We start from the raw sequence: 144,179 nt of genomic DNA, 5'->3' as shown, positions 1-144,179 counted from the left end.
ATGGCAAAATGACAAAGCAGCCTGTCATAGTCTGTTCCTTCCACAAAGGGTCTGATTCTTTGAATAATCTGGTATCTAGTGCTAATACTTGGACAGTGGATTACCAAAAGGGGTCTGACTTCATTATACTACATCACTGAAGACAAGTGAAGGATTTTGTTTTATTGCTAAAAAGCTTTGAGAGATAGAGTATTTATAATTCATCCTTACCATTCATTCTACTTGGAATCAAATATGAATTATGGACAGGTTAATGCCAACCTGCCACACCTTGTGTAAGCAGCAGCAAACTTATCTTGTCTGTGAAACTCAAAGAGTTATCAATAAAAAAAGATGAGAACATTCCCTAGAGATTGAATTGAATTAAAGTGTATTTATGGTCAAGGAAGCAACTATTAAAAATGGCATATTACTCCACAGACATGCTCTCTGCAAGTACTCAGTTACCTGCTTACTGTAGTGATATAAGTGTGTTATGATGAGCTAGAAATGCAGCAACACCACCTCTGAGAAAGCAAACTGGCCTCTTCCTGTTCACACACCAGTGATCGGAACTGCTAACTTTTAGCAGTGGAATAGTACTGCTGTTGCGTATAAGGAAGATCACAGCTTGAATCAGATCAAAGGGTAACTTCACAGCATTAAGAGTGAAGAAACATTTAACCAGAAAGAGCAAATCTGATACGTAAAATCACTGAGAAACAAAATGTGGGATACCAAGATGCCTTCTTTTTAACTCAGTTGCTTTTGAGAGGAGTATAAGTGTATTTTCAGGAATGGGTTACCCAGAGAACACTACACGCTTCAGGAATTGGTAACATTTACACTGCCAAAAGTTTAATATTAACCAGCCTTCTGTTACAATGATTTATAAGTCAGGACTATAGTATTTCATGTATAAACGCTAGTGTCTGCCATATATACAGTCGAACCCATTTATGTCGACCTCGGTTAACTTGCCAATCCTATTAACTCGAGGTTTTAGAAGTGGAACCGCCAAACTCCCTCTTTATCTTATGGGCTTCTCATCTGTTATGTCGATTTGCCCAACCCTAATATCTCGAGCCCGGCTCCCCGCGTCCCCAGCCACCCGCTCCCTGGCTCTCCAGCCGCGCGGTTCCCCAGCCGCCCGCTCCCCGCGTCCCCAGCCGCCCGCCCACCCCCGCATACCCGGTCCCTGCCCGTCCCCGCCCGCCCGGCCCCGCATACCCGGTCCCTGCCCGTCCCTGCCAGCCCGTCCCCGCATACCTGGTCCCCGCTTTGCCTGCCGCCTGCCCGCCCGGCTCCCCACTTTGCCGCCCGCCCCTCCGCCCGGCTTCGCTTCACCGCCCGCCCGCCCCCGCATACCCGGTCCCTGCCCGTCCCCGCCCGTCCCCGCCCCACATACCTGGTCCCGGCTTCTCCTGCCGCCCGCCCGCCGGCTCCGCTTCCCCGCCCGCCGGTCCCCGCTTCCCCGCCCCGCATACCCGGTCCCTGCCCGTCCCCGCCCCACATACCTGGTCCCGGCTTCTCCTGCCGCTCGCCCGCCGGCTCCGCTTCCCCGCCCGCCGGTCCCCGCTTCCCCGCCCCCGCAGCCCCGGTCCCTGCCTGTCCCCGCCCGCCCGGCCCGCATACCTGGTCCCTGCCCGTCCCCGCCCGTCCCCGCCCCACATACCTGGTCCCGGCTTCTCCTGCCGCCCGCCCGCCGGCTCCGCTTCCCCGCCCGCCGGTCCCCGCTTCCCCGCCCCGCATACCTGGTCCCTGCCCGTCCCCGCCCCACATACCTGGTCCCGGCTTCTCCTGCCGCCCGCCCGCCGGCTCCGCTTCCCCGCCCGCCGGTCCCCGCTTCCCCGCCCCCGCATACCCGGTCCCTGCCTGTCCCCGCCCGCCCGGCCCGCATACCTGGTCCCTGCCCGTCCCCGCCCGTCCCCGCCCCACATACCTGGTCCCGGCTTCTCCTGCCGCCCGCCCGCCGGCTCCGCTTCCCTGCCCGCCGGTCCCCGCTTCCCCGCCCCCGCATACCCGGTCCCTGCCTGTCCCCGCCCGCCCGGCCCGCATACCTGGTCCCTGCCCGTCCCCGCCCGTCCCCGCCCCACATACCTGGTCCCGGCTTCTCCTGCCGCCCGCCCGCCGGCTCCGCTTCCCCGCCCGCCGGTCCCCGCTTCCCCGCCCCGCATACCTGGTCCCTGCCCGTCCCCGCCCCACATACCTGGTCCCGGCTTCTCCTGCCGCCCGCCCGCCGGCTCCGCTTCCCCGCCCGCCGGTCCCCGCTTCCCCGCCCCGCATACCCGGTCCCTGCCTGTCCCCGCCCGCCCGCCCGGCCCGCATACCTGGTCCCTGCCCATCCCCGCCCGTCCCCGCCCCACATACCTGGTCCCGGCTTCTCCTGCCGCCCGCCCGCCGGCTCCGCTTCCCCGCCCGCCGGTCCCCGCTTCCCCGCCCCCGCATACCCGGTCCCTGCCTGTCCCCGCCCGGCCCGCATACCTGGTCCCTGCCCGTCCCCGCCCGTCCCCGCCCCACATACCTGGTCCCGGCTTCTCCTGCCGCCCGCCCGCCGGCTCCGCTTCCCCGCCCGCCGGTCCCCGCTTCCCCGCCCCGCATACCCGGTCCCTGCCCGTCCCCGCCCGTCCCCGCCCCACATACCTGGTCCCGGCTTCTCCTGCCGCCCGCCCGCCGGCTCCGCTTCCCCGCCCGCCGGTCCCCGCTTCCCCGCCCCCGCATACCCGGTCCCTGCCTGTCCCGCCCGCCCGCCCGGCCCGCATACCTGGTCCCTGCCCGTCCCCGCCCGTCCCCGCCCCACATACCTGGTCCCGGCTTCTCCTGCCGCCCGCCCGCCGGCTCCGCTTCCCCGCCCGCCGGTCCCCGCTTCCCCGCCCCGCATACCCGGTCCCTGCCTGTCCCCGCCCGCCCGCCCGGCCCGCATACCTGGTCCCTGCCCGTCCCCGCCCCACATACCTGGTCCCGGCTTCGCCTGCCGCCCGCCCGCCGGCTCCGCTTCCCCGCCCGTCCGTCCGTCCGTCCGCCCGGCTCCGCTTTGCCGGATCCAGCCACGTGCAGGCAGCGCGGTAAGGGGGCAGGGAGGGGGTGGGGGGGTGGATAGGGGTTTATCTCGATCATTGGTTATCTCGATGGCTTTTGGCAAACCCCTAGGCCGTCGAGATAACAGGGTTTAACTGTATTAAGCTTAGAGCAAATTACCCGAGTGATCTTCAAATGCCCTCTGAGGATCCAGGGTTCAGAAGGAAGTTTTTCTTAAATTGAGAATATTTTTCTTAAATTTAAAGTAAGGATTTCAGTTGTCAGTCAGAAAAAGCAAGTTAAATATAAAGTTCAGATGTCGGAGTTTAAACTTACTTTAAATGTAAAGTGTCACTCTTTTCAAATAGCCAGCAACACAGACACATTGTTAAGGGAATTTGGAGCTTTTCTTCAATAACTTCCTGATTTTACTTCAGATCTGATACTTCATATAGAACCCACTCTGCACCCTCATTAAACTGCTATAAATAAAACATTTTTTAAAAAAGCTTCTCAACTCTGGTGATTTGTTCTCTTCCATCACAATTTGCCTGTGGTGTTATTAAAATCTATTTCACAACAAAATGTAAATGGAGCTCATGTGCTCAATCAGCACTCCCACCTCACAGGAACAAGTTCTATTTTCAATGATGTTAATTACTTCTCTCAACAGCCCTCCTCCTCTGCATTCACAACTCTCATTTTAAGTCATGGCAGAAACTTCTGCTCGGGTAACCCATAACTGAGACAGGCATTATTATTGTATTTGTTTCCAGATTGAAGCATTTATGTACTGAATGGAACGGAATGCTTTCTGAAAGGCACAGATTTATCAGGTGCTAGCAGGAGCCCATGAAACCACCTTTTCTCTCTCTCTCGTTTGATCTGTTACCAGAACATGTACGTAAGGCAGTACTGGGGCAGGGCCGGTGCAACCACTTAGGCGACCTAGGCGGTCGCCTAGGGCGCTAGGATTTGGGGGCACCATTTTCTTCAGCAGCAACCATGACGGCTGGATCTTTGGCTGCCGCCAGCATTTAGGTGGAGGGAGCTGGGGCAGGGGAGCGCGGGGAGGGCCACCTGCAGCAAGTAAGGGAGCGGCACGCAGGGGAACTCCCCACTCCAGCTCACCCCTGCCCCGCCTCTGCAGCCATGGCGTGCTCGGGGAGGAGGCGGGGCAGGGGTGAGCTGCTTCACTTCTCCCACTTCCCAGGCTTGCAGCGCCAATCAGCTTAGGCGCCGCAAGCCTGGGAGGCGGGAGAAGTGAAGCAGCGACAGCATGCTCGGGGAGGAGGCCTAGGACGCGAAACATCCTTGCACCGGCCCTGTACTGGGGCGAATACTCTTAATAAGGCTATATCTGCACTGCAGATAGAAGTGTGCTTCCCAGCATGGGCAGACAGACACACACTAGGTCAGTTTGAGCTAGCATGCTAAAAATAACAATGCAGCCAAGGTGGTATGTGGGGTGGCATCAGGCTATCCAGGTGAGCGAGGCAAGAGCACAAAAGTCTTTAAAATTAAAGAAAGTGTTTAATGCTGAGCTATAGATGTGCCTTTATCCCTGGAGCTGACTGTGGGCCTCAGTGATCTATGTTGTCACTGTAATCAAAAGCGTGATTGCAACTCGGGTAGGCATACCTGCACTCGCTTTAATCTAGCTAGCATGGCTAAAAACAACAGTGAAGACGTGGCGACATGGGCTGACAACACAAGTACATACCCAGAGTGCCACATGGGCTTGTACAGAAGGGCCAGTGATGACATTCCACATAGTTTTATTTCCCCTTCATTGAGTCCCGTGTCCAATATCCACTAACTTAATGCCATTTGGCTCCCCTACACACCATCCAAGAGACGGGAGCACTGGGTCACTATCAGGTAAACATAGAGGTGGTCTTTGCTTACCCACCCTTGTTACTGACTTGCACCTGTCTTGCCATATGCCTTTACTTTCGTCACTGTACTAAGACATACTGCACTACTTTCATCTGTATTTTACATTCTTCTTTCAATAAAATTTACAATTATAGATAAGATACAAAAAAATGCAAAATTTGGTGAAAGACACCAATATTATAATTCACAGGATGAATAGAACAAACATACTATTCTGGTTTCCACGTGGGTCTTTTCACTGTATGTTAAGTACTACGATTAGACAGACGTCTAATATTTCTGAGTTAAGTGAGATGAGCCTCTAGTGTATGAAGATGTTTATTATGTGACATTTTAAGGTTGTGAGACCAATTTTATCTAAAATACAACCTATTGCCAGGCAATATTATAATTATATTATTATTCTATTGATATGTCTTATGGGTTTTATTTTACTCTATGTCAGCTTGGTGGAAGCAATATATAAGCTAACTTTTGATTTTACGTATAATTTATTTTTATTGCTACTAATCCTTCACAGCTGTTCAGATATGCAACATCTTTAATACTACTCAGCAATATGGAGACCGTTTTTTATTAGCTCTTCAGCTTGAGTTAAGCCAAATTGCTAGAAAGGCACATTTGAATGTTGTGCACTTTAAATTCTTTGACCCCGTTAGAGATCCCCAATTCAGTTAGCTCAGCAAGAGAGTATGGGGCAAGATCCTCAGCTGGTGTAATTTCAGTGGAGCTATGCTAATTTACACCAGCTGAGGATCTAGCTCTACAAACATGCAGGCATAAATAGTTTACGTCATGTCTCCAGAAATGCACTTACATCTCCACAGATATTAAGCTGCATCAACATATGTATAACACGTTTCTTTCCCAGTCATGACTTACACATGGCAAAGACCTTTAATGGACAGCGAAGTTCATGGGTCAGACCGGGAGTAACGACACTGAGTTACGGGATATCTTGCAGAGTGTATATGGTTTCAGGGAACTCAAAAGCATGTTGAAGAAGAATGTCCAAGTGATGTTCTGAGATCCATCATGTCCCAGGAACAAAGGAAGACACAAAAGAAGATTCTGGAAGTGAACTGCTAGCTAGTAAGTGATTTAGGATAGAGAGAGTTTTGGCTTTGTGGAACATTGGTCCAACTGCTGGCTAGTAAGTGATTTAGGGTAGAGAGTTTTGGCTTTGTGGAATATTGGTCCAACTTCTAAGAGGAGATGGGGCTGTATTGTTTGGATGGCCTCCACCTCAGTAGAAGGCAGACCAACCTCCTGTGGACAAGCTGGCTAGAGTAGTCAGGAGGATGTTAAACTAATAACGAAAGGGGAAGGTATAAAGAGGGATGATTTGCAAAGTCACTTAGCACAAAACTGAGATATTGAGAACAAAATCAATCAAGAACCAAAGGACCTGAAGAGAAGTAGTAGTTCTTGAATTGCCTCTACACCAACGCTAGGAGGTAAACAAAAGGAATTGGAATTGCTCATTTATGAGCATTAATTCAATCTAGTTGGTATTACTGAAACCTGGTAGGATGATCTGCATGATTGGAATGATTTTTTAAAAAAAATCAATAATTATAACCTATTTAGGAAGGATTGAGTGAGCAAAAAGGGAGGGGAAGTGTCACTCTGTCAAAAAAATGGCATTACCTGTTTCCAGGGCCATTTTCACAAAGCTGAAACAATTATGAGACATCAGCTATGATGAAGAACTTAATCAGAAAAAATGTGAATAAGAATTGAGATAATTTAAGAACACCTTAGTAGATGTCCAAAAAGCCACAATCAAGGTAGAAGGCTATGCTGGTTAAAAAACTTGCTTGGTTTAAAGGGGAAGTGAGGGTAGCTATAAAAAATTAAATATTTAGAACAGATGGAAGAAAGGGGAAGTTGATAATAATTAATATAAATCAGAAGTTAAGAAGTGTAGAAAATTGATAAGGAACGTAAAAAGTACACAAGGAGAAATCTATGACTAGCAGAGTTAAGAACAATGAGCAGGAGTCATTTAAATATATTAGGAACAAAAAGAATTCTGACAATTGTATTAGTCCATTACTAGATTAAAATGGTAGAATTATCAGTAATAATGCAGAAAAAGCAGAAGTGTTGAATAAATATTTATATTCTATATCTGAGGTAAACACAAATGATATTTTCTCATCATATGATAACACTCTTCCCATTCCACTTGTATCTCTGGGGAATGTTAAACAAGCTACTAAAGTTAAACATTTTATAATGAGAAGTCCCAATAAACTTGCATCTAAGAGTTTTAAAAGAGCTGTTTGAGGAGCTTTCTGGACCTTAATGTTCATTTTTAATATGTTCTTGAAGTACTGGGAAAGTTCCAGAAGAATGGGAGAAATATGCCAAAAAAATTTTGTTTAAAGTTACATAAGATGATGTGGATATTTATAGGCCTATCAGCCTGGCTTAGATCATAAGAAAGATAATGGCGCTGCTGATATGGCACTCTATCAATAAAGAACTAAAGGAGCGAGTAATGTAATTAATGCAAATCAACACAGGTTTATGGAAAATAGACCCTGTCAAACTAACTTGATTTATTTTTTTAAATGAGATAGTAAGTATAGTTAAAGGAACAACGTTGATGTACTACCCCCCAGCAGGAGCGCCAGGCGGGCGGAGCAGGGCAAGCCCCATTTCCCTGGCAGGAGTGTTGGGAGGAGCTGGGGGGACTGCTGGTGGAAGAGGTGGGGCGGGTCCCTCACTTGCTCTGGCCCAGGGCTTCAGAAACCCCTAATCCGCCTCTGACCACAGTTGCAAGTAAAAATAACCTTTGTGAATCATAGACCCAGTAGATCAACCCCAGATGTAAAGTAGTTGATCCCAACTCTTTAACCAAATAAACACTTTCAAAACAGAGAAGTCATAACCCTGATGATCTTCATTTCATGTGTAGATTTTAAAATTCATAAGAAAGTAAGTTTTATTTGCACATTATGTCTATCTGGTATTTAGCCAGAAGCAACATTTCTCCAGCTCCCTGTGATACAGCTTTCCTCTTATCGGAGAGGTTCATCTTGCTCTCCCCACTGTCACTGCTTTGTGTGGGCCCCCCCCCCATTTCAGTCTGGGGTTGAAACCTGACCCAGAATACTTGCTAGGCCACTGAAGCCTAGATACTGGAATTCAAGCGCTTCTGTTTCTGCTCCATTAGACTCTACCCAAATCCAGTCCTGGAGCCACTATGTTATTTAAAACAGGTCCCTTACAGAAGTAAACGGCAGTGTATATTCATTTCAAACATTCCCAATAGTGTCCCTGGAGACTGGGCCACTATATAAAAGTCGCAGCAGGACTATAGCCAGCAATAGCTAGAGTTTCAAAGGGAAAAAAGGAGTCGTACTGAGGCAAGAATATGAAATTTACCCTCCCCACGCCAGCCTCAGTGTCCTCAAAACCTAACTGATTAATCTTCTGCACAATGCTTAGTTTTCATTATGGAGTAATTTAAGCAAGAAATAACCGAGTACAACACCTTGTACATCTAATAGATGAGCCAACTAATGTATTCAAGAAGAGCATGCTAACACCACACTTGAGGACAGAATTAAATTCTTTTAACTTTCTGCTACATACATAACACTATTTGTTGTAAACATTTTTCACTGAAAAAGGTGACTAGGGAAATTACCCTGTGAATATTAACAAAATGAGGGCTTTTTTCAACTTTAGAACAAATAAAATGTCAGGCCTGTTAATTAGGGGTTTACAAAAACTATGATACAGTAACGGGGGATAGGCTTCAGCAATTCCAGTTTTAAGAAAAATCAAGATAATGAATTCTATTATTCATTCTTTGGTAAATATTCTCAGTATAGTCAATTTGAAAATCAGAAGCATTATTCATAGGAATAGGGTATTTTTCATAGAGCTATTAAAAATTTTAACATTTTGTAGGGTGAAAACCAATTATTTGTCTACAGAATCAAACTTCTTAATGAAAGGATTTTTTCCCCCCATTAAGTTAAATTTTGCTTCTAGCTTTAACCCTTTCTACTCCCCTCTCCACCTTTAGATTAGCAAAAAATGGTTCCAGAATCAGAGTTAATGCAGTTACTGTGTAACTTGTATGAACAATTAAAGGGGTTACATGCACACTTGGAGATGAAGAGATACGCTTCTTTAAATCCATGTAGTACATTGAGTGCACTAAAGTGTAATGGTGTCATCTATAAACTGTAAACTTTTGAACCCTAGATTTAAAAATAGTGTGACTTTATGAGGTTTGTAGTTTATCCTGAACATACTGTGTGACCACCACAAAACCTCCAAACAAAGTTATCTACATACTACCTCTTTGCCACTCTATTCAGATCATGATCCATCAACAAACGTGAACTAGTCTAAACTTGACATAAGCCAAACTTTTAGGGCAGATTCTTAGCTGGTGTAAATTGGTGTAGCACTATTGACTTCAATGAAGCTACAGCAATTTACACCAGTTGAGACTCTGGCCCTGTACCACCAGTTCCGTACTTGTGTTATGATATAATTCTGCCTCTGCATCAAGCATACAAGAGGAAGATTCAAGGTTAATGTGCCAATAGACTGCACATATAGTGCATTCATTTCTCAGTGTTTCGGTCTTCACTATCTTAGTTCATTAGCAGAACTAAGTACATTGCAAAGTTATTTTCCCTAGCTCTTGTGGTTCAGAACTGTTTCCAAAACTGACGTGTCTAGTCTGTGCATTTCACAGCAAGATAAACGAGCTACCGTATCTTGTGATAACATCATGTACCCCAAACACACTGCCATCATAAGCCTGAGCATTTCTTTATCTCCAGTATGATTTGTATATTTTGTCCTTGTCCTTGCAAGTGTAAATTACCTTCTTTGCTCCTTTTTCTTCGCAGCTGTTATCCTCACCACAAGCGCATCGCAGTATTATCAACCACCACTGTCAGTTGGCCAGTAAAGCACTCAATGAAACTTTCCATCCATCCTTCTCTGGGTTGCAGAAGGGAGAGTGCATCATTTGACAACATAATTCAGTCAAAAGGGCTCATATACTACAGCATCTCAACGTGCACTGTCCCATAACCACAGCCTTAGATAAGAATCATTGCTTTCATCATGCAGCTAAACATTCATTCATTCATTGCACAGTGCATATCATACTCAAGCCACAGAAAGCATGCCCATACCAGCAAGGGGCTGACTAAAACCTTACCAAACAGATGTTCCATTTGGGATTTTCTAAGGGGCCTAAGGAAGTTTGGTGCTCAGCTCCCCTAGAATTCCATTGAAAGCCCAACTTCCTTGACCACCTTTGAAACCCTCAGGTTCCTTCTCTCACTCACAGCCTTTAGCCTGCACATAACAATGCATGGTGATCATGCCCGCTGTCCCATGACCATACGATACGCCCACTGAGGCACATTGGGTGAGAAGGTATCAGCCTCCTTGCACCTGTGGACGTGCATTAGAGGCTTAATTTGAAGTTAGAGTAATCCAACTACCTTTGTGTCTTTTCAATAGAATTAAAATGTTGGCCAGTTTGTTCTTGTGTCAACAAAGGCGCATCAACAAATTTAAGCTTGAAATTAGATGAAGGTTTCTAACCATCAGAGGAGTAAAGTTCTGAAACAGCCTTCCAAGGGGAGGTGTGGGAGCAAAAAACACCTAACTGGCTTCAAGACTGAATTTGATAAGTTTATTAAGAAAATGGTCTGATTGGCTATATACCCTTGTAGGCAATCCTATCTGTGACTGCTAGTAGCAAACATTCCCCAATGGCCAGTGATGGGACACTAGATGGGGAACGCGCTGAGTTACTACAGAGAATTCTTTCCTGGTGTCTGGCTATTGCCAAAATTCACAGGACCCAACTGACCACCATATTTGGGGTTGGGAAGAAATTTTCCTCCAGGTCAGATTGGCAGAGACCCTGGCGGCTTTTTGCCTTCCTCTGCAGCATGGGGCACGGGTCACTTACAGGTTTAAATTAGCAGATTCTCTAACTTGAAGAGTTTAAATAATGATTTGAGGACTTCAGTAACCCAGCCAGCAGTTATGGGTCGAGGTTCCATGGCCTGCAGCATGCAGGCTGTCAGACTAGATGATCTCTTCTGCACTTAATTTCTGAGTCTAAAAACTCCCTGCAAAAGTATCTGACAACTGTCATCAGGAAAAAAGTCTTTACCCAAATAACTATACTTTGTTGTTATTAACACTCATAATCTTTATCACCATTAGTTGCAAGAGGTCAATCAATTGTTAGCATTTATCATGTTCATATTTAGCATTGTTTTAATGCTCAGACTGTACTGTTATGATGTTGCTGCATACATAGGGAAACTATCTTAAGTGTCATTGTTTTGGGGAACAACGAGGGAGAAACTATGGTATTATGAACTGCAGGGTATGGACCTTCACGCATAGAATTTGGTTCCAGAACTAGAATTACCCGTTGTTCTTAAAGGAGGGGTTTGAAATCCAAGGTTTTGATATTGATCCGTTTCTGCTGTGGATGGGCAACCTTCTCCCTATGCAGCAGCTCTGCTAATGCACATTACAATGTGCTGTCAAACTGGTCAGGTGTAATGGAGATTATCCACAGGCAGGCTCTGCAGACTTTACAGGAAGCTTTTTGATGCATGTCTCTTCCTTGCATCATTAAACCTATAATAGGATTTCACCAATTTTTTGTTTAAGGTCTAAACACATTAGTGTTTATCCACAGACAAAATGCTCCAGAGAGGAGTTTGGCATTTTCTTCAGCAAGCAGCTCCTGTTGTAGCTCTTATTTTGGCATACCATCCTTCCAGAAGAGGGCTAATTGGCTGAACAGAATAATCCATTTGGACACTTGGTAATGCTGCTGCTCTCAGATGCCAGAAGAACAGGATATCAAAGACAGACTAAAGTACCTCTTATGTCTGTTCTAAAACACTGGCTTGTTCATGGCAATACGCTGGTTTAAATAATAATCCTACACCGGATTTGGTGTCTGTGGCTGCAGGATCAAACAGCAGAAGGGCAGGTTCTCTGACCAGTTGTCAAATATGTGAGGGATTGTCATCCTCTACTGCACCTTGTCAACAATTTCACAAGCTCCAACACAAGAGGGAATCGGTTGACTCACTTCAGAGATAGAATTAAATGGATTTTTCTCATGAGAAGTAAGTACCAGTCTGATGTTGGGTTTTTTTGGCCTTCAGAGAGATTCAGAGAGATTCTTCTGGCCCAGTTTTAAGAGGTGCTATGCATCCACAACTTCTGGTGAAGTCAAAAAGGGCTGTTCATGCTTAGCAGCTCTGAAAAAAACAAAAAACAAAAACAAAAAACAGGTCCATCCATGTGTCTGTTAGTGCCGCCTGCAGTGCATGTGTCTGCATATAGTAGTCTTCACTTAGGTGAATATCACTTATCTATATTGCCTGCTTATGTGGACAGGAATCCTACAGTCACAGACCAGCTTAACTGGACATCATGTGTTGTTACTCCAATTCATCTGATAGCACTCACTAACAAACTGAGACCAAGCACTGCCAAATTCACAATGTAGATGTAAGCAGAGTCAGGATGAGCTCTACCCTGACATCTGGTGGTAGATTATGGGGAGTGCAGAGTGGAAGTTTCAAGTATTCGCATTAGCATTTCAGTTATTTGCATTGGCACTCCCACCCCACTTAGCATACCGCACAGCAGCATGGGATGGTTATTTTCACAGCTGTGGGAGCCCCAATTTCATTGTTATTGGGGCAGGAGCAATAAAATGTTGTCACCCCGATTAAGTAAATGAGGAACTACAAAACTGTCTTATGATAGAGGGTTTCATTATCAATTAAATAGCACTTGCTAGACAAGGGACATGGGTTCCAAAACCCAGTCAAGGGAGAGAGGCTGGGGACAGATATCTGTACTGGGTGGTGCAGGCTTCTTGTGTGAGCCAGAAGCACCAGTTCCACCTGTGCCTCTCTCCACTGTGGAATGTCAGAGTTAATTTTTGATTCCCTTAAGAATCTAGATGCAGGTTACTGAGCTGAATTCACTGGCACCAGGGCTCCCCTACTACGAGCTAGAATCACTAAGAGCTGAAATCACTGAAGAGCAGGACTTGCTGAGCTGAGAGCACTGAGTACTCTGCTAATGAGTGGGGGAGCCTGAAGCAATACCATGGAGCAGAGCAGCTGGCAGAGCAGCGTGGAGCAGTTTGTGCAGCCACTGGGTGAGTGGAGCTGAGCAGCTCGTGAGGACAGCCGGAGCGGATCACAGGACAGCTGGTGGACCAGAGCAGCTGGCAGAGTGGAGCAGCCCACAGAGCAAGCGGAGCTGAGCTGTTTGCGAGGACGACTAGTGGAAGCAGAACCCCACGAAGAGGCAGGGTAGTTGGCCCAGAACCATGTAAGGTGCCCCTTTCTACCTAGGCTGGGGAGGGGGACCTCTGCAAAGAGACTCTTGAACTCTGGGGCTGCATTGACCCGGGACAGAGACTTTTGGATTGTGGGACTTTTGGGACTGTGGGTGATTTGGGGGGTTGCTGGACTCAAGGGCCCAGAGAGAAGGACACGGCCCAATTTGCTGGGGTGGGTCTTTTGCTCACGGTTTGACCTATGAACTCTAGTTGAGGTATTTTCCCAATTTAATGCTTGTTGTTTATCTCATGTGATTAAACCTTTTCTGCTACAACAAGAGTCTGTGCTTGCGAGAGGGGAAGTATTGCCTCCTTGAGGCGCCCAGGGGTGTGTGTAAGATTTTCCCAGGTCACTGGGTGGGGGCTCGAGCTGGTTTGCATTATGTTGTGGGTTATATTGAACCCGGCCCTTGCTGCTATCGTTTCAGCCTGGCAGAGGGGTTACATAAAGTTCAACAGAAAGAAGGAGAACTTTTTTCCTCCAGTTATAGTATTGTGTGTTAATTGTAAAGCCAGTAATTATAAAGTTTCAAGTAAAAGTGTCATAATTAAGTTGATGATTTACTTTGCCTACACTACTACACAGATAATGAAACCATAATGTTTACAAGGGGCTTTCATTAATGACTGGCAGCTGGTCAAAGCTGCTTTTGACTCCAATTCTGAGAAGGCTTAAGCCTGGTCTACACACAGTAGACATGGTTTAATTATGCTGGTCAGGGGTGTGACTTTTTACCAAAGTAGTGATAGCAGTACAACCATTGATGTAAGCACTTATCACTTGTATTTCCACAGCACCCAGACATGGACTGGACACAGTTATGCTAGGGACTTGACAGACACAGAACAAAAAGACAGTCCCTCTCCCAAGAAGCTTAGGCCTCATCTACACTTAAAAGTTTTACTGGCATAGCTACATCTGTTAGGAGTGTGAAGAAAAAAAAAAGGTCACACCCCTGACCAGCATAGCTAAGCCAGCAAAAGCCCTAGTGTAGATGCAGTTATGCTGGCAAAAATTCCCTTAGCTTATTTCATTCAGGGAACTGGTATAAAAGAACTTTTGCTGGAATAAGATGTATCTCCACTAGGAAGATTTGCTAGCATAGCTACACTGGTAAACCCTTTCAGTGCAGGCAAGGCCATCATTATATCAGTGCAACTGTGGCAGGGTCAGCTCCAAGGTTTTTTTTCCCTTGCCCCCCCCCACCCCAACTCCACCCCCTCCCCTCCCCATTCTAACCCCATTCCCAAATCCCCGGACCCGCCTCCTCCCCCTGGCACGCTGCATTTTCCCTCCTACCTGGGAGGGAGTGGGGGAGAAGCAGAGCGGCAGCGTACTTGGGGAAGGAGGCAGAGGTGAGCAGGGGGGGTGGTTCTTCTGCCCCCCCAGGTTACTTCCTGTGGCCCTCCCTGCATCCCCCACCGCCGCAGCTCACCTCCGCTCAGGGCCGGCTCCTGGCTTTTTGCGCCCCAAGCAAACAAAGGCACCGGAGTGCTGCCCCTTGGAAAGTGCCACCCCAAGCACATGCTTGGAGCACTGGTGCCTAGAGCCGGCCCTGAACTGCGGCCACACCAGGGAGAGAGATGTACTGTTTACCAATACCAGTGCAGTACAACCTGTGCATGTTGACAAGGCCTTAAACACCTGGGTAAAGTTACACATGAGAAGTCTTGAGGAGTAGAATAGGACTACTTACATGAGTAATGCATATGCATAAGTTCGCAGAATTAGTTTTCCCATTTCTAAATAGCAGTTATGCCAGTTCCCAGGGGTAACTTTATCTAGAACAAAGACAACGAGTTTACTGAATCTGAAGCAGTTTAATTTTAAAGTCTCTCTTTCTCATTTTCCTCCCCATGGCTACGGCATGCCTCCATGACATTTCTAACTCTGGAAAGACTAGTGCTTCATTTCTATCAGATCTCTGTCTCAGAAGCTTGCTGGGCGGTCAACCCTCATATATGCAGCAAAAGTTCTTCAAAAGCTCCCTGTCCCCCAACACAGACAATATTGATTTTGGTGCAAGGAAATAAACTTTTCCACATTTTCCTCAGAACACTATGGTTTTTTCGTTTCTGCCATTCTATGAGGAGGATAGGTGTGGATGGGTTATCATCACACTGTCTGAAATATTTCAAGCTGCTGGATGGTGCTACTTCAGCATATTTTTAATAACTGTAGCTGACAGGGAACAGTGCCAGAGTCTTCAGTTTTTAGAACAGCCAGGTTTCTGTCTCAGCCCACAGTTGTTGCTGACTGGCAAGATTGCTTCAAGAAGAATAAGAGCTTTGCTAGACTCTCTACAATACTTTCCCCCCCACCCCCGATGAGAGATTGCCACTTAGCAATGGTTCCCTGCCAGCCCAGGCCTTGATCTGCAGAGAGAGAGAGAGAGAGAGAGAGAGAGTCCCTGCTATACTTCTAAATGCCTTCTTAAAACCCAAGAACTTATACAGCAAGAAAGTGAACAAAGAAATCCTTTTATGAATACAGGACAGCTAATGGTTCAAGTATGTTTCCTTAACACATGACAAAATAATAGGTTTGTTCGTAAATAATTTTGCAGTTAAACAGCACTGTTTCACCCAACTGAAGATACCAAAGAGTGTTCCAATTGCAAAGGTTGCATGAGTGTTCCCATCCTAAGTCCCTGTATTAAGATGCTTCCCAAACTTTCACCATTTAGGATGAAATTTCCTGTGCTTGGTCTCTGTCTGAAGACAACTTTCTAGAAAGTCTGGGAACTCATGTGGGAGGATCAACCATTTGCCTGGGGGCGAGGTGTTGGCTGTTTTTTTGTGTTTGTTTTTAAATATAGCATTAGAACACAAATGACAAGGTGGAAAATTGAAATGTGTCAAGGACACAGCCATTGCCAATAGCTAGACTGTAACATCACAGTCTACCTTGAATGAAGGTCAGCATGTAACTGCACCACCACAGGAGAGGACCAAAGAAGAAACTGTGACTCCAAGTCATAATTTCACCCCAGCTTCTCCCATGCCCTGCGAGAGGAAGAAATTACTTCACTCCTTCTGGTCAGCAAATTACTCCCATCCATATGGCCAGACAGCTAATCCAATCAGCGAATGGGGGAGGAACAATGCCAGAGCTCCTTCTACTCCCCATTCCTCCCTGCCTATTTGTGCATGAGGGTGGGAATTAGGCAAGTAGTACCAGCTGCCACAATCTTGGCTACCCTTACTCCAGCAATCACTCTTTCTTCCTTACGTCCCTGCAAAGCTCTGTAAGGACTGTGACAACCTAGTTCTTGTGAGTATTGTGGGGAGACTTGGCTTTGCTTTGATCGACTTAGGGCTGCAGGCAGCACGCTTTGCATAGAGCCATAGGCATCACTGGGGATCTGTATGGGCACAGGGATCTGCCTTTAGTCATCTATCATGTACCTAACACTTTTCTCCAACCAGCAGCATAGACACAGTTTAAGGGGTGGGGCCCCATGAACTATAAAGCTAATGGGGGACTCATCCTTCCAAGTATTTACTCACATGAGCAGTCCCACTGAATTCAATGCGAGTAGAGTTACACACGCAGTAAGTGTTTGCGGGGTGTACTGTCATATTTAGTCTATAGTCTACTGTGTAAGAACCGTTAACTGTGAATATGTAGTAATCATAGAAAAATTGACATTTCTATTATTAATCATGTAATTAAGGATGGGGACATAATGCACAAGTGGGCAGAGTAAAGGTTGTATGTACAAACTTAACTTTGTCATTGCCTGACTTTTAAATGCTTAACTTCAACACTCATGCACCAAGGTGCTGGGGGTTTTGAAAGAACAGAATATTTATCTCCCTTGAACACTTTACAAACAGTGACAATTCCAAGTTTTCTTCTAGGGAGCGACAAGCCCTTTGACATCTCCAAAGTGCAAAGAATTAACTGTCATCACAGCTATTGGATAGGAGAAAAGCTGCAGTCTGGGAGGCAAAACAGGAACTCACCAAAAATTATTAAAGAATTCTTAGCTGTCATAGGCTGTGTCACCTTCACAGGACACACTTGAAAGGCCACCCTCAAGCAACTTGCTAATTTGACACAACTTTTACTGCTGTAATGGCACAGCAAGTATCACAAGTCTCCTTATTGCAACTTCATCTCTTTTCTTGAAAGGCTTCATCACAAAACATAGGAGAATGAAAATATTCATTTTCAACAAACAACTGGCACGAAGGAGCCGTAGTGGCTATTTCAACAAATAGTGGATGCTCCAAGTTGGAGGATGAATTTTATCTTCTCAGCCACCACGCCTCCATTGCGCAGAACTGAATTACCCCAATTCAGCAAGGATTTCACTCTGAGTGGGAAGAACCGCAGGTAGCGATCTTTCCCACCCTTCCTGTTTCACTTAGATAGCAGTTTCACTCTTAGACTCATAGACACGCAATATCGGATTTTTCCAAAATGCACCTGCACATCTGACACTGGAATAGAGCAGCCTGAGACCTGAAATACTTAGGATAGTAGCATAATCTTTGGATTACACAACTGTGTTTCCTTTAGATTAAAATAATTAATTACTGCCCTCCTAGAGTCATTAAGATGTACCATGGGGTGGCCCCCTGTGAGTGTCTCTCACCTTAGGTACACACCACACTCCTCCAAGCCACCTTGACCACTTCTGGGGAGGTAGGAGGCAGGACAAATAGAAGGCAAAACTAGCTGCGGCTTCTGCTAGTACCAGGCTCTCCCTCTTCCTGGGCTTCCTTCCTCTCTATCTGCTCCCACTTGCTGGGGTTGCTTCTCCCTCTAATTAGCCCTTCAGCTGTGGCCCTACTTGTTAATTGATCCTCTATTTACATCCCACTTAACCCATGTTGGTGGGGATTTGAGTGACAGGATATCAAGTCCTGTCACAGATCCCACTTCAAAGATTTACTGTCTTCCCATCTTGCCATTAAACAAGTCAAGTACTAGCTTTCCAATTACTCACTGGGGGCAAGCAAATACCTCACTGACCTAATAGCTGGCTCCAGTTCTAAGTTAAGCAGATCAATTGGGCATTTTTCCCCTATAAAACTCTAGAATGAGGAGGTGCCTCTGAATTGAACTTGGAAATGATATAAAGCAGAAAAGCCTCTTTAAAGGTGTATAGCTGATTGCTGGAAAAAAAATACCTGCATGGGACCAGGGGCCAGAAAAGCTATGGTTGCATTATAATATAATCTTTCCCATGAGAAATGTAGATCCATTTAAGCTCCTCAACCCAAGACTGGTCTAAAAGTGGCCTATAAGCATATGTCTTATATCCATCCTTGGCCCTTGGAAACAGTGTAAGAGAGGGGGGACACCCCTACAGAACTGTGCTGTATTCCTATATTCTTTCCCTTCCTGCTGACGAGAAGTGAAAATATAGTAGGACTTGCATTCATTACAAAACTACATCGTTTCAAATGAGCAGAGCTAAGGTCTGAGAAGAACTGCTCATTCATAGGCACCACAGTTATTTAAGAAAAAGCCACTGGGGAGGGATGGTTCTTATCCAGTTAAGAATAACTTGGGCCCCAATCCTGCAACTGCACGTATGCAGGGAGATTGTGGGGCCTGCCCTTAGCCCCACTGACTCTTTAAAATGTTTTGTGATGTTTGGTTTTGTTACCACCTATTTAACTGCAAACTTCTGACAAAGAGCAAAGACCAAGGGAGGTGGGGACCTTATCAAGGCAGAGGTAAGGGTGGAACCACTCAGTGCCAGGTGGGAGGATCCTTTTTGAGGTTTTGTGCTATGGGTCTATTAGTAATAGGGTTGTTTACCCAGATTTTGTATGATTTTCTGTTTTCAGTTTCGTGCCCCTTGTTTAGTTTAAATAAGCAATTCAGAAGGAGCGGCCCACCTTCTGTCTCTTGGCTGGCCATTGGGCTAGTATTTTTATTGCTTGCATTAGTGTAAAGCACCAATGTTCACAATTTAAGTGAACTCAGGGTGAAGTTGCTTTTTGCAGGATTAAAACCTGCACTTGCAGTGCAAGGTGGTAACGATGGCCTCTCTTTTCTTTGGTAATAGACTTACCCCTCTGCCCCATAAGCCTGAGGCCAAGAAGATGGTGTCTGAAGTTGAATTCAACTCCAAGTTCCCAGAGAGCAAATGGGTTGCATGGAGGATTCTGGGAAGTAAGGAGGGGAAGGGTAACTTTTTACATTTGTTTCTATTCATGTCAGGAATATTTTACACTCCCCCCACTTTCCCATCATGCTGTACTGGTTTGGTTTTTGTGTAACCAATCCATGCAGACATACTGGATAAGATTAATGCTGACTTCCCCACCAGCGGCTAGGAAAAGAACAAACATGCATGCATCCCAAGTCATTTATTTTAGTCCAAACAAAATAGTGGGAAAGTTATAGTCAAGGAGAAGGTTTAATCAGCAAACACAAGAGATGGGACAGCAAGTCCAGGGCCCCAGTTCAGCAAAAGAATCAATGGGACTTGAGGGCATAAGACCCTGCCTATTCTGCAAGCAACTGAAGCATGTGCTTAAGTGCCTTGCTGAATCAAGACTCAAGTAAGTTTTCTCATTTGTAAAAGCAGACCGTGAAGGGAGGCAGTCATGGCTTTGGAAATCTTTTGTGTGTTAGCAGGATAGATTATGACTTGGACAACACATGTACATAAGGACCCTCTTACAGCCCTGCGGATGCTGCCAGGACCACCTCGAGCCCAAGTGCACAGAACTAAGCCCACTTACTCCCCACCAGAGCCAGCCAGGGACATGGAGAGCAAGGAATAGGTGGAGAGTTGGTTCTGGTGTTCAAAGGTATAAGCCAGCAGCAAATCATGCCCCTGGAGCAAGGGGAGAGCCAAGCCAGCATTGTACTTCAAAGATGGCTGAGATACAATGCTTGCCAGGGCTACCACTAAGGGAAGGGAACTTTCACAACACCTGTTGGTAGGATTGTGCCTAAAGACACAATCCAGGCCACAATAAATTTAACAGTGTGGGGCTGATCCTGGGGCACAAGAAATACAGAACTCCCGTTCTTTCTTTCAGAACAGAATGCTTTATTTGACGTAATCTTTCAGACCTTCCTCTCCTACACCTCCTTCGTCTCTCAAATTTGCCAAGAGGAAAGAAGCATTGCAAAAAAATAAAGGGAGACTCAAATGCCATCAGATTCATTCTGATATACTTTCTATGGACAGTCTCAAGACCAGTGGCTGGGTAGGATGTAAAATAATTAGTGCAGTATCAGAAAGTAACTTAAGCACTACCTACTGCATTATGGGCTCAAAATTCTTCCCTCTGGACTCAGAGTTGAAGCTGGAAGTTCTGGCAACTTCTGAATATTCTGTCAAAGCCATTGGAAACACAAACTATGTATTTATAAGAGACAGGGAGTAAACTCCAGGGGGATTTGATCCACACAGTATGTGGTAAAACCTTTTACTCCTTGAATAATTCATACATTATTTCCTGAAGAGTATGATCTGGAAGGACAAAAATCCCACAGAAATACAATAAGAAAAACCAATCCCAGTTTTCAGGTTTCTCTGCATCAGTTTCCATTATCATTAAAATGGATCTCTCAACAGTTTTCACAGTGTATCTTTCGATACACTAATGGCTGAAGCATGTTATGGTGATTTATTTTCTAGTAGCATCACACATACATCCATCCCGCGACCAAGACCAGACCTCATGACGCCAAGCACTTTACAAACACAGTAAGATGATAGCTCCTGCTCCAAAAAGCTTACAGTCTAGATCAGGGGTCAGCAACCTCTGGCACGTGGCTCACCAGGGTAAGCACCCTTGCGAGCCAGGCCAGTTTTTTTACCTGCCGCATCGGCAAGTTCGGCCGATGGCGGCTCCCACTGGCCGCGGTTTGCCATCCCAGGCCAATGGGGGCGGCGGGAAGCAGCGCGGGCGAGGGATGTGCTGGCCATGGCTTCCCGCCACACCCATTGGCCTGGGACGGCAAACCACGGCCAGTGGGAGATGCAGTCGGCCAAACCTGCTGACACAGCAGATAAACAAACTGGGCCGGCCCGCCAGAGTGCTTACCATTTCCCCACCAGGGTGCTTACCCTGGCGAGCCGCATGCCAGAGGTTGCTGACCTCTGGTCTAGATGCACAATACAGGCAAAGAGTAGGAAGGGAAACAGAAGCACAAGGTCAAAGAGCAGGTTAAGGATAAGAACCCAGGTCTCAATTCCCAGTCCAGTGCTCTAGACACTAGACCATACTGCCTCCCTCTTCTACTAGAGTCTTGTTCCATAGATTATAGATAAAGCCATTACTTCTGAAAACCAGCAAAACAACCTATCGTTTTGGATACATACACACATCCTATTGAAAGGGGCAGGGTCTCGCCTCTTTAAATGTAAGCCCGTTGATTTCACTTATGCTTTCCGCTTCAGCTGTTCCTACTCTTACTTGGTTTCGCTATTAAAAGGAAATGGAGAAACAAACATCTTGGATTTCCCGCAATGCAAGTGCGTTTTAAATGCACCATTTGTATGAACTGCTACAGACTTATGTCAAGAGGTGAAATTCTGACCCCACTGAAGGCAATGGAAAAATTCCCCTCCCCATCAACTTCAGTGGGGTGAGGATTTCACCTGACATTTTTACTAATGGAACAAGGGTCTTCTCAATTGCTCTCGCTTCAGCAAAACTGCTCTGCAGCTGGACTATGGAATGAGAATTCAATGCTTTTCCATGGTTGTCAAATCAATGCCTCTCCAGAACTGAGGAGAGCCAATTCTAAACCCAGGAGAGTAGAACTGCACTTTGATAGGAAGCAAATTTCATTCTCTATCTGGATAAATTCCCAGCCTTGAGAATGTGTTTAATTTTAATTTGCTACACACAGATAATTTACTTCATATAGAAGCTGCTGTAGTTTAAGGTTTATCATATTCATAACTAAGTGAGCCACCAGACAGTGGAAATATCACTGTTCTGATTTTGATTTGTACAAGTTTTCTTTGTGTTTTCACAGAGAACTGAGTCAGAGAAAAATCTTTGGCCAGTCCCCAGGACATGCACACAGAAGAAGGGATCTCCAAAATTCTTCACAGCTTGCCAGTTTAAAAAGGCAAAGGATCAGCAGAGAGTGGTCTGTTTTTCTGATATACGGTGGCAGCGCTCTTCAATTCCAACACTGCTCCACAATGGTTGCATGTAAAGATTGGCCAGATCCCTCCTGCCACTCCAAGAAGCCTCAGGTACTTGCAAACCAGAGTCTCCACTGCTGTGCGTATAATGTAAGAATTCAGATACTTGAGGCTCTATTTGTTGATATGAGCTTGTTTTTCCATCTACCCTTCCTGAAAGCACTTACAATCATGCCATCTCAGACTGACATCCTGTTAGAGTCACAAGCTGAGCAAGGCCTACCTGGGTCTGTGTGCGGATCAGAGGCATTCAAAGCACAAGGAGTTGTGCTGGGTGAATAGATGGTACTCCTTCCTCTGAGTCACACTGGGTCAATGCCCACAAACAGTATAAGTCCATAAATGGCTATTAGCCAGGATGGGTAAGAATGGTGTCCTTAGCCTCTGTTCGTCAGAGGATGGAGATGGATGGCAGGAGAGAGATCACTTGATCATTGCCTGTTAGGTTCACTCCCTCAGGGGCACCTGGCATTGGCCACTGTCGGTAGACAGATACTGGGCTAGATGGACCTTTGGTCTGACCCGGTACGGCCTTTCTTATGTTCTTATGTTAAGATGGCACCTCTCCGGTGAGATGAAACACCAAGGGTTTCTGGCCACTTTTATAGTCATTAACTTACCCGGTGCACTTTTTGGACATTTTAACCCTACTTTTCTGTGCAAATTCCAGCTTGGTTTAATTACATTCTACCTACATTCCCTTATAGTTTTAACTGTCCCTGGCTTTCTTCTCTTCCTGGCCTGTACTGTTCCTGTCCCCTATTAAAACATCTCCTCTGTGCCAGCTACTAGATGGGGGAAACTGGAGGAAGGTGCATTTCAGTGGTGTCCCCCATATAGCCTCTATTTACTTCACAGGATTGTTGTGAGCGTTAGTTATTTGCAAAGCACTAGAACATTGGGTGAGAAGTATGATAGAAAAGGGACATCCACTGCTAATTCTGAGAATGACATGGCAGTACAATATATGTTCAGCCACATGTGGTAATACCACCTGCTGGAGCAAGTACTCCACCAAATCACGGTAGGCCATGGAAGTGTGTAAATAGTAGGATTGTTGCAATTTTCCCCTCAAACCTAAACCAATCTACTGTTCATGCCTCCCAGGGATAAGGGTGTGGGGAATAAAAAAGAACAACAAAAAGACAGCTGAAAAAATACTACACAGGTGTTTTAAACTTAAATGCAAAAAAACCACATAATATGCAATGCACTTGAGAACATATTTAGTCTTCAAATGATTCCACAGTAAAAAGCTTTCAAATTTTTGAGTAAAACTTAGTTCCACAATAATCATGTCCCCAGTCTATGATCTAGTTTTCCAACAAAATGGTGGTTATTTGTAGTAATTTAAACAAGGTGCAGTTACTTAGAGTTTGAAAAGTTCAGAGTGACTGATTAGTGTTAGAAGCTGAAAGCCTTACCAGCTCTCCTTAGGCTTCCTTCAGACAGGCCAGCTCAGGTTCCATCCTCAGGATTCTCTAGGCCTCTTCCTGGCCTTTTATCCAGCGTCTAGCTACAGCCCTGACCCAGGCTCCTTCCCCCACCCATCATAAAGAGACACCATAACTCCCTTCATTTTCAACCACACGCAGCCTTTTTATAGCCTACTCCCTTTTCCCACAGTCACCTGACCCCTTTGGGAACTACAATTCCCAGAATGCCTATACCAAAAAGGGCAGGTATAGCTCTGGGTCAAGCCAGCCATTTTAAAGGGGCAGCACAGCCCTGTGACAATGTAATCTGAGATATGATGAAAGGCACTAAATACTGTAGGAGCAAAATTTCATTGGTCTAAATTCAGGTAATAGAATTGTGCAAGTTAGACATTAAAAATGAGGAGGAAGCAGATGCCTCTTCACCTGTTTGAAATTATTTTGTTTGTTATGGAGGCAATTTTATGAGCATATAAAATATATTGCTTCCATGCACATGTATGCTATTATTTTGCACGAGACTTTCATATAGAACATGTAAATTGAGCCTTACGTTTACTGCTGATCTGGGGGCAAGGTGGGGAACTATAAGGGATATTTCTTCTTTTGTGAATTCAATAAGTCTGCTTTTGGTGTAAAGAAAATATTATATGAAGTGGCAAGAGGCTCTGCCCCAATCTGTCTGCAGTGCATACATTGCAGGTCAAATAATCTCACTAGTACAGTATGCAGCACAGGTGATGCATTGTGATTTATCAGAAGACTCCTGGCACACATGCGCTGAGTAAAATCCTCTCTGGTACTTTATACATTGTGAGCTGTTATGAATCGATCTGGCTCTTTATTTTGGTTCCTGATTAAATATCCCCATGGTCCCATCAGGCTGGACCTTAAAAGACTTCTACTTTATGGATCCTTACTTAAAAAAAAACACGCTTGAGATATTATCATTACAAACTTTTGCAGAACTTATGATACCTAGGGTTGCCAGGCATCTGGTTTTTGACCATTAAAAATCCGGTTGGTGTGGGGCTGGCAGGCAGCCTGTCCGGCTCCGTGCAACTTCTGGAAGCGGCTGGCATGTCCCTCTAGCTCCTAGGCACAGAGGTGCCCAAGGGGGGCTCCGTGTGCTACTCCAGCCACATGCACCAGCTCTGCAGCTCCCATTGGCCAGGAACCACCACCAATGGGAGCTGTAGAGGTGGCACCACCTGGCTGCCCCTCCACTTAGGAGCCCAAGGGACATGCCGGCCATTTCTGGGAGCTGCCTGAGGTAAGCGCTGCCCAGAGCCCAGACCCCTTCCCACACCCTAACTCTCTGTCCCAGTCCTGAGCCCTCTCCTGCACTCTAACTCCCTCCCAGAGCCCACACCCTGCACCCCCTCCCTCACCCCAACCCCCTGCCCAAGCCCAAAGCCCCCTCCCACATCCTAAACCCCTCATTTATGGCCGCAGAGCCCGCACCCCCAGCTGGAGCCCTCACCCCCTTCCACACCCCAACTTCCTGCCCCAGCCCAGTGAAAATGAACGAGTGAGCGAGGGTGGAGAAGAACAAGCGACGGCGGGAGTGGGGGATGGAGTGAGCAGGGGTGGGGCCTCTGAGATGGGGCAGAATAGGGGCATGGCCTCGGGGACGGGGTGGGGAACCCTAATGATACCATGAGCTTAGTCAAAAAGATTCCCCTCCATTAAGGAAACTACTTTAAAAAGAAGATTTAAGGCTGTGACAGGAAACTAGGCAAGAACAAAAAAAGATGGAATTCCTCAGGGATCGGTTTTGGGACCAATCTTATTTAATCTTTTTATTACTGACCTTGGCACAAAAAGTGGGGAAATTTTGCAGATGACACAAAGCTGGGAGGTATTGCCAATACAGAGAAGGACCGGGATATCATACAGGAAGATCTAGATGACCTTGTAAACTGGAGTAATAGTAATAGGATGAAATTTAATAGTGAAAAGTGCAAGGTCATGCATTTAGGGATTAATAACAATAATTTTTGTTATAAGCTGGGGATGCATCAGTTGGAAGTAACAGAGGAGGAAAAGGACCTTGGAGTATTGGTTGATCACAGGATGACTATGAGTCGCCAATGTGATATGGCCGTGAAAAAAGCTAATGCAGTCTTGGGGTGCATCAGGCGAGGTATTTCCAGTAGAGATAAGGAGGTGTTAGTACCATTATACAAGGCACTGGTGAGACCTCATCTGGAATACTGTGTGCAGATCTGGGTCTCGCATGTTTAAGAAGGATGAATTCAAACTGGAACAGGCACAGAGAAGGGCTACTAGGATGATCCGAGGAATGGAAAACCTCTCTTATGAAAGGAGACTCAGAGAGCTTGGCTTGTTTAGCCTAACCAAAAGAAGGCTGAGGGGAGATATGATTGCTCTCTATAAATATATCAGAGGGATAAATACCAGGGAGGGAGAGGAATTATTTAAGCTCAGTACCAATGTGGACACAGGAACAAATGGATGTAAACTGGCCATCAGGAAGTTTAGACTTGAAATTAGATGAAGGTTTCTAACCATCAGAGGAGTGAAGTTCTAGAACAGCCTTCCAAGGGGAGCAGTGGGGGCAAAAGACATATCTGGCTTCAAGACTAAGCTTAATAAGTTTATGGAGGGGATGGTATGATGGGATAGCCTAATTTTGGCAATTAATTGGTCTTTGACTATTAGCAGTAAACATGCCCAATGGCCTGTGATGGGATGTTAGATGAGGTGGGATCTGAGTTACTACAGAGAATTCTTTCCTGGGTGATGGCTGGTGAGTCTTGCCCACATGCTCAGGGTTTAGCTGATCGCCATATTTGGGGTCAGGAAGGAATTTTCCTCCAGGGCAGATTGGCAGAGGCCCTGGGGGTTTTTCGCCTTCCTCTGCAGCGTGGGGCACGGGTCACTTGCTGGAGGATTCTCTGCACCTTGAAGTCTTTAAACCACGATTTGAGGACTTCAATAGATCAGACATCGGTTAGGGGTTTGATATAGGAGTGGGTGGGTGTTTTAGATTATAATTTATATCATCAAATTCATTTGGAAACAAAAAGTAGTTTTGAAAGAAAACATCAGAACATTCCATCCTCATTTGGTCAAATATGCCAAGCAGCTGTAAACCTGAGCAGTTAACTTATGTAGGCCAGTGATTACATGCTATAAAGCTAGGAAATATTTTCATCTAAAGTATAAATGCAGTAACCTTTCTCAATAGAGGCATCTTAACAAACATTATATTAACACCTGCTGGAGAACACATTGGTGATTCAGCTGGACTCTTTCCCTTCAGTTTTAATCATAAAGCCATCATTTTGGGGTCTGTTTTATAAATGGCAAGAGGACCAGTAGATCAAAGAAATGCATTTTTCCTGGGGGTGGGCAAGCATTTGAGCACACTGGATAGATTTTGGTTTCTAGTTGGATTTTTAAATCAGAAATGTAAGCCCATTCCCTACAATGAAAAACAGATTTGATTCTTCAGAATTCCGTTGAGCTTCCCACAAACCAAATAATCCTCAGCAGAGAGGTACAGATGTGCAGATGGCCCTTCGTATTATACCCTTTACTGTCAAACAGAAGGAAATTAGAGGAAACCAGAAACTAGCAAACAGCCCGCTGGCAAGAGATAGGAAAAGACCGTGAGGAGAACGGAAAGGCAGAATTGCAGGATATTCATCTGTTGCTGTTCTCTTGTGATGTGAAGGATGAAGTCAACACAACTGAAAAGGGATGGGATTAATAGGAAGGGAAATATTTAAGATTCTGCTTTAGGAAAACAAGCTGATGATCAAGCTCTGTGTGAGTTAAGGAGCCAGCCACAGCACTTCTGTCATGCCGAGTAAATGCAGTGAGGCACACAAGACTCAGAACAGCCTAGTTCTTAGCACCTTCTCATTTCACAGTAGATTGTGTTTTACAAGGGCCTATAACATTGGTGTTGGGGGAAAATTTCTAGATGATGAAGTGGATTTTTTTTTAATATTAAGGACTTGATTTTCTAAGAATCCATGACTTCCATTGAAGTCAATGAGACATGCAGCTGCCCTGCCCCAGTCCACATCAGGCCCTAAATATTTATTATCTGAAGGACTTTCCTCATCACATTTTTTAATATAAATCAGATTGTATTTCCAAGCCTTGTTAGTGTCCTTCCTGCATTCTTTTATTTACTTTTTCCATCACAGGATAATTCATTGTAAATTGGTTTCATTCTAAACATCGTTTATAGTGGTCAGAGCTACCTTAGCTGGGTGATTATGACATTAATGTGTTGTTTATAATTACAACACTTTGAACTTACCTAGCACCTGTCACCTGAGAATCTCACAGAGTTGCATAAAGCGCCAAGTAGAGCCTTCCCATCTGAACACACAAATCCCCCTGGTTTCACTCAGAGTTGCACACACAATAGCTGAGGCAGACTCAAGTATCACCACAACCTTTGTTAAAGGGAAATTAAGGTACAAAGAGGTATAAGCCACATTTTTAAAACTGGACCCTGATTTTTGGTGCATCCGTTTTTTGAGACTTCAACTTGCATCTCATTTTCAAAGGCGCTTTGATCCTGCAATTCCCAGTGACATCCTGCAATTCCCAGTGACAACACCTCTAAAATTCAAGCTCAGCGTGTTTCATATCAGGCAGACAAAGTCACAGGCCATGTCTGAAAATAGTGGATTAAGGCACTTGGCCAAAGGCATATGACCAATCAGTAGCAAAACCAGGGAAAAAATTTGATTTCCATTTAATTGCTCTACCCCCTAGGCAACAATCCTTTACGGAACAAGACGGATGGATCTGTGATTAAAGCTGTGGACGCTGCCTCAGGAAATTTGGGTTCAGTTCTTAGCTCTGCTATGGCCTCCCTGTGTGACCTTGGGCAAGATACTTAATCTTGTTATACCTCAGTTCCCCAGCTGTACCATGGGGACAATATTCAGATTCTGTGAATAGACTGTAAGATCTTTGGAGCAGGGATTTTGTCTTACAATGTGTATGTAGCATGCCTAGCTGTGACATTTTCTTGGGGCGCCAGGCCTAAGAGTCAGCTTGATAACCCCCTGCCTCAGCGAGTGAGAGACTTGCTGGGGTTAAATTTGGTGTCAGCTTCCCCTCACCCCAGTCTGTTAGCCACCCAAACAATCTCCTCAGAAGCCCTGCCAGCCTTTACTCCACCTTGCAGGTAACACTTGGTGTACCCTGTTGTGAGAAAACTGGATTTGACGCAACTCACAGCCAATTTGTGCACTTAACCCCCATGGGCTGGAAGCAAGAACACCACATAGGCAGTGGTGCTGGAACAATTTTTATAGTGTGGGTGCAGAAATTGGAAACCACATATTTGGAATATTACTACTTCAAGCCAGGGGGTGTGGCAGCACCCCCAGTTCCAGCATCTAGGCACATAGGAATAATCTGGCCTGGGCTCAGACAGAACACAAAGAGCTGCAAGCTGTAGTTTTACTGACTGGGATAGATAGAGTGAAAGAACAGATTCATGAGAAGGGGCGGAGGGTAGAAAACTTTCCTTGATTCTGATTGTTTTAAGTGTGGGATGGTGGTGGTGTTTTTTATTTGTTTTTGTTTTTTGGGCTGAAGCTGCTTTGCTGCTAAGTAGAATAATGAATTATTATTGGCTGTTGCAAAGGAAATTGTTAGCCTATTGGGGCTATTATGAGTTATAAGTTTTCTGCGGACAAAGCACATCAGGAGTTTAGTTAGAAATTGTGCTTTGGAGAAGTTTGGATTTTCTACGAGCAAGGAGTCACTGCCATAAAAACTCCACAGCAGCTAGGTGGAAGGCTGGCCACTAGAACCCTGTTGCTGTCATTCAACACCACCTCAGACTTTGGGTAACTAAGTTTCTTTGAGGCACTGTAGCCCAATTGCTATTTTAGATGGGTACTTTGTCTTCAGTGAAAATAAGGATTTTTGGGTGGAAGCTCTCGTGTGTGTACCGATCATTTATCAGTTGGAGTTGTTGTGTCCCCCACTGATTTATTTGCTGGGAAAACAGAGCCTAGTTACCACAGCTGTGGGTTCAGATAACCCCGGATAACAACTCCAATTCCCAAGCACTTCAGAAGTGTTTCACTGTAGAGTCCAGCCACTGGGCACTCACGGTAATTACCAAGGCCACTGTCTCCAACAGGGCCGCCCAGAGGATTCCGGGGGCCCGGGGTCTTCGGCGGTGGGGGGCCCTTCCATTCCTGGACCCGCCGCCGAAGTGCCCCGAAGACCCGCGGCGGAGGCCCCCCCGCCGCCGAATTACCGCCGAAGCGGGACCCGCCGCCGAAGCGCAGCCCGGTCTTCGGCGGTAATTCGGCGGAGGGGGGCCCCGCCGCGGGTCTTCGGGGCACTTCGGCGGCGGGTCCCGGAACGGAAGGGCCCCCCGCCGCCGAATTACTGCCGAAGACCGAGCTGAACTTCGGCGGTGGGTCCCGCTCCGTCTTCGGCGGTAATTCGCCAGCGGGGGGTCCTTCCGCCCCGGAGCGGAAGGACCCCCCGCCGGCGAAGACCGGGAGCAGCAGAAGCTCCTGCACCCGGCCGCACAAGAGTTTGCCGGGCACCCCGGAGCGAGTGAGGGACCCCGCTCCAGGGGCCCCGAAAAACTCTGGTGGGAGCCCCCGTGGGGCTCGAGGCCTGGGGCAAATTGCCCCTCTTGCCCCCCCCTCTGGGCGGCCCTGGTCTCCAAAGAGACAGTGTACACACCAGATTGCTGGATTCAACTGAGGATGCCCGTTTTACTTAATACCACAGCAGAGAGATGAATTTATAATCATAGTGCTGGAACTAGGGGGTGCTGCAGCACCCCCTGACTTGAAGTGGTTTCCATTATACACAGGATTTACAGTGTGGTGCAATGGCTCACAGCACCTCCCACTATAAAAATTGTCCCAGCACCCTTCTTTATAATAAAAAGGGAATAAGTTTAGTGACAAAGAACAGAGAATCCAAGATGTAGTGAGCAAGAATAATGAGAGCAACAGGTTACAAATAAAACAGAAGTACAATGCACTTTGGAGAGACTAAACCTTAACAAGCTACTGTACAATCTTTTGCCTAAAACTGTCTCTCACCAAAGCTTTCCTGCAGAGCTGGCTGGTTTTCAGTCAGACCAGGATCCAGATTTCATGATTCCACTCTACACTACAAAGGGTTTCTTCAGTAAATGGGTAACAAAGGGGTTTTTTTTCCTTCTTATAGTCCAGTAAACCTTTGAAATGTCTCCTTTTGAAGCGTATCACCAAGAAAGACTCTTCTCCCCGGTCACTTGTTCTGCAGTGTGTTGGTGCCCTGCTACCTTCACGTCCCCATGTTAACTCATTTTTCCTGTTTACTTCACTTGCAGACGCAACTCTCCTTGTCTTTGGCTCACAGTGCTTAATTTACATAGAAAGGGATAGTTGCATAGACAAGCTTTTGTCTGGCAGAAGCCCTGTTTGCCCACTCTGCCCTGTTACAGACTTTAAAGTATAATGTTAATAGGTGTGCATAATTTCTCATACAGTGGTAATGCATACACTGCACAGGGATATTAATGACCAATGTGCTACCAGCTTTCATTACATATCTTACAAGACACATTTTTGATAAACACTTTGAAAACAGTCTGATTGGGAATAATGAGTTTGCCAGGCCTGAAAAGATTTGTTGATACAGATTAACAAACCACCCATGGGCCTCAGAGTCAGACTAGCACAATGGGTCTCCATCACAGTTGGGGCTGTTAGGGGCCACTGCAAATACTAAATAACAATAATAATGAAACACTATTTATGCCACGGTTCTCAGCTCCCTGCTAGCTTAATTCAATGCAAACCAATATTTTCAAGAAACAAATCTAATGTTTAATAAATCCCAATGTTTAAGGTATTTAGGCACTGCTGTGCTCAGCTTTGCAATGCCCAACTGATTTAGAAACCTATATTTCATTTTCAAAAAGGATTTAGGCACCTAGGAGTTTAAATCCTCTCAATAGGCTGTTTGGCTCCTAAATGCCTTTTGAAAATGATAGAGGCTCCTAGATCAGTTAGGTGTCACAACGTTGAGCACAGCAAAACCTAAATACCTTTAAAAAATCTGGGCCTAGGTCTTTCAAAAGACCATATCTGAAAAGCAAAGGTCACTCCTCCTACTCCCTCCCAAGCATGACTAGACCTCATCCTGAAAAGTGATGTCAAAGATCCTTCTTAAGTAGCCTTTCCATTGCCCATGACAATGTTATCCCTTAAAGATAGGAGGATACCAGGCAAATAAATGCAGATGATTCTCAGGGCACGTAGAATATGCAAAACCATTTTAATTTACTGGATGTAGAATTTTGACTTTGACACAATATAATTATTGGAGAAATTATTCAAACTAATAAGATTAATATGGCACAATAATTTCTAATTTACCTAATGAGCTTTGTTAAGCAAAAAATGATTTCAGCTGCAGATCTAGATTCGGATCACCAGAACCAGCAGCAGTCTTGCTAGCTGTATGATTAAGTCAATCCCAGGTTTAAACAATTAAAGACAAATACACAAAAAGAGGATGGAAGAGCATCTCCTAAGCAGATTCATATCAGAGCTGAGGAAGTCATAGTTTGCAGTTTATAGTTCAGAGTGAGTCTCTAATGGCTGGAAAGCAAAATGAACCTGGTCCCATTGCTGTCTAAAGGACTGCAATAGCAAGAAGGCTCTTAAACCACATCTGCTACTGATTGTGATATGATTTGCATCCCACTCCTAGCATGGTCACAAACTGAGTTACCTTTCACTCTTGAGCAGAGAGCATGCTGTAGGATTTAGGGGAAGGGGGACTGTTTATAGCAATGTAAGCAGAGTCAGGATGAGCTCTACCCTGACCTCTGGTGGTAGATTATGGGGAGTGCAGAAAGAAGTTTCAAGTATTCGTATTAGCATTTCAGTTATTTGCATTGGCACACCCCCCCCCACTTAGCATACCGCACAGCAGCCTGGGATGGTTATTTTCACAGCTGTGGGAGCCCCAATTTCGTTGTTATTGGGGCAGGAGCAATAAAATGTTGTCACCCCGATTAAGTAAATGAGGAACTACAAAACTGTCTTATGATAGAGGGTTTCATTATCAATTAAATAGCACTTGCTAGACAAGGGACATGGGTTCCAAAACCCAGTCAAGGGAGAGAGGCTGGGGACAGATATCTGTACTTGGTGATATAGGCTCCTTGTGTGAGCCAGAAGCACCAGTTCCACCTGTGCCTCTCTCCACTGTGGAATATCAGAGTTAATTTTTGATTCCCTTAAGAATCTAGATGCAGGTTACTGAGCTGAATTCACTGGTACTGGGGCTCCCCTACTATGCGCTGGAATCACTAAGAGCTGAAATCACTGAAGAGCTGGACTTGCTGAGCTGAGAACACTGTGCTAATGAGTGGGGGAGCCTGAAGCAATACTGGCAGAGCGGAGTGGAGCAGTTTGTGCAGCCACTGGGTGAGTGGAGCTGAGCAGCTCGTGAGGACGGCTGGAGCAGATCACAGGACAGCTGGTGGACCAGAGCAGCTGGCAGAGTGGAGCAGCCCACAGAGCAAGCGGAGCTGAGCTGTTTGCAGGGACAACTAGTAGAAGCAGAACCCCACGAAGAGGCAGGGCAGTTGGCCCCGAACCACGTAAGGTGCCCCTTTCTACCTAGGCTGGGGAGGGAGACCTCTGCAGAGAGACTCTTGAACTCTGGGGCTGCATTGATCCGGGACAGAGACTTTTGAATTGTGGGACTTTTGGGACTGTGGGTGATTTGGGGGGTTGCTGGACTTAAGGGCCCAGAGAGAAGGACACAGCCCAATTTGCTGGGGTGGGTCTTTGCTCACAGTTTGACCTGTGAACTCTAGTTGAGGTATTTTCCCAATTTAATGCTTGTTGTTTATCTCATGTAATTAAACCTTTTCTGTTACACCAAGAGTCTGTGCTTGCGAGAGGGGAAGTATTGCCTCCTTGAGGCGCCCAGGGGTGTGTGTGTAAGATTTTCCCAGGTCACTGGGTGGGGGGTCAAGCTGGTTTGCATTACGTTGTGGGGAAGGGACCCCTATGTATTGAACCCGGCCCTTGCTGCTATCAATTCAGCCTGGCAGAGGGGTTACAGCAAGATTTCTCTGATGCTGCAGTAGGTGGGTCAGTAGACAGCACTGGATCACACCCTAGCAGGTGAGTGTGGAAAAATGGACAAGTCCTGTGGTAGCTAGAACCCCATGGGAATGAAATCAGGTAATGAAGCACCTTTAATCCTTTCCCAGCTCCTCCTGTCCTTGCTACACCTGCTCTGCACTGCTCAATTCTTCTCCAGTTCCTCTTCCCTCCTCTCTGCCCACAGGTCCTTTCATCCCTCAGGACACACAAGTTCAAGGGCCTATGCAGCTAGATTCCTCTTGCAGTGGTGCTTCGTGGGAGCGGAGTAGGCCCAGTGGTATTGTAGCTTGTACAGTAGTTTGTACAGTTTGCTTCCAGGAAAGCCCCGTTGCTGCAGCAACCCTCTCCTTGGCACAGATGTCATCATCAAGGCTTAGTTCATCTGGTTTGGCTGTTGTACTTGGGTCAGATGATTTTACAAGCCTGTTTTGGATTCCCTATGCTTTACCCTTCTGCTGGCAGAGTGGGCAGTTCTCTCAGAACCAGCTTTATTTTCATTACAGGGTGATAGGCACTAAACAAACTAATCATGGAGTTTAATCCCTAATACTGAAGCAGTCTCTTGGAAGAATAAACAATGTTTGGTGCTACCAAAACATGTGTGGCTGACATATAAGACAACAATATAATGCATTTTAAGGTTATGGAACAGAACCCAGGTATATAGACATAAACCAAAGTTACAAGGCTACATATTCAATATCTTGCTTTCAGAGCCTAACAATTTTTCTGATTTTTTTAAATGTTTTATGTGCCCTAAAAATCACATTAAAAACATAACAGTGCACCATTATTACCCTAGTTCAGCCTGCATATCCCAACAGACACTAAATTATTGTTCAGTTAAAATAAAATTGCATTTTTAACGTTGATTTGACATTGCATTAGCTAGTGTGGCTGCCCAGCACTGACAAAGGACATGGAGGAAGTTCTATTTGGGACAGAAATTGACATGCTAATATATGCCAACACAAGGGTATTATTTCCATTATTAAAATTAATGAACACAATAATCACAGACAGCATTTGCTACCAGAAAGAACATGTACTCAGTGACCTAGCAAAAAGCTCAGGCACTTTTTATGGATGAAGTTTCTTGCTAATTAGTTTGACAGAGAAGAAAAATGTTACGTGGTACAATATGGAATAAAAACTAATAACCAAGAGCATTTCTGTCTTTTCTGCCTTTCTAACTTGCACGTCACTTCTCTTCTCCATTTATTTGCCCAGTACTTGAACGAATGAAGACAGCAAACTGAGGGGGAAAGCTTCTGGTTGCATAGTCCAGCCTCAGTTTACAGAAAGACTGGGCTGCATGAAGTGTTTGTATTTTCTGTAGTAGAAGAGCTGTCTATGTGCTGACAAAAGGTTCCAACCTGATAACCTTGGAGATTGACATCCTAATTAGCCACAAATGGCCATAGCTGCCCCCCAGTGCAGCAAAACACTTAAGCACAAGTTTAAAGCTTGTGTTTAAGTGCTGGATCAGAACCTCAGGGCTTCTCTACACAGGGACATCCAGGAAAATTAATCCAAATTAACGAAATGTGTGAGGTGGCTGAGTTAAACCACATTAAATCCCTGTGTGGAGGCAGGTATTCGGAATTAAAGTGGCCTTAATTAAATTCAATTGAATTCACTTTAGAATTAAACTAAACCAAATTAATACCCCTTTAATTTTGAATGAGATTGTGGTTAACTCACTGGCTCTCAGCGTGTACCCCTGGGAGATGCAGAAGTCTTCCTTGGGTATATCAGCTAATCTAGGTATTTGATAGTTTTACAACAGGCTACGTAAAAAACACAAACAAAGTTAGTACAAACAAAAATTTCATACAATGACTTGTTAATACTGCTCTGTATACTATACACTGAAATGGAAGTACAGTATTTATATCCCAACTGATTTATCTTATAATTCTATGGTAAAAATGAGGAAGTATGACACTTTTGTATTTTTATGTCTGATTTTGTAAGCAAGTAGTTTTTAAGTGAGGTGAAGCTTGGGGCACGCAAGACCAATCAGACTCCTGAAAGGGGTACAGTATTCTGGAAAGGTTGCGAGACACTTGTTTAACTAATCCACTTCAAATTCACACCTTTAGTTCAGTTGGATAAACTCTCCTGGATGTCTCTGTGTAGACAAGCCCTGAGTGATCTGGAGATGTTGTGCCAGCATCCAGGCAATATGAGTTTAGGAACCAGAAGCGCTTCCACTGACATGAGGGAGATTTACAGTGAGGAGGATAAGGTTCTATCGGAAACTTTTACTCTCAGGCCTGGTCTACATTACAAAGTTAGGTCGGCATAACTACGTTGCTCAGTGGTGTGAAAAATCCACACCCCTAAGTGATGCACTTAAACCGACCTAACCCCTGGTGTAGATGTAACCCACACACACCTCCTGGGTGTGGTGTTCTGTCCCATGGGAGGAGAGGGAAGGGCAACAGATGGACAAATAAGGAGTCTGCCCTACAGCAAGTTGAGCTCATGCGGTAGAGGCTCATTTAGTTCCAGAGGTGCCAGATTTGATCCCTGCCTCCCCCACTGAGGACCGGGGTCTGTCAGTGTTACAAGTGGGGGTTTGGCCAGGATTTCAACAGGGAAGTCTCTGAAGCCTGGGACACACTTCCTCAGCTAGGGGAAGTATGAACCTCCTTGGGGTGGTGGTCTGTCTCCTCTAGTGGCATCAAGATCACTTAGAAAGTGAGAGATGAATAGGTCTGCTAATAGCCAGTTGGCTTTTAGCTCATGCATTAAGCTCCAGAGGTCCCAGGTTCAAGCCCCTCCGCCAATGACCAGGGTCTGTTGGTGTTACGTAGACACAAGGCGAAGAGAGAACCTCTTCTTGGGGCGATGGAGTACGGACAGCGATGGGAGAACTCCTCCTGTCAGCAAATGGGGAGTGTCTTCACTGAAGCGCTACAGCAGTGCTGCTGCATTGTTTTAAATAGAGTGAAGCCCTTAGGCTGTCCTATGTGGGATGAAAGCATTGAAAAAACTTCTGGTTGATTCAGGACTAGGTCCAAAGGTAGCTACATCTGGCCCTCCTGTCCAGAAAGGTAATAAATGGGTGTGAAATAAAATGGTAGACCAGGGAATCCAGCTGGAGCTTCAAGGACCACTGAGGAGATTTTTATGCCACGTTGAGGATCCTATTTTTATCTTATAGTACTCCACATATACGTTTCCTGTTCCCTCTTTTTGAGGGAGTGTCAGTGGTGGCCTTTGGACTGTGGGGGCCCCCTACAGCTCAATTCTGGGGTCGCTATCTGTGGGGAGGAAAATGGAGAGCAAAATGGTCTCCTCCTCACAGGTAATGCACATTCTGGCTCCACTACAACTCTTTGTCACCAGGGACAAGTAACTGAGTCACCATATCAAGGGGCTCCCTCAGGGCCCTAGCGACTGCATGTGCCTAATGCTGCCACTGAAGAGTGATGCTGTTCTTGGGGAACCTGACTCTGCCATGGATTTGCTCTGTCATCTTAGGTAAGTGTCTGTGCCTCACTTTCTCCATCTGTGAAATGAGCTTAACGCCATCACTTTCTAAATTGCTTTGAGACTTATCACCAAAAAGTGCTCCTGCTCCTGCTGCAGTCAATGACAAAACTCCCATTGATTGCAACGGCACAGGATCAAGACTTATAAGAGCTAAGCATTATTAATAATGGGAGTTATTCCCATTCCTGTTTAAGCACTTGTGAAAATCTCACTAAGGCCCTAGCTGCATTTTTAGGTGCCTAAATCCCTTTAAAAATCTGGCCCTCAATGCTCCAGGAAGTCTTGCTATAGTAAAAGTTAAGAGCCTACTCTTTGTTCTGGTTTTAAATAAAGCGCCAGGCTAATAAAGCACCAGCGTGTGGTAGCACAGCGTCCAGCTAGCTGGATAGCCAGCTCCTCAAAGAGCCTCTCCTTTTTCATGATGGAGGAGGAGGCAGGGGAGGGAAACCTGGACAAATAAGGTTGAGATTCTCAGAAGAACCAAAAGAAGCGAGGTGCCCAATTCCCATTGAAATTCAGTGCTAGCTGGGCTCTATCTCCCTTAGACACCTTTGAAAATCCCAGACTAAATGGTTAAAATTGTAAGAAACTATCATTTTGGAGAAGCACAGGAACAATTCCTTTGGCTCTTATTAAGCTAGAGTCTTTCATATGTGCATGCAAATCACATTCAGTGATGAGTCATTGAAAATATTACCCTATTATACTTTGACAATTACTGGTGCATATTATTGTTTCGCATATTATTTACATATTATTATAAATTTATTCATTGTCACTGCTCCTCTTTGAAATGTTAATGTGGAAGCGAGTGGGTAGAATTTATTTTTCTTCCTTGCAATACCTTGATCTTTTTTAAACATGGGACCCAATCCTGCAAACTGGTTTTCATATGCCACCCTCCAATCAGTGTAGTAAGCTCATGGACTCTGTATAGTTCAGAAATAACACAGATAAATATAAAGACATTATTTCCAAAGCACAGCTAGCCTCTACCAGCTGAACTTTGGCTCTCTTTACATTGGAGTTTACAGAGAAGCAAGGGTATGCGTGGAAAGACACATTGTCTCTTCCTCAGATCCTACAACCAATAAAAATAAAGTTCACACTCTACTTTCAATCCAACAGCCAGTATCCACCCTTCTAAACAATCAAGACACCACCCAAAAGTTCTCAGTACCCCCACTAGAGTCTGAATCCTATTAATTTAATGGGTTAGGATGACATTTTCATAAGCACCTAAGTGACTCGGATGCACAAGCATTATTGAAAGCCAATGGGACTGGTGTTCTTAAATCATTTGGGTTCTTTTGAGAATCACATCCTTCAACTTCAGCAGTCTGGCCTCAAAAAGTTTATCAAACTAATTTGACAGGTATTTCCTTGTGTCCTCACCAAATAGGTGCCATTTCCTACAGCAAAGCAAGTGCAGTCCTGCAAAAATAGCAGCCGCCTCCTTACTAAGCCCAGAGTCAGTAATGTCATAAGACGTGCCTAATTTTAATGTGAATAATCCTATTGATTTCAGTAAGCCTATTCACGTGCTTAACATCACGCACATGCTTAAGTACCTTGCTGAAACATGGCCTTATCATATAAGCAAGGTCAACAGAGACTGGCTTTAATCAGAATCAGAGACCATCTCTGAGCATTTTTAGGAGCCGTTTCTTTCAGGGACTGAAGCCATACACTTCGTTGTGGCCACATTTAGTACACTGCTGACACCTTATGTGTGTCCCTCTTTTGATAGATTTAATGATCCTGTTGCATAGTCAGTTTCTTGTCCACTCAGGCACTTGGCTCTTATCAGAAACAAAAGCATTCTGGAGCAGCTTGAGGCTCAGTGAAAAAAGAGCAGTGCTGTGTGCCGTAGATGGGATGACAGACAAGGTGAGCGGGAGGGGGGCAGATAAAGGCAAATGTTTCAGGTAGAATAGAAATAAGAAGAGTTAAAAGGCTACCAATAGAGAGAGCCAGGGAACGTAGCGGTTATAGAGTCTCTGCCAGGGGCGCCAACTTATATGGGCTCGAGGGGCTTAAGCCCCAGGAATATTCAAGCCCTGAGGGCTCTGCTCCACCAATATTTGGAGCTGGCTTTCTCCCCTGCCCCACCTCAGAGCTTCCCTGCCTGAAAGAAAACAGCCAGTGACTCTCTCCTTTGTTTGTGCTGCTTCTGCCTAAGGCTATAGAGATCAGCAGCCGGCAGCTGCTGGAGCACCGGGGGAGGGGAAGAGGGAGAGAGGAGAAGGAAGGAGGCACACAGGTGCTTGGGAGCTCTCTCCCCCGCCCTGCTGGGGCAGCAGCAGGGGTGGGGAGGCTACACATGATGGCAATCCCCCCCACCCCTACCCCGGTGTGATGAACTGGGAATGTTCTTAATGTTTTCTCTGAATACTGTGTTGGTGCCTCAGTGTCCCCTATGCAGTTCTTTGCTGCAGAGCAAAAGGCCAGTTCACCTAAATGCCTGGCACTCTGTATCCTAGCAACTGATAGCCTGGGCCCCTCCTCTGAAAAGGTGCCAGCTAAAGGTGTTGTAGACAAAGAGGTCAGGGGCTGAGCAGAGGAGGAGGAGCTGGAGGGGGTGGTTAGTCTGGAGCTGGCTGGGGACGAGGAGTGAAGTGCAGATGGGGGGGTCCTGCCTCACTGCCCCCCAGGATGGACCCAGCCGAGGGGTCTGGTTCGCTGTACCTACAAGCTCTGTTTTAGACCCCGTTCCTGTCATCGAATAAACCTCTGTTTTACTGGCTGGCTGAGTGTCACGTCTGACTGCAAGTGGGGGGGCAGGACCCTGTGGCTTCCCCAGGACCCCGCTGGGGCGGGCTCGCTGTGGGAAGCGCACAGAGGGGCAGAGGATGCTGAATGCTCCAAGGAGAGACCCAGGAGGTGAAGCCATATGAGCTTCTTGCCCTGGAGACAGTCTGCTCCAAGGGAGAGGAGGCTCCCCAGAGTCCTGCCTGGCTTTGTGGGGAGCAGTTCCAGAGCATCGCCCAGGGACTCCGTGACACCCGGTACCCACCATAGGGGAGGTGAGTGGGCTTTCTGGACCTGAGAGAGTCCCTAGGAGCATGTGCAGTGACTGTAGTGCAGAGTGAGTGTGCTGCGGGCAGGGGGTGGGGAGAGGAGGGGTCCCTCCCCTGGAGCTTGCTTCTGCCAGTAAGGAGGGGGGAGAGTCCTCTCTGGCCCTAGCCCTGGGGCAGCCTGTCTGCATCCCAAGTTCCTTATCCCCAGCCCTGTGCCCCCAGCACCCCAACCCTGAGCACCCTCCTGCACTGTGAACCCCTCATCCCCAGCCCCACCCCACAGCCCTCACCTGAGGGGAAAAACGTACAACTTAAATCTGGTGGTCAGTTCGGAGTATCATTGTGTTTAGCACAATTCTTGATTATTTTACACCCCTTTAAAGTATATAACTAGTCGTATACAGGTGTTACAAAGTGGGAATGTTCTTCTCTGAATACTGTGTGGGTGCCTCAGTTTCCCCTATGCATTTTTCAAGGATCTAGATGGTGGGATAAGGGGGTGTGATTGTTGTAGAGCCCTAGAGGGCCAGTGTGATGCCGTCTGCACAGAGAATGGCTGCAACCCTGTCTCCAGGCAACTGATGGCCTGGGCCACTCTCCTGCAAGCTGCCAACTGAAGGTGTTGGAGAACAAAGAGATCAGGTGGCCTCCTAATTCCTGGAAAAGAGACAAAGGCCAGAGGAGGGAGTGTCAGTGCCTGTGCAGAATTCCGGGAAGCGCATGGTGTGGAAGGGGATGCTGGGATGCTTTGGAACTACTCCATACAAAGCCAGTCAGGACTCTGGGGGAGCCTCCTCTCTCTGAGCAGACTGTCTCCAGGGCAAGAAGCTTACACCTTCCTGGGTCTGACCTCGGAGCATTCAGCATGCCCTTCCACACCATGCACTTTCTGCAGCGAGTGTGCCCAGGCAGGTCCTGGGGCAACCAGAGGTCCCTGCACCCCAACTCTGCAGTAAACCTGACTCTCAGCCAGCTGGTAAAACAGAAGGTTTATTAGATGACAGGATCACAGTCTAAAACAGAGCTTGTAGGTACAGAAAACAGGACCCCTCAGTCAGGTCCATCTTGGGGGGTGGGGAGCCCAGACCCAAGTTCTGGGCCTCTCCCGATTTCCCCAGCCAGCTCCAAACTGACACTCCCTCATCTGGCCTTTGTGTCTCTTCCGGACAAGGAGGCCACCTGATCTTTTTGTCCCCAACACCGTCAGTTGGCACCTTGCAGGGGAAACTGAGGCACCACACAGTATTCAGAGAAAACATTAAGAACATTCCCACTTTGTCACAACAGGTGCAACAAAATTTAATACCGTATATTGAAGCAGGCAAGTGCTGCTTCTGACTTTCCACTTTTAATTGACCCTTGTAATCTTGTGGTGCCGACGCATTGTAGCTTCATTTTATATCGGCTTACAGGGTGAGAGTGGGGGGGGGACCACCATTTTGGGCCCCACCAAAAATATTACGAACCTGCCGCCTATGGTCTCTGCTACTCCTTGCAGCCAATCTGCTTTGCCAATTATTGGCTGGAAAGGTGAAGTACATCAGGAAAAGGATAACCATGTTAATGCAAAATGATGAGAGCACTCAGTTTGTTGGTGCACACAAAGAAATGCAAATGAGCAGCAACTTCTCAGAGACTTAAGGGTCAGAAGGGACTGTCATGATTATCTAGTCTGACCTCCTGCATACTGCAGGCCACAGAACCTCGCCCGCCCACCCCTTTAATAGACCCATAACCGCTGGCTGAGTTACTGAAGTCCTCAAATCATGATTCAAGTTACAGAGAATCCTCCACTTATACTAATTTAAACCTGCAAGTGACCCAGGCCCCATGCTGCAGAGGAAGCAGGGCCGGTTCCAGAGCCCAGCGGGGCAAGCACCTGCTTGGGGCGGCCCTTTCCCGGGGGGGGCGGCAGGCTGGGCCGGCGGACCTGCTGCAGTCATGCCTGCGGGAGGTCCACCGGAGCCCCGGGAGGACCGGACCTGCCGCAGGCATGACTGCAGAGGGGACGCTCGGCCGGCGGCTCCAGTGGACCTCCCGCAGGCATGACTGCAGACGGTTCGCTGGTCCCGCGGCTCGGCTGGACCTCCTGCAGGCATGCCTACGGCAGCTCCAGCGGAGCCGCCGGACCAGCGAACCGCCCGCAGCTGCGGGAGGTCCAGCCGAGCCGCGCGACCAGCGGACCCTCCGCAGTCATGCCTGCGGGTGGTCCGCTGCTCCCGCGGCTCGGGGGCGCCTCCCGGGCATGACTGCTTGGGGCGGCCAAATTTGTAGAGCCGCCCCTGAGAGGAAGATGAACCTCCACAAGGTTCTCTGCCAATCTGACCTGGAGAAAAATTCTTTCCCAAGCCTAAATGGTGATCAGTTGGATCCTGAGCATCTGGGCAAGACCCACCAGCCAGACACCTGGGAAAGAATTCTCTGTAGTAACTCAGAGCTCTCCTCATCTAGTGTCCTATCACCAGTCATTGGAGATATTTGCTGCTAGCAGCCTTAGATTGGCTCTATGCCATTGCGGGCAGTCCCATCATACCATCACCTCCATAAACTAAAGATAAGGTTCAGGTATCTAAATATAAAAGAATGAAGAGCTACATTTAGAGTTACTGACAGACATAAGTGGAGGCTCAAACTGTTCAACAGGGCTGCAGAGATGACAAGTTAGGGCTGGTCTACACTGGGGGGGGTATCGATCTAAGATACGCAACTTCAGCTACGTGAATAGCGTAGTTGAAGTCGAAGTATCTTAGATCGATTTACCTTGGGTCCTCATGGCGCGGGATCGACGTACGCGGTTCCCTGTGTTGACTCCGCTACCGCCGCTCGCTCCGGTGGAGTTCCGGAGTCGATGGGAGCGCGTTCGGGGATCGATATATCGCGTCTAGATGAGATGCAATATATCGATTCCCGAAAAATCGATCGCTACCCGCCGATACGGCGGGAAGTCTGGACGTACCCTTACTGTGGATGAGGCATGATGGAAGATGTGAAAGGTGGAGATACCCAGCTACACAGAGGTACAGCACACAGATGTAGGAGGATCGGACTTCATCTATAGAAAAGATGAAACTATACCAAGCCCTAAACAATGCACAGCTGTAATGTTTCTAAGTAGCAGATGGAGTGGGCCCCCGCAATGACTCACCCACTTCTAAGGGAGTCTGCAGGCAGGTAATTGTTATGGAAGCACAAAGGAAACAGCAGACAGCTGGTGAGGGAAAATATAGACGGAGCCACGCCCTCGCAGATTTTATATATGTGAAAAAAGACATAACTGCAACATTTAAAGTGTGCTTCTCCTCTGCGAAGTGGCATCACAAAGTTCCAGTTTTATTGTGTGTCACTGACACATGGCTTGTCTCCGTTTGAGAAGCCATCCTCTCCACTTGGAAAGTGACAGCAAAGTCCTCCTAGATTCTAAGACCCTTATTCTGCCATGAGCCTTACGTAGGTGGACCTGTGTCTACACAGAGCCTATTTAATATCAGTAGGCGTCACATGCAGCTCATTGCAGAAGGCTTAATAGTCAAGCCGGCTTTTTTTCCTTCCCATTCATCATCACCAGTAACAAAGATTCTGCAGGCTACATTTTGCCCTTATTTACTATCGTACAATCCAATCCAAGGCCCGTTGAAGGTTAATGGGGTGCACAGCAGTAGCTGTGGGCAGAATGCAAACACTTTTTCTGACATTTTTTTTTGTATTTGATTTCCTTGTTTCTTAAAAAGAGAACTTGCCTTTGCTTAATAAAGTCTGCATGTAAATAGTTCCAGTTCACCTAATGACAGTGCTGCTGCACTAGTATGGCTGGAGCCAATTGGCCATTGGTTTACATTTGGCAGGTATATCTTCACAGCAGAAAGGAATCCAGGCCCTGATCCTGCAAGAAGATGTACAGAGACCGATCCTTCTGCCTAGGTGAAGCCCTGCTGAGACCCTCTAAGAGGGTTCACCCCCATGCCTCCCACTGTAGAACTGGGGGGAATCTTAACTTCCTTTACTTGAAATCTTAGGATCTGCAGGATATTCTATAATGTAGAAAAAACTAGAGACCATAAAACCAAAATAATTGCCTTTTTAAATAAAAATGCCTGTGATTTTTCCCCCTGCCAGATGTTAGGGTAGCTTTTGGAAGGAATTTAATGGTTTATGGTTTACAAAATACATTTTTTTATAAATTCTAAGTGACTAAACTCACAGTGGTAAGCAAAGGAGCTAGAGTCTTGGTGGCGGGGATTTAATTACACTGGTGTCGACAAGAATAAGTAGTAAAGAAAGAGACACGGGGCCTGCTCCTGGAGGCAATAAAAAACAGGTTTATCTTTCACTGTTTAGTGAGCGTCTGGATATGATAAATTCTATAACCTCTGGTGAGTGTTTGATGTTTTATCATAATATATCACTGGGTTTCGAGTAAACATAGTTTTAGACTATAAAAGGAACATAAAATATGAACTATGGGTGGGGGAGGCTTGAGACAATTGTCAAGCGATATGAAATTATTAGGCTCAAATGAGCTCAAAAGCCACACACTACTGAGGGGGAAGATTATATAAAGAACAGAGGGCAATAATACAGCCATATTGATTCCAGTAAAAACAAAGAGTTAAAAATGATAATGGAAGCCAAAGGAGCTAGGCGATAAACACATAATGCATATACAAAAATTACACACACACGCCCCAATACGCAGCAAAAACTCCTAGGCAGGTTCACACACTTCTTTTGTCCTATGTGTGGGCTTATCCCTACAGTTAGGTTAACAGAAAGATGAGCTCACACCTATCAATCTCAACAAACTATAGAGGTTAAGGCCAGAAGGGACCACAAGATCATCTAAACCGACCTCCTGAAATGACAAAATTTCACCCAGCTCATATTACTTAAAGGTTGAAAAAGTACAGGCAAAACACACTGGAAGGAAAGCTCCCACACTGGTGGAGGGAGGATGTTTCAGTAGTTAGGTGGCTAGTCTGGGTTTCATTCCCCATTCTGCCCCAGATTCTCATTGATCTTGAGTAAATCTCTTAGACCCAGATTTTTAAAGGTATTTAGGCACCTAAATATGCCAATAGGTGCCTAGAGGGATTTTCAAAACTGTCTAGGTACCTAACTCTCACTGATTTCGAAGAAATTCTACCGAATCTTATAACACCAGTAGTATGGGATCTAGTCCTGAATTCAGCAGGTTGAAGCTGGGGAGGAGCTTTTTAATTTCTCAAATTAATGTATGCAGTTTTTCTAGCTACACTTAAGACTATGCAGAGCATATGCTCTATGGAACGAAAGAAGAGAAGTACAGCAGGATTCAAATGGGAGTCTTAGATAAATGGAGGAGGGTGTTGCACTAACACAGCAAGCCTTCCTGTTCACATACCAGCAGAAATCAGAACACCTAAGGACAACGCTGGCTTATCCATGTCACATATGGCATTTGTGGTCAACCTGGCCTGGCCTCACATTTCTTACCTTATTTTTCTCCCATTTTGGCAGGTTTGCATGGATCCCTCATTTCCTGCTTTGGGATCTCCTAGTCTGGGTAAAGCTGGGATGTCCCATCGTGTATCAATCACTAGAGCCAGCTCTTTACCCTGTATTTCAGAATTAGTTACTGAATTTGAGCATAAATCACTAATCTTACTTTTCCTCCTGACCGCCATATATAAAATTCAAAAAATTGCTATCCAAAAAATGTAGTCATTTGAAAAATATATTTCTCTCCTAGTCAATGAGAACTCATTTAGAAAACGTTCTGATATTGAAATCCGGATCAAGAAAGTACATTAAAGTCCTTAGGTTGGAATTATGGTTACTGGACTATAAAGAAATACATATTTCTTTATAGTCCAGTAATACATATTTCTTTATAGGTGATTAAAATGTATGCTTATTTCGTGGACATTACAAGACTTGACATCTAACTATTTATTACCTTGCTTTTAAAATGCTTTTGTTTTATAAATAACTATAGTAGTTATCGATCACAGTTTCAGGGTAACTGCACCTGTATTCCCTCTCAGTGCTGCCTCGTGGGCACTCAGTGGCTTCCAGCCACCTGTCTTGGGCGGAAACCTGTGTCTCACTACCATCTGACTGGGAGTTTTGAAGCTGCACAGCTGCCTGCCTGATACTGTCATATCCTCCAGCAAACCAGACTGCCTAAAAAGCCAGCGCCTGTGCTTTGGTTTCTCTCTGAGGGCTATGACCAGTGTGTGTTGCCCACAGTGATTTTACCACATAGCTTCTTCTAGGCATATTTATTCTATAGGTAAAAAGCATTAGAGAGACAATATTAAGGACAAAAAAAACCCCTACATGCATGCTAAAAAACACTTACCAACAGTCACCCTTAACGCTAACCTATGGCTCTGGTGGGTTTTAGTCCTTCAAACCCCACAACTGAGTTTTCCCTATGGTTATAAGTTCATCCCTCTTAGACCCAGAACCAGAACAAAGGCTGGGCAGATCAGCCATTTCTGTATAAAGCTCAGGTCTTTGATCTTGGTCTTCTGTAACAGGTAATCAGCAGCCAACTACTCTGTCCTCAGCCTTCAAAGGGCTGGATTTTTGCATAATCCAAGTTGGGGTATTTTAACCTCCCTAAGGAAATCCACTTAACACTTAGTATGGACTTTGGGGATAATTTCTGGCACATTTTCAATATAGTCTTTTCAACTCCCGGGTGTCACATGTCCTCCCTAGAGTAGTTACATACAATCCTGGCCCACCTAATACATAAATTATATGAAATAAAGTCTTTCAAGGATATTACAGGAAATCTCCCTATCGGTCACAACTACACAGGTGTTACTAATCAACATTAGCTATTTTTGAAACAAAGTATTTTTTGGAATATGCCTTGATTTGTTATCTGTAATAAAAAGGCTGCATTATGATTTAAACTGAATCATTGAGATAATACACTGTAAACATTCAATCTCAATGATCCATTTCATTTTTAAACAACAGAATCTTAAGCACATGCACTACACTGTTGAAGAATCACACAAATAATATACAGGAACCAATGTTGCATTTGAAAAAAATGTTATGAAAAAAAAACAAAATTGACAACCACCTCTAATTCTAAATCCCATTGCCACTAGGACTCAGACATTTGCCATATTTCAAGTAACCAGACTGAATAAATTAGCTAGGTCTTAGATTATTGGATATCTGAGAAAAACAGATGACTTTTTTCCTAGTAAGATATACCTCCTAAGTGAAATATGCTCAAACATCCTACTGCCGATTAAGTACATGACCCACCTGTAAGGCACACAAATAGCTCAGTGGTTTGAGCATTGGCCTGCTAAACCCAGGGTTATGAGCTCAATCCTTGAGGGGGCCATTTAGGGAACTGGGGATTGGTCCTGCTTTGAGCAGGGGGTTGGACTAGATGACCTCCTGAGGTCCCTTCCAACCTTGATATTCTATTAAATCTGACACAGTAGCCAGCAAATTGATGCACTTGTGCTACATGCAAACTGGGAGCTTACACCCATGTGCAACACTGGCATTTTCAATAAATGGTAAGGGCAAAGGTCCAATCCAACCCATATTTAAGTGTATAGAAAGAGGCAGACCTGGTACAATGGAAATCTATTTAAGCACTCAGATGCAAAGTATACTCCTAAACTGAAGCACTGGTTTCTGCTTTGAATTGTGAATTTCTGAAAAGCCTTATAATATGTTCATACAGTGTAAATGAGAGAGATGCAGAGAGTCAATAAGCAAAGGGCCCTGATCACAATACTCAACTGAAAACAGTCTTCTCCTTGGTTATAAATCTGATGGCAGGTTTTCCGAGTGGAATTGGGGACACTGACCAAGGGCACCAGTACCTTGGTTTTAGTGTTTCAGGTGAGCTTCTGAAAATAGTCTTAGCTCTTAGCACATGCGTTATTTTTCCCCATTCTGCAAATATATTCTGACTTTTCTGCCAACTTGAAAAGAGTGAGCTAGATCCTCATTAGAATTAATTTTTCACACTTGTGCTGCACCATCCATTCCAAAGCACTTTAAACTGAATAGGCTGCTGATGTGCTATAAGAAGGGAAGAGGAGAGGGAATTTTGGTCACAGACACTGAGGCATATCCCTTCTTGCCAGAGAACCTGATGATGTACAGTATCTACACAGAACAGACAGCCCCTCTCTGAGGAGTTACTTGAAAGACCGCCCCCTCCCTTCCCCAACAGAATACATTTAAAGGAATGACGCCTCCTTGGATTTGAAGCTGTAATTTTCATCAATCTTGTATTCTCAACCTCAGGTTTGCCCTTCTAAGATGTGTTCATACAATAGTAGAACACTAGTAGCATTCAGATTTTTCTTACAGTTCCCAACAATGAAAGATACACATTGATCTATGTATAGACTTAGTGTGGGCCCAATCCTGGGAAGAGGCCTGTAGAGTGTAGAGACAGACCCATACACTGCGCTCACATGGCCTTCCTCATGGCATCCTAGAACCTTGAATGAAAGTCCTTTGCCAGAGTTGAGCCTAAGGCTATGTCTAGACTACAAGTAAAGATGTGATTATAGCATGGGTCGTTACTCTTGTGCCAGCTTCAATCTGCCTCACATGGGTCACAACAGTAGTGAAAACATGGTGCATGGGCTAGCTGCAGATATACAAGTATGCAGGGAATTTCGGTACATACTTGGCTTGCTAACCCACACGGAAGCCTGTGCCACCTCATCTACATTACTGTTTCTACCCATGCTAACTAGGTAAAAGCTAGGACGGGGATGCCTATCTGTGCTACAATCACATGTGTAGATTTACCCTACAGTAAGAGCTATTTGGCTGAGGCAAGTGGATACTACTTAAAATGTCAATCCACCAGTAAATTCCACCAGACCAAAATTAGAACATTTAAAACTTCCCTCGGGTATTTTTAAAATCTGCATCTTTGTCCTCCCCAGACCAGCCTTTCATAGGTCAACGTTTACTGCACTAAAAACAAAATCAAAATGTTAACAATTCAAGCTTGCTTTTAGAATAAATTATATAGGAAAACAAAAGATATCTGTATTTCATCATGGCAATATAAATTAAGAGGTCAATAAATAAAGCATAATTTATTGCAAATGCATCCCTAAAATTCAAACGCTGTGAACACTTTCCCGTTGCATTCCCAACATTCTTCATTTTTATATTCTTAAAGGTTCTCTCCAAAGGAGAGGTTGTGTGTGTGCTGCAATGACAGCTGCTGACAGAGAATGTTCACTGAATGTACTGAACTTTAATTATTTAGGCCCACACTAATGTAAGAAGTATTAACAAAACTATCATGAAACCTTTAGCATCCCGATCTCTTCTTCTGACAATGGTAATGTCTTTTGGGTTTAAATGTTTAATGTAACCTAACTTTCTTTCAGATCCTGTAAAGAGGAACATTGCCACTCACTGGCAACAGCAATGTCAGTGCACAATTCAGAAATGTTTATGTGTATCTTTCAAAAGCTCTAAACCTTTATGGTACCTGTCAATAAAAAGCCCCTTTATGGTACCTGTCAATTAAAAGTTTAATAACATTTAAACTCTATATGCCCACCTCAAACAAGAATCAGAAGAGACAGTCATCAAGGAGTAGGGTTAATTATTGTGCTCTGTTTTACTAGAACTGCATTTGTCTGAGAATTCCAACAGTTCAAATTTCTGCTAATTAAAACAAAGAAATAAATTAAACAAATTACAACAGCTTAAAGGCAGCCCTCCAGAGGGCAAAACGGTCACACGTGGCATGAGAGTTCCAGAAAAGGCAGGACCACAGGCCATGTATATTGCAGTTATGATGCATTTTAACTTCAGGAAGGAAGGTATAACTTGCTGCATCCACTTTGTGAAAATTGGAGGTCTACAGAGTTCACATTACGTACATAAACTTGAGATTTACACAACTTTTGCAGTGGGAACATGGGCATATATATTAGACATTAACACTAGTCATCAAGCCAAGGACGGTCTTCATCTTTGTCAGGCAAACATTTGGCATTTAACTAAAGATAATTTACTCACTGGGCAAGCATTGATTACATTGCTGTGCAAACAATAGCTAACCTTAAATTGAGTTTTTGAACTATTTACACACCCAAGATATAGTTCTCCAGTTCATACAGATCCATATAAACTTCATATTTCATGGACCTATTGATTTAACAGAACTCCCTGATGGCTGACCTAATAGAATTAAGTGGATGATTGGAAAGATAAGGAAGCAGACACCTCCCCCTCCCCCAATAATAAAGGCTGAGAGGTAAATCAAAACCATTTTTATTAGAACTGTCCCTGCAAAGTTATCTGTGAAGATGAATGTGTTACATTTTTAGACCAATAGGAGGCTTCCAATAAGGAGACAAATATTGTCTTCGGCATGGAAGAGCTGTTCAGAGTGACAACAGAGCCATTCAATTCATTATTTTAAAACAAGACAATCTGTAGATGCCATAGAAAATTTACAACCAATATGTAGTCACTCTGACAAAGGGCTCACATAGTATAATAAAAATTTCAAGTCAATAAAGTCCACAGATTCATCAAAAATATGGTTTAGTGGCCAGGCTTCTAAAACTCCTTGGGCTCCAACCTGACAGAAGTGTCACTTCATGCAATCATTCCTTTCATCTCATGTCCGTCTTGTTTTCTGTTTTTTCGCTTGTCTCTTTGCATCCTCTGGGCCACCCATGTCTGAACCTGTCTGTCCAAGCGCCCGCACTCCTTGCAGTCGACTTGTCAGCTGTAACAGCAAGGGAATAAGCTGGGAAAGAAAGGGGAAGCAGGATATTATTATGATGGTATATGCATTTAGAATTATAACACTCTATAGTAATTCTCAGCCAAGCATTTTTAAAAACAGATCGTAGACATGCTCTTTGTGCAACAGGTTCAAAGACTGGATCATGGTAAATTCTAAATGGGAAACGTCTAATCCAAACCTCCTGGAAATCTTAAATGCTCAAATATTGTTTCTGTCTGGTTGAAATTAAATAATTAATGCCTACTCTGAATTCCAGCAAGCAAAACATGTAACGGCATTGGTGTTATGATCCCAAAGAGAAGAGATGTTTGGGTCACTATGGAAGAAGTTAAATACACTTAACTAATCACAGCTGTCATTGATGTATCTGGCACTGTTCTTTCCAGGACCACCATCAGACCAGCTGACCAAAACACAGAAGCAGCATAGGGACTAAAACACTAACACTAAAATTAAATATGCAGGTATTTAAGAAACTCTAAAGCATTTTGTTTCTTTTGTTGACTGACATTTAACCCTGTTTTCTTACTTCTATCTAGACATCCACATTGGTGGTACCCTCATTTTATGCAACACAGTACAAAATGTTCTGGGGAGTATTAGAATAGTAAAACAGAACTTTTACTACCTTATCGTGATTGTAACCAGCTAACAGCAGGAGCAGTGTCAGAGGCAATGCGATGTAGGATCCTTGGGGAATATCTTGTTCAGGCAACTTTCTCTACAAACAACAACGGCCACTGGTTTTCAGAACGTTTCTTGCTGTTTTACCTATTAAAATCTCTGAACTTTAAATGACTAAAAACTGATTGACAATAGAGTTGTGTGGCATGTTCACCACTTACTATGTGACCAATTCCTGTTCAAGTGACATGGTAGGAGGACTACGTCCTCCATTGTAGAAGCAATCTTCATTCAGCTCAGCTCACCTGTTAGCTGGGGAGTTTGTTTTTAAAGTTCATGCATTAAGGCGAGTCACTACACTGCTTTTAACAAGGTACATTGTGATGTTCCTGACATGATACCTAAATATCGCCAGTCGTATGGACTCCTAGAGGAGCATCCAGGCACACCTGCATCCTTCACCCAAAACTGCCATTTCACGTTTCCCTCCTATTCCACTGGGGTCTAGATGTGCACTGAAGCAGAAAAGAAACCATCCATTTAAGTGCCACACACAGAAAACATGGCTACACTGGCAGAGGCAGAGCATGATCATACATTTTAAGATCTCTCTCATGGGAGGGGTGGAAGTTTTACTCCATGTTAGTTTGGAGAATCCCCCAGCTTTAACCGACAGTCTTGGTTCCAAGTCTCATTCTTTACCAGTGGTAACTAAGGACTCTCCTAAGTGATACTCTTTACCTGACTAGGAGAGTCATTGTGGAATTACTATGGCAACCTCTTTCCCTTTTAAACCCCAACACATTTTAGCCGTTAGCAGATCTGAATTACAGTGTCATGGCTGCAACTCTTTCATGCCACTGCCATCACTTACTCCACAGGAGCTAGGTATGGCAGCTTATATGACAAGGATTAGGTCATTTGTTGTTTGAGGCCTCATAGGTATGCATGTTCCTCTGTGCACCAGATCCAGCTTGCACTGAAATCAATGGCAAGACTTCCACGGGAGACAACCAAGTTAATGGAAGTCTTGCCAGAGGCTTCAATGGAAGTCTAGAGAAGCATACAAGCGACAATACCAGGCACAATACTTCTAGTTCAACTTTGAAAATGAACAAGTTAGAACACTAGATACTTACAGTGGGACTGAAGACCAAAGTGATGTGTTTGTGGTATCCAGTGGCAGTGAACGAAACTTGCGGTACGGTGTAATCATACTGGGATTTGGACAGTGTGGAGTCCAAGAGCACCACATAATTCTGGGTGTAAAAAATAAAATCAATTGCCAGCTCCAATAGAAAATATCAGGTTCATAGAGAGGAGAAGATTCAAATGTAATAGTCAGTTTAACAAGCACCAAGCTTTCCGAGACACCTGTTGCTCCAGCACAAATACAGATCACATTTGTGCCACAAACACTCGGGAAATAACGCTAACATCTTTAAAAAAAATTGAAATGAATGAAACCAATAATTAATCATTAATATTACCTCTCCATCCCGGAGCAGTGGTGGGAAATGGAAAAATAGGGACTGGCCTAAGGAGACTGTTTGAATTGGGTTGTCAAGATTTTCACTTTTGTAAAGCTTCACCTGGGAGAGGGGGGAAAACGCACAAGAGAAGGACAGTTACGAGGAAGTACTGTAATAAATATTGTAGATGTCACCTATATAAAGGAGAACAGCACTTTAAAGTACAGTGCACAAATGTTAAAAGAAAATACTGAAATCAACCTGGCAATTTAGAACACCTGGCACTGTCAAACTACGGAAGTTTAAAATCCCACAAACTGGCTTGGGATCTTGTAACCTGAGATGTCTGGGCTGGTAAAAACTCATCTGCTCCCAAGTACCTACCAGGGCTTTGGATTTTTATATATGTTATAAAGCTACTTCAGCAACTTCACAGTAATTTGTTTTCTATATCTCCCCTTACAATTTAATGAATTTTGCATGCTCAAACATAACCTCTTCCTTTTCCATTGACCAGGCAGTTGGTAGGGCCACATATAGTCCTTTCAGATGCAGGACAGCTAATTCTCATCAATTCTGCCCTGTATCTCTGAGATTTCGGCTCCAACCAGAACAGCAATTGCCAGCTGTTCTGTCAGCTTATGCATCCACAACAGGCTAAACTGAGGTCACAAAACCTCTCACTAATGTTTATGCCAATCCTGAATGCATCTCTCTCCAGGATAAAAATCTCTGCATTAAAAGACAAGAGCTCACCCACACCTGCAGGATGTATGCAAGAATCAAAGGGTGTGTAAGATCAAAATTAATAACAGAACATACGTGCAGGCTTAAAAACTTGAAAATATATTTCATTCTAGAATAAGCTGCTTTAGTCTCCCAGGCTAACTTGTAGGTTATGAATTCCCCTGAAAGAGCAGAGAATCATTCACACGCACAGCCCTAGTGCAAGGCATTTTTCCTTCACTCCTGTTCTGTGCATTTGGTGCTTTTGAGGTTTCCTGTAAAAGCCAACGACCTGGAACTAAGGTCTTGGTAACTGAGGGGAGGAGGAGACAATCTATTTGTAACCCTATACCTTGACTTTAATATTTTCCTTATTGCCATTAACACATTAACAGTCCAAATAAAGCAACTGTTTGAAGCTGGGGAACACAGCATTAAATCCTATACTCGGGTCCTGAAACAATTTGGCCTGATTTTCAGATGCCTTCAGCACTCCCATCACCCACTGAAACCAATGTGAATGTGAGTGGCTCAGCTCCTCCTCTAAAAATGAGACCAAATTATTTTAACTCCTAACTTCAGGCGCTCGAGTTTAAAAATTTCAGCCATGCTACTCATTTCCTATACTGCCATAAGCAACTGTATTCTTATCTGGGCATATTCTTACGAAAAGTTTTCATTCATGTGATCTCTTTTCCCTGACAAAACCATGTGTCAAGACTTCTAGTAACGCAGCTGTTTTAGAGTCAAATCCAGTTCTCTGATCCAGAGAGGCTCTCCCAATGGGAGAACAAACCATTAGATCAGAGAGCCAGTACAAAAGAGATCACTACTCCTTAGCTCTGGACTGTTCCATTGAGAAAACTTTACTTTCACTGAAATCTCAACTCTAACTAGAATGCAAATTCAGCTTTAGTTCGTAGTTAGAGTCTCACTACTAATCTGAATATAATTTATAGTCTGGCTACTGATCAACTGCCAGCAACCTAAGACATAGTTATCTTGGAGTTGAAGGAAAATACTCTGGAGTAGGCTCAAAGGGCTGGCTTTACACTTACCCATAATGTAGAGAGATGCTCTGAAGATGTGATCACGTTTCCACTTAAATCAAATTGGTTAATTTGTCGGAATGCTATAATATTCACATCATCGATGTCACTGTTACCAACCTACAATATACAAGCACGGGAACATTTACATTGCTAGGAGGGAAAATTAACAGAACACAGATACTGCTCAGAATTTTAAACAAACACTGGTTTTCCTATTATCATAGTCGCATGGAAACTTGAAATCTGTTTCCAATCACAATTGGTTTTTCTCCATTGCTTGAGCAGAGCATGCTCATTTGTAAATACAGGGCCATGCATTATCAGCATAAGGCTGCCTGGTGCCATGGTGACAAGCACCGTCTTACTAGGCTAGGACCAGCATAGACATCTGAGAAGTATAGAACATGTAGGCTAAATTGTAAGACCACCATCCTTGAAACAGTCTAACCTCTTTGGGGGGGGGGGGGGAAGAGGGAGGGAAGAGAGAGGGGAGAGGAGCAGTGAAGCAAGACCTGACCTGACCTCTCCACCAGGCCTTTCCAGCAGAGTTAAAATTAAAAGCACATCATATTTAAAGACCAGATTCTGACTGATGTCAGACAAGAATATTTTTCTAAATAACCTCATTAAAAAAGTGGTTGTGGCTGGAATGGGTGCTTCTTGGTTCTCTGTATTAAAAAGGGACACTGGTCAAGGGGTGGTAGACCTCAAAACTAGCTATATCATGAGTAGGCTGAATCTGGAGGGTCTTATACGTTTGAAAGACAAAGAACCCAAAACCCCTCTCCAGCTGGAAGGAAATAGCATGCTAGCTAAGAGGAGAGTAGAACAAATTGGTGTACATAGGCTATCATTCATAGCACACTGGCACTGATTTGTTTTCTGTAACTTGGGTGGCCTCTTCCCTCCCACCTAAGGAGCAGGCATAATTAGCATGAAGAGTGCAAATGCTTGAAGAAATTCTGCTCCTTTTTTTTGCTGCAGTGAAGGAAAGCCTGGTCAGGCATCCATTTTAGCTTGAGTAATGACCATCTCCACAGAAAGATTTTAAACAACTAATGGCAGGCTAATTAACCTTTGCTGGATGTCAAGAGATAAATGAGAGGCAACTAATCAGAATCTCTAACGATTGAGGAATATTCATGAAATATGATAAGTTTTAAGTTCAGGAGGTTTTTATTAAATTTTATGAAGAGCTACAGAGCTTAGGGTGACCAGATGTCCGATTTTATAGGGACAGTCCCAATTTTTGGGTCTTTTTCTTGTATAGGCTCCTATTACTCCCCACTCCCTGGCCCGATTTTTCACACTTGCTGTCTGGTCACCCTAACAGAGCTGAACCAGTAATTTTGCCTGCACGAGGACTTCATGATCAGGACCATATAAACAAAAACAACCGAAAAGATATCTACCATGTGTAATTAAGTGTAAAATATAAGTATACTATAAATAATTGAAAGACTTGCACATGCTAAGAAACAAAATCCTTCAGAGTTGCTAGCTAATGTTTCATTGTCTGTGGTAAGGGAAATCCAGAAACAGTGTCCTGTGTTAATTCCCTAGATTCAGATACTTGGTGACTGAAGATCACTTATTTCAAACTTGGCTCCTATTGGGGCTTCATTTAGTTTAAGCTTCAGTGCTAATATCCAGCATAAAGACATGGATTTGGTGAAGGTACCTTGTTTGAACCCTCTGGTTCAAAATAGAATCCACTCAGCTACTCCACTGATGATGGAGGACATGCCAAATACCAAAACAGACTCAAGATGTGTACAACTCATATAGAGATCTGAACTTTCTTAAAGTGCAAGCAAGGACAGACCCAGGATTCCAGATCAGTGTGCAGAGCTATCAAAGAATTCTCCCAGCACTGCTGTTATTCTAATATGACCTAGTATAGTGACCAAGGTACTACCTCATCCCGAATGAGCCAAGATAAACCTTTTGTTTATTTCCTTATGCAGATGCTCAGGGGAAGGGAAGGACTATAGTTTGGTTACAATGGATTCAGAGGGGAGAGAGGTTCTTTGGGAAGGCTGAGCTCCACATCCAAAGTCACAGGGGTGCATTTAACTTCAGGGATGGAGGAGTCTTCAGGTACTATTTGTATTTATGTTACTTTGTTTTTATTTCTGGTTATAAACCATATTCCCCTGAATATAATCCCTCGCTGACTGCCTCGGTTTGAGTCAATGTGCCATCTTAAAATTCAGGTATAGGGCCAGAATTTCAAAGTTAATGAGGTGCCCAAAGATGTAGATAGGCCCTACTGGTATTTTCAAATGCATCTAAGCAGGGTAAGACTCTAGCTCCCATTGAAATATCCAACATTAAATGAAACCTAGCAGAGACAACCAGCAATTCTGATGGGGGAGGGATAGCTCAGTGGTTTGAGCATTGGCCTGCTAACCCAGGGTTGTGAGTTCAATCCTTGAGGGGGCCATTTAGGGATCTGGGGCAAAAATCTGTCTGGGGATTGGTCCTGCTTTGAGCAGGGGGTTGGACTAGATGACCTCCTGAGGTCCCTTCCAACCCTGATATTCTATGATTCTAATAAAAGGTTCAGGTTTAAAAAGATGCCAGAAGAAATTACCTCAACTGCACGATGCTGTGGTAAGGCTCTTTCAATATGATCGTTGCCTTCAGCTTTGAGCTGGATGTGATAAACACAACCAGGCTAAAAAACAAAATTCAGACAAATCCCATTGTTCAGTTATGTTAGAACCTTTATCATTAACAGAACCGAGATACTCAAAAGGCTTTAAAAAGCTGAGCACAATTCAGTTCATAATTCATCACCATAAATGGACGCAGCCCTATTCACTGAAAGTTTCTCCTGCCCTGCAACAAAAATGTCACTGACTAACACTATCTAAAAAGAGAGATTCCCTTCCTGCAGAGGCAAGAGAAGTTTTAAAGGGCCAGGACTGTACTTCCAATGGTTTATCAGAAGGAACGGTCTGCTATGTAACGTTTTACTTACACAGAAAATGCATTAAACAAGGTTTAAAAACAAATCAAACAGTCCCTTTCAATATTCAATAAACACTCTGCAATTTGGACTTTTGAAAAGCGTAATTATGTCAGGTTAATTTAAGCTGCCATCAATGAAGTAAGGACAGCACACCTTGAGGCAGGAAACCATAGCTGTGCAAAGCATGACAAAATGCAGGAAACAAGGGCTCTGTTTATGATCCAGTATTCTATAGCTGATCCTAGACAAGCTAGTCCAAAACTTCTGCTTCAGGTCTTCATCCAGAACTGTTTACTGTATCTAAAACAGGCATGCACAACTGCCTGATAAGACAGATGTGTTACTGTGGTAATAATTTCACACAAGAAAGTAAACACTGTCCAAACTCCTCTTTGCCTAGGATACTAGTACTATTCATGTGTATATTCATACCCATTAGATAGATCACACTTACTGTGCGTTATTCTAGCTGAACAAGGGAAGTGCAAAAGGATTCTCCCCAGGCCCCCACAGGATGCTGACAGAAAGTTCTGTAGGATGTACACTAGTGAATGTTTCTCTTTTACTGGAGTTAACAATTACTATACCTCAATGTCTCCTACCACAGACAGACCCAAGGGAGTCTGATCAGGCAACTGTGATGGGAAAATACTAAGCTGTGGCTAACTATAAAATGCATTTTATAGTTCCGTTAACACACAACACTAAAAAAAGCAAACAACGCTGGATGCATTACAATCCTTACCAGAAGTCCACGAAGTCTGAATTTACCCTCTTCGTCTGTTACTGTGTCTTCTCCATAGATATTACACTCTTTCTGCCCCACAGCTTCTACTGAAACTCCTTGTTCAGGTTCCCCATTTAAAGAAGAAACTGTACCATAGCAGCTAGGGGTGGAAAAGATGGATCCATTACTACATCTATGTGGCTGCTGCTCACACACACATTAAGACACTCCACTATTACAACAGATACAAAGATCCAAAGGAAATAGTGTATCATTTACTTTGGCTGGTCCCAAATTTCTTGATGGGACTCACATCTTAAAAGGAAATGGTTTAACAGACAAATCTCTGTCTCCCACTGGCTGTGATGCAAACCCGACTCAAACCCGACTCAGTGTAGTTACCAAAGCTCTTTCAAAGCAATGCCCTTTCTAGAAGTGCTTCAACCCATGCTCATTCAATCATAAAACCACGTCCACGGAGTATGCATTTTTAAATGAAAACTGCTTTTATGATGCACAGTGTAAGGAAGTTAAGTTCTACCTTGAAAAGCCACCATAAACAACTGGTATACAGGTATGTCAGGAAAAAATGTGAAAGTTTGGCTTAATGCCCATCCATGCAGACCAGGGGGTAGTTTTGGGTACACAAGCTAAGTGGGACAGTGAAGTATCTTAGCTTTACTCACCTGTAAGCTGTTCTGTGACCGGTTATTGTGATTTTAAGATTCTGTCCCTCCTGCACTTCAATCATTTGAGATGACGGTTCAAAGCGGAACTCTTTCATCATGGGTTTAAAGTAATATTGCCCTGGGCTCTGCAAAGAGGCATCAAGCAATTTCAGTTTAATTGCCATTAATATGCTCATAATAATTCACCTGGCTCCTACCAATTGCATTTCCTAAAGAGTTCCATGCTATATGGGCTAAGGTTCCCCCCCCCCCAACAGCCACATGCCACGCTGTCTTTCAGAACAAAAAAAGAAAAACGTGAGAAGCACTTGAGAAGAACAGGGAACATATGGGACCGTAAACCAATGCAGCTCTGCTGGGAAAGAGCGTGAAATACAAAGGGCGAGGGAACTGCAGTGTCACTTTTATTACAAGACCTCAACAACAGGTGAGTGACCAGGAAACAAGAGATTCATGGGAGGAAACATGGCTCGTGTGTGTAAATACTGGTGTGAACAATACTCTAACTGGATTCCATCCTCAAAGAATCCAAGAGTATTACAAACTAATGTGTTTGTTTTGTGTTTACAAGCTGCATCTAGAACTGCAGGCCAGCCTAGTCTGCCTGCTATGTGGGGAGGGTCAGAGTAGGAGTCAAGAAGCACAGTCTTTCCTGGTTAGTTTTCTCCCATTTCCACTCACTGAAATGTGGGGTGTTGCTTATAAAACTAACACAACACTTGCTGGGGGACTCATGTCTATCATGGATGGGTAAGATGAGTGGGGAGAGAATATGGGCTCCCAGTACTGAGGGGTATTGCTAACATCTCCATTTTGGAGGGCAAGGTGCGACTGAACATAGACATACATATACACTTCCAGAATAGAGAAAATCGTAACTGCGTGAACATTACCAGGTTGGAAAAGGTCAGCATGCCATTGTCCTGGGTAAGGAGGTTAGACCGGAACATCCCTCCACTAAGGGATAAGAGAACTCCAGCAAGAGGCTGGTCATCTTCAGCTTTAATCTGTTTTTAAAAAGCAGCAATGATCAATGAACACTAGCAATGCTACTGAACTCTGCAATTTACTTTATAAGGCATTAACATCATCAGGAAATTACTGACAGTATCAAAGTAGTTATGAAAACAAATGATCTAAATTAGGAACACACACACAAAGCCAGTATTTTGTAAGCGATTCTAATACCTTCACTGTAATACATAGAATCTCAGGGTTGGAAGGGACCTCAGGAGGTCATCTAGTCCAACCCCCTGCTCAAAGCAGGACCAAACCCAACTAAATCATCCCAGCCAGGGCTTTGTCAAGCCTGACCTTAAAAACCTCTAAGAAAGGAGATTCCACCACCTCCCTAGGTAACCCATTCCAGTTCTTCACCACCCTACTAGTGAAAAAGTTTTTCCTAATGTCCAACCTAAACCTCCCCTTCTGCAACTTGAGACCATTACTCCTTGTTCTGTCATCTTCTACCACTGAGAACAGTCTAGATCCATCCTCTTTGGAACCCCCTTTCAGGTAGTTGAAAGCAGCTATCAAATCCCCCCTCATTCTTCTCTTCTGCAGGCTAAACAATCTCAGTTCCCTCAGCCTCTCCTCATAAGTCATGTGCTCCAGCCCACTAATCATTTTTGTTGCCCTCCGCTGGACTCTCTCCAGTTTATCCACATCCTTCTTGTAGTGTGGGGCCCAAAACTGGACACACTACTCCAAATGAGGCCTCACCAGTGCTGAATAGAGGGGAAAGATAATTTCTGCATAGCAAGTCACGGTCCACCAGGGAGATTTGTTCCACTAATTAGTGACACCAAAATCATTCCAGGGCAAAATCTCCCCATATCCCACAATTATTTCTCTGCATTTGGGTTTTTTGCTCGAGGCTTTGACTGCATACTCTCTTGTGAGGAATTTGAAGCGTGAAGAACATTACCTCAAAAGTCACTCCAGCAAGAGCAAAAGCTTTGAAGTCCCCAACTGTTCCTTCTACTTCAGTTAGAACAAACCCTTCTTTCTGTGCAGTAATGGTATATTCCAAATCACTGTGGAGAGGGCCAACACTGCAAATAAAAGGAAACAAGAACCAGTTAAAAAGAAAAAAAAAAATCTACCAAGAAGCATTCAAACAGTACACACACACAGTTTCAAGTTTATAGTCCTCACAGCATTCAAACTAGGGCAACCCAAAAGACAGAAACAATTGTGCTATTTACCTGTAGGCACCTTTGTCATCAGTGAAAACTGTGATGAGTGGTGAAGTCACTCCCTTTTCGCCAATGATAATCTCAACACCCTCCAACTCAGGATGAATCTGCCCTTCCAGAAATAAGCCTGCCTTTCCATGAATCTCTATCAGCTTCCCAGGGCAGCTTTCTTGGAAAGGAAAGAAAACAGACGGTATCAATACACTCACCCTGTGCTCTACAGCAACATTTCAGCATCATCAGAAGTCACTGACTGAGGTTCTTTGGCCTGAGTTATGCAGGAGGTCAAACCAGATGATCATAAAAGTCCCTTCTGGCCTTAGAATCTATTAACATTGCCCATGCTCAAATCAGTCAACTGAATTTCAAAACAACCCACATGTACCCAACACTGAAGTTCTAGATTTACTCTCAGATAAAGCACTGTGTATTATACAGGCTTGGAGAGGAATCAAAAGGCCACAATACACCCACAAGTGACTTTAGTATTTCAAAGCTGGGGGAAGGGGGGACGAGGGAGGAGGCAGCATGAGGGAGGGAGATACCTCATGCCACATTAACGACATTATCCAGAAAAAAAAGCCTAAAACCATTTCTTGCAAGAATCAAAAACAGTACAGCCTGGGACAGTATTCAAATGTGTATGAGACACACAGGCAGTCCAACACTTTCTTGGAGGCATCAAATATCAGAAGGCATTCACCTAAGAACCAATGGCATATTGGGCATAGGCAAAGAATTTGTAACTGTACTGCAAACTATCTGTAGATGGCAAAGGTATTATAAACTAATTTGTTTCATGCGGACTATTTTTTATTACTTCATTACAAAAAAATCTCTGGCAACAGAAACCTAGATTTGCCAGATGAACTGTAAGATGAACAAAAAAATACAAAAATAGAAATCTATCCCAATAGCTAATTGATGAGCTTTTGATTGTGATTAGCTCTAAGTCTGTTCCACTATAGATGTACTCTCTTCATCTGTATAATGAAAGAAAAGACTTGACCATTCAGCTATAGCTTTAGTAACCCTACCTTACAACACGTCTTGCACAAAAAAATTTCAATTTATTATTATTATTATTATGGATATTGTTATAGTGCCTAGTGGGTATGAACAAGGACTCCTGAAGGAAAACATCTTTCTATTATCCTGCAGCTAAACATTACATTTTCAATGTTTAATAAGTGAAATTAGGCCATACAGAAACTGGCTACGTAATGCCAGAACAACCCTAGAAGAACAATTTATGAATTGATCTGTGGGAATATGACTTGGCTTTACACTGTACGTTTTTTACTATCTTACACATATTTACCTCCACTGACAATTGTTTCCACAGAGGGCGGATAGAAAAGCAGCTCTTTTGATGAAGGTGTCACAGTGATTTTCTCTCCAGACCTAGATAACTCAAACAAGACCAAGATTAGCAGCTCTCATAACACTGCCTAGTGATTATAATGCCCATCAAGAGACTTTAAAAAAAATCAACAGTAAGCTATTAAACACTGACACTATGTAGTACAATTTCCTCTTTAGGCTGCAGCCAAAGAACATTACCACAGGCACTAAAGTAGCTTGGACACATTCCACCCAGATGACAGTGGTGCACACACAGTGTGGGAGGATGCAAGTTGGATAACATTAGACAACAGCACCAAGAAAATGGTGCTGCACATCTGTATGCCATAGTACCTTGCCCAATATGAAAATTCATATGAGAATGGCCCTTGAAGTTCCTCCACCATTTCTTGTACTGGTGGCTTTGCTCCTTCCTCTTCCTGACCCTTCTTTTCCCTCTCCTGTCTGCGAGCCTCAATTTCTGCCAGCTGTTGCTCTCTGCGCAACTCTTGCAGTGACTTCAGGGGTCCTAGAACTAAGGCAGGTTCACTGTCAATTGAAGACCTGAAAGTGGAAATGAGAAAACAAAACAGTCTCTTTGGAATTGAGGCTACGTGCTCATTATGTCTGCAATGACACAAGCCTCTCTCCTTGTTCCATATTGCTCAAATCTCTCCGGTTTCCTCATTTTCTTTATCCATCCTCCTTTCATGCTACTACCTATTCCAAGTGCAAACAAAACTAAAGCAACTTCAAAAGCAGAAGCAACTTCCCTCCCGCATACCAGCCAGCTAGTCCCAGAAATGGATGTTCACAGAAGACACAGAAAGCCTACCATCAACTTAGCCTAGAGGAAAATTGCTTGGTTTACTCTAGAATGGGGAAAGATTGAGGCTTCACGTTTTGAAGCTACTTGACCACAGCAGCTCAGTTACACAAAACAAATGCAAGCCCGTGAGAGCTCATATTTTATTTGCCAGTGCTCTGAAACTTTAAAAAGCTCAGTGAGAGCCCTGCTTAGAGGTGCAAAGTGTGAATGGCCAAAATAGCTACAAAAATAAAATCAAGGGGACCAAGTGCTGATGCTGAAGGACAATAACTTCAAGTCACCAGTCTCCATAAACAAAAACGTTTCAGGTCAGGTTTGGCCCCCAGTTCAAGTTGTGAAAACAAACTTGGCAGAAATTAAGATCAATAGAAACATTTATATTTAGACAGTATATACGTGCACTATATATTTAAGCAACAAAACATTTCCCTGCCGCACCTGAATCCCAAATACTGTAGCATTATCATTTATACAGCATTCTGGGTGCATATGGTGGTGCTTTAGGACTATACACATATACATGATCATTCTCTTGGGGAAAATGAGCTGGAACTGAAAGCTGACCTGGCTAGTCTACTTTTATTTTCCAAGATGAAGAAAATGTACATAGGAAAAAGCAAACCATAACTGTGAAAAGTTAATTCCTTCTTTTACATTTAGTTCCATTATAATAGTCTTGCCCATGCTTCAGATCCCAGGAAGTAGGAATTTTTAAAACAAATAGATGGTTTTTAACATAAGAACTGTCCCTTAAGATCTGGGACATGTTTTCCTTCATTTCATAAAAGGCACTTTCTCTAGAAAGCTTGGAACAGACTAGAGCAGATGTGTTCTGTGGACCAGCAGTAGTATTGCAGAGCACTTGCTGGTGGTCTGTGGAGAGCTGGTTGTTGCATGGTATTGTATCTCCTTGTTTGTGGCTGCTAAGAACTGTATTTAAAAAAGCTAACAATTCGTTGCTGCTACTTTTCCAAGTTAGTAGTTGCTGCAGCTGCCACAGGTTTGTTATGCTAAGAGAGGTAGGGTCCTGCAGAGAAAAGCACTCTCTGTTAAGATGATTTCCATACTGTAAGAAAGCCTAAGAACCCCAGACTAGAAAATGTGAATATGAGCAAAGCTCTGATCATTAGCAGCCTCATCCAGCCAGATATGGCACCTCAAACAATTACAGTGTTCACAAATCAGTGCTCCCTTGTGTACTGTGTGTTTAGTTGAACATAAACAGGCACATTAGTGTGTAATCACTCTGCATGGTTCTCTTTTTATAGCTTCTTTACATCAGTAACAGGCCTCTAAAACAGAAGACTCTCTCTTTGAAGTACTAAAAGAAAAAAACAGATCCCAGGATTAGAGAGTTCAGAACAGGCTAATATGTCGATTCCCCCTTTAGATTCCAGCTAAGGGGCAAGTCACTAAAAATATGAATTCTTGGAAAAACATAATCCGGGGTTGTTTGGTTTTTTTTACCCTGGTACAAATAAGTATAAAGGGGCTAAATGGGAATCAGGAAACAACGTTCAAAACAATCATCAAGAAACCCTTATACATCCATAGAGAATCCCAAGCACACAGCATGACCTGCCACTCAAGAATGCTGTGGCTAAAAGTGGGATCACTCAAGAAGCAGTCATACAGCTGTGCTATAGACTGCAGTATTAAAAAGCTGAATAAAGCTTTATGCAATAGATGTCCCTTTTTTTTTTTTTACTCCAAGATTTCTTTGTTCTTACTTAATCGTAACAGTCACCTCCATCAGTTTATCTGTTGTTATTGTTCCCAGGACATGGTGTCGAACTGCAGTGAGTGTCAGGATACTGGGAGAAGATCTGAAAATCAGAGCAGCAAAGAGGTGAACTAAGTATCTCCTCCTTTTAAAAAAATTGAAACAAAAGCATCTCATTTAGCTGAATTTGCCCCCAAGAGTCCCATGCACTTTACAAACTTGGAAATACAAGTTATATAGGGAAGGCAGTGTGGTCTAGCTAATAGGACACTGCACTGGAAGTCTATTCATAGGGCTGTCACTGATCTGTTCTATAACCTTGGGCAAGTCACTGCCTTACTCTGGGCCTCTGCTCCTCCTCCCAATCTTTGTCTGTCTTGTCTATTTCAACTGTATGCTCTTGGGACCAAGGTCTCCTGCTATGCATTCACACAATGGAGTCTCACTCTTGGTTAGTATCTCTGAGTGGAATACAAGAGTGAGACTACTCCACCCACCAGCCAGGCATAACCTGCTCAGGTAGCTCACCACTGCACAACAGCAGTTTAAAGTGAATACTTTATTCAATAAAGACAGCAGGCAAAAGCAAGGCAGTTAGAATGTAACTACCAGGGCTGGAATTTAGACAGGGTAGTTACACAGAGTGCAATTCATCTTTGTGCACTTTGTTACAAGTCTTTTGCATGCCAATCCCGACAAGTGATCGATGTTCTATGTAAAAAGCCATTTTGCTGTTTGCTACAAAGAAAAAAAATCATTATTCAGAGAAACAAAGCTGTCAAAAATATCAGTTTAAAATTACAAAAACATTTTGAAAGCTTACTAGTTTTAAAATATGGATGAGACAAGTTTTTGGCCATATCTAATGAACATGAATGTCTCTCTCCTCTTTCTAACATCGTTGTGATAAGGACTCCCTCTACTGGTTAAAATGACTCACTGTCAATATTTTAAGCTTGATTTGATGAAAGTCTCAGGTGAAGAAAGCATCTTGAAAGCGTATTATGGAAGATACATGTCTAATACATTGGGTAACATTTGTTCTTACGTGTCATAAATGTAGTACTTGTGCTCAAACTGGTGACAGGAACGTGGGGTCACTTCATACACACCTGAAGGGTCAAAGACAGAAGCACCGAAAAGATTGAAGTTTTCTATGTTAACATTCAGCGGAATTCTAACGACAGCTTATGGCCAAAATTTGTGCCATTTAAAGCAGTTTAGTTAAATCAGTGCAACCCCTTCTGTGGGCACTAACAAATTGTTTTACCTCACTTGAATACCAGTCACTAGAGAGGCACTATGGGCTAGTCCCCAGATTTTCCCAGACCACACTGATACAAACAAAATTAGGCAGCATGGCAGGTGGGGACATGCATGGTCTGTTGTGATACTTGTGTGGACACAAACTGAACAGGGTTACTTGTAACCCATTAAGGTGACCAGTCTCCAACTGGTTACTGACCACTGCAGTATCAATAAGACAACTGAATTTAACAATGAACTGAAGATCAAGGCCTAACACTGAGTTAAACCCAGAGTTGTGTGTTGATGTCCCTACTAAGCAGGCTATCAGGGGCATTCAGCACAGAAAAGTTTTAAATCAAACTTTCTGAAGTTCCTTTTTCTGTTTTGAAAAATCTTTGGTATCTTCTATTTCAAATCTATCCCAGAAGGAACCCTGGACTGCAATCAGACCTATGGGATTTGTGATGTCATATTCTAGAAAGGGAAAGCCCAGTTATGAACAAAATATATGAACCTTTAGCCTGCTAAATTTAAATGGTCAAAGATCAGTGCCTTTGATCCAATTCAATTAAAGTTTCTTACCTCAATTAGTTTGTGAGGAATACACTACCCCTAACAGAAGAACTAAATAGTATGAGAGACTGCATAAGCCTTACAAGGTATTTCTATACGAACAGGACTACAGCAAACACCATTCAGAGATTTAAGGGACCCCAGAAGATCAGTTACTTTAAAAAATGTTAAATTTCCAGCAATGTTTTAAATCAACATTATAATGAAGCTACCTGGCTTTGAAAGACAGAATCGGTTAACTCCTTTGGACAGGTTATAAACACCAACATTCTCTGGTCCATTTCCATCCTGGTAAAATTCCTGAATGAGGGACCCCAATACAAAAGATTATCAGCAGGTACCAACAAACAGTATTTACATGACAAATACTAATTACAGCACTTCTATAGCAGTTTCCAACCAAAGATCTCTAAGCCCTTTACAAATGCTGTGAGGCAAATCTCAAAGAGCTCTAAGCCTAAATACTCTTGTGAATTAAATATTGTCCTTACAATACAATCCAGATTTTACAATCCAGGGGAGAGGGGCAGTGACAGGCAGACAGATCATTTGTCATTGTCACATATGAAATCAGTAGCATAGCTGGGAACAGAACTCAGATCTCCTGACTCCCATTCCAGCGCTGCAACTATGGGTATGTCTACACTACAATGTAAACCCAAGGTTAGTAGGACTCAAGTCAGGGGACCCATGGTTAGGGAACCCTGGATTTGAGCATCGTCTACTTTGCATTTTAACCCTAAAGGTAATAATTGGAGATATACCAATCTCCTAGAACTGGAAGGGACCTTGAAAGGTCATCGAGTCCAGCCCCCTGCCTTCACTAGCAGGACCAATTTTTGCCCCAGATCCCTAAGTGGCCTCCTCAAGGATTGAACTCACAACCCTGGGTTTAGCAGGCCAATGCTCAAACCACTGAGCTATCCCTCCCCCCTACGTTAAGCCTTTTCTAACTCATGCTCAAACCTAGGGATCTGGCATCCACTGAAGTGCACAGACCCGAGTCAAAGTAACCATATCCCAGAGTTCCTAGCACCCCCCCGAAATGTGGCCGCTCTAGCCATAGGACCATGGTGTACTTTGGGAAAACTTTACCACCCACTTTGCAAAAGCCTTGATCAGTTCACTCTCCATTGCAAACCCAGGCTCTCTAATAGTGTGCTTGCAGATCAGTGATCAAAAGAGAATGGGTTCACGCAGACCTCGGTTGCTGCATTTGCAAAGGGCAGGGGGCTTCCATTTTCCACAGTGACCCTCACACAAGTCTACGTAATACTCTATCACCTCTGAAATGTGTTGGACAGAGCTTTCAACCAGGAGGATAACTGCAGAGATTCCAAACTGTGTACACGTCAGACTGTGTTAAACTGTGCTTGTAAGAAAACATGAGAGAACATGTCACGTACATACCAGTGTAATTGCATGGGAAAGAGAACACCTCAGCATATACCCAGTCTGCCTGAATTCTACTCCAGACACATCTTCCTCCAGAACTTCCAGCTCCAAAGATTTATTCTTCCAGCACCAGTCTTCATGTACAATGCTTACTAGAAAACATGCAGGACAGAGAAACTCTTTGTGATTTATAATGGTGGGAACAAAGGTTGTCCTTGTTGCATGGATGTCTCATATGACTCTGATTGCTCCCCAACAAAAACTTGCCCATCCCAGCTACTCAACAATTTTAAACCCATTGAATACAGATGTGACAATAGCCACGCAGAATCACTGCTAATTCAAGCACATTTTGCAACTGAAAAACTGAACAGCAAAACCTTCAAGCTGTTCCCATCTCCTGATCTCATTGTGGGTGTGACACTGTGAAAGGTGCCTAGAGGAGTTGCGATCCTTTGAAAATCTCTCCTTATAAGACTACGTTTCACTGCCAGGTTTAAGAGGGAAATCTCAGAGAGCAAACACTTTACAGTGGCCTGGTAAGGGTTTCTAAAACACTGTTAATGGTAGTCACTCAATTACTATAGGAGTTGAGAGAATGACAGGTGGAAGAATTAGGGCCCGATCAATGCTATCAGTTTTGGCATAACTACATTTACGTAAATGGCCCTTTGCTTTACACCAGCTAAAGATCCAGGCCTGCATGTATAATTCCCAGAGCCTATGGGTCTTTGATTGTAGATTGATTTCAGGGCTGGATACAAAGGGCAAGAAAAGTTGAGGATATTCATTTGTAATATTTTCCAGCTACTCTCAAACATCATGTATCCGACTTGTGAGGCAAGTACTGGAGTACAGCAGGACTAAAGCCAGTTTAAGGAAAGGAAGCAGATTACAGTTACAAATTTAGTTACTGAACTAGCATATTGAGAAATTCTCTCTAATCCCTACTTTTGTATTTGCCAGGAAGCACATTCTCAAATGTGAAAGCCACAGAGTCCATCTTTGCAGAAAGCTGGAGGTTGCGCTTTTCTCCCTGGCGGCTCACAGACTGCAGAGCCACCATCAGATCACCACAGGAGTCTGTAAAAGCAAGTAAAACAGACAAAGGAATTACAATGGACTTCTAGTTTGCAGACCAAACCCGTTTTTCACATCCTGAGCTCTATGACTACAGGAAATTAATCTTTTAAGGGGATTATTTCTTAGGCACTCATTTACCAGAGCTCTGCTGTATTTTTTTTAGCGAGTTTTAGTTCATTAAACCACAATATATTCTTGGGGACCAGCTGGTGATCTACTGGGAGCTGACAAGCAGAGGCCCAGATTAGACTCCTGGGTTCATCCTCTATACACAAGTTGCAGGGCCTAGAAACACTGCCGAGAAAGAATGCTCAGTCCCTGGAGAAGGCGCATGGGGAACAATTTAGGTGCAACTATGACTAATTCCACAGAATTCTGACCCCAGTCCTTTCTGCTGGAGTTGGCAGACAGTTGGGGGTGAGGGTGGGGGGCAAGGGGAATCTCAGGACACCATGTGCAACTTGAGGGACTCGCTGGGAGGAACAGGGACATAGTCAAACAAGTGTACTCTGTAAGTACGCTTGCTGGTGGTTTAGGCCTTGAGCCTACAAACAATCATGTGCACAAGTAACTATTTGTGAAGTTTGTTCTTGTGGCAGCGTGTACATTAAATACACTAACCCTGCACCAGAAAGATACACACTTGCAATCAAGACTTATCCATCAGCTGGTGGGGTTACGGCAGTAAAAGATAAAGTAGTTAGTAAGTGCTGGCAGTGTGTTTGGTGCAGTACAGGACACACAGACAAAGAGCCTCTAATCCTGCACACACTTAAGTACATACATAGTTTTACTAATGCAAGACACCCTAATGGCCCCCAACAAAGAAAAGTCTTATTGGACTGTAAGGTCTTCAGAGCAGAGGTTATTTCTGTCAGCCTTTTGCACAACATAAAGCACCCCCTTGGCACCACACAGTAAGAAGTCGGCATTTACCTGGGTTAGCCCTGCCTGCGGATTGGTAACTAGTACTGATCATAACAATGCTCACATTGTCCTCAGGTGCAGGGATATCACACTGACCACGTACACTGCTAAGAAGTCACCACCCGCGCTTTTACTTTCAAGGCAGGTCTTACCCAAACAGGAGATTTTCCCCGAAACTGATGCTAGAAACTGAGAAAAGGTCACATCCATCACTGGCTTGTCTGCAACAGTAACAGGGAACGTTTTCGGTTTCAGAGCAAGACCTGCTCTGCTTTCAGCCTCCGGAACGATTACCTGCAGGGTACACCACATCACCAGAGGCTTTTATTTAAATGCTACAATAATTGTACTGCACACAATTTATCAGGGATTAGTGGCTGGAAATTTACTGTATATCTTAGAGAAAACAGAACTTGCCCTTTGGTGCATTTGCTTTTCAGGATTATCTGGTCACTACTGCAAAAATATAGTTCTACAGAGAGACAGGTGTGAGAGAGGGAGGCCACTCCCTGGGAAAAACGGATGGAGGGAAGCTTCCTCTTTCTTACACTATCCAGTCTAGCCTCCTCCTAAAAGCTGCTGAGATACCTGTGCACCAGGAATCCACCCAACAGTTTAGTCATGATGACCTGCCAATCCCACAAGTGGCAACTGATAGGAACCACCACTTTGGTAAGTGTCAGCTCTGTGAGGGCCAGGGCAGCCTGTATCTATGAGTCGTCCACCATCTCCTAAAAGCATGCTTCCTAATCCTTTTCCAGTGGGAAACAGTTGCAAGTTCCTGAGCTCTCAGCTGGAAGGGCATCATCGTGTGTGTCAGCCTTAGTTGCGCCTTGTGCCTCAAGCAGACACTTAGGCTATGTCTACACTTATGCTAGTGTGTGGCATACATACACTGCTTTCCCCCAGTACAGGTATAAATAGCAGTGTAGACAGTGAGGTACTGTTTAGGCAAATAAAGCCATGTCAGAACCTTAGGGTGTGTACCCTACACAGCTCTCTGCACACCCAAGCAGTGCCTCTCACAGCTATACTGCTATTTTATCAGTGTAGCGTCCCGCTGCTGAAGCCTTTCCCTGCCAAAGTGAAAGCAGGGAGTTGCTGGAGCCTTTCCCCACTGCCTCCCTGCTGCCAGTCTTTCACTGCTGCATGTAGCTATACATACCCTACACACCATCACCAGCACAGACAAGGCCACAGAGAGCAGGCAGACTGCAACAAGTTGTCTGACAAGTCTTACTCACACGGCAATATAATAGGACAAGATGGAACGGCAGACAGGATTTCAAACCAAAGACACAGATGAAAAACAACATTCATCCTTCATATGTTTGTTAGTCTATAAGGTGCCACAGAACTCTTTGCTGCTTTTACAGATCCAGATTAACACGGCTACCCCTCTGATACTGAACATTCATCCTGTGTAGCCTGGTCTCCTACTTTTGCCAGCTGTAAGCAGAAAGGAGCATAGGAACTTTAACTCCATTAGAATACAGCAAACATTGTTTTGCCCAGTGTAAAGGGGATAAAATACTGTGGAAGACACCTTTTCAGATTCTTAAACACAAAGTAAAACATTAAAATGTTAGTTTTCTTGAGTGTCTAGAAAATTACTCAGCTTTTCACTGGAGAAGGAGAAACTGAAGCTTGCTCTTACCTGGATGTTGTATGTGCCCGATTTTGCCTTAAAACAAAATGTTCCATGAGGGTCAGTCTCTGTTGTAACCAAAGATGCTTTGTCCTTGTCTTGTGGCATCATGATTACTTTGTATTTATTGAACTGTTTGATTGTGTCAGGGAAGCGCGTTACCGAGATCTGACCACACACACTGAATCTACAAATGAGATTGCCATCCATTAGCCAGAATACACAGATCCCATGTAAAGTATGTGCATTCAAACCCCATTAAAAAAGAAATATCACTAAGTTGGAGAGACAGATGTTCAGTGCAGTGCACTTCTCTTAGTTACCACAAAAGAATCCAGTAGTAGTAATACAAGTTACTGTATAAAAATAACGTTGATTAATGGAGTTACCATGCAGTTACTGCCCAACATGTATGTTTTAAATTGACCTACACCATCTCATAATAAGCTAAGTGTTTCCCAAAACTAAACACATTTCTCTTTGGCTACAACAGCTCATTGTTAGCACAATGCTAAGTAGTATCTATGCCTTTGGTACTATAGATCATGCACTCAAAACTTTGAAAATCTAAGCCTGTCTATTAAAGGTTGTTTTTTTTTAATCAATTCACATTTCTACCCTTAACGTCGTACTCACCCTGTTGCTATGATGTCAGCCAGCTGAGGTGTGTTCGGTGCAATTTTCACTGTAATGGTATCAAAGAAGAGGTGCTCTTTCTGTGCATGAATGGTGTACGTGCCTGTTGTTATGTTTTCGAGGCGGAAAGAGCCGTCAGCTTTTGTTTTTACTATAACAAAAAGACAAGAGACAGTGAGGAAAAGGTGTGTAAAGTGCATTTTCTTGTCAGAGTTAAGAAAAAAATTCTGAGATGGCCTTCAAAGTTCCAGGTTACTTTTAGCGAGCATTGTGTGGCAAGATATAGTTAAAGGGTTTTTTTTACTAACACAGCTTTTGTTTCTGTTTCTTACAGCTCTGTCCTTGATTTGGCAAGTCTTGGAAAGAGAAATTGTGACAAAGCTTTAGAAAAGTAAAACAATACGATTACAGCGCTATTGTTCTCATAACAACAGACTGCAAATGGAAAATTAATCCAGTGACTGAAAATCCCTTTAACTTGCCAAATAAACCACAATGAAAGTGTCTTATTGCCCTCTAGTCCAGGGGTCGGCAACCTTTCAGAAGTGGTGTGCCAAGTCTTCATTTATTCACTCTAATGTAAGGTTTCGCGTGTCGGTAATACATTTTAATGTTTTCAGCAGGTCTCTTTCTATAAGTCTATAATATATAACTAAACTATTGTTGTATGTAAAGTAAATAAAGTTTTCAAAATGTTTAAGAAGCTTTATTTAAAATTAAATTAAAATGCAGAGAGCCCCCCCCCCCCACCAGTGGCGAGGACCCAGGCAATGTGAGTGTCACTGGAAATCAGCTCGCGTGCTGCATTCAGCACCCGTGCCATAGGTTGCCTGCCCCTTCTCTAGTCTTTAGTTCAATCTCAGGCCCTATTCCCCTAGTTCAGTCTTACTTTAGACTTTCCCTTAGCAACATAGGTCAAGATCACTGTGCACCTTTAATTTGGTCATTCAGTGTCACAGTGGCATCAGCAACACCTTCTGCTTCAGGGCCATTCAACACCCTGCCTGTGACCGAGAAGCCCATTACGTGGAAAACAGGCTGTTGGGGACGAAAAAAAATTGTTATATGGTGGATACAAATGTTAAACAGTGTTTGGCTGTACAATTGTAGTTAGAGCATATAGAACACATTGTTTTTAAACAGGAAATTTATAAAGAAAAATTTCTTTTCACTTTTAGAACTAAATCTCTCTGATGACATAAATTGCTACATAAATTCAGATCAAGATCAAAATCAAAGCAGCTTATATCAACAGCTGCAGAAGCAGGATAGCTTTCAGCTCATTCTTTGTATTGCCCCTAAATCACGGAGCAGGATCCACTGCGCTAGGCTCTGTACAAACACCAAACAAAATGACAGTCCCGCCCAAAGAATTTACAATCTAAGGAGCTCACATAACCAATTTAAAAGATTACTATGCATTTGCAATGAGGAGAGAACAAGTTCACTGATCTGTAGGACTATTTTCCCAATTTTGCTTTAAAACCAGGCTCAAGTGTCAAAGCACCGTGTCACAGCATTCAGACATGAAACGTGCCTGATTTTCCCCTATTATGAGCTTACATGCTTTACAGTTTGCTTCATACCCAAACATGGATTAGGAATTTGCTTAGCACTGATCATTAGGAAGAAAACTCTGTTGGAACAAATCTGCTTTCTACTAAAATAAATGCAGTTGTTACAGGTATAAATTTACAGGGAAGTTTTTCTCTGTAAATATCTGCAATTAACCCCTTACCTCAATTTTCAGACTGTCATGTTCTACCAAGAAGTCCAGTCTAGATGGAGCAACATCAAAGGTAATTCTCTCTCCCCTGTAGAATGGGATCTGGAAGAAGATGCATTTCTTTGAGTCCTAAGCAGCTGTGGTATCATCAAGGCATTGTGTCCTATGTGGCACATTAGACAAAGTTATGCTGCACAAATCTGGCACCCCTTGTTGCCTTTCTGAAATGGAGTTGAAAATTTTCTGGAGAAATAATTCAGAGGGATGGAGGAATGGAACGAGTTAACCTTTCAGAAATGTTTTGGTCTGGCAGACTTACATTTAAGCATAATAGAGAAGAAATTAAATCAGGAAACCCAAGCTCCATTGTAAGAGTCACACGCAAACAAACATAGAAGGGAATTAGTAAGCGTTGTCCACACAATCAAGAACAGCAAATATAAACAGTTATATAAATGTTATACTCTGTTCTTAGGCATATAAAAGCTGGCATTCAAGCCAAAATAGTTTCACTAGTAGTCCTGGTATCTAGTGCAGAGGAGGATTTACAGCACACACTGAGAAGATTGCCTCATTGCAACTGCTTGCAGTTTCCTGCTAACACACCCACCTACAAAGCAAGCAGCCATTGGAAAGAGGAAATACATTTCCACATTGTTTGCCCTCAAGTTAAGATGGGTCTTACCCTAGTACTCAGTCCTACATCTTTTCAAGAAGTTATCTAGTGAATAACAATGAAACACGCACTGAAGATTTCCCAGGTTTTATACAAAGAATGGATTTATGCAATTTCTAGTGGTAAAAGGATGACAACAGCCAGGACCTCTGCATCATATTTTTCAACTCCGTCACTGACTCCCTGTATACCTCACCCAAGTCACTTGACTGCTCATGTCTTAGGGTATGTCTACACTACGAAATTAGGTTGATTTTATAGAAGTTGATTTTTTAGAATTCGATTTTATATAGTCTATTGCGTATGTCCACACCAAGCGCATTAAGTCGGCGGAGTGCGTCCTCACTACCGCGGCTAGCATTGACTTACAGGGCAGTGCACTGTGGGTAGCTATCTCAGTTCCCGCGGTCTCTGCTTCCCATTGGAATTCTGGGTTAAGCTCCCAATGCCTGATGGGGCAAAAACTTTGTTGCGGGTGGTTTGGGGTATGTGTCGTCAGGCTCCCCTCCCTCCCTCCTTCCGTGAAAGCAACGGCAGACAATCGTTTCATGCCTTTTTTCCGGGGTCCCATCCACCACACCTCCTCAGCCCGCTGCCTGCCTGGATGATTGGAACCCCAGGCAGACAGTAGGCTGAGCGGGGCCCGCGGACAGAGCCCCAGACCGGCAGCGGGCTCCATCCGCCGGCTCCTGCCAGCCGGGGTCCCGCTCAGCTGGCAGACCTCGGTGAAGTCGATCAAGGGTGCCTGGACAGACATGGCTATCCTCCTCTTAGAGCACCAAATGGGAGTGATTCCAGGTCATTCTCTTCTTTAAGTTTCATCTCGTGGAGATTCAGTCCTGCCCGGAATATCATGCTAACTGGAGGCGTCTCCCAGCCAGCAGCACCGCACAGTCGCACCTACCCCAGCCTGCCCCTTGCTCCCATGGCTCATGAAGCCTGGACAGTAGTAAGGAGCAGTTCAACTTGTGGAATGACAAATCCAGAACAAAGGATTGCACTCTATGGGCCACGTTAAGATTATTTCAGAGTCCTAGATAGCATTTAGTCCCTATAAAAGGCTTCATGGAAATTTTCCCCCGCCCCTAACAAAAATGTTAATTTATCAGAGCAGCTGAAAGGGTAAGGAACCTGGGACTAAAACTTACAGAGAGCTTCCATATTATTTAACTTATAATTGATATAATTCAAAGTAAAATTTCATAGCACCGCCTGTTCTAAGACTAAAAATTCAGGAGGGGAATCAGAAAAAGGAACAGTGACCTGTTTCCGCCCGGTTTCGAACCAGGGACATTTCGCATGTTAGGTGAACGTGATAACCACTACACTAAGGAGCTTTTGCGTGTTAGGTGAACGTGATCACCACTACACTATGGGGCTTTCGCGTGTTAGGTGAACGTGATCACCACTACACTAAAGGCTTCTCTCTTTTTGCTACTGACTTTGCCGAATGCACAGGAATGTTTTCTCTAGCTACAGAAGCTACCTAATGCAATGTCTATATCTATAGCCTTTCTGCTCACAAAGCGGTCATGCCCCCGCCCAAGGCTGACACAGTGTGGAGTGCATGTGACAAAGTGATCTGCCACAAGCAGGATCGCTAGTGAGGCATGGTACTTTCGCCGTTAAGCAAAAACAGCAATTCTTTCCTGGCCTCTGCCACTGAATGCCTCCATGCATTACGCTGTGCCCGATCACTGCGGGAGGACTGCATGAGCTCAGAAAACATGTCATCGCGAGTGCGTTTTTTTCACCTTCTAATCTGCAATACCTCAGGGACGGAGATAATGGGGGAGTGCAGAAACATTCTGGGGGGACTGCATGGCCACCTGTGCTGCTGAGTGCACCACACTGGCCAAACAGGAAATGAAATTCAAAAGTTCCCGAGGCTTTTCCTGTGTACCTGTATCTGAGTTCAAAGTGCTGTCCAGAGCGGTTACAATGGAGCATGCTGGGATAGCTCCTGGAGGCCAATACCATCGAATTGCATCCACACTACCCCAAATTCGACCCAGCGATGTTGATTTCAGTGCTAATCCCCTCGTCGGGGAGGAGTACAGAAATCGATTTTAAGACCCCTTTAAGTCGACAAAAATGGCTTCGTCGTGTGGACGGGTGCAGGGTTAAATCGATCTAACGCTGCTAAATTCAACCTAAACTCGTAGTGTAGACCAGGGCTTAGTTCACCCATCTGTGCCGAGGGGGAGAGGGTTGCCAGGTGACAGATGCTGGTCAGAACAATCGCTGATCAGTGGGCAGGAATGCTTTGGGATTTCAATGGGAGGATCAAATGCACTGATGCAGCTGCCTCACTTATATGTGCTGACAGGAAAGTACAATGTTAGTGCAATCATAGCTGCAGGTGCCTCTGCACCACTAGATAAAACCAAGGGAATGGATGCCTGGTGCTTTCCAACCATTCTACAGGTTGCAATGCCAAAATGCTCTATACCAGGCCCTTGCATGAGACCTAATTAGAAGACTTACAAGGTCTTTTCCTCCCTGGCTGAGAGTGGATATGTTTATTAGGAATTGCGAGTGAACTAAAGAGAGGTGGTGAAAGAAGAGAACTTTAAGGATACAATCCAGCAGCAGCTATCTGCAGCTTTCCAGTCCAGTACAAGCCCCCAGGGGAGGTCTGTGACTGACTGAGCTATCCAGATGAGAACTTGATTTGCTTCATAAGCACTGCCTCAGAAACCACACCACACAGCTCTTCCACCCCAACTTACTTCAGCGCCCAACTTTTTACACTGCACAACTGTTTTCCAGCTATTTCATCCAATACAGAAAGCTTCCATTAGTTCTGTTTTGGCAGCTAGAAAATGATGAATTCTGGTTTAGAAAAAATAAGAAACCCAACAGCAATCTAGTATACAAAGAAGGGATGAACTTTCTAGTTACCTACCACAGTGTATTCCCCACTCGGTAAAGACAGGAAGGTGAAAGATCCATCCTCTTTTGATATAACATTGCACAGATAGGAAAGAGACTCATCTCTTCCTTGGAACCCATCAACGGGAGAAATGTTGCAGCCCATAATGTCCTGTGCAAATAAAAAGCAATATTACTTCTTTCTCCCATATGTTCTGTCTCCTCCTGAGTGGAAAAAAACAGTTGCGCTTCACAAGGAGGGACAGATTTTCAAAAGCAGCCTCTAAAATTAAATCTGCAAATTTGCACCCACGAGTTCTTGTGCACACTTTTCTTTTTTTTTTTTGGTGGGGGGGGTGGCAAATGTTTAGATGTGGAAGACTTGTGTGTGCCTTTAGGGGCAGAGTTTGAAAGTGTGTACACACCAGAGAAAACCACATGAATGAAATGTTATGGTAGCAAGTTTAAAGGCACAAGAATCAATAAATTCAACATCTAACAGCCGCACTGCATGTCTGTACAGTACTATTTGTAATACTGTGGACAGGATTAATATTTTAGGCTAGAGGTGTTTTGGTCCCCCCCACCCACCCACCCAATTAAAAGAGCAATAAGCACTTGAAAATAAACACTTAAGAACAAATGCTTTCTGAACCAGAACATTAGTTTTCCTAGTCCTGTGCTACAGTGGGTGGGTGCTGGAGTTGCCATACCAGATGAGATCAAGGTCCATCAAGTGTGGTATCCTGCCTCCAATTGATCTGGCCAGGCCAGGCCAGGATCTGATGCTTCACAGGAAGATGAAAACCCTAGTGCTGCACAATGCTGCGCCAGAAGTTCTTCCCTGACCTCTGTGGCGCTTGTGCATTGCTGGAGAAACCCAAGATTTGTGACCCAGAGGTTAGCATGCAGGGACAGGTAACTGGACAAATATGACTTTAGAAAAATGTAGGGGATTAAATCCCCCTTCTCGCCCTCCCAACAAAAATCGTACGACTCTGACATAAACATGAACACTTAGTTTTACATGTACTGCAACCTTAGAGCTCACGCACATGATTAATCTCACTGAGCTCATGTGAGTAAAGTTAAACACATGCAGGCATGTTCATAAAATCAGGGCCTTTTTGTAAAAGAATAATTAAAGGAACATTATTCATTATCAAACTACAAATGTTCTCTATTTACATCCTTATTACTAATAAAACGCGTCTGATCTGTCACTACCTCTTTGGTGACTGAGGAGGAGAAAAGAAGAAACATGACTCCTTTCATGGGTTCCCCATCACTCCGCACAGAGCCTGAAACATTGTAGCCAGCAACGACTAGAGGGCCAGCAGCATAGGCATTAGAATTGGTCACTCGCACCATTGTGTTTGCCTGAAACGTAGAAGCCGATACATTTCAATCAAAAATAATAGGATGCCTTTTATATCGTTAAACAAAAGCAAGACAGCTAAACAATGCAACTACATACATAATATTCAAAAAGGATTTATAATCCACAGCATCATTATTCAGGGTGAGGGTGATTCAACACAGCAACAAGCAATGTGTCAGACAGAAGACCCCGCTGAAAAACTACGATTAAGTTGCTTTAACAGGAGATTGGGATGGGCAGAAGTCCATGGGAAGTAAGTGTCACTACTACAAAGGCCTGGTCACCCACTGGCCATCTCAACATAAGACTGGACTGCAAACTTTCTGTTTACAAATACAAGCAGGAAGGTGCAGGCTCTGCACATGCATTTTTGATGATGTATAGTCATTCAGCCTGCTAGCCCTGTACCTTTAAAGCCCATCCTGACAAGGCAGTTTCCAATCCCCCTCTAACTGAAATTTACAAAAAACACTGATCTAAACTTGTTTCACTGATTCAGATCTTCTCTCATGTTCATTCCTAATTACTTAAAACAGAGTGCACTAATCAGTATACACTCACAACAAACAGAAAGTCGCCTCCTTTTTACCAATGCTTTCTGGGCACTAACCTCTTTCAACGTCCAGGTAGGATGAGATGCAAAGATTTCATATTCTCCGGGAAGCACTTTGAAAAAAGCAAACCTGTGCAATATGAAATGTGTTATTTTTCTCAGCATTTCCAGCATATTCATAGAACAAACAGATAGCGGTACACATCAGAAAAAATATTTAAGCTAAAAAACAAAATTAGCAATAATCCCAAATAATTTAAAATATTTTCTTCCCAAATCTACTACGGCAGTATAAACTTAATCAATCAATCGCATGCACACACAAAACTCACTTTCCTCCAGGTTGGGTCACAGTAGCTTGTATGTTTACTTCAGTACCAGGATTTCTCAGTACAACCTGGACTCCTGCTGGACCTAATGTTTGACCCTTGCTGAGCACCTGTCAAGATGAACAAAAAGTACAGTAACTCCTCACTTAACGTTGTAGTTATGTTCCTGAAAAATGTGACTTTAAGCGAAACAATGTTAAGCGAATCCAATTTCCCCATAAGAATTAATGTAAATGGGCGGGTTAGGTTCCAGGGAAATTTTTTTCACCAGACAAAAGACATTCTTTCTAGATAGATAGATAGATAGATAGATAGATAGAGAGAGAGAGAGAGAGAGAGAGAGAGAGAGAGACACACACACACACACAGTGTAAGTTTTAAACAAACAATTTAATTCTGGTATGCAGTGATGATGATCGTGAAGCTTGGTTGAGGTGGAGGAGTCAGAGGGTGGGATATTTCCCTTACTGCTAAATGATGATCTCTCTCTCTCTCTACACAAGGCAGCAGGAATGAAGGGAGATGTGCGCATTTCCCTTAAGTACACTGCCTTGTTAATTAGATCAGCTTGCTGAGAGGTTGCAAGCTCCCTCCATCCTGAGTCCTGGTCTGTCCCCCCTGCTCTATGGAAGATGGGATAATCGGGGTGCAGGAGCAGGGAGGAGGGGGACACCCTGACATTATCCCCCCTCTTCCTTCCCTCCCCCTCCCTGCACAGCAAGCAGGAGTCTCAGGGAGCAGCTCCAAGGCAGAGGGCAGGAGCAGCACATGGCAAGGGCAGGGGGAGGGGAGGGAGCCACAGCTGAACTGCAGGCAGCTGCTGCACAGAGAACATAGGGGTCCACCCTGGTTCCAAGCCCCCAACAGCTAGCTGCAACGGCTGCTCTTCCTGCAAGCAGTAGACAAAGCAAGCGGCTGCCAAACGACATTAGAAGGGAGCATTACACAACTTTAAACGAGCATGTTCCCTAATCGATCAGCAACATAACAACAAAACAAGGTTAACCAGGACGACTTTAAGTGAGGAGTTACTGTAACTTACCGAGCAGCAGTGTACTGCTCCTATGAAATAGACATGCATTGTTAAAGTGAGATGCGGCAAAAGAACATAAAAGAAGTCTAACCTTTCCAGTCACAGAAAACCCTGTAAACACGAAGTTAATATCGCCTCCTTTTGTGCAAATGTCATTAACACCATCCACGTGGATGTCCACACTAGTTGGCTCTGGGGAAAAAAAAAAGAATTTGCAAACTACATTAGTGGGTCTATTTTACTGCAGCTTTGCAGAATCATCATGGAAATTTACTAGCCCAAGCACAGTAACAGCTTGCCAACCCTTACCATATGAAGAAACTACTGATGTTTAACTCACCAATCAAAAAGTTACTTTCCCCAGGCAAAGGAGTGAATCGCCTCATTATTCTGTACACTATTTTTAGTGTTTGATTGTATTTTACTGAAATGTTGTAAGCATCTTTAAAAAGCAAATCATTTAAATTCAGAAACAAGTGACTGAATAATGATGTCAGAAAATGTTCTCATTAGAGAGGTCCTGGAATATAAAGACCCACCGCTGTCAACCACTTGAAGTTGCCTTGAAAATATCCACCTCACAGACACATTAGAGTCAAGCTAGTAGGTATTCTTCCCTCTCCCATCTAGCGACTTAAGTTTCTTCAATGAAATACAGTTAAAGTTAATGTGCACTTTTTCCTATAACATGGTAAAAGGGGAAAGTCTTGTGGCTGGTGATTTAGTCTGGGAGTTCATTTTAGATAGAAAGATATTTAATTAGGAAAACAAAACTTATTTTGTTTACTGAAAATCCTTAATGCTAGTTTCTATGTTCATTCTTCAACCTACAATTCAGTGTTTCACCGGAGTGCCAATACTCCAGCAACCATTTTCCACATTTGAAGGAGTCGATAGCCGTAACCACCCCAAAGCATGGCCCATAGTAAGCCTGATGAGCCCCTTCCCCCCACCCACAGTTCATTCAAACTTCTATTACAAGCTCCAAAACTCCATGCAAATTCTATAAAATTAAAGATCTCGGTGTCTTCTGAGAAATTTTTCTTCCCAGAAGCAGGAAGAGTAACATCTTTAAAAACTAGAACTAAAAAACACGGTATGTGTTGTTGTTCTGTAGTTCCCGCTTTCTACAGTTAAGCTTTAAAAGAGTTTCAGGACACACTGAACACATTCAAGATGCCACAAACACTCTAAAATGGTCACTATTTCTACCAATGCATTCACAATTGCCCTATTACAATTTATTTATATACAAATAAGAAGCTCCTATCCCAACCTCTAGACATTTCTGACATCTTTAAAACAGACACGGTCTGATTTTCAAAGGTACAGAGCATCCACAGCTCCTATTGACTTCAGTTAATTGATGGGCACTCAGCATTTCTGAAAGTCAGGCCTATACAGTCCACGCATTTCAACCAGTGCACAATATAACAAATCCAGCAGCCTAACCCTTAACCAAGGCAAACCACAAAAAAGTCAAACTTAAAAATACCCTATTCCGCTGACCATTCTAATTTCCATCCATAACCCCCACTCTCCTAAAGCAGTATAGCCTATACAGGTGACCAGACTGTCCAGTTAGCGTTTTTTGTTATGTGCACAATAAGGATTGGGATGAAACCAAACTAATTTTCAAAGAAAGGTACATTTTAGACATTTAAACCATAACTGGGACATACGTAGGTAGAGCTTATCTCATTTGAAACAACTGTTTTTTCCTGCTTACAAATCAAAGCCAGTCTAAAGGAGGCAATGGAACGGCTGCATGTGCAATTGCACCATTTCTACAACAGATCAAGTACTCACCAAAACTCCAGCCAAGGGGCGGCTCAATCTTAAGAACAAAATCCCCCTACAAAAGAAGAATAATGAGGATCTGTTGAATTAAATGGAATCATCCAGCTTAAAGAAAAACATTCAGTGCATAGTTTCAATGTCTTAGACTGCATATAAGAACACATTCAAAACATCCAAAGCATTATTTTCAAATCCCTGTGACTTCTTGAGTATCTCCATTCAGGAACTAGGTCAGGGGCCTCTCTCAACAGGGACTTCCATTTCAGTGATAATATCCCCAGGAGGCCTATGGAAGATACTAAGGCCCCAGTCCTGCCATGAGCTCCATGCAGATAGACCCATATATCCATGCAGAACCCCACTGAAGTCAACAGGGTACCACAGGCAGTCAGGGATCCACCTGTGCAGTGCTCATTGTAGGACTGGGGCCTAAGCACTGGAAGTCTGAAACCCTCCAAGTTATGAGGAGTATAATTTAATTAACCAATTCTTTAAAAAAACAATAAGCTATTATTAGAACATTTGAAGCTGATTTCCATTTTTCCAATGTAAGCATCAGCTTTCCCAGTGTAACTTTGCACCAAACTCTAAAAAGACATTTCATGTGCAAACAGGACTGAAAATTAAATTAGCCCATTATGTTATTGCATGGTAGAGAGAACACAACAGCTTTGGCTTCTTACCTTATCATACAAGGGAATCATGAAGTAGCCATTATTTGGGGCACAATCTGTTTGGTATTTCAGAGTCCCATGCTTTGTATATAATTTTATCTACAAGAAAGAGAAAAAGATGAAAAGTTGCCTCTGAAAAACTCACATGTAAGTGAAGTCTGAAAGAGGAATTCCCAGTGAATTTTGCACCTCAAAACCATCACACAGTTCCATGGGGATAAGAGAGGGGAAATTTATGGGGGGGGGGGACGGGGGAAGGAGAGAAGGAGAAGAATCACACAAAAAGGTGAATCTCAGACTTGGGAAAACATGGATGAATGTTTTTAAAAGAATGCAACTTAAGAGCAAAATACATTAAAGGAATACTGTCAACCTGAAATCTAGTCAACATAAAAAAATAGTTAAAGTGGTTTCACACAAATTCCCAAATGCTCATGCAATCTCTTTTGTGGTTTTACAATCACATTTTCCTAGGGGTGTTTTTTTGTTTTTGTTTTTTTAAATTGTTCTCTCTCCCTCTCCTATTGCGATACAAAACAGACAAACAAAATGGAAATTAAGTGACTGGCTAGTCTGGGAAAAACAATGAACCTTGCTAAACACAAAAAGCTGTCAAATGCACAAAATGGAAAAAATATTCTCTCTGTAGGCTGCCAGTTCAAATAAGATTGTAGGCAAAAACATTCAGGCAAAGTTTGATTTTTAAGTTGACAGCCTCCCTTTAAAAGGGCATCTAAAACACCCACAATCCTCTGCAACATAAGATGGACCTTAAAGGCAGCAGAAACACATGGGGTTTAAAGACAACAAAACCCGTTTAAAACATAATAGTAACACTCCTTTCAAACCCTCCCATTTTAAAAAACAGCCTAACACTAACTCGGGAGAGGGATCGTTTGGGGACTATTTTCCATAGAAGGCGCTGCTGACACCCAGGAGCGATGGGTGACCTTGTAAAAACAAACCTGGCCGGGCAGATAAAACCCACCATTCAAACCCCCAATGGGCCTGACCCAGACCCCCTCCAGCTCTGGGCGAGCTCAGCTACAGGCTCGCCAGCGTGCCCCTGTGGGGAAGAGGGAGGGCACGTGCCAGCCGCTCTCCCAGCCGGGGCCTGACTGAGGAGAACCGGGGCTGCGGCGGAGGACTCCCCCGCCGGGAAGCAGCGGGCGCAGGGACGGCCCCAGCCCCAGGGGGCGCCCCGGAGCGGGGTCTCCGCGGGGACCCGGGCCGCTCACCTCGATCAGGGAGTAGCTGATCTCCACGTCGGACTTGACGAAGCCCCCGCAGCCCACCACGATGTCCTCGGCGCCCCGCGCCAGGGCCCAGCACAGGGCCCAGCAGAACGCGGCCGCCCAGCCCCGCCGCATCCCGCCCGGCTGCCCACGCTCCGCGGCTCGGCCACCGCAGCCGGGCTCTGCCTGCCCGGCGCTGAGTCACGCTCCCTCCGCGGCTCGGCCACCGCAGCCGGGCTCTGCCTGCCTGCCCGGCGACGGGCGGCTCGCGGAGAGGGCCCGAAGGAGCTGACACCGCAGCCTGCTGCCATCTGCCGGCCTGGAGGATTCCCACACCTGAGAGCCCAGACTCGGGCCCCCCCCAATTCCGTCCCCCCCCCCCAAACCGTGCCCCATCTCCCCATGACCATCCATACCCGCCCCCAATCCCGTGCCTTGCCCCAGCCCCCACCACCCATACTCCTAAAAGCTACCCCACCCCCCTCCACTCCAGGCCCCTATACCCTCAGCTCCTATAGTCTGCTCCATTTCTCCTCCACCCCCCAGCTTCCATCCCAAGGTTTTGTCATATAACTGCATCTAAGCAAGTGGTACAAGCCCTAAAATTTGCTACAAACTAATGAAATTCAAATACTGGGCAATGAGACACCCAGCACCTCTCTAAGGCCATTTTAAACCCTGCTTATTTCCTATGTTTACACTAACTTTGTGCTCTCTCTGCCTGTTATCAACATCATCACCTAGAAAAATAATTTACCAGCCCAGGTTATTTATAGTTATTTAGTTTAAAAAAAAAAGCTGATGTTTGAGCTCTATTTTACTTTGTTCTGGATACCCTCATGCAACCCAATGCCAAAGCAGGGACAGAATGTTTTAGACGGAGTCACTGACACTATAGAAATCTTTCAGCTAGGGTGATCAGATGTCCTGATTTTATAGGGACAGTCCCGATTTTTGGGTCTTTTTCTTATATAGGCTCCTATTACTCCCCACCCCGTCCTTATTTTTCACACTTGCTGTCTTGTCACTCTACTTCCAGCTAAAACAAGGCATGAAAAGATGTACAGATGTACAGGGATTTGCTATAAGGGGAAGCCTAGAGAATCTCTCTCAATCTGTTCACTGGCTTTAAGCACGTAGACCCAGGGTAGGCAACCTATGGCACATGTGCCAAAGGTGGCACATGAGCTGATTTTCAGTGGCACTCACACTGCCTGGATCCTGGCCACCAGTCAGGGGGGCTCTGCATTTTAATTTAAGTTTAAATGAAGCTTCTTAAACATTTTAAAAACCTTCTTTACTTTACATACAACAATAGTTTAGTTATATATTACAGACTTATAGAAAGAGACCTTCTAAAAATGTTAAAATGTATTACTGGCACGTGAAACCTTAAATTAGAATGACTAAATGAAGACTTGGTACAGCACTTCTGAAAGGTTGCCAACCCCTGACTTAGACATTACTTAGCGTGTAAACTCATCAGGCAGGGACCATCTTTCTTCATGTGTTGGTATAGTGATTAGCTCAATAGGACCCTGATCCATTAGCCCCTATGAACTACTGTAATACAAATTAATTATTATTATTAACAACAACAATACTGAAGGCCCAATTTTCTTTGGTGCAGAGCTTCCACCCTTCCCAGTGAATTTAGTTAGGGCTGCAGGTCCTCAGTAACTTTCCAGCTAGGGAATGCATTTCCCTCTCCAGCTCCTATACAGATATTTTCTGTGGTTTACATTAAGGGACAGATTTTCAAGAGCTCTGCACCTTGTAGCTCTCATTGTTCTCCCTGAGCATTTTTGAAAAACTGGTCAGTTCATGCACGTGTCTCAGATCTTGTCTACACAAGAAAATTGTACATATTTAACTGAACTTGCTTTGGGCTGATCTTCACTAGAAAATTAGGTTGGTCTAACTACATCGGTCAGGTGTGTGAAAAATCCACACCCCTAAGCGGCATAGTTAGGCCAATCCAAGTCCCCATGTAGACAGAACTAAATCAACAAAAGAATTCTTCCTTCAGCCTAGATACTATCTCTCAGGGAGGTGGATTACCTATGCTGACAAGAGAATGCTTCCCTACATCAGTATAGCAATGTCTACACTGAGCGCAACAGTGCACAGCTGTAGCATATTAACTGTAGTAGACAATCCCTTAGAAACTGATTTAGTTTAATCAGTGCAACCTCCATGGATTTCAGCTTAATAGTGCTTTATAACAATTTAGTTTGATTCCTCCTGACTTAATTAAGTGTATGTCTACACTGCAGAGATTATACCTGCATAGCTTGGTGTCATAGACAGAGCCACACCAACAGAAGGGGGTGTTGGTGTAGCAACACCAATTTGCTGAATGAAATTAGCTAGTTGCCAGGAGCCCCCTTTCATTGATATAGTTGCATCTACACCAGGGGTTAATGCAGCATAGCAAAGTCATTCAAGGGTGTGGTTTTTCCACACTCTGGGCCCTGACCCACATGCCTATGCTGCTATTGTTTTCCAGGGTACCCCAGGCCTAAAAGAGATCATTAATGTTAATTAGTGAAATTGATGCAACTTTCTCTGGGCCAAGGTGAGCTAAGCTCTTGGAAATCTGACCCTGGGGGCCAATCCTAGGCAGTTTGGGGATCTCACTCCCCAGCAGTCAGCAGAGATACAGGGGTGGTGTAATGGAGCAGGGAATGGGGTCTGACCCCCTCCCCCAACCCTCCCAATGTGGAGCCGGGCGCTTGTATCTGCGCTTTGAGACTCGCTGGGACGTTCCCAGCGGGATGCGGCCTCCGCTCCAGAGTCTCCCCAGGTCCGGGGCCGGTCCGTCCAGGCCCAACCCCACAGGCCATTTGCTAGGAGACAGGCCCAGGCTCCGGGCAGCGCCCCCAGACCCCTTCCCCCGCCCCGGGAACGTCACACATTAACCACCCTGGCCGGGAAGCCACACACGCGGCGGAGGCGGGCGGGCGGCTGGAGCCAGCGCGGGGGGCTCCGGAGCTCGCACCATGGCTGGGGGCGGCTGGTTGTGCGGCTCCCGGGAGGGCTTCGCTGGCCTGTGGGTGAGTGAGTGAGCCGCCCGCGTCCCCGGCTGCGGGGGCGTTTTCACCACCCCCCTCGCCCCGGGCGGCAGCCGGTCGCGCTGCAGCGGGGCATCGCAGCGGCTGCTCCCTGCCCCGCGCCGCCGCTGGGCGCGATTCGGATCTGCTACCCCGCTCGCAGGGCCTGTCCATAGCCCAGCGCTGGGGTCTGTGCAGCGGGGAGGGGGCACTTAAACGCCGCCTAGGGCCTGGAGAAGGGGACCGTTCCCTCTTCCTAGCCACGCACTAACTGCAGCAACTTCCCAGCTACTCAGGGCCCGCTGGCTTCTCTCGCTCGGGTTTTCCTGTTTGCAGTGTTACATGACAGGGCACTTTAGCTCCACCTGCAGAGTCCAGACCTTTGGGAGCTTTGCCCCCTCTCCAGCCGTTTCTCCTCTCAATCACTGCAGCCAAATGGTTCATCACCCCTTGTTGGATTGGGGGGGCGGGGCGGGCAGAGACCAACTGGTGGCGGAGGTAGGAGAGATCTAACGAGGCGAACTAGAGCCCAGAGTGACGGAAAGCCCACCCCTGCCCAGCAGTGTTATAGAGCTCCCCCTATTCATAGATAGCACCTCTCTGCTTCAGTGACCTTTGTTCCTTCAAGAAACTTTGGACTCATGTGGAAGTTGAAACCCTTTCCCATGAGCCCTTATCTTTTGGCACAGCCCAAAGCTAATACACCACCCTGGACTTTAATATTTGAAAATATAAGCTACAAGCACATAGGTGGAAAGTAGTCAAAGTCTGTAATAAATTACTATGCTGGTTGGGATACTTTTGCATCTTACATTGTCTCCACCTATTACCAGGGGTAAAAATATTTGCAATCCTTTTAATGTATAAGGCCATGTCTACACCACAAAATTGTCAACTTAACTTACCTTGGCATACAGCCATTGCAATTATTAAATCACTTGAGCGTGCACACACTAGGCTCCTTAGGTCAGCGGTGAGCTGACGCTAGGCTCACTTGTATTCATAGGTGCTGGAACTAGGAGTGCTGGGGCTGCTGCCGCAGCCGCGAGCTTGAAGTGATTTCTATTCTATTCTATACCAGGCTTACAGTTTGGTTCAATGGCTCTCAGCTCCCCTGCTTGTATTGTCAGCCTTGGGCATTATGGGACAGCTCCTGAAAGCCAGTACCAGTCCATGTAAGTAATGCACTGTCAACACTGACACTGCTTTGACCTAATTACATTGACCATGACTGTACCACTCGGGGAGGTGATGTTATTAAGTCAGTGTGTAGACTTGCATCCGACGAAGTGGGTATTCACCCACGAAAGCTCATGCTGCAAAACGTCTGTTAGTCTATAAGGTGCCACAGGATTCTTTGCTGCGTTTACAGATTCAGACTAACACGGCTACCCCTCTGATATCAGTGTGTAGAGGCACTGGCATGGGTGGGAGCCAAATGTAAGTGAAGACACTTCCACAGCTAGAAAAGCAGCAAAGAGTCCTGTGGCACCTTATAGACTAACAGACGTATTGGAGCATGAGCTTTCGTGGGTGAATACCCACTTCGTCGGATGCATCCACAGCTAGGTTGATGCAAGGCAGTTTACATCGACCTAACTGTGTAGTGGCCCAAGACACTAAAACTACTGTTAGCTGGAGCCATTACAGGTACCACAATAATTTTTGTATGGGAAAGAAGCTCCTCCAACTGACACTATGTGTCTGAGCAAGAAATAATAGTGGTTGGAAATAAAGACATTAATTACAAAAAACAGTATTAAAACATTAAGGATGAAACCCTTTCCCATTGAAGTCAATGGGACTTTTGAAATTGACTTCAATGGGGCAGGATTTCATTCTCAATATATAATGGGCCAAATTATTTTCTGAATTGCAGTAAGCATTCAGTGGAGCTTAACTAGAGTAGAACTTGTTCCATGGAGTCCATGATGGAAGGATATTAAAATAGCTTTAGCCCTCCTTATGTTAACTTTACTTCAGTATACACCCGTAATGTTATGTATTCATAAGATAAATGCTTTTAAAAGGGCTGTGGTGAATAGAAACCTAAAGGGGGACACTTTACAGTCTCCTTGCTAGGAGGATCCACATCAGGTGTTAGTAGCCCCCTATCTGATGAGAGCACTGATACCACCCTAGCAAGCTGCTAAAGGAAAGATAACAGACTCCACTTACATGGAGCTAAAACAAATGTATGATTTTCCCAGCTATATCCACACTTGTCTCTCTAATCCTTTGAAAATGATCCTAGCACGGGTCTTTTGAAAGTGACCCAAGCACAGGTCCAACCAGTGCGGGTGGCTGCTCTTAATAGCCAATGCCCCAATTGTGCACTGTGACCTACACGAACAAATTGTTGGGCTCACATGGAATCCCAATCAAGTCAGTGGGGCTCTGCGCAGGCATGGCCATCCAGCTGGGCACATCACAATGCAGGATCAAGACCCAAGACCATTCAGGGGCTTAGGGAATCATAGAGGCAGCAACCTGAAACCAGTCCACTGAATATGAGCAATGCAGGTGAGTGCTGGCTTATCAATCCCAGAGACATATCTGGCAGCAAAAGCTTCAACATTAAATCCTTCGGTCACTTGAGCACCAGCCTGGAATCTGCCGTAACTCTCTCTCCTCCTATTCATTACTCCCTTAAAGCTCCAGGAGAACCAAAAATATCCACCCAGTCCTATCTGTTCTACCCTGGTGATAACCACAAGGAAGAGTTCAAGAAATGTGGGCCAAGATTTTCAAACATGGCTGTCTAAAATTAGGCTCCTAAATGCATCTTTAGACATCTTAATAAAAGGGGCCTAATTCTCAGAAGTGCTGAACACCCACAAATCTCTCAGATGTCAATGGGAGCTGCAGTAGGGTTGCCAAGCCTCCAGGATCGTCCTGGAATCTCCAGGAATGAAAGATTAATCTTTAATTAAAGATTGTCATGTGATGAAACCTCCAGGAATACATCCAACCAAAATTGGCAACCTTAAACTGCAGCTGTTCGGCACTTAGAAAATCAGGCCACTTTTATTTAGGTGCCTAAATACAGTCACTTCAGTCACTGAGGTTTGAAGGTTTTGGTTTTATTTCTCTGTGTAAAGTCTTCCTCCCACTTTCAGGCCCAATTTCTGTACAAACACCAGGGCCCATGAAAGTAAGGACCAAAGCATTATTCACTGTAAGCATCTGACTAGCATAGCAGTTACCTGCTGAATACCCCTTTCAGATACCACATGCTCAGACTTGTCCCCAGTGTGCCTGGTAGTCATTTCCCCCTGTAGATCCCCGTGGGAAGGAACCTTTGCTGTTATTCTGTAATTTCTGTAATTCACATACTTACTTAACATTTTTCAAATATAAAAAAAATCATTGTACTGTCAGTTTCATTATGCTAATACCCTACATCCAACTATATGATCATGGCATTTTTAAAAATACATTCCATGAGATTATACATTAAAGATTTCAGGAGGTGGGGGGAAAGGAAGTAACAGAGTGCAGTTTATATACTGAATTTAACAGACTTTATCTCTTATCTAATCCCTCTCCTTAGCCTATTTTATCTTTCTCAATTGACAACTCTCCACTAGCCTTCCTGTCTCCCTGGTCCACAACCTTGGAGTAATCTTTGACTCTAATCTCTCTTTCTCCTCCACATCCAGTTTCTTCCGTAATCCTCTCAGTTTTTCCACAGTCTGTCCTTTCTTTATTATCTCTACTGCTAAAATCCCTGGCCATTCCCTGCTTTTTTCTTACTCTGCTTTCTGGAGCTCTCTCAAAAACATAAGAACGGCCATACTGGGTCAGACCAAAGGTCCATCTAGCCCACTATCCTGTCTTCCAACAGTGGCTAACATCAGGTGCCCCAGAGGGAATGATCAGAACAGGTAATCAAGTGATCCATCCCGTCACCCATTCCCAGCTTCTGGCAAACAGAGGCTAAGGACACCATCCCTGTCCATCCTGGCTAATGGTCATTAATGGACCTATCCTCCATGAACTTATCTAGTTCTTTTTTGAACTCTGTTATAGTCTTGGCCTTCACGTGCGTTATGTGAAGAAATACTTCCTTTTGTTTGTTTTAAACCTGCTGCCTATTAATTTCATTTGGTGACCCCTAGTTCTTGTGTTATGAGAAGTAAATACTTCTTCCTTATTTACTTTCTCCACACCAGTCATGATTTTATAGATTTCTATTATATCCTCCTTAGTCGTCTCTTTTCCAAGCTGAAAAGTCCCAGTTTTACCAATTTCTCCTTTCTAGCCTTCCCTCATCTCCCTTCTCCAGTATATCCAAAGTGCTAAATCTACCTCTCTCTCCCATCTCTTCAACCATATCATTCACACACACCCTTTAATCTCTCTGTTGTTCAAACTCCTTTTAAACTGTAAATGTTTAAAAACAGCTCTTCAGCTGGTGTAAATCAGTGTAGTCCTCAACCAACCTACAGTGATTTACTCCAGCTGAGGATCTGGTCCCTTCTCTCCGTTTTTCCATACAGTCCAAGATAGGGGTAAGGTTGGTAGCAGGCTGTGGCTGTGCTAAACCGTTTCTCTGTGTGTGTTGTTGCAGGACTGGAATCAGACGTGGTATACAGATAGCCCAAGCTTTACCCAGTGCTTTCAGAATACAGTCATTGCTTGGATTCCCTGTGCCTATCTTTGGATCTGTTTTCCATTCTATTACCTGTTCCTTGAGCACCACAGCAGAGGATATATCAGAATGTCGCACCTCTTCAAAACTAAAATGGTAATAATCATAAAAATAATACCTAGCTATGACATAGCACTTTTCATCTGTAGATCTCAAAACACTTTGCAAAGGAGGTCAATATCATTATTCCCATTTTACAGATGGAGAAACTGAGGCACAGAGAGGTAAAGGGACTTGACCCAGGTCACTAAGTAGGCCAGTGCAGAGGCAGATCTCCTGAACCCCTGTCTGGTGCTTGCTCCTCTAGGGTCACACTAGCTAGTATTAGAGGCTGGGTATTTAATGCTAAGTTTATTGTGACTTTATTTTTCCAAGTCAGGGGCGGGCAAACTTTTTGGCCTGAGGGCCGCATCGGGTATGGAGGGACAGTTAGGGGAGGGGGTCATGGCCCCGCCCTGGGACTCCTACCCCATCCAACCCCCCCGTTCCCTGACGGCCCCTCTGGGACCCCTGCCCCATCCACACCCCACCGCTCCCTGGCTCCTGACTGCCCCCGGACTCCTGCCGCCCCATCCAACCCCTCCTCTCATTCCTGACAGCCTCCCCCCCCAGGGACCCTTGCCCCATCCAACCACCCCTTCTCCCTGCCCTGACTGCCCCCTGCCACCCCATCCAACCCCCCCTCCTTCCTGACTGCCCCCTGGGACCTCTGCTCCCATTCAACCCCCTTTTCCCGCCTTGACCACAACCCCAACTCCCCTGCCCTCTGTCCAACCCACCCTGCTCCCTGCCCCCTTACTGCGCTGTCTGGAGCACCGGTGGCTGGCGGCGCTACAGCCGCACCACCTGGCTGGAGCCGGGCCATGCTGTCGCCACCGCGCAGCACAGAGCACTGGGTCAGGCCGGGCTCTGCAGCTGCGCTGCCCCAGGAGCTCACAGCCCCATCGCCCAGAGCATTGCGCCAGCGACAGAGCGAGCGAGCGGGGGCTGGGGGACAGCAGAAGAGGGGCCAGGGGCGAGCCTCCCAGGCCAGGAGCTCATGGGCCGGGCAGGATGGGCCCACAGGCCGTAGGTAACCTGTGTAGGTTACATTGTCTTTGTCCAATTGTGGATCTCCCATATAAGTGCCAGATCCGGAGAGCCTTACTTAGTTTTTACTCTCTTCTTAATCAGGTAAACTCACGCCCGAGCCGAGAAGTGAGTGAGTAAGGATTTCAGGATCTGGCCTAAAATGGAATAACAATCGTTGTAGCACTCTCCATCTTAGCCTGCCCCCACTTCCCAAACCGCTTCCAATCAATGTGCCCCAAACCGCCCCTTTAACACTCAAGCCTGGTCTACACTAGGCGTTTAAACTGGTTTTAGGAGCGTAAAACCGATTTAACGCCACAACCGTCCACACTAGGAGGCACCATATATCGATTTTAATGGCTCTTTAAACCGGTTTCTGTACTCCTCCCTAACGAGAGGAGTAACGCTAGTATCGGTATTAAAATATCGGATTAGGGTTAGTGTGGACGCTGATCGACGGCATTGGCCTCCGGGAGCTATCCCACAGTGCACCAGTGACCGCTCTGGACAGCATTCTGAACTCGGATGCACTGGCCAGGTAGACAGGAAAAGCCCCGCGAACTTTTGAAATTCATTTCCTGCTTCCCCAGCGTGGAGATCTCATCTCATCAGCACAGGTGACCACGCACAGCTCATCAGCACAGTTAACAATGCAGTCTCCTGAGAATCGTAAAAGAGCCCCAGCATGGACTGCACGGGAGGTACTGGATCTGATCGCTATCTGGGGAGAGGATTCAGTGCTAAGAGAACTGCGTTCCAAAAGACAAAATGAAAAAGTATTTGAAAGAATTTCTAAGGCTATGACGGATAAAGACCACAGCCGGGACTCAGTGCAGTGCAGAGTGAAAGTTAAGGAGCTCAGACAAGGCTACCAGAAAACCAAAGAAGCAAACGGAAGGTCCGGGGCAGGTCGAAAAACATGCCGCTTCTATGCTGAGCTGCATGCAATTTTAGGGGGCTGCGCCACAAGTACCCCACCCCTGATCGTGGATTCCGAGGTGGGGGTTGTAATCTCTGCCATGGCTGAGGATTATGCAGACGGGGAAGATGAAGATGAAGAAGAGGAGGAAGACCTAGCAGAGAGCACACAGCACTCCGTGAGCCCCAGCAGCCAGGAGCTTTTTATCACCCTGACGGAATTACCGTCCTCCCAGCCCTCACAAGCCACTATCCCAGACAATGACGCCATGGAAGGGAGCTCTGGTGAGTGTACCTTTGCAAATAGCAAACATTGTTTTTTAAGCAAGCCTTTTTTAATGATTGATTTGCCCTGAGGACTTGGGATGCATTCGCAGACAGTATAGTTACTTAGAAAAGTTTGTTAACATGTCTGGGGATTGAGAGGAAATCCTCCAGGGACATCTCGATGAAGCGCTCCTGTAGGTACTCCAGAAGCCTTTGCAGAAGGTTTCTGGGCAAGGCAGCCTTGTTCCGCCCACCGTGGTAGGACACTTTACCACGCCATGCATGTAGCAAGTAATCAGGTATCATTGCGTGGCAAAGCATAGCAGCGTATGGTCCCGGTGACTGCTGGCATTCAAGAAGCATCCGTTCTTTATCTTGTTCTGTTATCCTCAGCAAAGTGATATCGTTCAGGATAACCTGGTTAAAAATCAGGAATTTAAGTAAGGGGGGGTGGCCATTTTTCTACTGGGTTCGTGGACTGCATCAGCTTAAAAAAAAAACTTTCCTGCACGTAGCGAAGCGGGGGGAGGGGAGGAGTGAAATGCCGATGATCTTTTCTGTGTTTGGTCACCGGCGATCTTCCCCAAGGTACCAGACATGCAGTGGGTGGGGGGTGGGGGGGTGGGAAGGTTGTTGATTAGCAGGGAGCTAGCGTGGTATTAGCCATGCGTTGGGGGGGAGGGGTAAATCACTACAGAAGCCGAAAGACAGTGGCTTACCATGGCCGCATGCAAGCTGAATTCTGATGCCTGGACCTGTGTCTGTGAGATCTGTAACTCCAGAGCTGCAGGCACTCACTATTAAGATGAAAAATGCGACCTTGTAGGGAAATCACATGTGCTAGGTGAATACTGCTTTTCACTGTGAAAGAGTATAACCATTGTTCTGTAAAATGTATCTTTCTAAATATTTATCTCCCTCATGCAGCTGCAAATTTTTCAACCATCCCTCCTCCATCCCAAAGGCTAGCACAGATAAGGCGGAGGAAAAAGAAGACGCGAGATGAGATGTTCTCGGATATTATGGAAGTTACACGCAATGAAAGAGCTCATCTGAATGAGTGGAAGGAAGTGGTTTCAAATTACAGGAAAGAGGCCAGTGAACGTGAGGACAGGAGGGACAACCGAGATGAGAGGTGGCGGCAGGAAGACCGGCAGGAAAATCAGCGGTGGCGGCAGGAAGATCAGCGGTGGCGGGATGCAACTCTGGGGCTGCTGCGTGATCAAACTGACATGCTCCGGCGTCTTGTGGAGCTTCAGGAACGGCAGCAGGATCACAGAGTGCCGCTGCAGCCCCTGTATAACCACCCTCAACCCTCACCATGTTCCACATCCTCCTCACCCAGACGTGTATGAACGCGTGGGGAGAGGCTCCGTGCACCCGCCCACTCCACCCCCGTGGACAGCCCAACCAGAAGGATGTCGTTACTGTGAATTTTTTTTTTAATGGCCTTCTCCATCCCTCCTATCCTCCTCCCAAACCACACCCTTACTTCTCTCCCTCTTTTTATAATGAATCAATAAAGAATTCATGCTTTTTAAATGAGAGTGACTTTATTTGCATAAGTAAGCTGTACTCGAAGGGGGTGGGGGAGTTGCTTACAGGGACTGAGTCAATCAAGGGGGTTGGGTGTTCATCAACAAACACAGCAGTCACACTGTACCCTGGCCATTGATGAAGCTCGTTTTCAAAGCTTCTCTGATGCGCACCGCTTCCTGGTGTGCTCTTCTAATCTCCCTGGTGTCTGGCTGCGCGTAATCAGCGGCCAGGTGATTTGCCTCAGCCTCCCACCCCGCCATAAAGGTCTCCCCCTTACTCTCACAGAGATTGTGGAGAATACAGCAAGCAGTAATAACATAGGGGACATTGGTTTGGCTGAGGTCTGAGCGAGTCAGTAATGTCCGCCAGCGCGCCTTTAAATGGCCAAATGCACATTCCACCACCATTCTGCACTTGCTCAGCCTGTAATTGAACAGATCCTGACCACTGTCCAGGCTGCCTGTGTATGGCTTCATGAGCCATGGCATCAAGGGGTAGGCTGGGTCCCCCAGGATAACGACAGGCATTTCAACATCCCCAACTGTTATTTTCTGGTCTGGGAAGTAATTCCCTTGCTGCAGCCGTTTAAACAGAGTAGTGCTTCTGAAGACGCGAGCGTCATGAACCCTCCCTGGCCATCCCACGTGGATGTTTGTGAAACGTCCCTTGTGATCTACCAGTGCTTGCAGCACCATTGAAAAGTACCCCTTGCGGTTTACGTACTGGGTGCCCTGGCGCTGCGGTGCCAAGATAGGGATATGGGTTCCATCTATCGCCCCCCCCACAGTTAGGGAATCCCATTGCAGCAAAGCCATCCACTATGGCCTGCACGTTTCCCAGAGTCACAACCTTTCGTAGCAGCAGCTTAGTGATTGCTTTGGCTACTTGCATCACAGCAGCCCCCACAGTAGATTTTCCAACTCCAAATTGATTCCCGACTGACCGGTAGCTGTCTGGCGTTGCAAGCTTCCACAGGGCTATCGCCACTCGCTTCTCTACTGTGAGGGCTGCTCTCATCTTGGTATTATGGCGTTTCAGGGCAGGGGCAAGCAAGTCACAAAGTTCCATGAAAGTGCCCTTACGCATGCGAAAGTTTCGCAGCCACTGGGAATTGTCCCACACCTGCAACACAATGCGGTCCCACCAGTCAGTGCTTGTTTCCCGGACCCAAAATCGGCGTTCAATGGATAGAATCTGCCCCATTACCATCAGGATCTCCAAAGCGCAGGGGCCCGCGGTTTGAGAGAATTCTGTGTCTACGTCCTCATCACTGTCATCGCCGCGCTGCCGTATCCGCCTCCTCCTCGCCTCGGATTGAAGGTCCTGGTTCACCATAGACTGCACGAGAGTGCGCGAGGTGTTTAAAACATTCACGATTGCGGTATGGAGCTGAGCAGGGTCCATGCTTGCTGTGCTATGGCGTCTGCACAGTTCACCAAGCAAAAAAAGGCGCGAAACGGTTGTCTGCTGCTCAGGGAGGGAGGGGTGAGGCTGTACCCAGAACCACCCGTGACAATGATTTTTGCCCCATCAGGCACTGGGATCTCAACCCGGAAATGCCAAGGGGCGGGGGAGGCTGCGGGAACTATGGGATAGCTACGGGATAGCTACCCACAGTGCAACGCTTCAGAAATCGACGCTAGCCTCGGACCATGGACGCACACCACCGATTTAATGTGTTTAGTGTGGCCGCGCGCACTCGATTTTATAAAATCTGTTTTACAAAACCGGTTTATGCAAATTCGGAATAGTCCCGTAGTGTAGACGTACCCTCAGATACCTTACAGACTGTGGTTATCATACTTGTCCTTTTACAGTCCATGCCAACATGTTTGTTTCCCTATCCCAGGTACTTGGATTCATATTGATATTACTGTGTTTTTCAAACCTATTCTATACCCTTTGGGAAATAAATCAAGGAACCCTACGAGCTCCAGTGTTCTTCATTAGCCCAGCAGTTCTGGGGATCACAATGGTAATTCCCTTTTTTTTTTAAACGTAAGTTTCAATTTAACTATTATAGCGCAAAGCTGGTCTTGGCCCTCTTCCCCCTCACCCTCTGTAGGTGCAGAAGACCCAATCGACAGCAGGACTGATGGGGTTCTATAGGTGAGCTGGTTTTGTCTGCAAAAACCTGTGCACTGTGGTGCTGCATGAAGTGGTGGCAGGCCAGGGTTGGCACAGGGGTGTGGTCACTTAGTCTGCACTTGTATGGCTCCTCTGACCCAAAACACCACGGAGCTGATGGAGTAATGTAATAGTAAAGTAATAATTGGAGATATACCAATTTCCTAGAACTGGAAGGGACCTTGAAAGGTCATTGAGTCCAGCCCCCTGCCTTCACTAGCAGGACCAATTTTTGCCCCAGATCCCTAAGTGGCCTCCTCAAGGATTGAACTCACAACCCTGGGTTTAGCAGGCCAATGCTCAGACCACTGAGCTATCCTTCCCCCCATCCCTGAAGTTGCAGTAGCGACTGCAGAGTGGCCCCAGGCAAACAGGAGAGAGGATTCCATTTCCCACAGCCGACATGTGGTAGAATTAAATGTTACCATAATGGGAACAATAGTTCAGCCCATTAACATTGAACTGATCTGACACCAGCAGACAATAACCTCTATTGCCCAGTAACTTGAAACTGTTCACTGTTTCTCTCATCTTCCCAGATCCCTGCAGTGTTCCTCACCCAGTTTGAGAGGCTGAAGGGTGTTCAGTCTTCAGGCATCTTGTTGATTTATTGGCTGCTGTCATTCCTGGCTGCTACTGTGACTGTTAGTTCTAAAATTCAACAGGTCCTGGAAGGGGTAAGCAGAACTTTCTAGTTTTAGCGTTTACCTCTGATAAGGTCTCCCGTGTAGCCGCTCTTTGCCAGCAGAAGAGAGCTCTCCTGCCAGCAAACTAAAACCATCCCCAATGAGAGGCGGTTAGCTGGAGAGCGTCTCCCGCCGACAAAGCACTGTCCACACCTGTGCTTTTCATCGGTAAAACTTTTGTCAGTCAGGGGTGTGTTTTTTCACACCCCGACCGACAAAAGTTTTACCAACAAAAGTGCAGTGTAGACATAGCCTTAACAACAGCATGGCTCCATTTGACCCTCTTGTTTGCTGTCTTTGCCATTCAGCCAAGAACTAAAGAGGCCAGTAGACTGAATTGCTCTCTCCAAGTAGCCACACTGAATTATGCTTGGGGAGCATTGGCCAGGCAGTTTGAAAGAAATGAGCACTGCCACTACCCAGGTGCTGCATCTGTTCTGTGGGTGAAAAGAGCACTTTAATCTCCAGGCCACGCAGCTTTTCTGAGCACCCAATTCACATACAAATCAAAGGAAAAATGCTGTTTGAATTTTTGTGCTGTTACTGGTCTACACATAGATTTTGTACTGGTAGAACTGTGTCAGTTAGGGCAGGTGGATTTTTACCAGCATAGTAATTCCAGTACAGCCTCTAGGGTGGATACAGTTTTACTAGTATAAAGGTGCCTTATACTATTAAAGTTTATTCCCTTTCCCATCTAGGGATAGCTATACCTATATAAACACATTTATACCAGTGTCCATACTATGGAGTTGTACTGAATTAACTATACTGGTATCATTAAAGAGGTACAACATGTGCATGTAGACAAGATCAGGCAGATCAACTTGATTTCAGAGAGCCACTTCTGCTGTAGATCTTTTATACCAGCTGTTTTGGTTTCATTAGGATGAGTGCCTATATGTTAAAATTCACTGTATCGATTTATGGATCTGATATTTATCAGTACTGGTCATTCTCCTAAGTGATAAACCCCGCAGGTGAATCTTTCTGTGACAACAGGGAAAGATCAGAAGTTCAAATCAGCACCTATATTTCACTGACGGATAGAAGAATGATACACTCCCGCAAGATGAGGATGGTGGGAACTCACTATTGTATTCAATTAATATTGATTGAATTAATTAATGTGAATTGGTCCCACACTCTAGGGACATGCTAGGCATTTGACATTGCCATCTTCTTTTTATTGCCATGATATAATTTCCCACTCATGTCATTCTTCCACACTGCTTGCCTGTCTCAGACACAGAGCTGATTATGAGGGCCAATGGGAGGTTCCCCAGTACACACTATTTAGAATAAAACCAGGGAATAGCCTTTTTCCATTTTGAAGTATACCCAAAGCTTTAGGTGAATGGGGAATTTATACCCTCACAGAACTCAACCCCTTGCATTAGTTTAAATTAAGCAGCCATAAACATTTACTGGAATCTGCCTGGTGAAAGCTTGACACTGCCATTTTCAAAGCCGGCTAAGGGAGTTCAGCACCCAAATCCCCCTGAATTACAGTGGGATTTCAGCATCTAGCTCTTTTAGGCTCCTTGGAAAACCCCAAACTGAAAGCTTTACTCAAGTCTAAACTGTAGTTACACTCCAGCTCCCCCCAGTGGTTTGTTAGTGCATGTGTTGTGATTTTCAAATTGCATGAGTTTTCCGTATCAATAACAGTAATTTAACTTGCATGGTGTCAAGTATCAGAGGGGTAGCCGTGTTAGTCTGGATTTGTAAAAAGCAACAAAGAGTCCTGTGGCACCTTATAGACTAACAGATGTATTGGAGCATGAGCTTTCGTAGGTGAATACCCACTTCGTCAGACAAAAGTAATGAAAATTTCCAGAGGCAGGTGTAAGTATGCAGGTGAGAATCAGTCTGGAGATAACGAGTCATATATTAGGAATGGCAATATACAAAAACCAGGAGGAGAACATTTCAACCTTCCTGGCCACACAATAGCAGATTTAAAGGTAGCCATCCTACAGGAAAAAAACTTCAGGACCAGACTTCAAAGAGAAACTGCGGAACTTCAGTTCATTTGCAAATTTGACACCATCAGCTCAGGATTAAACAAAGACTGTGAATGGCTAGCCAACTACAAAAGCAGTTTCTCCTCCCTTGGTGCTCACACCTCAGCTGCTAGAAGAGGGCCTCACTCTCCCTGATTGAACTAATCTTGTTATCTCCTGACTGATTCTCGCCTGCATACTTATACCTGCCTCTGGAAATTTCCACTACATGCATCTGACAAAGTGGGTATTCACCCATGAAAGCTTATGCTCCAGTACGTCTGTTAGTCTATAAGGTGCCACAGGACTCTTTGTTAGTAATTTAACTCTTATATAGCACACTCTATAAGAAACTGGCGCAAGAAATACACATGGCACACATCCACAGCAACACTCAGAGCTTATGGCTTATACAGTGTGTGACTCCACCTTTCTTTAGTGATTTCACATTAAGTATTTTACCTCAGCCTCAGCAATTCTCTTTTTCGTAGGGCTTCCCAGAGGACCCCTTCTGTCATGTCACCTCTTACATTTATTTTATCCTGCTGCTAGTAGAGGTCGTACTGTTCTTCTTTACCGATTGGCCTCCCTTCTTCTCAAAAACTGTCAATGACTCTGTAAGTATATTTGACTTCTTCAAAGCTCATCAGTCCCTTGTCTAAAACCCATTGGAAATAGGCAGTTCAGATGAACGTCTGAGATGAAAACATGGCAGCCTATATATAGACCAGTATTTTTAAAAAAATACTAGTAACTTGGCATGGTTTCTGGGTTCCCAGCTTGATTTTCAGAGGTTTCATAGATTAGAAGGCCAGAAAGGACCTATGATCATCTAATCTAACCTCCTGTAATGCCCTGAGCATAGGACCTCCCTGAATTAATACCTGTTTGAACAAGAATGTGTCTTTTAGAAAACATCCAACCTTCATTTTAAAATTTCCAATGATGGAAAATCCACCACCACCCTTGGTAATTTGTCCCACTGGTTAATTAACCTCTCCGTTACAAATTTCCACCTTATATCTAGCCTAAATTTGTCTGTCTTGAACTTGCAGCCCTTGGATCTTACTGAGCACCTCTAGTTCCCAGTGACTTCAACTGGAGTTGCAGGTGCTCTGCAGCTCTGAGACGCAGTCCCGAGCTATCTCAGTTTGGTACCAAAGACAGAGGCAGTCTAAGGCAGGGGACATGGTTGAAAACATAAGTCTAAAATTTTTGCTAAATGCTCTTTATTTTATTGAGTCGTCAACCCTTCTTTTGTCTGTTTTTCCCACCTATTGCCTCCTGACTGACACCCACATTGTGAACTCACTGGGGTGAGGATTGTGGTTTTATACTTTTGCCCTGGGTCTGGGCCCTGATACTTGCATGAAATTCCTAAGTAGTTCTATAATAAAATATTACAAACAACAACAACAGAACTGGCCAGTGAGGCAATTTAAACACATTATTTGATGTAAGAAGGTCCCATGTCAGCCTGCATTAACAGAAATGGGCCTCAAGTGTTATTCCTACTAGCATCATATGTTCTGTATTGTACACACAGAGAATGACTAAGGGTTCCGTTTTGTGTCTGACAGCCAAAACAAAGCGGCTTTAACCAATACAATATGTAGTCCCACATATGAGGTTAATGTATCGGAATAGAGGCAATTATCTAGAAACAACAGCTCTTACTAAAAGTGCAAAATTAGATCTTGATGGCAAATTGAGGCGCATTCCATGTTATTTTCACTGCCTTGCTCAGAAAGATCTGAGATGACAGGGAGAGATGTAAGTGGATCTCTCCAAAGGGAGAGTATGGAAAGTCACTCCCAGAAATAGTTGATCCTGAGAATCAAGTGTATTTTTTTTAACATGCTTCCGTTTTGCCCTGCACAGGACAAATCGGAGAAAAGGGTTTACAGTGCAAATGACCCGACAGAATATATAAGCAGTGCCACAGGACCATGTCTCTGCCTGTGCTGAACCTGGCATACTGATGCTTCATATGTACATTCTGAAAAACTAGGGACCTATCCCCAGCCACACACCTCACTTCCGTTTTCAGGGCTGTTACCATACCGTGCTGACATTTGCTACATGCCTTCCCAGCGCAGCCAGCATTGCATCTCCCTACCTGATCTTTTATAAACAAGGCATAGCCCAACTCCTGCATGAAATTAGTGTTTGTAGATCAGGGGTCGGCAACCTTTCAGAAGGGGTGTGCCGAGTCTTCACTTACTCACTTGAACTTAAGGTTTCGCATGCCGGTAATACATTTTAACATTTGTTAGAGGGTCTCTCTCTCTACAAGTCTATATTATATAACTAAACTATTGTTGTATGTAAAGTAAACAAGGTTTTCAAAATGTTTAAGAAGCTTAATTTAAAATTAAACTAAAATGCTGATCTTACGCCTCCGGCCCACTCAGCCTGCTGCTGGCCTGGGGTTCTGTTCACCTAGGCCAGCAGCGGACTGAGCGGGGCCTGCGGGACCCTGGGCTGGCAAGCGGCCGGCAGCTGGGACCCCAGACCAGGGGTGCAGGTGGGAATGTGGGGGGGGAGGTGCAGGAGCTCCTGTTTGGTGCTCAGGGTGGGGGTGGAGGTGTGGGGGGTGCAAGAGTCAGGGCATAGGGTGTGGGGGGGCTGGGTATGTGTAGGGGGTGCAGAAGTCAGGGCTGGGTGAGGGGGGTTCAGGGGTCAAGGCAGAGGGCTGGGTGTGTGGGGGAGGTTCAGGGGTCAGGGCAGAGGTCTGAGGTGATCAGCTCATAGGGGTGCTCCCAGCCCCCTGCAGTGTCTGGAGGGGATATGCCCGATTCCCCCCCTTTCCCAAGGGCCCCGTCTGTCCCCACCTCTTTTCTGCCTCCTCCCCGGAGCAGCGAACATGCTGCGGCTCCGCTCCCCCTCCCCCTCCCAAGGGCGATCAGCTGATCGGCGCAGGGAAGGAGAGGAGGCGGCGCAGGAAGGCAGCATGCTGGGGGAAGAAGCCGGGGAGAGGGGAGCTTGGCTATTTCTACATATGAAACTTGTCTGTTTTTCCTCTCACAGAATCCGTGTCCAGAACTTGGTGCCTCTTTTGTTTCCAAAATCACTTTCTGGTGGTTCTCTGGGTAAGAAAACAAGTGACAAGAGACCTTTACTCTAAAAATATCAGATAAGCTCCATCAGCTTAAGGCAGAAGGGCCCAGATCTTGACGGGTATTTAGGCACCTAGCTCCATTTCAATTAAATGGGAGATAGTCACCTAAATACCTTTGTGGATCTGGGCTGAGGTTTAAGAGACAGTGGCAAAGCTGACAAGCTAAGAGCTCCTTGCAACAAGATTAATTCTTTCCTCAGACACCTATGTGTTACTCCCCATGGCTCAAACTGTGCTCTGAGTTACCCTAGCACAGTAGAGGCCTTTTTCACACCTGGGTTGGAAGGGGACTTGAGTGTAGAATTTGCCCAGGTAACTTTGGGACTTGGAAAAATCCAGCCACCCTTCAAAATGAACCCTGCTAACGTCCCAGCTTTCTGCCAGGAGAGCCTCTTCCAATCGCTACAGGGCCCCAGGGTACTAGAGATCATGAAGTTGCACCATCCTGCTGCTTAGTTTTCATGAGCAAACTGGTTCCTGAAATTTTTGAGAAGACTTCCACTATTCTTGTAAATGTTAACATTTGGCCTGTTTAGGGGGTGGGGCAGCCAGCAACCATGCAGAATGGAAGGACAGTGCCAGATGCACACATATAATGGGCCCACTCTCAGTTATGCCAAAGGTCCTGTCTCTGTTTCACAGGAGTCATGAGAAGCAGAATGCAAGTTTGAACAACCTCAGGGCTGATCTAATTTATGCAGGAGGGGGGACAGGGCCGCTGAATGGCCCCAGGAACATGGAGGTTGCAAAGTGGGCTTAAAGCCACCTTTGTTCTCACCTTTCTGTTCCTGCCCCAAGCTCAAGAACGGAGTAACTGAGAATTAGGCTCAATATGTAGGACTAAATTAAGGCCAATCAACGGAACATTTTTCTTGGACACACATCCCTCTGTGGCTGTGCTTGGGTTAGGGTGACTAGATGTCCTGATTTTATAGGGACAGTCCCGAGATAGGCTCCTATTATCCTCTACCCCGTCCCGATTTTTCACATTTGCTGTCTGGTCATCCTAGCTTGGGTGTTAACCATTTATTTTACAGGCTAGTCTGGAAAGGCTATCGACAGCCATTACAAGCAGATGACTTATGGTCACTGACAAAAGAAAACTCCTCAGAGGAAATTGTTTCCCAGTTTGAAAGAGAATGGAAAAAGTACTGTAACAGAGCCAAGCAGTAAGTACTTGTTCCAGAGGGTGGGAGTTTCTCCTCTAGCTAGTGCAGAGCGAGCATGTTCAGCATCCCAGGTGCTAACACACTACCTCAGAGCCCCGTTTGACACCATCTAGTTCTCACTAAAGACTAGATCGTGGGGTTATGCTGATAGGGCCAAATCCTGGACATCAGGGCTCAGCCCATGTGAGGGACTGTGTGCTGGAGATCGCCGTGGGGGCTGAGTGTGGTAGAGTGCCAAGGAAGCTGCATCACTGCTGTTTCTGCAGCTTCGGAAATGAGGCAGCCCCAGGGCCATTGTACTCCCTATTTGCTCAAGAGAATGGGCAATGGAGTCACTGCCATTGAATCCTCAACTCATTCAGCTAGTGGAAGGGGGAAGGCAGCCGCTGTGGATGGAATACTCGGCAAGGAGAACTTGGTGGCGTTTCCCTTCCCTTGGACTCTTTCCACTGCCAGGTGATCTTTTGGCCATTTATCGTTTAGATCCTACATCTGACCTTAACTATGTTGAAATCTATTGGGGAACATCCTTTAATGTCCAAATATCCAGAACTGCTTTGGGGCAGGGACCATCTTTTTGTTCTGTATTTTTACAGAGGTCCTGTTCCATGACTGGAGCTGTTAAGTGCTGCCACAATACAAATAAATAACTCACTGTTCAGGCCACTTGGGAAGCCCCGATTCCAAGTGGGGGGTGTTTATAGTGCTATTGACTGCCCAAGTCAAACACTTCAGGCCTTCTTTGGATTGCAGCCAATTTTCTTTGTGTTTATTTCTTTAGAAACACCGAATCCATCAAATACAAGAAGGATCAACAAAGTGGAGCTGGTTTGGTCGAGACAGAAGAGACCCAGGTTTTGCTGCAGCCAGAACAGAGGCAGAGTGAGCCACTGCTGAAAGCATTTTGGAACATGTTTGGAACCTATTTCCTGCTTGGTACCCTCAGCTTAGTCATCTGTGACGTCTTCTTGTTTTCTGTCCCAAAGATACTGAGGTACATGCACATTCAGGAATGACTGTCTAGAAAGAAATGCTGTACATACCCTTACACTGCTACTTTTTCCTTACGTTCATTTTTTGTGCTGATGAAAGGTGTCAGATTTGGCATTCTTGGATCGCTAAATCCTCTGTTTGTTCACTAAGCAAATGTGGTACTGGCCACATAACACAAGGTTCCTTGCTCTTCTCAGCCAGGGTATTCCAATCTCTGTCACACAGAGAGAGACTTAAACCTCCAAGTCCTGGAAATGGTTGGTCTCTGTTACCAAAGGTGGCAGTTAGGGCCAGTATAATGGTCTCAGTATAGTACATACACATCACAAAAGTCATTTCACGCAGGCTGCCAAACAGCCAGCAGATAGCTGTGACTTTTCATCAACCCTGTTGGGAACAAGACTCAAACTGGTGCAGCATTGCCAAATCCAAGTCTTTAAATATCATGAGTCAGGCTCCTAAATTTCAGGAAATTGTCATCAAAATTATGTTTAATATCTTTGGGGTTCTTTTGGGATTTGTGCTTTTAGAGTGCAGTGTACCTAAGTCATGTTTTAAAGCTTCTCTCTGTGACCAGAGGACTAGAAACTTACTACTTGTTTTTAAAATGAAAGCTGAGGCTCTTAATTGCATGACTCCAGGAGCTGGGGCTTTAAGGAACACATCGGATATCATGAGACTACATATAAAACCGTGAGAGCAGACAACGCACTTGTAACTGTAGAATTGAAAGACTGTATCCGATGATAAATTATAAATAGTAGAATAATGCCCCCCTACCGTTCTTTAAAAAATACTTCTTCGGGTAAGTCTTTTTCTGTTGTATGAACAGTATTGGTTCAGCACCAAAATGTATTATAGACAAGTCAAACCCAATTCACAGGTGGAATAAGAGCCTGAAACACTATTGACTGCAGCAGAGTGGCATTTATACCATATATATTCATTCTTTTTGGGTTGCATGAGTTGATTGGAAATATCAGAGAAATCAATGGCCACATTCATTGCTGGTATAAATGATATTGATATATAAATATCAGAGAAATCAATGGTCACATTCATTGCTGGTATAAATGATATTGATATATATAATTTATACGAGCAATGAATGTGGCCATTGATTTCGCTGATATTTCCAATCAACTCATGCAACCCAAAAAGAAATGCAGTTAGGGCTGTCAAGCGATTAAAACAATGTATTGTGATTAATCGTGCGATTAATTGCGCTGTTGAATAATAATAGAATAACATTTATTTAAATATTTTTGGATGTTTTCTACATTTTCAAATATATTTATTTCAATTACAACACAATGCAAAATGTACAGTGCTCACTTTATATTTTTTTTTTCTTACTACAAATATTTGCACTACAAAAAAACAAAAGAAATAGTATTTTTCAATTCCTCCATTACAAGTACTATAGTGCAATCTCTATCATGAAAGTTGAACTTACACATGTAGAATTATGTACAAAAAAACCTGCATTCAAAAATAAAACAATGTAAAACTTTAGCACCTACAAGTCCACTCAGTCCTACTTCTTGTTCAGCCAATCACTCAGACGAACAACATTTTTACATTTGCTGCAGATAACATTTACATTTGCTGCAGATAATGCTGCCCGCTTCTTGTTTATGTCACCTGAAAGTAAGAAGGTGTGTTCGCATGGCACTACTGTAGCTGGCGTCGCAAGATATTTACGTGCAGATGCGGTAAAGATTCATATGTCCCTTCATGCTTCAACTGCCATTCCAGAGCACTTGCGTCCATGCTTGTGACAGGTTCACTCGATAAAGATTTTCATTTTCATCATGTTCATTTTCATCATGAGAGTCAGATGCCACCAGCAGAAGGTTGATTTTCTTTTTTGGTGGTTCAGGTTCTGTAGTTTCCGCATCGGACTGTTGCTCTTTTAAGACTTCTGAAAGCATGCTGCGCACCTTGTCCCTCTCAGATTTTGGAAGGCACTTCAGATTCTTAAACCTTGGATTGAGTGCTGTATCTTTCCTTAGAAAACTTACATTGGTACCTTCTTTGCGTTTTGTCAGATCTGCAGTGAAAGTGTTCTTAAAATGAACAACATATGCTGGGTCATCATCTGAGACTGCTATAACATGAAATATATGGCAGAATGCGGGTAAAACTGAGCAGGGGACATACAGTTCTCCCCCAAGGAGTTCAGTCACAAATTTAATGAATGCATTATTTTTTAAACAAGCATCATCAGCATGGAATGTCCTCTGGAATGGTGGCCGAAGCAAGGGTCATACGAATGTTTAGCATATCCGGCACGTAAATACCTTGCAATGCTGGCTACAAAAGTGCCATGCGAACACCTGTTCTCACTTTCAGGTGACATTGTAAATAGGAAGCTGGCAGCAGTATCTCCTGTAAATGTAAACAAACTTGTTTGTCTTAGCGGTTGGCTGAACAAGAAGTAGGACTGGGTGGACTTGTAGGCTCTAAAGAGTTACATAAATATACTCAAAACCAAAATAGTGTAACAAAAAAAATCTACATTTGTAAGTTTCACTTTCATGATAAAGAGATTGCACTACAGTACTTGTTTGAGGTGAATTAAAAATGCAGTTTCTTTTGTTTATCATTTTTACAGTGCAAATATTTGTAATAAAAAAATATAAAGTGAGCACTATACACTTTGTATTCTGTTTTGTAACTGAAGTCAATATATAATTGAAATGTGACAGTGTGATTAAAACTGTGATTAATGGCAATTTTTTTAAATCGCAATTAACTTCTTTGAGTTAATCGCGTGAGTTAACTGCGATTAATCAAGAGCCCTAAACGCAGTAGATCATTTTACACGGCAGTTGCACCATACCGTGCTGGGAAAGCGTTAAGTTAGGAATCTCCGCTCCAGCATGAGGAGGAGCAATTGAATGTTCTGAGCTGCCATAAAGTAAAACAAAAACTAGGTTGGGTGCTGCCATTTTACATACTTTGGATGCTGAGCTGTTTGCCCAGCTTTCTATTGTTTTACTCACAAATATCAGCCAGTGAGGGTTACAGAGCCTGTAGCCTTGCTAAAGACAAGACAAAAAATCCCCACTATTTAGGTGTGGTGTTTAGATGCTGCTTGTATTATTAGAACTGGGAGCACTGGCTGTTGGGAGTCTGAAAGGACAGGAAGCAGGAAGGAGGGGGGAGGAGTTGAGGGGGCTGAGTGAGAGTTACAGAGGGTGCAGCAGCAGATTGGTAAAGAGATTTCCATTGTAAAAATGAAGTCCTGTTGAAGTTTGTTAGTACCTTGCCTTGTTGATACAACATTAGGCCTTTCTAAAAATACTGCCTGCTGTAAGGGCCATGTATTTTGTCATATCAGTTTGTATCCAGCCGCTCAACGTTCTCTTGCAGCCTTTTCCTGGAGTTCATCATGGACCGAGAAGCCCCAAATTGGAAAGGTTATTTCTATGCAACGTTACTGTTCCTATTAGCTTGCCTCCAGACTCTGTTTGAACAACGTTATATGTACGTGTGTCTTGTATTGGGAATGAGGCTGAAGACTGCAGTCACAGGCCTCGTGTATAGGAAGGTAAGCCAGTTTTTCCCTTTGGGAGTTGTTTTTCTTATCAACCACTAATGTTTTTGATGCGATGGTATTTAATAACTGCTACCCCAAATATGAATAATAGTTAAGAGCTATTTTTAGCAAATAATTCCATGGTTACACTGCAAGTGAAGGGCAGCTGCATAAATCTCCATGAGATCTGGGGAAAGCATTGACCCGTTTGCTGTTATGAGGTTCATGGAGTAGCTCTTACATCTAAAAAAAAAAGGACTGAAGAGCAGGGGGTGAAAGCTGTGCTTTGCCGAGCAAGCTAGACATTATTTCATCTCTTGTTGGGCAATGAATAGACTCATCTGCAGGGTGAAGTCACATGACCCTGAATGATGTTTTCGTTCTTGATATTACAATGACTAGGACTTGGCCTCTTTATGAGCCTGATCCTTCTTCCCTTTGACCTCAGCATGAATGTTGGTTATTTATTTTCTGAACAGAAGCTGATTTTGACTGTTTGGGCTCTTGCTTCTCCCACCCCCAGATCTTGGTCATGTCAAATGCAGCAAGGAGAGCAGCAACTGTAGGAGAAATTGTCAATCTGGTCTGTGTCGATGTGCAAAGGTTAATGGATCTCATTATATATTTTAATGGGACCTGGCTTGCTCCCGTTCGGATCATCATCTGCTTTGTCTTCCTGTGGCAGGTAAGAGATGGTCACATCTATCTGTCCCTGTTCATGAGATCAAGGGTAAAGAGAAGTTGTCAAGAGTCAGGTGTGAAGTTTGCTGCCCAGAACAACCTGATATTTCCATCTGTCTCCTTTCCCATCCATCTTTGAGCTCTGTGGTATAAAGCAAACACAAACACACACACACACTCATTAGAAGGAAAAATGAGTTTCCCCGCACATTTAAATATGTCTTTTCATTGTTGTTTGTTATTCTTCACTGGATGCCTTGCTTTGATTCATCCTTCCACCCACACAACATACAGTTCTTAGCTTAATTTTGAGGATTCCAGTGTTCAGTCTGATCTCCTAGATAAAGACATTGAATGCGACTGTTCGTACAACCAGTTCGTGGAAAAAAGGGGTCTTGTAGCATTTGGCTGTCCTTCTGGTGGTGCCATTTAGAAGAAAAATATGTTGTCCTTTCACAATCAATACTATAACTGTTTTCAGCTCTCTGACTTTCAGGGTTCTGGTGTTCAGTTATTTGGCACAGCCTTAAAACGTAACAATGAGTATGACATGCAATGTGAACTTTCCTACACTTTATCCTAAAGACTGATTCCCATGAAGTCAGTGAGACAGTGAGGCAATTTGATGAGAGAGATCATTGTGATACTGTTATGAGAAATGTTTGTTGTAGGCTTACTGGATAAACTAGATGCACTACGTGCCAATGTTAGGATATAAATGATCCTGAATTAGTGCAAGTCTGAGATGAGCTAGATAATGCTAGTGACCTTTCCATCCCTACATTTAATGAGGAGTGTATTATATTTCTGCAGAATAAAACCCCCAGTTTTGAATCACGAGCATTTCTTTTTTAGCCTATTTGGTTCTTTGCCAGATGAAATAGTGCACCCTGTGGGGTGGGATGATCATGTTTGTAAAGTCAGGCAGCTTTGGAGACTGGGGTCCTGAGAGGCTTGCATTACTCCGTTTTTCGGACTAGGATGGCCCATGCTCTTGTTAGCACCTGGAAGGGCATTACAGCACCGGAAAGTGAATTAGCAACTGCTGTATGTCATGTTGAGTATCACCACCTTTCTGGAGATGGTGTTGCTAGTTGTCTGGGGGAATGCGGAGAGTATTTGGGGGTTACTTGCAGGTAACCGATATAGAGATGTTGGTCCATCTCTTCATTTGGGAGTAATTAGTGCTCACATGAACATCAGAGACTGGTATAATCAGCAAGAGCCAGGAGTAATGCAAACTGGCATAGTGCCAATTCTACTACCATACCTCTGCCCCAGGCATGCATTATTCCAGTGCTGGCCTCTCCAGCACACTAAGGTGATTTGTAAAGGGAGCAGCGACTACGCTAAGAGAGCCAAACATTTATAATTTACCATTCACATCAAATTTGCACCCATATATCCAGTGGTCCAAAGCTAGTGCAATAAAACATTGCTGTTGCACTTTACTCGCTGATTTAAATCCAGCCAGACCCTGCAACATTGGCCTGTGTGACTTTCCTAAGCCAGCCACTAGATGTCTCTATTAATGCATCCAAAGGCTGCTAGAGGAGATAGCAGTGAAGTGTTGGTTCTCAAGCATGTTTCTGCTCTCTCACAGACATTACTTTGTTTTGTTCCTTCAGGGAAATAAACATAATTCATCAAAATAAAAAACATTACCACCGATAACACAGTCTATGAAAATAAAATCACAGGGCCAAGTCTCCACCCACATCATTGGCTTCAATGGGCTTACCCCGGGGTATGTGAGGGGAGGATTTGCCTCTGTGAATTCAGTACTCAGGTGTTTTGCATCAGCACAGTTGAGTAAGGCCCATGATCACGCCAGAATTCTCCTGGAAGGCTGAGGCGGCAGAAGGATGAATTGGTCACAGTGTCTTAATCAAAATACTCCTGAAGGCAGAGGAGGAGGAGGAAAGTTCTAGGATTACCCAAAGGGGTGTGTAGTGAAGCGTGACTCACCGGCACGGTGCCTCCTGCTGGTTGTCCTGGGAATTAGCTCTTTTCCAGCATACGGCGCACCCTCTGCAGGCTGGTGTCTCACCTGCCGCTGGCCCCGTGTCCCTCCCGGACCACGGTTCCCTTTACCTCAGGGTTCTGCCCCAGCAGTACCCCCATGCTCTGGGACTCCCCTCCCTGGGGAACCCCCAACCCATCATCTAGCCCTGCTCACTGGGGCAGACTGCAGCCTGTAATGGCCACTCATCATTGGCAAGGGGTTAGGACCTGCTGCCTTTGCCTATTCCCAGGCTGTATCTCTGCAGCCCCAGTACCCCTGTAGACCTTCAACAAGGCCTGCAGCCTGGGGTTTTACCAGGCTGGAGCTCCCCAGCTCCCTTGCCCTATTCCCCAGCACTGCTCCAGTTTAGGTACCTTGCTCCCAGGCAGCTAAACCTTCTCCCTCCAGGGCTGGAGAGAGAGACTCCTAAACTCCTGGCTCACAGCCTTTTTATAGGGCCAGCTGTGTCCTGATTGGGGCGTGGCCCCAGCTGGGGCTGCTTCCCCAATCAGCCTAGCTTGGCTGCTTTTAACCCCTGCTTATCAGAGTGGGGCAGCCACCCCACTACAGGGTGTTAGACACAAGCCTCAAGGGGGAAAACAGGCAAAGAACAAGGAAAACTAGCATCTCTACAAATATTTCACCAATGTTTCTTGTGTTTCTACGGCAATCTCACCTCTGCTCTCCTGGCAGCTCCTGGGACCATCTGCCTTGACTGCAATTGGTGTATTTTTAATTCTTTTGCCTCTGAATTTCGTGATCACCAAGAAGAGAAGTCACTTTCAGGTACTTTTTGCCTCCTAAAAATGCAAAATGTTATCACTGGCATGTGAATTTCTGGGATTCAAGGTCTAGCATCACAGATTAAATCCCATCATTCTCACCCAAGTAAGGACCCCATGGAGCCCAAGGATAAGGAACAAAACAGAGGTGATTACATGTAGGTATATTGTAATTGCACTGAGATGTGACTAAGTGATAGCTCAGTGTTTGTTGTCCATGCTGATCGTTGATGTTTGAAAGGATCCCAGACATTCAAAGCCTCTGAAGATTGCTTATAGATTTAATGTGAGCTCTCTAATAGGATTATATTTTGCAGGTTCATAGACCAAAATTTTAATGTTTTTCTGCTACTACTAAACAATTAAATTGCGAGAAGCTACAAAAGTAAATATCCAACCTTACAGAGCTACAAGCAAAGGGCCCACATGCTACTTAATTGCCCGGAGATCCATTCCGAATTTACAGCCAGGTTCAAGGTGGTGTTCACAAAGACGGAATAGTGACATTTTCAGCATTCCTAATGACAGCCTCAATGGGCCTTTATTTTAGGAGGACCAGATGAACCATAAAGATAACCGAGCCAGACTCACCAATGCCATCCTCAGTGACATTAAGATCATCAAACTCTATGGCTGGGAGAAAGCCTTTATGGAGAAAGTACTTGGTATCCGAAAGCAAGAGCTGCAAGCTTTAAAAAGCTCTCAGATCCTCTTCTCGCTGTCTCTGTCTTCCTTCCACTCATCTACATTCCTGGTGAGCAGTTCACTCTCTTTTACAGCACACGGCCTGTTATTCCCTTAGCACCAGAGCTGTGCGTGGCGCTTTATAGACAAATCCAATAGACAGATGCCTGCACAGAGAAATGTATAGTCTATTCGCCTATATGGGTCCCCTGCAGGCAGATCCCTACACCCACACAGGGTCCACAAGGGCCTGAGGCTCTGTGCAAATCCAGGGGTCCACCCACTCCAAGCTCACTGCAGGATCAGGGCCTCAATATTTTTTTTATAATGCACTGTTGCCTTTGCTGCTGTCCCAGCCCAGCAAAATACATTATCTAGGATAGCCTTCTCTGGAGGGGAATGTTCATGTCACTATCTCACTGTATTTGCAGTGCTGCAACGATCTCAAAAGCACAATAAGTGGCACAATCAGATTGGCTGCACTGTCACCAGATTATAAAAACTTTGCTTCTAGAACTCACAGGACAACGTAAATGCGTGTGGCAGATGCCACTTGGGTTTTACAAAATGAGTCCTGGGAGAATGATGCACCATCTGAGCACTGCTTTGCTGGTCTGTGAATACTAGTTTGCTTTCCCTTTGCTCCCTTGCAGATTGCATTTGCCATGTTTGCGGTCTACACCCTGGTGGACGAGCGGCACGTCCTAGATGTTCAGAAAGCCTTTGTTTCTTTGACCCTGATCAACATTCTCAACACTGCTCACTCTTTCCTGCCATATTCCATAAATGCCGCTATACAGGTTAGTTGCAGGCTCTGTTCTCATTTGCTTGGTCATTACTTTCTTTTGCCCATCGCTGGTCCAAGGTGAAGGTAGGGATGTTTTAAGGAGCGGCGCACTCCTAGCTTAGGTCATGTGGGGAAGGCCATGGGAATCAGGGAGTGGAGCATGAGGGCATGCAGTCATCCAGATGAATGGAGCCTTCTGGGTGCTGCTGTGCAGTCAATGCTCCATAGTGTATTGAAGGGGCTAGCAAGAGCAGTTTCTTCACTCTGTTTTGGCTGTCTTCATGAAATGTAATGTTAATGGTTTGGGTTTATATTCATTCACATGGAACAACAAGGATGTATTTAAGATCAGGGGCAGTCTTAACCTATCCCTAAGTAGGCTGCCACCTATCCCATATAGCAAGATGGGACCATATCTTCCAGGATGCCACATCTAAGAGTCTGACGAAATAGCATTGTGATGGTCAGACTCAGCAATGGGCCGATTCCAATCCACTCTTCTCCAGCCGGGAAGAGGGTGAGCTCCAAACTCCTGCTTCAGAAATGTTTTCTTATTTCTGGCTCATTCCTGTGCAGAAGGCACCACTAGATCTTGGAGGTGCTCCAGGCTCCATTATACAAAGCGGGGTGATTAAAGCAGACTGAGACAGAAGGGGAAGGGTTCTCAGCACTAGCCCATGAGAAGAGGGGGAGTTGTGAGTGAGCACTGCTCACCCAAGCCAGGGAGATGAGGAGGAACATCTGCTGCTTCTAGCAGAAGTGGGGAAGCTGGGCTTCCCTTCTGCCCCCGAAGATGACTATCATTGCACCTCATTGAAGGAGCATTAGAGCCAATGAAAAAGGATTCTGGGACATATTTGGGAAACAGCCAACCGCAGACCTCCGAACAGAAAGAGGAAGAAAGGACATGGAACGACTGGGTATTGCAGAGCTGGATGGGAACTGGATGGGAACAAAGGCAAGTGGTATGGAGAAAGGGCACCAACACCTAGGGTGACCAGACAGCAAGTATGAAAAATCGGGACGGAGGTGGGGGGTAATAAGAGCCTATATAAGAAAAAGACCCAAAAATCGGGACTGTCCCTATAAAATCGGGACATCTGGTCACCCTACCAACACCCATTGCTGCCTAAAGCGCCAAGAACACTCAACTGTCAGTTTAATTTTCCACAAATAAACTGCAAACACCCAGACAATACCGTTGCCATGGAAATGACCTGAGCTGGGCATTCACTTGAATTGTAACCGTTTACTATTTTAAATCCATTGGCTGGTTTGTGTGTTTTTAAATTTCAGGCCAAGGTTTCGTTAAGCCGCTTAGCTGCCTTTCTTAGTCTTGAAGAGCTGGATCCGAACAACATGAGCACAGTTACCTCGGACCACTGTAAGCATTGCCCTAGGGTGATTGCCCTCGGTGAGGAGAGCATAGCACTCCGCTTCCACTCGTATTAGTTACGCACAGCACAGGGAGAGTGCGCCATGTAACATGTGGCTGTATCGCCATTATAGCCACTAGTTTCATTCGGTTCTCTCTCCTGTATATTAACGATTTGACAGATACAATTTTTATCCTCTATGTGTATTTTTCTTCCCCCCAAAAGAAATAATCCACTGCTGTCAGTTAAGCTTTTAAGAGGAGGGCCAAGAGAAGATTTGATAGCGTTAACATTAAAATGCTCTTAATTATAATAATTAACTTCTTAGAATGCAGCCCATAAGGGTCACTGAATAACTCAAGGAAGTGATGAGGGGCCTGCAGGCCACATCCTCGGCTAGTATGAATCGGGATAGCTAGCCAGCTGAGGACCAGACCCACAAAAGTTTGTCCCTAAGTCACTAGGACAAATCTAGCCACTGGCAGATATTGCGCAAAAGTCACTTTATCTGTTGGTTTGGTGATCCCGCTCTAGTTGCTAATGAATACACATTCTACTGTGTGCACTCAGTTTGGTGATAATTAAACTGCATGAATCTTTTTTAAGCTATTGAGAACATTAATTATTTACTGCAATGTAATAAATCTTTCAAATAGAAACAGGTACATTTATGTACCTCTCTAAATACCCATATATGCCTTTCATGTCTCTTTATATGTTAGTACAGAATGGTATCACCGTAAGGAATGGAACATTCAGTTGGTGCAGAGGAAGCTCTCCTTGCATTAAAAGGTACAGGCTTTTGTTTCAAATAAATATTTCCAGCGATTCAGTGATCACCACTAGTGCTGATCAGCAGCCCTGTAGAGTGAATCCAGCAAGGTCAGTACAGGATAGTTAGAGGGATTTCTGAGCTAAATTTCCTACATTTTGTTTTTCTAAACATATTTCAGCTTAAATTGCAAAATCAAACCATGCAGGACATTTACTGTACCTGTGTCCAGTCCAAATGTGGACACACTAGTAGGATGTCTCAACTCTATAGTTGGATTCTCAACTAGGCACATGGGTATGTCAAACTGGCAGTTGTCGGCCCAAACACCCAGTTGTCCAAATATGCTAAACAATCTGTTCCACCTGGCATTTAGCTGTGAAACTCGGAGTACATTTCCCAGACCTGAAGAAGAGCTTCATGTGGCTCAAAAGTTTCTCTCTCTCACCAACAGAAGTTGGCCAATGAAAGATATTTCCTCACCCACCTTGTCTCTTTAGTAAGATAGCTTCCTTTGAAAACTGGAACACTCATATGTTTTTCCTTTACAGTGCAAGCCATTTTATGCCATTCCATATGTGAGGTCCATTCTTGTGACCTCACAATGCACACAAGTTCCAGAAATGGATAATATTATGAAACACAATAACAAAAAGTTAAGCGTATGCATTGGAAGAGGGGGGTGTAGGAAGCTGACAATACCTGAGATAGGCTCAAGTCACAAATTTGGATCTGAATCCTGATTTTGAGCATGCCAAAGTGCAAGGCCATTAAGATCCAGTACTTTGGCTGAGCTGAAAAACCTGGGCGCAGCTGGGGAACCACTGAAAGACTTGCCAGAAACAGACAGGAGTGGAGGAGCTTCATCGCTGCCCTAAACGCCAGAGGCGTAATGGGAACATGATGATGACGACAATGACGACAACTTTGGTTTAGACCAAACACAAATAGATGGGCCTGTTTCAACATTTAGATCTAGATTTCAGATAGCCTCAAACGGGTTAGATCTGGGGTTTTGTTTAGAAGAGCCCATCTCTAGATGATAAAAAGCAACAGTAAGCAGAATGGGACAATGACATACTGTCCAGCTTTGAGTTTTGAGCAGTCAGAAAAAAGGAATGGAAAGTTAGGGCTGGGCTACACTGTGGGGGACGGGGGTAATCAATCTAAGATACGTGAATAGCGTAGCTGAAGTCGAAGTATCTTAGATCGATTTACCTCGGGTCCTCATGGCACGGGATCGACGTCCGCAGCTCCCCGTGTCGACTCCGCTACCGCCGCTTGCTCTGGTGGAGTTCTGGAGTCGACGGGAGCGCGTTCGGGGATCGATATATCGCGTCTAGATGAGACACGATATATCGATCCCCAAAAAATTGATCGCTACCCGCCGGTACGGCGGGTAGTCTGGACGTACCCTCAGTGTGGCAGAAGGAGATAGTTTGTTTGTCCCATATAACGGGGCCTGACAACTGACCGAAGGAAAAGGAAACAACTTTCTTCTCTCTTTAAAAGACAATAGCAAAAATGTTGCTAGTTTCCCTTGCAAATGCTGCATCTAAAAGGTACTGACGGTGCTAACCTGGGGAGATGCGGGACTCTCTTTTTGCAGGATAAATCTAACCGTTCCCCAAGGCTGCCTACTTGTTGTGGTTGGCCAGGTGGGAGCTGGAAAGTCCTCCCTGCTGTCCGCATTACTTGGTGAGCTGCAGAAGTTGGATGGCTACGCAGCTATTAAGGTAAAGCTCTCCCTGAGTGTTTGCTTTTGATTAGCGTGTATGAGCAGTTACCATGCTGACAAAGTTGCACATGGAGTCGCTGATATTTGGTGAAAACCCATCTTCTGCCAAACGTTGAGGGAGGAGGGGCAGCTAAGCAAGGAGCCCTGGGCTGGCTGCAGGGTTGCTCCCATCTTGCTCCAGTGACTTGGGCAATGACCTGGGACTAGGGGGGGCTGGGTTCTATTCTCTGCTCTGGCACTGACCTTCTGTGACAGCTTGGGTGAGTCATTTCACCTTTCTGTGTCTCATTGTTCCCATCTGTAAAATGGGGCTAATGACGCTTCCCTTACTTTGTGAAGTGCTTTGTGATCTATGGGGAAATAGTACTCTATAAGAGCCACTTACTGTTAGTCCTTGGGCTCTGATATTTTTGCATTACACAATGGCAGTAAGGTAAATCTAGGGAGGTGATTGTAAAACACCAGATTTCTGCTCTATAGAATATATATATATATTCCCACATATATTTTGGCCTCTGAGAGGCTTATGAAAGAGACAAATGTATTAGTGATTTCACCCATTTCCATTGTATAGGGCACAGTAGCTTATGTCCCCCAGCAAGACTGGATACAAAATGCTTCTGTGGAAGAGAATATCATCTTTGGAGAAGAGATGGATGAAAGCTGGTTTAATAGAGTGATTGATGCTTGTGCACTGCAGCCGGACCTGGAGAGCTTCCCTGCAGGAAGTAAAAGCGAAATAGGAGAGAAGGTATTTGACCAGTTACTATCCCCCACCAAGCTTTCCATGCGTGCCTAGTGACTGTGGGTGCCCAGCTTGAAACACGTTAAAGGGAGAGGGCAAGTGCTCAGCACTTGCGGAAAAATCAGGCTCTAATTTAAAGGGGTCAGACTGGCCACTTGAAAATTGAGGCACCCCAAACTAGGAGAAATGGGTGAAAAGAGCCAAAATCAATAACTCCAAACTGTTATAGGGTCCCCTCCCGCACGGCTGCAGAAATTGATCACACGGAGCTGACTGATTCTGCCTTTAGTAATGAAAGCACTTCTGGGATGCAGAGGGTACAGTGCTACGTGAAACTTTATACAGCAAATGTATAAAGTGCCATTAAACTCGTTAAGTCTCAGTGTAAGATAGTGAAGAGGGTGAAAACACATACCAGAGCGTATGAAATACATCATTGTATTTCAACAGGGGATAAACATATCTGGAGGGCAGAAACAAAGAGTGAGTCTCGCTCGTGCGGTGTACAAGAAGGCAGCTGTTTACCTGCTGGATGACCCCCTTTCAGCCGTGGATGCCCAGGTTGGACAGCATATTTTTGAACACGTCATTGGACCCAATGGCTTACTGAAGGACAGGGTACGTAAACAAATTCATATCCCCCATCATAAATAATAAATGAAAAAAATGGCTTTGGTCATCCAGCCTCTTTCAATGCCTGCCTTTGGGAGGAATAATCACTACATCATATCGCTCTGCTCTCTGCCCTTGTTGAATATCTGCAGCGACAGATGTGTGTCGTTAAAAAAAATTTGTCCTAATATCTATCCCAAGTGTTTCTCTTCGCTTTCTCCTTCCTGAAGGATGCTCTTTGCAGTCCTTATTCTTGTCAGAAACAATCTGAGCATCACTTCCCAGTGCAGTGGAGTGGAGAATTGGTCGGCTGCATGGTAGTTTTGCAATCTATGCTGTGGCATGGGCTTTGTTTTGTTAGCATGTAAGTTCTAAGTGCCTGCGCTTTGTTAGTTGGCACTCTTTTGTAATTGACAAGTATGGGGCAGAGCATTCTGACAAAACCAAGATTCAAGTCCAGCATTAATGTGTAAGTAGAATGGATTCTGGAAGTGCTGATTATTAGTCCAGTTAGTGTAAGATGTATGGGTAAGAGTTCAGTAAAAGGCTACATTAAAACAAGCAACCAGTGCTTACAGACATCAAATTTGTATTCACAATTAGATGGTCTATCAGCCTATCAATGTAATTATGAGATTGAAATTCAGAAAGAGACACACAGAACTGACTGTAGACGTAATCAGCACTTGCAAAGAGTTTGATTGTATGTTAGAAATAGAGACATGCTCACGTCTTATTTTGAAAAATCTTTACTGACTTTCTTCCCACATATAATTGTGTGGAAATATCCTTGGAATTTCAAATCAAAGGGCAACTTTGTACCAAGTGTAACTTCACCGAAGTTAATGGAGTTGCAGAAGGGATGAATTTGGCTCTAAGACATTCATGTTAGTGACAATAAATCTGACCTAGAATCCGAGCAATGCCATCCAAGTTGAGAGGTTCAGCCTTGGTGGTAACATCAATGGTGAAAACTGACTAGATCAATGGCACTGCCAGAGACGCCCACCTGTGCAGTCCCTTCAGTAGACAGAAGAGGCTACGCTGGGCAGCAGAAGGCTGGAGCAATTATAACTGGTATTTATTTATTTATTCATTTAAAGTAGACTCGTGTTCTGGTGACTCATGCAATCAACATTTTTCCCCAAGTGGACAATATTGTTCTGATGGTGGATGGAGAGATTTCCGAAACTGGCTCCTACCAAGAACTTTTGCAGAGAAACGGGGCTTTTGCAGACTTTCTCCAGTCATATAACAATACAGAAGAGAAAGCGGGCTGTGATTTACAAGGTACACCAACTGAATAACTCTCCTTTTGGTTTCATGATTCATGCGTTTTCTGATTAATGAATGTTGTCTCAGTGGGAATCCGCTGCTGTTCACACAGGGGAAGAGCAAATGAAAGACCATATCAGGAAGAGCCAATCAATCATTAGCTTTTTTCTATTCATGAAATCTCAGGCATTTTCCCATGAGATCCCATACTGTGATGCATCCCACTAAATGGGGCTATATATGCACGATGCATGAATGCTACCATCTTATTAGGCAAGGAGAATGCTATTAACACACGTTATTCAATGCATGTGCCATCACTGCAGCTTTGCTGAGGTGACTCACAAACACTTACCTTTATCGGGAGTTCTTTCCAATGATCCCTCGTTCTCTCAGAGGCTAAAACAGAGCCAAGGAGGATGTGAGGTATTACAAGAATATTTATTCCACAGCTGCAGGAAGCACCAAGGACATCGTCACTTCCAGAAATGCTGCGGCCCCGGGAAAGCTCTGCAGGTGAGTGTAGACCTGCCTCAGACACCAAAGCACAAGCGCCTGACTTGAACGGGCTTTGGAGCAATGGAGAGATTCCTACTGAGTTCAGTGGAGTTTGGACCGGGCTGTAAATGAATAGGATGTGCCCATGGATGGAATGCAGGGCTGTGAACAGGCACCACCACCTACGAGTACTTTAAATAATATTTTCTCTCTACTTCCCAAGGAGCTGTAAGTTTCCTCCCCAGAGTTCAGATGCTAGGGACTTCCATACCATGAGGTTGATAGAGTCACTCCTCTTGTATTAAAACCACAGATCAACCAGTAGCAGTTACAGGGGGGTAAAGCAATCCTGTCAGGCCAGAGAGAAAATGGGTAAGAGATCGCAAGGTAAACAAGGAGTAGACATTTTTGACCGAAGCCATAATGGGTTGTCAATCACAGTAACTGACAGACAGCTCCCAGAGGAGGCAGGTTCAGACCCATTAACAAGTAAACTGTTATTAGTAAAGTTTGCTTAATCAAGGTTATTGGCCCTCACTTGTGTGGTGCATCACATAGTTAACTGAGTGCCATTGCTTTTGGATGGTGCTAGATTGACAGCATTAAAGGCTGAAGTCTTGTGGATTATCCTCAGAACAGAAAAAGCACTGGCAGCAGCACTGCAAGTTTCTGTCTGCCAATGTGCCACCTCCCTCCGTGAGAGAGTATTTCAGTCTCTGTACCCATTTAATCCTTGGCCTCTCTGCTGAGACTCCATAATTGTTGCCAGTTTGGGGAATGTGAACATCTGTCCACTGGGAAACAGACTGAGACCAAACATTTCATCCAATCCACAGTTGGATGCTAACAAGCTTTGTTCATCACCAATCTGTTCCGGATTCACATTGCTGGAGGTGTGCCCTGAATGCAAGGAATGCTCTGAGTAATTCCGTGAACCACAGAAACCACAGCCCTTTAAGTAAGGCTTAAAAACTTCATGGTCTTGGATTTAAAAATAACAGCGTTTGTTTTGCTTTTATAAATCGACAGATCATCTATTATGAGAGATGGATCCAAAGCCATAAATCAAGACTGCACAGCTGCTACAGCTCCAAAAGATGCAGGCAGATTAACAGAAGGGGAGAAAGTTCAGACAAGCAGGGTAACTGCAGCAATTCCTTTTAGAGTAATGAAATATAAAATAAACCTGTCATTGCAACAGGAACTTACACTAAGATCCTTAGCTGGTGTAAATCAGCATAGCACTGCGCAAGTCAGAGCGACACCAGTTTGCACCAGTTGAAGGTCTGGTCCTATCCAACCTTATTGCGTGTAGCATCTTTCATACCAACCATGTTCCCAAAAATGCTTTATAGAGCTAAAGTGTAGCTAGAAAATTTGAATAAAACAGCAACAGAGGGAGAGAAAATTGTAGAGATGAGGAGGAAAGTCTTTCCATTATGATGGGTGGAGAGATACAAGACTGTTTCAAGTGGCTTGTGCTGCAGAGGGAACGTCTTGAGTCAACTGGGGGGAAGTTGTGTGAAGGGACAGGTGAGACAAGTGACAGGAGACACACAAGGTCGGATAAGGTTCATGGAGGGCAGCTTATCCCTGTCCTGAAACGTGTGGTTAGAAGTGCTGTTGTTACTCTTCCATGGCTGCGAGTGAAGGCAGAGATGGGGCTTGTGGAGCTCAAGAGCAGGGGATGTGCGTTAACCCAGGTGAGAGGATGTAGGCATGGATGAGGATTTCAACAGAAGTGGAGTCCAGAGCGCAGTATACCCAGGCTGTGTGGGGGTGATGAGGAGGAGACTTAGGAGATGTGGGAGGGAAAAGAATAGTCAGGATCAAAGGTGTAAACCCAGTTACAGAGAACAGAGGTAAATGGGAGGTCTAAGTCCCAAAGAGGTTTTTTTTTTGGAGTGGGGGAGGGGAAGTTGTTTAAGGAGCGTTGTGTCCAAGGGAAGCACATTCAAAAGACGTTGCTTTCACCTTAAGGGCCAGACAGCGATCCCTGCACTCCTGCTGGTGACCAGTTACTCACATGACTAGTCAAGTAATCACTCACCAATGGGAATAAAGTGGATCATAATATCACTCAAAGAGATAGTAAAATTCATTACTGCAAATAATGACACTTTCAACCCAATAAGCATTTGTACATTGTTTGCAATCACTGGTTAAAGCCTTGAGCTTGGTCAACATGGCTTCAAATTATTCATCCTGCATGGATAGGACAAAGAGATTAATGAGGCTGTCATGGCATGCGATGCGTAACATAGAACATACACCATCCAGCATTTCTTTGCTTAGGAACAGACAGCGTTACAAGCCTGACCCTTCTTTCTCTCCTTCTTTTTGATTGCTTCACTCCAGGTCAATATTTCCATTTATCTGGACTACCTGAGGACCACAGGGCCTCTGATCTGTTTGTACATTGTGCTCTTGTTTGTGTGTCAGCAAGCTGCCTCGTTTTGTCGCGGTTACTGGCTCAGCATGTGGGCAGATGACCCTGTTCATAACAGAACGCAGCAGCACACAGAGCTGCGAGTTGGAGTCTTCGGTGTTCTTGGAGTCCTTCAAGGTTTGCTTGACCCGGTCACCTAATTCTTCTGCATATCATTTGCCTCCCTCTTTCCCATTCCCAGGAAATTTTCCCATCATTCCAACTTTGGCTTGTCTTACGGGTGCTGGGCTCTTGGCAACAAACTAAAAGGCTTGGCATGGGATCTAAAAAAAAGTTCTGACTCACATTTGCACAGGGTGCACTGATTTTTTGGGGTGGGATTTTTTTGGTTATGGTATCTGAACAATATTCCCAGTGTCACTGCATAAAACTCTGGCTTGCTTGTGTGTGCACTGAGTTCTTCTCTCTAATGTGCATTGCAACTGTGCACCTTTAGCCATCTTGCCTCTCTGTCAGAACTGTGATCTGGTGCCCCTGAAAAAATCACCTGTTGCGGGCGATTATGATATCAGTTTCACTTTTCCATCTCTCCCAATTTTATTCACTACTCCCTCTTTATCCCCCTCCTCTCTCTTCCTCTTACCCCTTCCCATCCTCTCTTCACTCAAATCATAACTTAGCCAAATTAAAATCTCACTTCGCAATGAGAGCCAGATTTAATCTTTTTACCACCCTAGGCCTTTTGGATCTAAAAAGCTGTTAGAAAAAGGCTGCCAAAATGTGTATTATTTGAAATGTGTACATTGTTTAACTCTTCTCCTAATCAAAAATAGCTAAAATGTTTTGCTGAAACTTTCAACAACAAAAAATAAGTTTAGGGCAGAAACAAAATCTGAAAAATGTAAACCCAAATGGTGAAAGTTTTGAACCAGTTAAAACAGGGGATTAGAATAGAAACTGTTAGGCAATCTTAAATATAGCGCAGTCCCTGCTGTAATAGTGAATTTATGGGAGTCTACCGACTCAAGAGAGTTAACTGGAATTACTCTGAATTAAGTTATTTGCACCATTCACTGGAGAACAGAAGACTTCAATCTTCAGGGCTGTTTGGTAGGAGACAGAACTAACTGTTCAATCAAATTTACACGTGCTGATGCCCATTCTATGGCTATTCTGCAGATACAATAGCCATACAACGGGCTCTGGAGTGACTGTTAGGCCACGTCTACATTACCCACTGGATCGGCGGGTAATAATCGATCTATTGGGGATTGATTTATCGTGTCACATTTAGACGTGATAAGTCGATCCCCGAATTGAGCCTGTACTCCATCTCAGCAGGAGGAGTAAGCGGAGTCGACGGGGGAGCCGCGGTGGTCGACTTGCCGCCATGAGGACGGCCAGATAAGTCGAACTAAGATACTTTGTCTTCAGCTATGCAAATAGCATAGCTGAAATTGCATATCTTAGATCAATTCTCCCCTCCCCCACCACAGTGTTGACCAGGCCTTAGACTGTAAACCGCTTGGTGCAAGGATTGTCTTTTTGTTCTGCATTTGCACAGTGATGAGCACAATGAATTCCTGGTTCGTGACTGGGGCTCCAAGGAATCAACTCAATATAAATAAATAAAAAAAGTAATAATAATAGACCAGCACCTTCCACCAGCACCAAAGTCACATTCAACATGCTTTCAGCTGAGAAATCTGAGTCTAGGTTGACACACTTCCCTTCCCTTCCGTTGCAGCCGTTGGCAAATTCGGATCGACCGCAGCCGTCCTGCTAGGAGGAGTGATTGCATCACACAAGCTCTTTCAGCAGTTACTGGAGAATGTTGCCAGATCCCCGATGATGTTCTTTGAGCAGACACCCATCGGAAACTTGCTGAACCGATTCTCCAAAGAAACCGATGCCATCGATTCCGTTATCCCCGATAAACTGAAGTCCCTGCTGGGCTTCTTGTTCAGTTTACTGGAGATCTACATAGTTGTTATAGTGGCCACGCCAATAGCAGTGGTGGCGATATTGCCACTGACAGCACTGTATGCTGTGTTCCAGGTAGGATTTTGAGATGTGGCTGATCTAAGAACCCGACACACCCTTTCCTACAGAAACCTGCTCCCATTGTTTAGACTAACTTGAACCAGACCTTTTTGAGGGGCTTAGATTTTCAGTCAGTGTTTTTTCACCTCTGATTTCATGCTGGAATCAAAACCACCAGTGTCTAATCTTAAGAGTCTTCCCACAGAATCCAGGCTCCCAGTAGCTGCCTCCAAAGCCTTACTAGAAGGCCTGAGATATCATGATGGTTTTAAGTGGAATTTCTGTGGAGATTCCTGATTGACATCAGTGTAAAGGAGATCAGACTAAGGCCTGAAGTGTTTTTCCTCTTCTTCAGTCTTCCTGTGCCACTTTTAACATAAAACGTGCCAGAGAGGCAGATGCTTTTCAAGGCACCCATTTATTCTCCCCGTCTGGTTCTCTGAAATGTCAAATAACTTTGCCGGGAGGACTGGGGGCAGAGGAGGAGGGTGGTCGGGGGAATATCAAAAGTCTTGAGTACAGTATTTGTAACAGAAAATTAAGATCAGTCTGTTTTGCTACTTTAATGAATAAGGCAGGTAAAGAACAAGGGATTCTTCATGAAATCCCATCTGAGCATGGAAGGATAGGATTGAAGCAGTCAGTACAACTCTGCAATTCCGTTCACACCATGGAATTCTGTGATCAGTGTACCGGTCACACAGGACATAATGAAATGGGGCAGGAAATCATCTGGCCCGTCACAGTGCTATGCACCACTACAACAGACTGTGTTTTCTAGAGAACTCTGCTTGTCCTGGTACACACAGTCTGCAGCAAGACACCCTGCTCTCGGGCATAGCTTGTTGTATTAGGTGAATGGTTCTCCTAAACTGTAGGTTGCTAAGCTACTGTCTTGAACTAGAGACAAAATTTAAGAGATCAGGAGAGATTTTAAAATGGAGGAAGAATAGAAATGATGGGTGAGATCCTGACCCCTGCTCCCGCTTAAAACAGCCAGAACCAGGGCTTTTAGGACCCCGAGATTCCCCTGATGCAGGTATGTGGAGCACAGCCCTATAGCTGCTCTCCAAGGACTCTTTCACAAATCCTGGCATGGGGGCGTGCCAGGGATGGGATTGTAGCATGTAGCACGGTGGAGATTCCAGGTAATGCTGCAGCCCATAGGGCAACCTGGAGAGGCTGCCGGAATTTAGACAATGTCCCCACGGGCTCAAAGGCCTCCTTATACCTCACCCAGGCTACAAGTTCTGCGCCACAGTATCTCACCCAACAAACACATGCTGCTTGCACATTAGGTTTTATAACATCAGGTTAATGTGCACCGCTGTATTTTTTTGCATCATTTCTAATTTTCTGAACATGATCGGTTCCCCTGATAAATTAGCCTAGTGGGGGAAACACACTGGTAGTCACATACCCTTTCCATTTCCCTCTGTCTCAGAACTTCTACGTTGCCACCTCCTGCCAGCTGAGACGCCTGGAAGCTGCGAGTCGCTCGCCCATCTATTCCCATATTTCAGAGACGTTCCAAGGGAGCAGCGTGATTCGTGCTTACAAGGAGCAACCGAGATTTATTTTACAGAATGATTCCAGAGTGGATGAGAACCAGAGAACATGCTTCCCTGGGGTCGTCGCTGACAGGTATGCAAATATAGGGGATTCAATTATGTTATTCTCATGAAGCTATAGATTAAGTGCAGCCCTTCTGCCAGGTGGAGTCGGCAGCAACAAGGGCTGGGTTCAGTGTCTAAGGGTTTCTCTTAACAAAAGACAATAGAACCAGCTTGGAGTCTCCAGTCAGTAATCTTGAAAGCTAAACACCTCCCACAGTTGGTGCCTCTAAGTGGCAGTACTTCCCTTCTCGCCAGCATTGAGTCTGTGTACAACAAAATACAACTTTGATTAAAAGGGAAAAGAGAGGCCAACATTAATCTGGGAAAACACCACAACCTAAACACAAAAGCATGTGACGATACACAAACACTCACCCCACAGTGTGTTGGGCAGCATCCTTTGCCTCAGTTTCTCTCCTTGTGGTGTGAAAGTCTGTGACCCAAGTCCCAGGGGAGACAACTGAGGTCACTCAATTAGGATGAACAGCAAAAGAATGGGGCAGACAATCCCCAAAGCTGGTGGATATTCCAATGCTTTGATTCACTAACCCAGCACAAAACAACTTCTATAATACCTCACTGGTTACCCAGAAGCCAACAACACAGTTCCCTTAAAGCAACCCAGCCTTAGGCCTCCACCCAGACACCCAAATCAAATATGATGAGGATTACTGTAAATATTATTCATCATATAAAAAAATTCTATCAACCCCAAAGGATCAGACACATTACCTCCCAGGTTAATGAATATTCCGGATCTTACCCATATACACGCTACAGCCAATTCTTATTAACTAAACCAAAATTTATTAAAAGAAACGAGAGAGTAGTGATTAAGAGATCAGTATACATACAGACAAGTACAGTTCTTGAGATTAAATTCATAGCAGAGATGGTGAACTTTGTAGTTGCAAAGAGTTCTTTCAGAAATAGTCCATAGGTTATAGTCCAATGTTCATATTCATGATGATTCCAGATTAAGACTGGAAATATCAATCTTGGGTTTAAACTTCCCCTGCATGAAGCATCAAGCAGATCTGAGATCCAAAGGATTGGGACCCAAGGCATCTTTAAACGGTTTCCAGCCTTCTTTGACGGGTCGGAGTCCTTCGGCGAATAATAGGCAATCATGGAGATTTTGAAGTAGACCTGTTTCTTAAACATTGCCGGTAATTAGCTACACAGATTAACATACGGCAATTGCCCATTTTTCCACCATTCGCAGATTACTTGCTATACATTTCAAAGAGAGATGAATACAGTGATGTTACTATGTTTACAGTTCATTTAAATGTTAATATGTCCTTTTGATCTCTGAATCCATAGCTACAGTGACAGACAGGAACATCCTACAAGAAAAAAGTACACACATACATTTAGTATCACCTCCAATTCTCTAACAATACAGGTTTGCATTTCAAAGTTCTAGCCTATCTAGCATGTAGTGGCCCTAATTACCTTTCACATACTTTTTTAACACGTCTCTAATGGTTGACTTTGGGCCATTTATCCTGCAAGCTGCTTAATCCTTTCTGGCCACATGTCACACTTGGTATAAGATCCGTTGCAATTATATAACAGTGGTAGCAACCATGGTTTTGCATGGTCATATTTTAATCAGATAATGTCACAAAGTCCAACAAACAAACGTCCCTTAACACACCACTCCCTTTCCCTCCCCAGCGCCCCACTCGTAGTTGGTGGTCTTTGGTTAGCGAAGACCCAGAGTTCAGAGGTGCATTCATGAGGGGGGGGTTCACCACTCGCTGCTGCTGCTGCTAGTCGCCTCCCACTGCTACCGCTGTCTCTCTGCCACCACTCTCACTGTCCCACCACTCCCCGTCTGCCGTCTCGGTGCCGCTGAGCTTCTGCAATGTCACATTCTGAGGTTCTACCACTTCACCCAAGCTCTCAGTGATTTCAGCAGGTAGCAGGGAACCTCACTGCCAGGGCAGTTTCTGTGTTGCTATTACCTGTTCCCACACAAGGTCCAAGGCTTAAGCTTAGCCTTGCTCAGCAGTGAGGACAAGCTTTAGGAATCACCACTTGGAAACAAGGACTCTTAATTGAGTCTAAGCTCTGTCATTAAACGCTGGAGAGGGGAAGGTCAAAAAGTGTCTAGGACTCTCGAGGCAGCTTCCGCGGTACCAGTTAGGAACACTTGTCCTCGTCCACTCATCACTGGAATTTGGCATCCTACCCCCCTGCTTAGCAAGAGAGGTTCAGTTTAGGGTGACCCCCTCAATCAGGGCATGCTAAGCACAGTTCTGTTGCCCTTTACTCATACAATAAGGATAACAACATTTCATTATCCCTGCATTTGAATACTACAGTGATTTGTAACACAAACCAGCCAAAATTGATCATTTTGGCAAAGCAGCTCCATCATGCTAGGCACCGAGGCAGAGCAGCCATGTCTATGCAAACATGCCCTGCTCCTGAAGACTTCCCTCCTCCCTCCACCCCAGCAGTGCATCACTAGATGTCGGGGTGGGGTGGGGGCGGGAACTCCTTCAGACCCAGCTTACATCAGAACTAACACCAAGGGAAGAGCCATTCATTGCTGGTGCCAGGCTCAGAGCAACAATGTCAGGCTCGGAACCAAAGCTGCTCACCTGGTGGAAATGATAGACCAGGGGTCAGCAACCTTTCAGCAGTGGTGTGCCGAATCCTCATTTATTCACTCTGATTTAAGGTTTCGTGTGCCAGTAATACATTTTAACATTTTTAGAAGGTCTCTTTCTCTAAGTCTATAATATAGAACTAAACTATTGTTGTATGTAAAGTAAATAAGGTTTTAAAAATGTTTAAGAAGCTTTATTTAAAATTAAAATGCAGAGCCCCCGGACCGGTGGGCAGGACCCGGGCAGTGTGAGTGCCATTGAAAATCAGCTCACGTACTGCCTTTGGCACGTGTGCCATGGGTTGCCTACTCCTGTGATAGACTCAGGCTACAGCGGAAGAGCCATGGCATAGTGCATGGGGTATTTACAGACCAGCACTGCTGTCAGTTCCAGAGGCTTATGTAAAAAAGCCAACCCTAGCGGTTATGTAAAAAAGCTAACCCCATGATCATAATGACCTTATTTAACACCCTTTACCAAGAAGGCTCCAAATACATTTTACAAAAATAGTTGCAGGCAGTATATGTAATTGAGAGGAAACGAGAACATAAAGAAAATGGAGGTGGGCTAAATCCTCTCTTCTCTGCTTGTAGGTGGCTTGCTACAAACCTGGAGTTTCTAGGTAATGGTATCGTGTTGTTTGCAGCCCTGTTCGCCGTGCTTAGCAAAGCACATCTTAGTCCAGGGATTGTTGGCTTTTCCATTTCGTGTGCTCTTCAGGTAACTCAAAGCAGCAGTGCGTGATTTTACCATCTCATGAGAAGGGACTGTCAGGTTACAGATCATTTTTTAAAATCCTTACCTGTATCATAAATGACTTTATGGGTCCAATCCTGCAGCCCTTACTCATTTGGATTCGCACATAGATTGCGAGCATCAGGCTCTAGAGAATTAAAACTGGAAGAATTTTAAAGAAAGACTCTAATTTCCTTTCCACTAGTTGTGCCGTTTATGTTGGACATTTCTCAGCTTGGACAATGAGAATAGATTAGCCAGCCTCCTATTTTTAAGATTTCCTAGGCAATAGCAAACTCTCAGGGTATGTCTACACTACGAAATTAGGTCGATTTTATAGAAGTCGATTTTTAGAAATCGATTTTATACAGTCGATTGCATATGTCTGCACTAAGCGCATTAAGTCGGCGGAGTGCGTCCTCACTACCGTGGCTAGCATCAACTTACAGAGTGGTGCACTGTGGGTAGCTATCCCACAGTTGCCACAGTCTCTGCCACCCATTGGAATTCTGGGTTAAGCTCCCAGTGCTTGATGGGGCAAAAACACTGTCACGGGTGGTTTTGGGTACTTGTCATCAGTCTCCCCTCCGTCCGTGAAAACAACAGCAGACAGTCGTTTCGTGCCTTTTTTCCACGCAGACGCCATACCACAGCAAGTGTGCAGCCTGCTCAGCTCACCGACACCGCCGCTGTTGTGTCCTGGGTGCTGCTGGCAGCAGACGGTGCAGTAGGTCTGCAAACCATCATCATACACCACTTCCGCTGCAACTCTGCTCTGCTGCTATTGCCTCGATAGCAAATTTTTCCATGTTTTCTGTCATGGGCTCCCGGATACGTGTGTTCTTCCTCGGGAAATATACACGGTGGTAACCATCGTCCTCCACCGCTTCCGCTGCAACTCTGCTCTCCTGCAGATGCCATACCACGGCAAGCATGGAGCCCGCTCAGCTCACCACTGCTGCTGTGAGCATTGTAAACACCTCGTGCATTATCCTGCAGCAGGTGCAGAAACTGCAAAAGCAGGCAAAGAGGCAACAATAGCGCGATCACGATAGTGATGGGGACTTGGACACAGACTTCTCTCAAAGCACGGTCCCTGGCAATTTGGACATCATGGTGGTAATGGGGCAGGTTCATGCCGTGGAACACCGATTCTGGGCCTGGGAAACAAGCACAGACAGGTGGGACCGCATAGTGTTGCAGGTCTGGGATGATGCCCAGTGGCTGCGAAACTTTCGCATGCGTAAGGACACTTTCATGGAACTTTGTGATTTGCTTTCCCCTGCCCTGAAGCTCAAGAATACCAAGATGAGAGCAGCCCTCACAGTTGAGAAGCTAGTGGCGATAGCCCTCTGGAAGCTTGCAATGCCAGACAGCTACCAGTCAGTCCAGAACCTCCCATTCGGTCCATGCTGGAGCTCTTTTGTGCTTCTGGGACTCCATGGTCACCTGTGCTGTGCTGATCAGCTCGCCATGCTGGCCCAACAGGAAATGAAAATCAAAAGTTCCCAGGGCTTTTCCTGTCTACCTGGCCAGTGCATCTGAGTTGAGAGTACTGTCCAGAGCGGTCACAGTGGAGCACTCTGGGATAGCTCCTGGAGGCCAATACCATTGAATTGTGTCCACACTACCCCAAATTTGACCCAGCAAGGTCAATTTTAGCACTAAACCCCTCACTGGGGGGGGGGGAAGTACAGAAATCGATTTTAAGAGCCCTTTAAATTGACAAAACAGGCTTGGTCGTGTGGACGGGTGCAGGGTTAAATCAACCTAACGCTGCTAAATTCGACCTAAACTCGTAGTGTAGACCAGGGCTCAAGTACCCACACAATTGTGCAACATTTGAGTTGCAAATACTGGAAGGGAATTTATTATTTTAAACAAGATGCTTCCATTGACTTTTGAAAAAAAGCTTGGAAATATTTTTATTCCTTTCCAGACTTCCTTATTTTTTAACCTCAGTAACTCTGTCACTGTTATTTATAGAATATAGGACCTTACAGAGAACAAGTCTCAAATACCGTATTGTCCCAAGTATAGGCCGCACTTTTTTCCCCTAATTTAAGTCTTTAAATTAGGAGTGCGGCCTATAATCGGGATCTTGAAAAAAAAACAACAATAAAAATACTTTAAATCCCAGCCGCGGCGGGGAATCAGAGCGCTCTGGGCTGCCTGCCGCGGCGGGGAGCCCAGAGCCTTTTAAATCCCAGCCGCGGCCGGGAATCAGAGCGCTCTGGGCTGCCCGCTGCGGCGGGGAGCCCAGAGCCTTTTAAATCCCAGCCGCGGCCGGGAATCAGAGCGCTCTGGGCTGCCCGCCGCAGCGGGGAGCCCAGAGCCCTTTAAATCCCAGCCACGGCCGGGACTCAGAGGGCTCTGGGCTGCCCACCGCGGCGGGGAGCCCAGAGCCTTTTAAATCCCAGCCGCGGCGGGGAATCAGAGCGCTCTGGGCTGCCCGCTGCGGCGGGGAGCCCAGAGCCTTTTAAATCCCAGCCGCGGCGGGGACTCAGAGGGCTCTGGGCTGCCCGCTGCGGCGGGGAGCCCAGAGCCTTTTAAATCCCAGCCGCGGCGGGGAATCAGAGCGCTCTGGGCTGCCCGCTGCGGCGGGGAGCCCAGAGCCTTTTAAATCCCAGCCGCGGCGGCGGGGAGCCCAGAGCCTTTTAAATCCCAGCCGCGGCGGGGACTCAGAGCGCTCTGGGCTGCCCGCCGCGGCGGGGAGCCCAGAGCCTTTTAAATCCCAGCCGCGGCCGGGACTCAGAGGGCTCTGGGCTGCCCCAGCCGTGTCCCCGCCACATCCACCGCCGGCCCCGCGTACCCGCCTCCGCCGGCCCTGGCCTCGCGCCGCCCGGCTCCAGCCCCGGCCACATCCCCGCCCCGGCCCCAGGCCCGCCTCCTCCGGCCACGTTCCCGCCTCCCCTGCCACCCGGCTCCACCCCGGCCACGTCCCCGCCTCCCCCACCGCCCGGCTCCAGCCCCGTGTACCCGCCTCCGCCGGCCCCGGCCTCAGGGCCGCCCGGGGGGGGGGGAAGGGGGCAATTTGCCCCCGGGCCCAGCAGGGGCCCCCACGAGAGTTTTTCGGGGCCCCCGGAGCGGTGTCCTTCACTCGCTCCGGGGGGCCCGGAAAACTCTTGCGGGGCCAGGCGCAGGAGCTTCCTCTGCTCCTGGTCTTCGCCTGCGGGGGGAGGGGGGGTAACCTGGTGAGTTACCGCCCAAGCGGGACCCGTCGCTGAAGTGCAGCCCGGTCTTCGGTGGTAATTCGGCGGCAGGGGGCCCTTCCGTTCCAGGACCCGCCGCCGAAGTGCCCCGAAGACCCGCGGCGGGGCCTCCCGCCGCCGAATTACCGCCGAAGACCGGGCTGCACTTCAGCGGCGGGTCCCGCTTCGGCGGTAATTTGGCGGCGGGGGCGCCCCGCGGTGGGTCTTCGGGACACTTCGGTGGCAGGTCCCAGAATGGAAGGGGGCCCCCCCCCGCCGAAGACCCTGGGCCCCCGGAATTCTCTGGGCGGCCCTGCCCGGCCGCACATCCCCCGCCGCCCGGCGCCAGCCCCAGCCGCGCGTCCTCCGCCGCCCGGCGCCGTCCCCGGCCGCGCGTCCCCCGCCGCCCGGCGCCACATCGCCCGTCCCCGTCCCCGCGTCCCCTGCCGCCTGGCTCCGGACCCGGCACCGCATCCCTTCCCGGCCGCCCTACTCTGGCCGGCCAGCTACCTGGCTCTGGCCGTCCGGCTCCCGCCACATCCTCCAGCTCTGGGCTCCGGCCGCGTGACTCCTGCCCCGGCCCAGCATCCCGGGGCTCCTAGCTCCAGCCGCGGCCGGACTGTAGTGCCGCCAGCCACATCCAGGCAGCGCAGTAAGGGGGCAGGGAGGGGGTGTTGGAGAGAGGGCAGGGGAGTTCGGGGTGGGGGGGTGGATAGGGGTTGGGGGGGTTAGAGGGCAGGGGGATTGAATAGGGGCAAGGGTCCTGGTGGGGCAGTTAGAAAGGATCAGGGGATGGAGGCAGTCAGGGGCAAGGGTTCCAGGGGCTGTCAGGGGACAAAGAGAAGGGGTGGTTGGATGGGGCAGGGGTCCCTGGGGTGGGGGGAGGTGTCAAGGAACGCGGGGGGTTGGATGGGTCAGGAGTTCGGGGGGGGGGGGGCCATGATTCCTAACCCTAAGAACATTTGCTAATGTTGTTGATTGTTGTGCAGGGGAGAGGGTGAGAACTGTTCCCATCAGTCTCCTTGTTATCCATTCCTTTTCCCTTCTTTATTTACAGTATAACTACAAAATAGTTTTCAATATTTCTGAGTATGTAACATATGCCCTCAAAAGCAGGACTACCAAAAGTGATAAAAGTGTTAAAAATACTGGTACATGTCTTCCTATTCATTACATAAAATACTGTTTTACTGTTCTACTGTGTATATTTTCTTTGTTAAAAAAAGTTAAAAATTTAATTTTTTTAAAATAGCACCAAACTTTAAGGGTGCGGCTTATAATCAGGAGCGGCCTATACTCGGAACAATACGGTACATGCAACATCCATCTTGTTCCTTTGAATTTAAGCTTAAATGGTCACTGTAGTTTAACAGCCAAATGGTTTTCTTCAGTGTTTATTTTCCATGTTCATGTAACTAGTCACAGATTATCTTGAATGGTTTTCATGTCACTTTTAAGAGCTGGAAGTTTAACATAAGACAGGCAGCAACATCTAATTCTTTGTAACTTGGCACCGAGGTAGCCTCAGGGTGAGCTGGCAAGGCTCCTCCAATGTGGCCTGGCAAAATTTTCCAGAAAGGCCTGGTGTCAGGAGGATTTATTTTATCTTGCAAAACAATTTGCAGACAATCTCTTAATTGTGAAAACAATCTCTTGTGAAAACACTGGGCCTGATCCGACAAAGTGCCAAGTACTTTGTAAGAACAGGGTCAAAGTCGGTATTTCATTTCTAGCCAGTCCTCTTTCCTTTTGTAGATAACGGGCATTTTGAACTGGATGGTGCGCTCCTGGACAGAAATAGAAAACAACATTGTTTCTGTGGAGAGAGTGAGAGAGTATTCAAAAACTCCAAAAGAGGTAACTAGCCAACCATTGTTCTTACCCTTTGAACTGGAATTTGTCACAAACCAGATCAGCAATTTTTCTATTCTAAGGACCAACACCTCCCCGTTTTAATTCCCAGAGACCCGGTTAGGTTACTTTAAAATAACTAGGTGTTCTTTATAACCTCTGCTCAGTTTATGTTCTTAAACCAGTGAAGCTGTAGTTGTCATTTTTTTAAAAGTATAATTTATTAACAGTTACCACACCCATGGAATGCACTGCAAGGTTTTATCCATGTTTAGAATAGGGACTAATTGTGGCATCTCATATCTGATGTTATAAGTGTTGACAGTTGCTGGCCTTTTAATGACTGAGACATTTCTTTTATGCTACATAAACAATAAAAATGAACAGGTACTATCTCTTCATGTTGATCATATCACCATATAGATTGAACTGAGCGTGGCAGAGCAAATAATTAGAACATTTAGTATGGTTTCCTGCTAATGTAATTAATCTGACATGCATACAAATGCTTATCTCCAAACTTCAGTTAATAAAGTAATCTGGATCTTTGTATAAAGCAACTAATTTCAACTTCAACAATTCCTTTATGAAGAATAAATGCTGCCTCTAGAGAAACTTTTAAAGAGAGGGATCCAGAAGGAATTTTTGCACACATGCTCTGAGAAGTTTTCCATTTTGATTATAGCCATATTACTTGATGACTTAACCCAGCTTAAGAAGGTGCTGTTTGTTTCTCTTTTACACAGGCTCCCTGGACTCCTGGCAGTAATTCTGCAAGTCAGGCTTGGCCAACTGAAGGAGCAATTGAATTTAGAAACTATGGTGTGCAGTACAGGCCAAATTTAGAGTTTGTACTAAAGAACATCAATATAAAAATAAACGGGCAAGAGAAGGTAAGCAACGCCATTTATTTCTTTGGAGCTGCATGTGTGAACAGTGCTTTAGAATAGGCAGCCGTTGCTAATCCCTGTCTCAAAGAGTTTAAGGTTTGAAGCAGGGCCTGCTCTAGACCCCAGCACGCCAAGCGCGCGCGTGGGGCAGCATTTTCCCGGGAGGATGGCAGGCGGGTCTGGTGGAGAATCCGCAGTCATGTCCACCGGAGCCACGGGACAGCGGACCTCCCGCAGGCATGACTGTGGAGGGTCCACCGGAGCCGCGGACCAGCTGCAAGAGATCCCGTGGAGGCGCGGGACCGGCGCCCGGCAGCGCGCCCCCTGCGGCGTGCTGCCCTGCTTGGGGCAGCCGAATTCGTAGAGCCGCCCCTGGTTTGAAGACACAAAAGCTACACTGAGGTAAACATATAGTACGTTTGGCCTTCACAGTCTCCTAGCGCACTAAGGAACCCCTTCTTAATATAGGGCTTTGTTTTCAGTTTTGATACTGTGTGTTAGGAATTCTAGTGAGTCAGATCCTGTTATTTTATAGGAGGTTGGCAGAGCAGCTCTAAAGGAATTTGATGTTTATTTTAATCTAATGTAACATCAAAGCTCCTTTATATTTGGCAGCTATTCTGGTTTTTCTCCATTAAGGCAGGGGTCTCAAAGTCCCGGCCGTGGGCCATCTGCAGCCCGAGAACCTCCCCACTGCAGCCCGCGGAGGAGAGACGCATGCAGCCACACTGTTGGCAATGTTTGCTGCAGGTGCCATCCCCTGCAGCTCCCATTGGCTGGGGAAGAGGGACAATAATACCATCACTAGTCGCCGGGCAGAATCAGCATCATTAACTGCCAGGCAGAGTCAGCCATGGAGGCAGCATCACCTTTTTCCCCACAATGCATAAAAACAAGTCAAAATTCTGAACACAGCTCTCTGATGCACACCTTGCTGCAATCCTGAAGGTTTCAACTGCTCAGTCCCTGAGGCCAAACATCAACAAAACTGAAGCGTTGCCAGGTGTCTGGCAAACACTAAAAGCTCTCTGGCAGGCGAAGAAGAATTGTATAAAGCTGTATGGCAGTTTTATTATTCCTATGAAATTCAAAATAAAAAAAACACAATATAAATGTTTTCTTTTCTGAGCACCATCTTCAGTGACATTATTGGCCTGCTGGGAGGATTTGAGGACTGGTTCTGGCCCTAAGGTAAATTGAGTTTAAGACCCCGGTTTTATGGCTTGTAATGATTTCCCTCTGTAATTAAACAATGTAAAAGTTCCCTATGGGTTGTTACCCAACTCTAAGAATGTTAGGTGAATATTATGACAACGTGAGGCCAAAGGTTCTTGGAGAAATGGTCAGATCCCTTCAAGTCACACGTGTCCCAGTCCTAATGACTATGCTGGAATCCATGTGGCTGATCATGTGTACCACCAGACTGTAACCAAACGCGATGCCAATTCATGCCCATCCTCAACAGCTATTCCATGAGGCTGCAGTGGAAAGGAATTAAATCCCTGGCCTAGGACAGGAAAGATCGGCAGATATTGCACCCAGGATCTGCATAGGATAGGCTGTTTGTCAATCACAGATCCACTTGTCTTCTCCACCATTAACGCAAAGGAATAGTGCCTTTACTTTGTAATCTGATGAAAGATATTGGATGGCTTTCAAAGGAGAACAGCAGATGAAGGGAGATTAGCTTGTAGTTGAAAATGCACAGGAAAGTTATAAATCCATGTGTCAACACCACCACTGTATCCAGGGCGTCGAACTGCAGGAATAGGTGCTTAATGGGGTGTTTTTCTCTGACAGATATGGTCAAAGGCTGGACAAATTTAACCAGTGGTTTGTTACCTGTCAATTCCAGGGTCCTAAAATTTAACTATGGCTATGAGCCAAATAGTGTAAAACATACAGCCTAAATTTTCATTGTATTCTTTTAGATTGGCATAGCTGGAAGAACAGGAGCTGGGAAATCAACTCTTGCCATGGGTCTTTTGAGATTAATGGAAGCTGCAGAAGGCGAGATCTTAATTGATGGAGTGAATATTGCCCAAAGAGGCCTCCAGGATCTTAGAGCCAAAATAACTATTATCCCCCAGGTATGAAGTTAATTTCTAAGGCATTTATCAATTCTGCAGTGTATTTCCATTAATGTCCATGACATGCAGGAAAGCTTAAGTGAGTCACAGAGAGATAAATTCATTGCTTTTAAAAAGGGAAAAGTAACCACTGTAGCCACACTGTCTGATCTTCCACATAACACTGGCTGTAGCATTTCACCCTGGGATTCCTGCAGTGGAAGGAAGTTAAGGAGCTGTGTTGTTTTGTAACAAATCATTTCAGGAATCCTTTGTGCTGTCTCTATACCCAGGATCCAGTCTTGTTTGCTGGTTCTCTACGAATGAACCTCGATCCTTTAAACCAGTACTCGGATGAAGCCATCTGGACAGTTTTGGAACTGATTCAGCTCAAGAACTTTGTATTGGATCTGCCTGATCAATTGAACCATGAGTGCTCGGAGCGAGGGGAAAACCTGAGGTACCATAAATACAGAAAGAGAAAGGCAGTGCACATTGTGTTTGAGGGTCAGAGGGTGCACAATTAGTAAACATTCCTAAATGAGGATAATAAATTTAAACAGAAAAATCTAATTTAGTAAAGCACAAAGCAATAGTCAGCACAGAGCAAACTTGCGGTAGCAGTATAATCCTTAGCACTGTGGAATTGCTTAGATCATAAATTCTCTTGGGGGTAGGGGCAGTCTGTTCTGTGTCTGTACAGCACCTAGCGCCGTGGGCTCCTGGATGCTACTGCAATACAAATAGTCCCCTTGTTTCTTTGGCTTGCTTCATGCTGCTATCTGCAGTGCTACCAGATAGCTGAATTAAGAACAGATCTGTTCTCTCAGACAGTGTTGGTAGTATGGTGTCTACACGTGTTGCACATCTGGCCCCTCGCTCTTGTCCCCAGACCCAGACCAGGTGCACGCCTAACATTCCCACCCTCCTTCCCCGCTGCTTTGCTGCTTTCAGACTCATCATTGCTTTGAGCAGGGGGTTGCACTAGAAGTCTCTTCCAACCCTAATCTTCTATGATTAAACCCAAGGAAAAGCAACAGCCTGTTTGTTCACCAACTGCCCTTCTTGCTTTCAGTGTTGGTCAGAAGCAGCTTGTTTGTTTGGCCAGGGCACTCCTGCGGAAAGCCCAAATCCTGGTGCTAGATGAGGCCACCGCAGCAGTGGATCTGGAAACTGATCTTCAGATTCAATCAACCATAAGGACTCAGTTCAAAGAGTGGACCGTGTTAACAATAGCTCACCGTATAAACACCATCCTAGATTACGACAGGTAACCTTTCATTGGTGTATTTGTTCACATTCATTTTCACAAGGACAGCAGAAGACAGAGGCAAGCTTTATAAACTGGACAGACCCCATAGCATTTTAGAGAGTGACATCTCCTTGGAACCATTTACGTCTCATTTCTGTCTATTTCTTGTTTACCCCACTCAAGATTCTGCCTTAGGATGGGCCTTCTCACCAGTAACCCTGGGTTAATCCGAGGGAAAATGAGATCTGTGTCCATTTCATGCTCTGTAAAGCCCTCTTTTGTCCACTCACAGATAAATCGTTACTGCTGAATGTCTCCTCATTGGAGCTCCTCTCCCCTGCTCAGATACTACTCAGTGATTTGGAGTTAAACCAAAGAATTAAAGACCAGATTTACTCCATTCCTAGTCTCTCCAAGGGAGTATCCCATAAGTAGTAGCTCTCTTCAGAGGGGTGGAACTGAGGCATGCTCTAATAATAGTAGCTTAGATATTGTTTGAGTTCAGTGTGACTGTGGTATATCCTAGTGCTGACATTTCTTTTTTAATATTCACAGGATTTTAGTCTTGGAAAACGGTCAGGTTGCTGAATTTGATTCTCCAGAGAAATTAATAGCTCAGAAGGGATTATTCTACAGACTGGTTGAAGAATCAGGCTGTGTCTGATTGTCACCCAAGGAAGACACCAGCACCATCTGAGAGAACAGATCTGTTCTTAATTCAGCTACATCGGTTTGGCTAGAAAATGCCTGATACTTATTCAAATCTTATTTGAAACTGAGCCCCAAACTACACTGGATATGTGAAGGGAAATTGCCTTGGTGTATTTGGAGAATGATACATGTATGCCTGTGCATATCACATGCTATAGCTGAGATGATGGCTACGGCGAATGAGTTGTTTTCATGTTCAGTGATTGGAATATATTAAATTATGGTTGCAACTGAATGTTAGTTACTGAATTTGTGGTCACTCTTGACGGAGCGATGACCACTGTATAAAGTTTTATGCAGCTCCAAATTAATTGGCTTTGTTTTCAAAATGAAATACCAAAAACTCAGTTCTGTCCAATTACTCAGATGAGCCCATTAGAAATCTGGAGTAAGCATAAAAAAATACGTACTCACATCTTATGCAGTTATGGCAAAGTAACTGAGCTTTCCAATCAGCTCTGTTTAGAATATAAATAATGGTAAAATACACCTTGCAACATTTATGGGAGTGCTGTGGATTCCTAGGAATGCCAAAGAAATCATATTAGACAGGTAATGTTCTAATCGACAATGAATAGCATTTTAATTAGTAAATTAATACACAAGTGTTTTCAATCCCATGCACATTTTAATGAATGTTAGTCATTTTAAACATGTCCATAAAGCTCACCTAACACTCTCCCATATGAAATAAAAACTCATCTTTCACAATTGTAATTTTTTAATCTGTGCAGGTTTGTAGCCCAGTGGATCACAGAGGCGACCAGACTTTTGGAAACAGAACAGATATTCTGACTGGTTTGGCCGATGCAGCAGGGCAAAATACCACTAGGTCTCAAGAGTCTAAGTTGTAAGGAAAGGCTGAAAACGAAGGGACTTTGGGAAAAGGATTGATCATGGTGATGAAACACCATTTTTTAGATAAATACAAGTGCCTGATTTTATGACCCCACTGATGATGTGAACCAAAAAACCCCACTACCTAGACATAAATAAGGAACTCAAATCTATTGAACACAAAAGTTAAAGTGTATAAAGCAGTTTATGTACTACTGAAATTTGATTATGGCTTGAAGGTTGGGTGAAAAAGCAGGAAGGAAAGTTTGCCTAAGAAAGATGTCTCAGGCAAATAACTAAGAGAGATCTAGAGATTGAAAATTGAGTTATTTTGTTTTGTTTTCCAGCTTCAGAACAGATTTCTGTGCTGAGCACTATCTAGAATAGCTTCAGTGACCCAGGAATTACCAAAAGGATTTCACAAATGGAATGTTTCTTTAAAAGAAATAAAAAAAAGTTAAGTGTATTACTGTGCTGAACCCCAGAACAGCCTAATTAACAGAACAAAAAACTGGATTCCATGCATTGCTTATTTTTGCTTAACATTTAATAAACATAATGACATTTTAGACTAATTATCTTCCTTACAGGTTAATAAAGCTCTTTCAGAGCCTTGCAGTGTGACTATGACTATACTTCGTGAGCACAACCTTAATTTACCATTTCAGCTTAAACAATTGTATGAATATTTATTGCTCTGGAGATATGGCTATAATTGTTACATTTCCTCTGATTACAGAGTAGTTTACAGGCAGGAGGGATAGCTCAGTGGTTTGAACATTGGCCTGTTAAACCCAGGGTTGTGAATTCAATCCTTGAGGGGGCCATTTAGGGATCTGGGGCAAAATCAGTACTTGGTCCTGGCAGCAGCAGCACAGAAGTAAGGGTAGCAGTACCACCACTACCCTCTACAATAAATTTATGACCCCCCTGAACTCCTTTTTTTGGGTCAGGTCCCCTACAATTACAACACCCACGAAATTTCAGATTTAAGTATCCAAAATAATGAAATGTACGATTTAAAAAAATTCTGTGACCATGAAATTGACCAATATGGACCGTGAATTTAGTAGGGCCCTAGTTGTTATTCTTAATCTTACCAAGAAAGTCTGACATCTGCCTGACAATTTGCTGGGCTGAAAATCATTTATATGCAGGTGCACAACTTCCATGATTGCTAGTAGCTGCTCTTTGCCTGTAACTAAGGGAGAGAGATCTCCTTAAGTGACAGCACGTAAGTACTTTCTGAGACACAGAGAATCCAATGAAGACCAAGAGAATGTCCCATCTTCTATAGCAATCTCACCTGTTCAAACGAAAACAGTCAAAGGGGAAAATAAAAACACAGCATGGAGAACAGGGTTTTTAGAGTAACAATAGGCTTTTACATTAACATACAATGCCTTTTACCC

At 44.9% G+C, this 144,179-nt stretch overlaps 2 protein-coding genes and 1 long non-coding RNA gene across 7 annotated transcripts; 1 reads left to right on the top strand and 2 right to left on the bottom strand.

Moving 5' to 3' along the window:
- Positions 1–12,067: 12,067 nt before the first annotated feature.
- Positions 12,068–23,966, bottom strand: LOC123344673. The gene is made up of 3 exons (XR_006572616.1): positions 23,853–23,966; positions 14,983–15,067; positions 12,068–12,185 (listed from the first exon to the last, which is right to left on the bottom strand). It is a non-coding gene; the product is annotated as an uncharacterized LOC123344673 (long non-coding RNA).
- A 26,838-nt stretch (positions 23,967–50,804) lies between these two features.
- LOC123343572 (nodal modulator 1) lies at positions 50,805–99,663 on the bottom strand. 3 transcript variants are annotated; one of them, XM_044978720.1, is made up of 31 exons: positions 99,645–99,663; positions 84,231–84,320; positions 83,557–83,602; positions 81,839–81,939; positions 80,718–80,824; positions 80,443–80,515; positions 79,679–79,831; positions 78,486–78,623; positions 74,914–75,003; positions 74,108–74,213; positions 73,176–73,326; positions 72,549–72,726; positions 71,044–71,185; positions 69,833–69,964; positions 68,897–69,033; positions 67,699–67,786; positions 66,714–66,777; positions 65,673–65,768; positions 63,468–63,677; positions 63,091–63,173; positions 61,779–61,938; positions 61,499–61,625; positions 60,465–60,578; positions 59,569–59,696; positions 58,901–59,042; positions 57,775–57,858; positions 55,185–55,295; positions 53,419–53,520; positions 53,068–53,187; positions 51,933–52,025; positions 50,805–51,304 (listed from the first exon to the last, which is right to left on the bottom strand). In XM_044978720.1, exons 2-31 carry the CDS (start codon positions 84,249–84,251, stop codon positions 51,173–51,175), a joined length of 3,429 nt encoding a protein of 1,142 aa, XP_044834655.1. In that variant the 5' UTR covers positions 84,252–84,320; positions 99,645–99,663; the 3' UTR covers positions 50,805–51,172. The 3 variants fall into 3 exon arrangements, with proteins under 3 accessions (XP_044834655.1, XP_044834653.1, XP_044834654.1); XM_044978718.1 differs by lacking the exon at positions 99,645–99,663 and adding an exon at positions 85,460–85,684; XM_044978719.1 differs by lacking the exon at positions 99,645–99,663 and adding an exon at positions 85,210–85,227.
- LOC123343571 (ATP-binding cassette sub-family C member 6-like) lies at positions 88,402–143,391 on the top strand. 3 transcript variants are annotated; one of them, XM_044978715.1, is made up of 31 exons: positions 88,402–88,512; positions 93,083–93,259; positions 98,808–98,933; positions 99,625–99,762; positions 102,269–102,394; positions 104,808–104,869; positions 105,936–106,067; positions 106,849–107,061; positions 110,439–110,616; positions 111,128–111,289; positions 113,984–114,076; positions 114,623–114,826; positions 115,410–115,556; positions 116,840–116,927; positions 117,642–117,711; positions 119,301–119,427; positions 120,004–120,180; positions 120,625–120,792; positions 121,893–122,076; positions 122,514–122,577; positions 123,589–123,700; positions 124,918–125,125; positions 126,696–127,006; positions 128,436–128,635; positions 131,825–131,951; positions 136,913–137,014; positions 137,755–137,901; positions 139,830–139,988; positions 140,261–140,427; positions 141,043–141,237; positions 141,775–143,391. In XM_044978715.1, the coding sequence occupies exons 1-31, from the start codon at positions 88,459–88,461 to the stop codon at positions 141,881–141,883; spliced, it is 4,527 nt and encodes a 1,508-aa protein (XP_044834650.1). In that variant the 5' UTR covers positions 88,402–88,458; the 3' UTR covers positions 141,884–143,391. The 3 variants fall into 3 exon arrangements, with proteins under 3 accessions (XP_044834650.1, XP_044834652.1, XP_044834651.1); XM_044978716.1 differs by lacking the exon at positions 88,402–88,512 and adding an exon at positions 89,591–89,684; XM_044978717.1 differs by lacking the exons at positions 136,913–137,014; positions 137,755–137,901; positions 139,830–139,988; ... (1 more) ...; positions 141,043–141,237; positions 141,775–143,391 and adding an exon at positions 132,606–133,141.
- The last annotated feature ends 788 nt before the right edge of the window (positions 143,392–144,179 follow it).

This window comes from Mauremys mutica, chromosome 11, assembly GCF_020497125.1.
Source record: "Mauremys mutica isolate MM-2020 ecotype Southern chromosome 11, ASM2049712v1, whole genome shotgun sequence".
Lineage (NCBI taxonomy): Eukaryota > Metazoa > Chordata > Testudines > Geoemydidae > Mauremys > Mauremys mutica.
This window is presented reverse-complemented; position numbering and strand designations above follow the sequence as displayed.

Bases quoted from the DNA above. Each gene is read 5' to 3' on its own strand.
- LOC123343572 (XM_044978718.1), bottom strand. From the start codon at position 85,591: ATGCGGCGGGGCTGGGCGGCCGCGTTCTGCTGGGCCCTGTGCTGGGCC. The intron at 83,603-84,230 runs GTAAGAAGCCAA...CTTCTTTTGTAG, and splicing joins TGATTCCCTTGTATGATAAG to GGGGATTTTGTTCTTAAGAT. The intron at 53,188-53,418 runs GTAATATTAATG...TTTTACACCCAG, and splicing joins CACTGCTCCGGGATGGAGAG to AATTATGTGGTGCTCTTGGA.
- LOC123343571 (XM_044978715.1), top strand. From the start codon at position 88,459: ATGGCTGGGGGCGGCTGGTTGTGCGGCTCCCGGGAGGGCTTCGCTGGC. The intron at 123,701-124,917 runs GTAACTGCAGCA...GCTTCACTCCAG, and splicing joins AGAAAGTTCAGACAAGCAGG to GTCAATATTTCCATTTATCT. The intron at 137,015-137,754 runs GTAACTAGCCAA...TCTTTTACACAG, and splicing joins ATTCAAAAACTCCAAAAGAG to GCTCCCTGGACTCCTGGCAG.